A 144179-nucleotide genomic window follows, 5' to 3' on the forward strand; every position below is an offset into this window, starting at 1 on the left:
TCAAGTAAAATATACCATTAGTATTAATAGTGGCATGTATTATACTACTCTTGAAAGTAACAAACCCTTCCATGACTCTTAGAAGCCAAGCCTTGCCTATCGCACTGCTTCTGTTTCCCTAATCAGGCCACTTATTTCACGTAAACGTGTTGCCACCAACACCCAGCAACATTGTGCAGAACACCAACTGCTCCACCTTTCAGAGTCACCTGGATCCTTTGTGCCAGTTTCTGTAGAATCTCCACACCTTCCTTACTCAGCCCCTGCTGTGTCCTGAATTCTTCATGAGCTGGGAGCTCAGAAAACTTCTTCCAAAAGACAATGACTCTTAAACAAAGCCAAAGTATGACCCAATGCCAAGAATTTATAAAGTCTTCTAAAAGATCTCTGATTCTCATGATCCTCTGGAAAGTTTTGCTTTGTGGTTTTCATTCCTTTTGAGTATTATGGCATACAATGACTTCTAGCTTATGAAGGAAAGTTAGCGTCCATTCTGACCATATATGAGAAGGAATTAAATTGGTTAGTGGTTCAGTGGCTATTTGTCCATAATCATGTTCTTTGTATTTTTACAGGTTGAACTAAGCTTTTTTCCAAATTTTTTAAAAAGTATTTATTCTTTTTTGTAAAAAAATTATTTATTTTATTTTTTGAGACATAGTCTTGCTGTGTCACCCATGCTAGAGTGCAGTGGCGTGATCTCGGCTCACTGCAACCTTTGCCTCCCATCATCAGCCTACCAAGTATCTGGGATTACAGGCCCCTGCCACAATGCCCAGCTAATTTTTGTATTTTTAGTAGAGATGGGGTCTCGCCATTTTGGCCAGGCTGGTCTTGAGCTCCTGACCTCAGGTGATCTGCCCGCTTCAGCCTCCCAAAGGGCTGGGATTACAGGCATGAGCCACTGTGCCTGGCCTACTGGATGTAATTTTGAAGCTAATACCCACAAGTTATCCCAATGATACTGAAAAGAACCTGGATAATAAGCATAAATTAAACATTAGCTATTTATTGTTTTAAAGCTAATAGCCATAAAGGGCTCAAACAACTCTATAATCCAATTAAAAAATGGGCAAAAGGTTTGAATGGACATTTTGTCAATAGAAGACATATGACCAGATGCTCAACATCATTGATCATCAGAGAAGTGCAAATCAAAACTACAATGAGATGTCATTTTACCCTAATAACTAATCTTACCCCCAGTTTTTGCCTGTCTTTTGGATACAAGCTAAGAAAAAAGGGAACTCTCATACTGTTGAAGGGAATGTAAATTAGTGCAACCACTATGGAGAACAATTTGGAGCTTCCTCAAAAAACTAAAAATAGAGGGACCGTACAGCAATCCCACTGTTGCGTATATACTCCAAAGAAAGAGAATAAGTATATTGAAGAGATATCTGCACTCTCATGTTTATTGCAGCACTGTTCACAATAGCTAAGATTTGTAAGCAACGTAAGTGTTCATCAACAGATAAATGAATAAAGAAAATGTCATACTTACATACAATGGAGTACTACTTAGCCATAAAAAAATAACGAGATTCAGTCATTTGCAATAACATGGATGGAACTGGGGGTCATTATGTTAAGTTAAATAAGCTAGGCACAGAAAGACAAACATTGCATGTTCTCACTTGTTTGTGGGATCTAAAAATCAAAACAATTGAACCCTTGGAGAGAGAAAGTAGAAGGATGGCTACCAGAAGCTGAGAAGGGTAGTGGGAGAGTGAGAAGGAGGTGGGGATAGTTAATGAGTACAAAAAATAGTTAGAAAGAATGACTAAGGCCTAGTATTTGATAGCACAACAGAGTGACTATAGTTGATAATAATTTAATTGTACATTTAAAAATAACTAAAAGAGTATAATTGAATAGTTTATCACACAAAGGATAAATGCTTGAGGGAATGGATATCCCATTTTCCATGATGTGATTACTACACATTGCATGCCTATATCAAAATATCTAATATATCCCATAAATATATACACCTACTATGTACCCAAAAACATTAAAAATAAAAAATTATAAAACTGGAGAAAATAAGTTAATAGTCATAATGTACTAAGTTTTCCTTACCTTATATGTTAACTTTTATACAACAATATGAGTTATAGAAAAACAAAACTGAAGTTGTAATAGAAACATACTTCAACTTTTTCTTTTCTTTTGTTTTTCTTTTTTCTCTTTTCTCTTTTCTGTTTTGTTTTTTTTTGTTTGTGTTTGTGTTTTTGTTTTTGTTTTTGTTTTTGTTTTGAGACAGAGTCTCCCTCTTTTGCCCAGGCTGGAGTGCAGTGGCACAATTTCAGCTCACTGCAACCTCTGCCTCCTGGGTTCAAGCAATTCTCATGCCTCAGCCTCCCAAGTAGACTGGTGTGTGCCATCATGCCTTGGCTAATTTTTATACTTTTAGTAGAAATGGGGTTTTGCCATGTTGGCCAGGCTGGTCTCAAACTCCCGACCTCAAGTAATCCTCTCGCCTCAGCCTCCCAAAGTGCTGGGATTACAGATGTGAGCCACTGCGCCTGGCCTATTTTCACTTTTGACTTGATTCATCCTAATCATATAAAACATCAGCATTTTTATGAAGAGAAAAAGCAAACCCTAGCCGGGCATGGTAGCTCACGCCTGTAATCCCAGCACTTTGGGAGGCCGAGGCTGTGGGTCACAAGGTCAGGAGTTCGAGACCAGCCTGACAAACATGGTGAAACCCATCTCTACTAAAAATACAAAATGTTGGGTGTGGTGGCGCACGCCTGTACACAGCTACTCAGGAGGCTGAGGAAGGAGAATAGCTTGAACCCTGGAGGCAGAGGTTGCAGTGAGCCGAGATTGTGCTACTGCACTCCAGCCTGGGTGACAGGGCTAGACTCCATCTAAAAAAAAAAAATAAATAAATAAAGCAAACCCCAGCCCTAGAAATGATGGCTTTTGTTCCAAGATAGTGCTAAAAGTACTTTGATTGTTGAAATCTTAGCAGCAGGTAGCACAATAACTCATTTACACATTAATCATTTTTAAACCTGACATTTGGTTTCTTCTAATGTTATGACTACTAAGCAGTAGCTAGTTACTCTAGAGCACATTATGAGTTCTGAATGCCTTTTTTTTTCCTCTGTAAAGAATGTTCAATCATGTCTCCTGCCTCTTCTTGTTCACCAGATTTTAGTATTACCCACAATGCTTCTTTAAAGTAGCCTTTGGTTTCTTAGGAAGTTAACATAGAAAGCAATAAATTACAACTATGTGCATATACAATAGAAATAAATCTGATCCTAAGTAAAGCTCTTATTTGCCAATGTTTCCACTGATAAGGAAACCAAGTCATATAATCTGAATATAGAACAAATTTTCTCTTTATTGAGTGCTTTCAACAGAGGCCAAAGTAAAGCATTTTCTGAGGTTCAAATATTATATACATATGCATATATATAAAAATACACACATAAGTATATATAAAATGTAATATAAATATATATGTATTAATATATGTGATTGTATATGTAAAATATGTATATATGAATTTAGTATAAAAGTAAATATATTTTTAGGGAAATATATGTTATACTCACATTGTAATCAAGACGGTGGTTCAGATATTTGTATGTTTGTCTTTGGAAACAAATAAAAACCCAACACATGAACACAATTTTGCTGACTTAACAGTTTTTTGCAAATGTTGTTTAAAGGTTTCTACTTTCCTGTATACTATTTTCAAATGCAATTTTTAAAAGCTGTTATGAATGTTTACTTATTTTGGACTCATAAAAAGTTACCTGCCCAAAATATTAGCGTTAAGCGCATGAAGCATAAAATGACTTCAGCTTAGTAAATCTTTTGCCCTATTGTATATGTAGTTCATTACTTTTTAAAACTGTGAATTTTCTCTGTGCTATCACTAAATTCAATTCTAGAATATAAAATGTAAGGAGAACTAGGTAAAGAATCACCTTTGTTGGAATTTGAGCAGCTATTTGCTGCTATAATAAATACTCTGAGTATTTATTAGTCATCTTACATTAATTTACAAAAATTTAGTCTTACAAGCTTCTACTTAAAATTCAATAGACTTACAGTGAATGAAAACAATGACATAATGAATAACAAAATGAAGCCTTATTTTAATGAAGGGATTCTTCCTTAGTATTTTTTGGCATTTGGGGAACATTTTGTTACATTTATTGAAAAAGAAAGCAGAAAAGGGGAAAAGAAAGAAAAGCAGTCTATATAACACAAAGCAACACTACTAGAAAAATGAATAAGACATGAATCTAATGCTGTTGGAACTCATTGTCTAGTGAGAGATATAGTTAATCCTTCACAATAAAAAGTGATGAATGTGTTTTTCACTGCTATGGAAACCATAGACCTAGAGCCCAACCTCCAGAGAAAGTTCAGGAGAGCACACTTCTGATGTCAATATTTTGGAAACTCTGGGCGAGCAGGTGCAGATCATTTTAACATATCTCATCTGTGTTTGAATTTCTAAGACATAATACTAATGATCATTTGGGTTCCACTCAGCATTTTCCAATTAAATGCACATTTTCCAAAATATTTTCATGTCCACTAAAACTAGTACTAGATCTGATTGAATTCAATGTTTAAATGTGTTAAAGATGAGTCTTTTTTTTTTATTACTATAAATATACTTTAGTTATTTTTGTTTGCAACTGAAACTCTGGGAATTCAAAATTAACATCCTTTCCAATGAGCTTCTTATAGGTATCAGAAAGTTTCAACCTTGTATTCCACATTGTCCTGTTGTGCTTTGTCCAATGAACCTTTATGAGCCGGCTGCCATCCAGTTTCTCTCCCCTCCCTGTCCTTACCATCCCACATTTTTCTCTTCACTCTCTGGCTCAGGCTCTCTCTGAATCTGATTAACAAGGAGCCCAAGCTAGAGAGGGACAAGGGTGTGTGTGTGTGTGTGTGTGTGTGAGTTGGTGGGCGTGGAGGGATAAGGGAGGGGCACTGGGGGAACACTGAAGCCTCTCAGTCCCTGCCTACAGTGGAGAAGTTGAAAAATCAGGCACCTGGTTCAGTCTCAAAGTCAAAATCACCAAACCACACAAACCTTCTAATACTGAACATTGAATCTAGTGTGCAATTTTGCTAAAGGATATTGTATTTTTTTCCTGTATCATGTTCTCCTTGTATTATTCTGGCTCCAGGTAGGCTGAGTGCCCAGCAGAGGTATTGGTAACTGTCCTATTCCAGAAAGAATTGGTAAAGGTAGGTCTCTTAACAAAAATATATGACTACTTTTACATACGATTAGTTCAGTAGCAACATCACATGATGTTTCCTTATATTCTGACCAATATTTATCAACCCCAGTGATGGGCCTACAACTTAGTTTGCATCCGCCTGTCACTGAGAACATGATACAATTAAAAATTGCTCTACTTTTTATAATTTCCCTGGAGCATTTCTCCCTTACTTTTGTTACCATATCACATGTTTATCACATGATGTTACTTATCAATTTCTATCATATACTAAAGGTATTTATATGCATCCTTTGTATTATCTGCTAAACTGTAAACTAAGAGCAAGTTGCATGTCCAATTTTTTTACAAGCTCAGCATTTAGCATGTGGTATACATTAAGAACATATAGATGCCCAGTAAATATTGGTTAAATAAGAGAATGAATAAATTAACATTCTCTTCCTTTCTATAATCCCATGATGACTCTGCTTTTGGTTGCTCTTTAATTTGGCATCATTAACTCTTCAGTATTTCTACTGTATTGCTCTCACTGTAGCACTTCCATCATTTTTACTCTTCCAGGTCATGGGATTTTTCTTCACTACATTACTTTAGTAAGTGTTGTGCTAAGATGACACAAACATTTTAACAACTTTGTAAGATGTTTCTAACGTCACCTTTTATGAACACAAAATGAATTGTATACAGACACATGGCAGATGAGGCACTTTTAACCAAAAAGATACTTTCTGTATTTTGGTAGTATTATCTGCAATCTCCCCAAGTAGGAATGTACTAATATTTAAAATCAAGAGGAAACTATCTTGAGACATGTTTCATTATGTGTGAGTGAGTAAAATGTTCGGAAGGAGGTGATCAGTTTAATTTTAATTGTAATTTTCATTCTGTCACCCAGGTGGGAGTGGGAGTGCAGTGGTGTGATCATGTGGTTCATTGCAGCCTCCTCCTCCTGGGCTCAAGTGACACTCCTGCCTCAGCCTCCTGAATAACTGGGACCAAAGGTGCATGCCACCACATTTGATTAAGTTTTTAATTTTTTCAGAGCTAGGTTTTCGCCATGTTACCCAGGCTGGTCTTGAACTCCTGGGCTCAAGTGATCCTTCCACCTCAGCCTGCCAAAGTGTTGAGATTATAGCCATGGGTCTATAATCTCAGATTATAGACCTGGCCCAGTTTAATTTTTTTTTTTTTTTTAATTGAGACAGAGTTTTGTTCTTGTTGCCCATGCTGGAGTGCAGCAGCACGATCTTGGCTCACCGCCACCTCCACCTCCCGGGTTCAAGTGATTCTCCTGCCTCAGCTTCCAAAGTAGCTGGGATTACAGCCATGCCCCACCACAGCTGGCTAATTTTGTGTTTTTAGTAGAGATGGGGGTTTCTCTGTGTTGGTCAGGCTGGTCTCGAACTCCCAACCTCAGGTGATCCGCACACCTCAGCCTCCCAAAGTGCCGGGATTACAGGTGTGAGCCACTGCTCCTGGCCTAAATTTTTTTTTCTGATTAAAAAAAGTTAAAGATTTAAAAAATATATACACTTAATAAATAACTATGTAAAATGGCTTAAAATGGAAAGTAAAATATAAAGTACTCAGCTGCCCAGCCTCTAGTTCTTCTAGTAATTACTGTTGTAACTCCATAGCTCTAAATAGCTTATTACTGTAGATTTATCAACTTGGGATAATACATAATATATATTGCTTCCTAATACAAATAATTTTTCATACTTATCAATTTTCCCATCCATACCTCTTAATTAAATCATTATTTTATTTCCATTTGTGAGCCTCCATTACTAGGTATGTAAACTTGGGCAAGTTACTTAACCCTCTGTGACTCAGTTTTTGTTGTTTTTGTTTTTGTTTTTGAGACTTGTTGTCCAGGCTAGAGTGCAACGGTGTGATCTCGGCTCACTGCAACCTCCGCCTCCCGGGTTCAAGTGATTCTCCTGCCTCAGCCTCCCAAGTAGCTGGGATTACAGGCATGGGCCACCACGCCCGGCTAATTTTGTATTTTTAGTAGAAACGGGGTTTCTCCATGTTAACCAGCCTGGCATCACACTCCCGACCTCAGGTGGTCTGCCTGCCTCAGCTTCCCAAGTGCTGGGATTACAGGCGTGAGCCAACACGCCCGGTGACTCAGTTTTACTGTCTCTCAAGTGGACAAAAGTCTTGGAATACTTAGAGGGATTATTGTGAGGATTAAATGACTTAATGCATGTAAAATGCTTAGAACTGTGCCTGGCACATAATAAATACTGTATAAGTAATCACAGTCACTGATCTTGCTTTTCTTTTAATGGCTACATTGATAAATTCACATATTCTTAAACATTAGTATCTTATTCAGTTTAACTAGAATATATTGACTCCCTGCTTTGTAAACTACTCTTGCATTTTCCTTCATCTCTCCTCCTGACCTTGCACCTCCCAATTTATAAGAAGTAAGTAATTAATGTAATTAAATGAATTCATTTAATTCAGCCATTTATTCGGTTCTGTGACAAAAATTAACATTTCTCTGTTTTGTGTAGAATGATTTTGAAACTTGAAACCCTCTCAAAAGATAGCATTTACATTTTTATGACAACGTTAATATTGTTTACTACAGAGTAAAGTAGAATAAGGTTATACTTTGTTGTAAGTCCAACATCATTACCCCATACCAATCAAAAAATAATGTTCCAAACGTCAAGATAAAATATTTTCTCTTCTTACATTCAATTGCCTATTCAATCATTCCGTATTTTAGTTTGCTTTATATTTAACTCATCAGTTTTTTGGATTTACAACAGTATTAGTTTATACAAGTTCCTACTTTATGTGATTTTTTGTTTAGGCAGCTTTTCAGTAACATTTCTATTACAAGTATTCATGAAGCGTCCCAGGAGAAAGTTGAGAAGCTTAAAAAAGCCACATGCAAAGGACGGGTGACAGAAGGGCAAAGGGGGCGAAGCAATCACTCCGTAAACCACCATTTCTTATAAAACCTTTATTGCTTAGTGGTACTTCTGATTGCTTTTCTTTCGCCTTGCTGACAAAAGAAACATAACCCTTTACTCTATGTGAAGATTATCCAGCCTGTAGAAATTACTATCTGTTGCAGGACTGTTCCAGGATCCCTCTAATTTCCTGCTTCCATCTGGACAAACTTTGTCTTAATTTTCCCCCGGCTTAGCTTCATTGTTTCCGTACTTTCTTCTTTTTCACGTTTATTCCTTGTTCTGCTAAACTATATATTCAAATACTATCCTCAAAAAAGATGATTGGGAGATCATCTTTCTGAATTCTTGCATGTCTAAAAATGTATTTCTTTGTACTCACAATTGTCTGATAATTTGGGCATAAAATACAAAGTCCAAAATCACTTATTTGAGAATTTTATAAGCACTTTTCTTCATTGTCTTCTCATATCCAGTATTGCTATTTAGAAGTTGACAGTTAGATATTCCTTACTCTGTAAGTGACCTTGGATTTTCTTTCTGGAAGCTTTTAGAATTTTATCTTTATCCTTGGTAATCTGAAATATAATGAAGATGTGTGAACATATTTTATTTTAGTTTTCATATAGCCTACTTGACTCTTTATAGGTATTTTTAAACACTTATTTGTTTTCAGTCCTGAGAATTTTCTTCCTTTAATAATTCCCTCTGCTCTATTTCTTCAATTCTTTTTTTCTGAAGTACAAATTAGATCAAGTGTTGGAGTTCCTAGATTGGGCCTCTATACATCACCTTTTCTTTCATGCTTCCCATCTTCGTTTTTGCTCTTCATTCTAGAGACTTCCTTGCAGTACCTCTATTAATTTTTTTTTTTTTTTAAGACGGTGTCTCACTCTGTTGCCCAGGCTGGAATGCCGTGGAATGATCTCGGCTCACTGCAACCTCTGCCTCCCAGGTTCAAGCGATTCTCCTGTCTCAGCCACCATGCCCGACTAATTTTTGTATTTTTAGTAGAGACAGGTTTTCACCATGTCGGCCAGGCTGCTCCCAAACGCCTGACCTCAAGTGATCCTCCTGCCTCAGCCTCCCAAAGTGCTAGGATTGCAGGCGTGAGCCACCATGCCCAGCTCTATTGATTTTTTTTTTTTTTTTAACATTTGTTTTTGGTTTCCAAAAGCTTTTTTGTGTTTCCTGATGGTTCATTTTTCATAGTTTTTAGCATAGTTTTTTTTCTAGCAGAGTATCTAGCATGGTAATGTGGGTACAATATGACTTCTAACTTTTCAGAGGATACTAATAAGAAATTGTTTTATCAATGTTATAAGTTATCTTCTCTTTCTCAAATTGGCTCTGTTTCTGCCCATTTTTGGTTTGTTCATCCTGGTCTTTTACATTAAAATTGATAATTTTCCTCCTGTTTCTGGGGATATATATATGTATGTCCATTTATACTTACAAATAAAAGATAGGCTAGTCAGTATCAATGCTGGCATGAGTTTCTCCAGCTGTGTGTTTTTTCTCCAGCAAGTCTCTTCCCTAGCTAGTAGCAATATGTGTGTAGATGAGTGAGGTGTATTTCTTGGCCAACTTTATTTATTTGGTCTTTTAGGTAGAAAGCAAGAGGACAGGCTGGGCACGGTGGCTCACTCCTATAATTCCAGACTTTGGGAGGCCAAGGTGGGCAGATCATGAGGTCAGGAGTTTGAGACCAGCCTGGCCAACATGGTGAAACCTCATCTCTACTAAAGAAACAAGGTTAGCCAAGCGTGGTGGCAGGCGCTTGTAATCCCAGCTACTCGGGAGGCTGAGGCAGGAGAATCGCTTGAACCTGGGAGGTGGAGGTTGCAGTGAGTTGAGATCATGCACCTGGGCAACAGGGCGAGATTCAGTCTCAAAAAAAAAAAAAAGAAAAGAAAAAGAAAGAGAGAGGACAGTGTGGAGAAGCAACAACAAGTCAGAATGGGAATGCTGAGACTTTGTTCTAGGATACAATTTTTTGTTGTTTTTGAGACAGAGTGTCATTCTGTTGCCCAGGCTAGAGTGTACTGGCATGATCTCAGCTCACTGCAACCTCCGCCTCCGGGGTTCAAGCAATTCTCCTGGCTCAGCCTCCCAAGTAGCTGGGATTACAGGCAACTGCCACCACGCCTGGCTCATTTTTGTATTTTTCATAGAGACAGAGTGTCTCCATGTTGGCAGACTGGTGACCTCAAGTGATCCGCCCACCTCGGCCTCCCAAAGTGCTGGGATTACAGGCGTGAGCCACCTCACCTGGCCAGAAGCTCATGTTTCATGTTATTTTGTCAATAAACTACCATCCATATTCCATCTTCCAAAAATTCATTGAAAACTCTGGTTAACTAATCAGCCACTTCCCATTTTATTTACTGCTATGGGGTTATTTCCTTCGTATTTCTTTACTATCATTTCAACGATATTGATGAATAGAGGAGCATTAAGTAAGTATACTCAAGTTATTAGCTTTCTTTATTCATTTCACAAATATTTATTAAGTTCATATGAGGTCAATATTAACATGAGATTGGCTTGTTGGGTTTGTAGAGTTTCTCACTCTAGGAGACCATTTTTCTTCAGTAAGACACGAAGGACCCTGAAGCCTACCCCACAACCACAGCTCCACGGACAGAAAACTAAACGGAGCTGATTGACTGTATGCCAAGCCAGCAGCTAGACTCCCTCTCCTTTCCACTCTTAGGCTTTTTTAACTTTCTCTTACCTTGCTTGCCCTTCCTTTCCAGTCTGGCTTCCTATTTATTCTTAAGATTATCGAATAAATGACCAGACATTAGGGAATTATTAGGTCACATTTGAAGGAAAAAAAGAACCTAGAGAGTTTTCTAACAAGAAAGCTGTTTTTGGCCAACAACATTTTCCCATTTTGAGTATAGGAGTCGAATATGGAGTCTTTATGGAGTACAAGGAAGATAAATCAACCAGGTCTGGAACAAAGGTTTGGCGGGGAGCTCCAAAGAATCCTCTCTGCAATAAACGGGAGCTATTCTTTCATACTGTGGATGACCTGGAAATGGAAGAGCCTACGTAGAATCACAGTCCAGTTGAATCTAGTGGAATACCCAGAGAAACTCAAGACTTGAATTTGGTTTTCTGTTGTCCAGGACTTATAACAGCCCCAGACACAAGTGCTAAGTCTTTCTGGAGGAGAGTATCTTCAAAACATTTCAATTTCAATCACAATGCCCAGCAAACAGATAATCAAGTCTCTCACCCCCAAATTAGTCTCGGTGAGCAAAAGGCAGGCCCTCAGAGACTTTAGATGTAGGAATTACCAAATTCAGACTCTAAGAACACTATGCTGACCATTAAAAAAAAAAAAGTCAAGACTGAAGATATCTGCAGAGAATAGAAGATTATGAAATACCTGAGGGGCTGGGTACGGTGGCTCACGCCTGTAATCCCAGCACTTTGGGAGGCCGAGGTAGGCGGATCAAGAGGTCAGGAAATCGACACCATCCTGGCTAACACAGTGAAACCCCGTCTCTACTAAAAAATAGACCAAAAAAAAAAAAGAAAAATTAGCTGGGCGTAGTGGCGGGCACCTGTAGTCCTAGCTACAGGGAGGCTGAGGCAGGAGAATGGCGTGAACCTGGGAGGCAGAGCTTGCAGTGAGCCGAGATCGCGCCACTGCACTCCAGCCTGGGCGACAGAGCGAGACTCCGTCTCAAAAACAAAGAAAAAAGAAACGATGCCTGAGGGTAAGTGTGAAGGATGGATTAGTCTTTCAATCTTGAGAACGTAACAGGAGAGAAAGTGTACCCCTCATGGGCTTGGAAAATGATATTGTAATTAATAAAAAGAACTGACAGAATTTGAACATTTACTGTATACCAACTGTTTAGTCTGCTAAACCTGCCATAACAAAATATCACAGATTGGGTGGCTTAACGTAAGAGTTAGGAAAACAAACTGTTTTTCCTATTTTCTCACACTCAACACAGCATGGAAAACTGATACCATACGTAGGAGGATTTTCCCTCACACACAAAGGACTTCCTCAGTGGACACCAATTAGGCATCCCATAATCCAATTAATTCCATTCTAACACCATCTACTGGAGTTTCAGTTAGACTCCACAGATTTTTTTTTTTTTTTTTTTTAAAGACAATCTTGCTCTGTCACTCAGGCTGGAGGGCAGAGGTCGACCTCGGCTCACTGGAACCTCTGCCTCCCAGGTTCAAGCGATTCTCATGCCTTATGCCTCAGCCTCGTGAGTAACTGGAACCACAGGCATGCGCCACCATGCCCAGCTAATTTTTTTAGACCCCACAGATTAAGAGCTCAGTCCCACAAGACTGGCTTCACTTGAGGCATCAGTTACAAGTCCCAAGTTGTGACTTGTACTTCTGACCAACCAGCTATAAACTGGGATTCCCATGACCAACTCCTCTGGTTCAATAATTTGCTAGGACACTCAAAGGACTCAGGGAAACACTTTATGTTTACTCATTATAAGAATATCACAAAGAATACAGGTGAACATCCACATAGAAGAGATGCACAGGGAGGGAGAGGTATGGGGGAGCTTTCATACCCTTTCCAGGCACACCATCTTCCAAGCACCTCCACATGTTCAGCAACCTAGAAGCTGTCTGAATCCCATCTTTTAGGTTTTTATGGAGGCTTCATTACATAGGTATGACTGAATACAACACTGGCTATTGGTGATCAACTCAACCTTCAGTCCCTCTCTCCTCCCCAGAAGTTGGGAATGACACTGAAAATTTCAATCTTCTAGTCATACGATTGCTTCCCTTGGCAATAAGCTCCCATCCTGAGGCTACTCAGGAGCCCACCAAAAGTCACTTCATTAGAACAAAAGATCCTCCTATAACCCAGGAAATACCAAGAAATTTAGGAGGTCTGTGTCAGGAATCAGGATCAAAGACCAAATGCCAAAAGTAAAGACTCTCCTAGCACTCCTATCTACAAGGGTTTTAGCAGCTTTAAGTCAGGAACTGGGGCATATATATATATGTATATACACACGCACACATACATACATATATACTTCCAGTGTAACTGTATTTGGAATTAGGGCTTTTTGGAATTTTTTTTTTTATGTTCTCATGCAAACTATTCAAGCAAGATGGAATATATGCTGTTACATATATAAAAGGCTGCTGGAACAAAATAAAGACTTTTTACCATACTTGGCAGATTACAATACTAGCCTGGCAGGACTTACTAACAACGAATAATTACCTGCAAAAGATGTTAATTGGCTGCTTAAGAAGAAACCAAATTGATGTGTCCTGAGAGGGCAAGCATTTCTCACATGGAACCCAGCATTAAGATCCTCCTGTTATTTAAATTCAAGGGAGATTTTGGAAATCATAAGCACGTAACGAAAACTGAGAAGGAGATTAAAATATTGGAAGTGATTTTTTTTCTTAAAATCAAATTGGTATTCCTCTGCCACATTTTTAGATCCAAAGCTTAAAACATTAAACATGTTTGTATAAATTACATACATATATGTGTGTATATATATAATACGATTATTTCACACTTAAGCAACAAAAAGTTATTGTCTCACAGTTCTGGAGGCTAGAAGTCTGAGATCAAGGTTTTGGCAGGGTTGGCTCCTTACGAGGCCTCTCTCCTTGACTTGCAGATGGTTGTCTGCAATACCAGTTGTATGAGGCTGTCCTTATGACCTCATTTAACCTTTAGCTCCTAAAAGACCCTATCTCCAAATACAGTTCCATTGGGAGTTAGGGCTTCAACATACAAATTTTAGGGGCACAAAATTCAGCCCATAACACCAAGTGATGTTCTAAGAGCTTTATAGTAATTATTTAATCTTCACAACAATCCTAGGAAATAGGTGCTCTTGTTGTTTCCATTTGTTTAGAGGAAAAAACCAACCCACCAAGAGGCTAAGCAATGTGCCTTATGTTATACAGTATGTCATTGTAATAACTGGTAAAGCCAGTATTAGATAGGAGGAATATGTGCTCTTAACCACTACAATATACTGAGAAGTAGAAGGTTTTGGGAGCTTGTGTTCAAAAGGGGGCAATTGTCCTGAACTCAAACGAATCTAATGTTTCAGAACTTCTTTTGGCTTAGAGGGTGGTGGTGCACATAAAGCACCTCAGATGTGAAGGAAGACCCTAGCCCAGCACCACTTTCCCTAGAAGGGCTTACTCAGGCACGAGCCCTACATCCTACCTCATGGTGCCCAGCAGTGGCAACACATTACTTCCCCTATTACCTGGCGAGTTAGAGACCAGTTCATACCAAAGTTTTGAAACATTGGCTCCCTAATATCCAAGAAGTCACCTAAGTAAGATGCCCTTTACTTTCTGTGGTCTAAGATGCTACTTATCAGCCTCTCTGATTATTGGAGTAGCCAGATCATCGTCTCGTCTACTCCATTTTTATCTGTTAGCTTCCAGGCCAGCTGCTGTTCTGCACTAATCTCCCCTCTTGGCTTTTGTCAGAGATTCATTCATTCATTCATTCAATACATATTATTGAACCACTACTATATACTTGACACTGTTTGAGGAGCTAGAGATATATCAGTGAATAAAATAGTCAAAGATCCCCGCCTTCAAAGAACTTGCATTCTAGTGTCTTTTACTAAGAATTCTCCCATTGCTATTTGATTGGGCCAAAGGTGAAACTAGTGCATAGTGATTGGGATCAGGAGACCAAGTGAAAATCCAGTTGCAAATATTTGATATACATTATGTATACAAATATTTAGAAAAAATATTTGGAAGGGTACACATTACATGGAGTAAAATTGGTAGTGAGGGCGGGAATGAGGGGACGTTTTCTTTTATAACTTCTTTAAGGTTTGTTTTTAAATCAATACACATGTGTTACTTTTTTTTGAGACACGGTCTCCCTCTGTTGCTAGGCTGGAGCATAGTGGTGTGATCATAGCTCACTGCAGCATCAATTCCTGGGCTCAAATGATCCTCCCACCTTGTTTTTTCAAAATACTGGGATTACAGGCATGAGCCACTGCACCTAGCAAACAGTCTCTCTTATATTGGGACAAGAAGGAAAAAGAAAAGAGTGGATACAGATTATGTTTAGATACAGATTGAAGCAAATCAGATCAAATGAAGAAAAAGCTTTGATCAAAGTTCTGAGGAAAAAGCATAGAGTGAGGAGGCGAGGCAGAAAGACCTGAGTTCAAATCTTAACTTCATGACTCCTGGTTAAAACCTGTGCCCAGTTACTTAAACTTTCATATCTCCAAATGAGGTTAACAATCTTGTAGGATTGTTGAGGCACTTAAATGTAATAATGTGTGTACAGTGTTCAGCTTCATTCTTAACAAACGTGGATTGTTTTCTCTGTTAGACCTTTCCCTGGCCTCCTGGACAGAAGTTTGTAAGAGTGTAATTCAACAGCAGTTATTTAACAGCTCAGCATAGTCAGTCTTGCTGTTGCTTTGGCTCCGACCTTGGCACCCAAAAGCCCCAGTGCATGAGTCCACATCGTAAATTTCCAGGTTACTGGTACAATATCCTATAAATCATTATCCTCTCTGGGACCAGGTTCCTATTCATGCACCTGCCTTTCCAGGGCTAAGTTTCTTACTTGGAACCTCATTCACTCCTGTGGCTAGATTCCCATCATTTCCCTATGATCACACTTTCAAATATCTGCTGCTGAAATTCTAAAATTCTGCCCATAGAGCTATGACTCAATTAGACAAAAGAATTTGTGGCCATACTCCCAAGTTCAGAGGCCAAGCCTTCATCTAATTGTGTGGATCTATGTTTCTTGCATACTGAACTTGCAAGCACTTCAGAATATAACTGAGATTACTGATGCTCCTGGCATCAGATTTTGGTGGCCACTCCAACCACACTGATTTAATACATATTCTGTAGTGAGAAGAGGTATTGTTAACTGTTTGCTTTATTGTAGATCCAACTCATTTTCCAGTGAGTCTCCTTGAGACAGTGTAAATCCCACAAAGGATAGCGTCCTTTCCTTTGTAGTCCAGCCTTTGCCTTGGTTATGAGCTCAAATCTTCAATACCACTTTGGTTTTGACTTTTCTTCGGATAGCTGAATAGCTGAGTATCTTTTTCACCGTTATTCTAGACAGCCCTGAACTTGAGCAGTGATTCTGTGAGTACATAGGTTACTATCCTAAACAATAAGTCTAACAAGTTAGTAATATACAGTAAACATGTCATTTGAATGTATTGATATCTGAATATACACTTTAAAATATGAGTAAGTATCCTAAAAACAAAGTCCTCAAGGGCTTTAAATTTGGAAACTTTATCAATTACTTAAAGTACAAATATATATTTATATTATTACAAGAGTAAGTGATGCGGTGATTAATGATGATTATAAAAGCTGTTAATTTAATGCACCAAGACAATTTCTAAGGACTTTCAAATATTAAACACAAAAGGTTATACAGTTATGATTCATATCAATGTTAAAATAAAATGTTGGCTAGAAAACTTTAAGAAGAATAGTGTATCAATTTCAAGTCAAGAAATATTTACAAAAATTTCAAAAATAGTATCAGACAGAATAATAGAGATTAGATTTTATCATCATCATAGTTCTAATCTTTGCAGAACTTTTGAAAATTAGAATTCATAGCATCAAAATAATCTTTAAGAATTGTATTTTAAATTGTGTTGTTTAACTTCATTTGTATTATGAGATTTTTGAAGAAAGAAATTCCTTTTGAGAATTTTTCACTTCTGTGAGGAAGAATTAAAAGTAGAATATTAATTTGATCAACTCAGATTTTGGAATTGTTTTTTCATGTTCTCATGCAAACTATTCAAGCAAGATGGAATATCTGCTGTTACATATATAAAAGGCTGCTGGAACAAAATAAAGACTTTTTACCATACTTGGCAGATTACAATACTAGCCTGGCAGGACTTACTAACAATGAATGATTACCTGCAGAAGATGTTAACTGGCTACTTAAGAAGAAACCAAATTGATGTGTCCTGAGAGGGCAAGCATTTCTCACATGGAACCCAGCATTAAGATTCTCCTGTCATTTAAATTCAAGGGAGATTTTGGAAATCATAAGCACATAATGAAAACTGAGAAGAAGGTTAAAATATTGGAAGTGATTTTTTTTTTTTCTTAAAACCAAATCTGTGCTCCTCTGCCACATTTTTAGATCCAAAGCTGAAAACATTAAACGTGTTTAGTAGTTCATGAAAAAATATTAAATGTAGGCCAGGCGCGGCGGCTCACATCTGTAATCCCAGCACTTTGTGATGCCGAGGCGGGCGGAACACAAGGCGAAGAGATTGAGACCATCCTGGCTAACATGGTGAAACCCTGTCTCTACTAAAAATACAAAATTTAGCTGGGCGTGGTGACCACACCTGGAGTCCCAGCTACTCAGGAGGCTGAGGCAGGAAAATCGCTTGAACTTGGGAGGTGGAGGTTGCAGTGAGCCGAGATTGCACCAGTGCACTCCAGCCTGGCGACAGAGTGAGACTCTGTCTCACATAAATAAATAAATAAATAAATGTGCACATGTGAAAGCAATGATCTTTTTTAATTTTACTTTTTATTGTGAAAATTTAAAAACACATAAATGCAAAGCGAGAACAGTATCATAAGCCCTCTTGTACCCGTCTCCTAGCATTCATAATTATTAGCATTTTGTCATTCTTCTTTCATCTAGTCTCCATCCGTTATTTTTAATCTTTTTTTTTTTTTTTTTTTTTTTTTTTTTTTTTTTTTTTTTTTTTTTTTTGAGACGGAGTCTTGCTCTGTAGCCTGGGCTGGAGTGCAGTGGCCGGATCTCAGCTCACTGCAAGCTCCGCCTCCCGGGTTCACGCCATTCTCCTGCCTCAGCCTCCCGAGTAGCTGGGACTACAGGCGCCCGCCACCTCGCCCGGCTAGTTTTTTGTATTTTTAGTAGAGACGGGGTTTCACCGTGTTAGCCAGGATGGTCTCGATCTCCTGACCTCGTGATCCGCCCGTCTCGGCCTCCCAAAGTGCTGGGATTACAGGCTTGAGCCACCGCGCCCGGCCCCGTTATTTTTAATCTTAATTATTTTTTCTGGAGTTTTAAAAATAAAATTCTAGATAACAGACAGTTTCACCTATATGAACGTCCACATGAATTTCTAAAAAACAAGGGTTTTATAGAAAACATAGCCCAATACAGTTATCACACTAAACAAAAATTTCTAATGGACTTAAATATTTAGTCTATTCAATTTTCTCCAATTGCTTTAAAATGTCTTTACCTTTCAGTTATTAGTTTGTTCAGTTGTTTACTAGCTTGTTCAATCCAGAATCCAAAGAAAATCTACACATTGTATTTGTTTCATGTGTTTTTTAAGTCTCTTTTAATCAATAATATTTCGCCTTCCCTTTCTAGCTTTTTTTTTTTTTTTTTTTTTTTTTTTTTTTTTTTAATGTCATTAACCTATTGAAGAAACTGGGTCATTTCACTTTCAGAAATTTCCACCTTCTGGATTTCCCTGATGGCATATGCATAGTGAAGGGCACAACAATCTTAAGACCTTTTCTGAAAATAATCAGAAATATCTTCTTAAAGCAGTACACAAAACTTTGTATCATAGGCTTTTCTTTAAATATGTGTCAAAAGTATTGGCTGGGCGTGGTGGCTCAGGCATGTAATCCCAGCACTTTAGGAGGCTGAGGCTGGAGGGCGGGTCACCTGAGGTTAAGAGTTCAAGACCAGCCTGGCTAACACGGCGAAACCACGTCTCTACTAATAATACAAAAATGAGCCCAGCGTGCATGGTGGCATGTGCCTGTAATCCCAGCTATCCGGAGGTGGAGGTTGCAGTGAGCCAAGATCGTGCCACTGCACTCCAACCTGGGGACAGAGTCAAACTGTGTCTATAAATAAACAAAGTATAATCAGGAGGGACTCTTTTGTCTGGCCTCACATACATGATTGTGTCAGCTTCCAGAGATCACCTGAAGCAAGTTCCTGGGTATAAGCTTTCTGCTATATCCTCCTCTCAACCTCTACACATTGCCATGCTCCAGAGATCCATCTCTGCTCCTTTTATCCCTCTGTCTACATTTACTCCTTAGGTAATCTAATCTAGTCCTGTGGCTTTAAGTATCATCTAGTGTATGCTTATTGCTTGAAAAATTCATTAACTTCAGCTCTACCATCACTCCTGAATTCTAAGCTTTTATATCCAACTATTCATTTTAAAGTCTCGCTTGGATATCTCACAGATATTTCCAACATAAAATTTATGAAATGCCTACCACGGAATCATTGTACCCCTGCACCCTAATCTGCTCCCACACCAATCCTCTCCAAATCCAGCAAATAATACCATCTTTTATCCTGTTACTTAGATGCCAAATCTTGAACTTCTTAACTTCTTTCTTCTTAGTCCCGGATCTAATCCATTAGTATACCTTGTCAGTTCTACTTACAAAATATAGTCTGGCTGTGTTTAAATCTCCTTCAATCCTATTATCACCACTCTGGTCCATGCAACACTATTTTTCCCAGCCTCCTGGATTTCTGCAATGGAGTATCTGTAATCTTCGCTTTTATAGGCATTCAATCATAATTGTTCACTCTTGTTTGGCTAAAATTCATTTTCCTTAAAGTAGTTTGAGCAACGTGTAAGACAAATCCAAGAATAGAAAACAAAGATGTAGTAGAGTGGATTAACAATGCTGAAAATGATTAAAAATGATAACAAAATAGACAAGCCTTTGGTAAACTAATCAAACAAAATTGTAGAAGGTAGAACCTTAGAAAAATGAGGAAAAAATGTTGATATAGCTATAAATAAATACAAAGGACCTGAAAAAGAGAATAATAAAAATAAAAAGTTTGTATCACTAAATAGGAAAATGTAGACATTATGAACAATTTTCTAGGAAACTGTAACAACTAATTGGACTCAAGAGAAAATAGAAAATATGAATAGGTTTATTGAAAATCATGCAGTGGGATACTACTTCACACCTAATGAGATATAAATAATCAAAGAGTCAGATAATAACAAGTGTTGGAGAGGAAGTGAAGAAATTAGAACCTTTATACATTACTGTTTAGGAATGTAAAATGGTACAGCTGCTTTGGAAGACAGTTCAGCAATTCTTAAAATTGTTAAACATAGGCCAGGCATGGTGGCTCACGTCTATATTCCCAGCACTTTGGGAGGCTGAGGCAGGTGGATAGCTTGATGCCAGGAGTTCCAGGTGGCCAGACCAGCATGGCCAACATGGCAAAACCCCGTCTCTACTAAAATTACAAAAATTATCCGGGCAAGGTGATGCACACCTGTAATCCCAGCTACTTGGGGGACTGAGGCACGAGAATCGCTTGAACCCAGGAAGCAGAGTTTGCAGTGACCCGAGATTGCGCCACTACACTCCAGCTTGGGTGACAGAGTGAGACTGTGTCTCAGAAAAAAAAAAAAAAAAAAAAAAAATTGCTAGACACAAAGTTGTCACAGGACCAAGAAATTTCATTTCTTTTCTTCTTCTTCTTCTTTTTTTTTGAGACGGAGTCTCGCTCAGTCGCCCAGGCTGGAGTGCAGTGGCGCGATCTCGGCTCACTGCAAGCTCCACCTCCCGGGTTCACGCCATTCTCCTGCCTCAGCCTCCCGAGTAGCTGGGACTACAGGGGCCCGCCGCCACGCCCGGCTAATTTTTAGCATTTTTCAGTAGAGACGGGGTTTCACTGTGTTAGCCAGGATGGTCTCGATCTCCTGACCTCGTGATCCGCCCGCCTCGGCCTCCCAAAGTGCTGGGATTACAGGCGTGAGCCACCGTGCCCGGCTAAGAAATTTCATTTCTAAGTATAACCACAAGAGAAGTGAAAGTGTATGTCCACACAGAAGCTTGTATATGAATGTTTATGTCGCATTATTCATAAAGGCCAAAAAGTAGGAACAACTCAAATGTCCATCAATGTCAATGGATCAAAATTGTGGTATACCCATACAAAAAAATATTATTGGTAATAAAAAGAAGTGAGGTACTGATGCTTGCTATAACATGAACAAACCCTGAATACATTTTAAAGCTAAGTAAGAGAAGTCAGTCACAAAAGCCATGTTATGTGATTCCATTTGTAAGAAATGTCCAGAATAGACAAATCCAGAGACAATTAATGACATATTAGTGGTTGCCTAGGGCTGGTGAGGGAATAAAGCATGGGTGGTAATGACCAAAAGGCATGGATTTTTTTTTTTTTTGGCAGTATGAAAATGATCTAAAATTGACTGTGGTGATGCTTGTACAATTCTGTGCTAAATGCGCTAAATATACTAAAAAAGTACTAAAAAATCATTGAATGATTGAATGGTACACTTTAAATGGGCAAATTATATGGTATGTGAATTATATCTCAATAACAACTGTACTAAAAAAATCAGATGTCACTTTTTACTTTTAATACTCCCATAGCTTCTCATTTTATTTATAGTAGATTCTAAACATGTTGCCTTGTTCTTGCCAATCTCTCATCTTCCTGTCTTGCACCCTATACTCGAGTCAGAATAGTCTTCTTTCTGCTTCTAGAACCTCCGAAATGTGTTACTACTATAGTATCTTGGAATTAGCCTTTTCTTCTTCTAGAATGTTCTTCTCATATGACTTCCCTGGTTGTCTGCTATCACACAATTTCACCTTTTCAACTCCCAACCCCTCCTTTAGTTTGATGAAATCCTCTTTTCTGGCCCTCCCTTCCAATCTTACAAATATGTCTTCTGAATTCCAATTTGTGATCAACCAAGTTTTCTACATATTTCTATTGGTGAGACTTCCTGAAAAAAATATACTTGTGGAGCCTGGACCCTCCAAGCAAATTTTACATTTTCTTGAGGCTCGCTCTCTCTGTAGACATTAAGTTGTACACAATATTTTACAACCTTTTTCTTCTGTTATAGTTGGAATTTAAACCCAAATTATAAACAAGTTATTGGCTTTTAGTGAAGTAATTTGAAAGACTTATGAGTGGGCACCTAGCTCAGGAATGCTAGCATGGTCCCTTTTGAGAAAAGGCATGGCTCTCTTCAGCCCCGTAAGAAGCAGGTCCCCTAACCCTCATTCCAAAGGCAGCCTTGCCTAAAGGACATGCATTCTGCCGTTGCTCCAATTTACTGTGCTTCCAGTTGAAGGTGCTTCTCCACCTTTGGACTGGTTGATGTAGCATCTTGGGAAACCACAAACTGCAGGGAACACTTAACCTTTAGTCTTCTGCCTGGAGTAGGGAGAGCTGTAACATTTGCTGTGCTTTTAAACTAAAGACCTTCCTTTTGCTTCTCTACTTCTGGGCCGAGGAGCATGCAACATAAACTTGCTTTCAATCGTATCTTGTGATTCTGATTCTGAATGTGCTCAGAGTACAAACAATTGCTCTAGCAACTGGGAAACCAGTCTTTAATCAGATAAAATTTGTATTTCACTATCCCTTATCAGGTGCCCTTTGCCTCTTTGTTGTAACTGAAGTCTGGTAGATTCATTTTGAGGAAATTTTTGTGCGTGGTTTGAGGTAGGTGGCTGATTAGTGGTTCCCAGTACCATGTGTTGAAAAGACTATTCTTTTCCCATTGTATTCTTGGCACTCTTGTCAAAAGTCTTTTGAAAATAGACACATGGTTTTATTTCTAAACTTTCAATTCTATTCCATTGACGTATATGTCTATCTTTATGCCAGTACCACTGTCTTGATTACTGTTACTTCATTATAAGTGTTGAAATCAGGAAGTGTGTGTCCTTCACCTTTCCACTTCTTTTTCAATATATTTTGGCTATTCTGGGTTGTTTCTTTATATGTATAGCTTTTCTTTTTGTGTACATATAAAAATGCACATTTTTTTCCTGTTATGCTACTTAAATGTTTTATATTTTTATTGGAATTTATTTTCCCTACTGTACTCTACTGATGATTGCTATTTATGGGAAAGCCATTATTTTTTTTCACTGATTTTTAAATAGTACCAAGGCAACTCTTTACTGCTAGCAGTTGTCTCATTGATTCTCTTTGTGAGGCAGTTTTTATTATATGCAAATAATGATCTTTTGTGTCCTTTCCTTTTCTATAGCTACTATTTCTATTCTTGCCTTTTAGTATTGGCTAATATTGAATAATGGTGGTGATAGTGCCAGCCTTATGTAACCTGGCTTGAATGGGGATGCCTCTATCTATTCACCATTAAGTGTGAGGGATACATCATTGAACTGCATCTTTAAAGGATGCAGGAACAATTCAGATAAAATGAGAGGAGGTATTATGTGGCTTTTGGGGTCATTTGGAATGGGGCATTCCTGTCAGAAGGAGCAGCACGAGCAAAAACTTTAGGTTGAGGGACATTGTGTGGATGTGTAGAAAACAGGAAGTAATTAGGTATTGTTGTATCATAAGTTAAAAAGCAGGAAATAGGGAGAGAAGAGACTGAAGAGTTGGCAAGGACCACTCCTAAAGCGCCTTGGTTACATTAAGAAGTTTGGATTTTAATTTTTCGAGATGGAGTCTCGCTCTGTCACCCAGGCTGGAGTGTAGTGGTGCGATCTCGGCTCACTGCAACCTCCGCCTGCTGGGTTCAATCAATTCTCCTGCCTCAGCCTCTCAAGTAGCTGGGATTACAGGCATGCACCACTACACTCAGCTAATTTTTGTATTTTTAGTAGAGACAAGGTTTCCCCATGTTGGCCAGACTCTTGACCTCAGGTGATCCACCTGCCTCAGCCTCCCAGAGTGCTGGGATCACAGGTGTGAGCCACCATGCCTGGCCTGGATTTTGTTCTTTATATTTTGGAGAACTATGAAAAGATTTCAAGTAGGGAGGTAATATTGTCACTGAGGGACAAAATCGCAAACAGTTTCTTTGTTAAAAGAGTTTTATTTTCGTGGCTGCAACATGTTCAATTCAGATAATGAATCATTTGTAGTTCCCAAAACACATCAAGTTCTCTGGTACTTCTTTGACCTTGAGGACATCCCTTTTGTCAGAAAAGGCCCCCATACCCACTCCAGGTCAAATAAAACACGAATATAGATCTTCTACACCAACTGCTGTCACACCAGGCTGAATCCTAATTATCTACTGCCACTCTTCTGAGTTCTTTGAGGGCATGAACAATATCATTTATTTCTGAAACCTATTGGGGTGCATAATGGAATAAATGAATAAACAAATGAGCAAATGAAGTGTGTTGGCAGGGAGAGTAACACAGAGGAGCCTAAAGAGATAAGGTCACAAAGACAGTTAATCATAGAGTTAGTTAAAAATCTGATGCCTCAGGTCTCTCTCTGCTCTTTTCCTGTGCCTTAAAGTTGCTGAAGTTGACAAAGGTGCTTTATAGCTTGCACAGTCCTGATGCGTGGAAAAGCTTTATTTTATTGTTTGACCCAGCCTTCCTAGGCCGCACCCCCTCAACAGAGGTAAGCTATGGAACTTTTCACCGCCTGATGGGGCTTGCACTTCTTTTCACCCACTGTTTACTGCTGAAAGCCTGAGTAGCTGCGGCCCATCTTTCTGGAGAAAGTAGGAAAAGAAATGTGTGGAAGGGAGCAAGCCTATGATGTAAGAAAAAGTGTTGTAACCTAAGCCTCCAAGTTCAATGGTGATCTCAGTAAAATGAGTTTGAGTTATTTTTGTTTGTTTGTTTGTTTGTTTTTCATCTCTGTCACTCTGTCTCCCAGGCTGGAATGCAGTGGTGCCATCTCGGCTCACTGCAACCTCTACCTCCCGGGTTCAAGCCATTCTCCTGCCTCAGCCTCCAGAGTAGCTAGGATTACATGCGACTGCCACCATGCCTGGCTAATTTTTGTATTTTTAGTAGAGATGGGGTTTCACCATGTTGGCCAGGCTGGTCTCGAACTCCTGACCTCAGGTGATCCACCTACCTCAGCCTCTCAAAGTGCTGGGATTACAGGCGTGAGCCACCAGGCCTGGCCGAGTTTGAAATCTTTTGACCTCACTGTTTTGATTCTGTGTTTAAGCATATAAACATTTAAATCTAATCTAAACTAACACAAAAGTATGTGTGTTTAGAAAGTGTTTGCCAGAAAAAACTTCATTAAATAAATTTAGTATTTTTATTGACTTTCTGCTCATAGTAGCTAATTCTTCCAACTGTTTTCCCCCATATTTAGTGTAGTGATACTGTAGCGAGAAGTGTTTCAGTGATGACAAGCTTTTCTCGTATCAGAATTGACTTCTGTATCTACATTGAGTACTGTTTTCCACGGTCTTAATCTCTGCCAGGCTCAGTTTTCTTAGATCAACGTTTTGCAAGATCCAAATTTTATCAATTTTCTTTCTTTCATAATTTTTTAGTCAAATACAAATACACTGTCAGTTTTAGCCATTATCAATTACTCTGTCTTGTTTTCCTACCAAATTTAATTTTCCCAAGTTAATTTGGAGTTTTCTTTCTTTCTTTTTTTTTTTTCTTGAGACAGAGTCTCGCTCTGTCGCCCTGGCTGGAGTGCGATGGCGCGATATCAGCTCACTACAAGTTCTGCCTCCTGGGTTCACGCCATTCTCCTGCCTCAGTCTCCTGAGTAGCTGGGACTACAGGTGCCCACGGCCACGCCTGGCTAATTTTTTTGTAGTTTTAGTAGAGACGGGGTTTCACCGTGTTAGGCAGGATGGTCTCGATTTGCTGACCTCGTGATCCGCCCATCTCGGCCTCCCAAAGTGCTGGGATTAGAGCCGTGAGCCACCACGCCGGGCCTGGAGTTTTCAATGTTACTGATACAATCTGATCTTCCAATAAATCCTGTGTGCAGTTATAGCTGTTGCCAGTATTATTACGCTGGTTCTTCCACTAACCTTTCTATGAATTGGGTATAAGATAAATAGTTCGTGTTTACATCTGGAAGCAAAAAGCAAAGATCATTAATGGCCAAATGTGAATCTGGGCGCTTGGCTGGTTCAAAATAACAGAATCAAAACATCATGCCTATGGCAAGCTTGTTGACTTTTTTAGGCTCAGAAATCTTTGCTTTGTAAATGTGACAGTCTTATGATTCTTATATTTTCTTTTAATCTCCATTTTGTTTTACCTTAAATTTACTAAAACTTCTCTGAGAAGGTAAGTTTTCCTCAGCCCTTCTAAGGGATTTTCCAGCTAGTAGTCTCCCTTATCAAGTTCTACTCTATTGAGTTCCTTCGGGGTTGGATTTTGTTTATAACAATAATTTTATTCTTTCCAAACGCCCTTTTGAAATCTCACACTGAGATCCACCAGAAGAGTAAAGATAACATTAGGCTTATTTTTATAATTCATCCCAGACATCCCAAGTGAGAATTAAAAAAAAAACAAAACAAACCTCATTTCTATTTTCGTTTCTCAAAAACACATTACAAAAATATTGTAAAACAAAGTCTTGAGGGATTCATTAGTCAAGACATGGGGTGAAACTCTAGGAATCCAGTGGAATCAGGACAATCCAAACCTCCTTTGTAGAAGAGCATTTGGTATTGGGAGTGCTTAAAGTATCAGAAGACTAGAGAGAGGAAAGAACGGATCTTCACCGCATGCCTGTGACTTATTCTTCCACCCTGCACTAATCTTACCATGTGGGCTGCGGTTGGTCTAAGGCTTAAATCAACAAGTACTGTAAAGGTTTTAAAACAGTGCAGACCACATAGTAAGGTGCTCAGCAGGTACTGGCTGAATACTGTAATGGTCCTGCAGATAAAAGCCACAAACCCTGTCCCTAAGGAGCTCCTTTTGGTTGGAGTGACTGACAAGCAACAATTACTTCACAGTGCTTATTAAGGGCTGAGATAGGGGCTAGCTCGAGTGTCTGTGGAAGCAGACCAGTGGGTCTGCTCGACCAGTGGGTCTCAAAACTTTTTGTCTCTGGACCTCTACACAATATTTGTTACTACAAATAATGTATTTATGAAAAGCATATTTTTCAAATTAATAAAAAGAGTGATATTTAAAATTTTTGCAAATTTCCTCAATGTCTGGCTTAATAGAAGATGGCTGGATTCTCTTATCTGTTTCTGCATTGAATCAGCTGCTATATGCTGTTTTGGTTGAAGGGTGGGAAAAAAATTTGGCCTTAGACACATGCTCCTGGCAAAGAAATGGAGGCTCTTTTGAAAGGTCTTGGCGACCCCTCAGGAAAACCTGGGACCATATTCTGAAGACTGCTTACTGGATACCAAGAATGTTTCTTGGAGGTAGCAGTTTGAGTCCTGAGGTAGACCAGCCATGTAGGGTGAGGGTAATGGAGGTAGTTAATGGTAAGGCTGCTGTGCCGAGCCAGCACAGATATTTGGGCAGAGGGCTCATCCACTCCATCCTACTCTACCATTCTTGAACTCACAGTCAATTAATAAAAAGTACCTGGGGTTGGGGAGCTGCGCATGAATATTATATTAACTGTGAAGCCTTAGTGCTTATTACGGTCGAGAAAAAGCGCTCCTCTGATTCGCCCCTCCCGGCGGCCCGGAGGTGTGAGCTAGAAGCCCGCAGGCGGTGCCGCGTCCTCGGAAGACAGGGAGGGGTGCGGCAGCGCCGGGCAGTGCGGCAGCCCGGGGCCCCACGGAGGCGCGGCGCTCGAGGCCCCACAGCGCGCAGGCGCGGCAGCGACGCAGGCCGCGGCCCCCGGAACGGTAAACAGTGGGGTCACGTGACGCGGCCCCTCTCCAGCTCCCGCGCCGCCGCCGCACGCCGATGGCTGCGGGGTCTCGCGCCGTCTCACAGTCCCCACGCGGCAAGCGACCTTCGGGCTCAGGGCGGCGGCGGCTGCAACGAGGATTAGGAGGGCGGCGCGGAAGCCAGAAATAGTGTCGTCAGCAGCAGCTATTCCGTCCCAGGAGGAAAAGAGGCTGTGGCAGCGACGCCGACGTCCTGCGCGTACCCCCTCTCCGCGGCACCCACCGGGCCCCCTCCTCCTCCTCTTCGGCGGCGGCAGCGTCCACCATCTTCCTCTTGCTGCCAGTGGTAGCGCTCGTCTGGCGGAGCTGGGTGAGTTGCGGCTGTGGCCGCGGCCAGGGAGACGGGCAATCCTCCCCTCCCCCATCCCCTTCCACACGCACAGCGCCTCCGCGGGCCTCTCCGCCCCTCCCGCGGCGGACTCTCCGCGCTTTTCTCCCGCGCAGCCGGGAGATCGCCTCTCGGGCCTCTTGCGCAACGTTCTCGGCCTACCTGGGCCGCGCCTCTGCCGCCTGTGGACCATTTGGACCGCGGGCTGGGGAGGGAGTCGCAGCGACGCGGTCGCCAGGCGGAGGGTCAGGACCGCGGCCTCTCTCGCGACCACTGGTACCCAGCCGTCTGCCGCGAGTGCGCCCCGCTGCCGCTGAGGCACGGGCGCGCAGGCCCAAGGCACGGCGGGCGCTGCCTGGAAGGCCCTGCTCGGAGGCCCCCGGATCCGGCCTAGGGCCTCTTCCCTTTCAGGGAGCCCGAGCATGGAGCTTTGGGCCTTGGTTTCGGGAAACTGGGACTGGCCCTGGCTGCTAGGCTGCTCCCTGCCGCTGCTTTTTGGAGACGAGAGTTGCTGTTCCATTTATCCACCAGTTAACGCGCGCTTTTGTGCCCGGGACCCAAACTGTCGACTCCTTTTGCTTAGTTTGAAATGAGAAGCCTAGACTCTTGCCTTCCGATAATACATGTAATTTAGTGAAGCACTTGTCGATACGTACGTGTTAATGGTGCTAAATAACTGATCACCTGACACGGGGGGCGGGGGCGGTGCGGAGAGTAGAAAGGGAGAGAATGTTGATATCGCGCAGAGTCCTGTGTCCCTTCTTTCCCTCAGGATGTGTTGCCGGGTCAGGTGACCTTTTTCCGTCTTTGGGCTTTTAAATGCCAATTCCTAGAGACTTTAGATTGGGGTGGTTATTAGTGCTTTTCAATAGTCACGCGTAGAATATGTTCATGGATTAATGTTAAGTGGCAACACTGCTTTAATATTCTAGTCCTAATCTGCATTACATGTAGAGGTATTTAATTTAAAAAGAACAATTATTGAGCCTTCTCTAAATACTAACTTTACTATCTTAAGTTAAATTTAAAAACCAGTGCAGTAAACTCCATAGGGAGTACTTATACAGTACGTTGTTGTATTTAATTACTATTTTGGGGTGGAACTTATCTTCCCTTTGTCAAAATGATTGCTTAGGATCTAACAAAACTACGCCTCAATGATTCATTTTTTGATTCCTGAATGAAATGTTTGGAACTGTGAAAATATTTGTAGAAAAAGATGTATGTTTGTGATAGAGCGACATGTTAAGTCAAAGAACCAGAAACTTTTCTATTGTAGTATACTTATGTTTTTGAATTTATAGCTGCTTTCTACAGCACAAAAGGTGTTGTGTAAAGATTATTGTTAAATAGTAATTTTTAACTTTATTTATCACTTAGACCTTTTCCCCCTAATTTTTCTCTTCATTCATCTGTTTACTGGTTATATATTACCATGATGATTCTTTACTTCATCATCATCATTGTCATTTTCACTGTTATTATTTTACAATACATACTTCATTTTCTGGTGATAGTAGCAGAGTTTAGTGGCAGAGACTTTTATTAGTGATGATTGCTCTGATTGAGCCACACAGTCAGTCCTGAAATCGGCTACTTTTATTTAAAAAGATTGCAGCTTTAGATTTTAAGCTTTTTCAGATAGCTGTACCCGGTGATTTGTCAAAATGATAAAAATGAGCCAGTGGTGGGACCAAAGTTTGCCTCTTATTTACATTATTTATAGGTTCATTTATTGAAGAATAGAAAAATGTAGTTTATTTTACTGCTTTTGCATACACCTGAATTAGTTATGTATTCTCTCTTGTTGGAATAGACCTCAGATAACTTTATCATGTTGATCTTACGGTATATTTGTATGTTGCATAATCGGAAAAGTCACCTATGAGAAGTGTTCTATGTAAATGTAGGTGTAAAATGGTTTGATCACATGCACATTTCAAGATAGAAAAATCGAAAGGAATTTGTCTTTAATCATTTCAAACCATGTTATTAAAATTTAAATTTTATTGAGTATTGGAATCCCCTAGGAAAGGTTGATAGTCTTTGACTTTCACTTATGTAATGTATTACTTATAAAAGTTGGGAGGCAGCAAGTGACAATTTGGAGTGTTGCAAAATCAAGAGCTTAGATTTTTTTCATAGTATGAGGCCTATTTGGAAAAACTGGTAAATGAAAATTATACATACAATTCTGTGTTTCAGTTACTAAAATAGATGATGTTTATCTTCCTTCACATGGTGGGATGGCGTTTGCTTTTTTGATGTATTTTGCTTTCTTAAGATCCATTTAAATTTCTCATAAAATCCTTTTTACATATGTTTTTTCTGGAGCTAACTTTTCTGTTTTTTAATGAGATTATGAGAGTTTTTGGTCAACGTTTAGGTTTGTGTGTTACCAATAACTCTTTCACCACACAGTGTCAAGGAGTTCAGGATTCTTGGGGTGCTGATTTCTAACAGTTTTTATTCATCCGCCTCTCAAGAATTCTTCCTGACAAGTGGCTGCTGGATTTTTTTCTTTTCTGGAAAAGTACGTCTTGGACTATGTTTCTCTTATTTCTTCTTGGAGCACCCTCTCAGAATTCTGGAGTATCTTTTCAGAAGGATAGACACTTTTTCAGCTACAAAAATTACTTGACAAACTGTTAGACATTTATGATACTGTTGCATTTTTGAGAACACAGTCAAAAAATATTCTTTAATTGTTGCCCTTTGATTACACACGGAAAGATATTGAGAGTATTGATGTGATTAAACATACATGAGACCCTAAAACTGTTTCTATTCTCAGTAAAGATATAGACTGGGAAACAAGATTCATGGACATCCGATGTTAATCAGTGTATTAGAGCTAAAGCGGGAAATATCAAGAGTTTTAAAAGGCATTGTATGAGGCATTGCTTTATGTGTGGACCTGACAGTTACTGTCCTGCGTAATGTGTTTTAGACCATTTTTAATGGTATCTTAAAATTTTATGACTATTATACAATGAAGAGTGGATATAGAGAAATAGTTGAGTAAAAATTTTAAGATATTTCCAGTTTTAACCTGTTGGCATAATCTAACTTTATTAGACAGTTTTGAAGAGCATGGTAGATTATACAGAAAGGCTGAACTTTAATATTTTAATTCACTTGTAATTTATGTGAGCTGGGCACATGGAAACATAAAGTTTTAGACTGAAAATAAATGGAAAAGTTTGTAGCTGATAAATTGCTTTTCCTCTAATGATGTTCATATGCACTGAGGCTAACATTTTGTTTTTTTTATGTGTAGAGGGTGGCTAAGTGCATATTCCTGCTTTATTTTGGAGGAAGGATGAGTCACTTTTTCTAGCATTTTTTAAGATTTCATTAATGATACATTAAAAGCATAAAAATTAATGTGTAGAGTGCATTTTAGAGTGTAAAGTATAGGCTCAAGAATGGGTTCAAATGTGGGAATATTGGGTATGTGACCTTGGGCAAATTATGTAATTATCTGGGTCTCAGTTTGCTCTAAAGAGAAAGGACTAATAATTGCGTGTACCTTACAGGGTCGCTGTGAGGAACTAATGAGATAATGCATACGATACCCAGGGCCTGGCTTATAGTGTGTGCCAGGTACATGTTAGCTTGGGCTGTTACTACCTAGGCCATAGTTTTAATGATGAGCTAGGTCCACTACTTTGGTGGTTTATTCAAATTCCTAATGCTTATAATGTCAGTTATGATATAATGCCAATATAGTTGTAAACTTTGAAGTTAACTCATTCTTGTTACTGTTGGCTACTGTAATTCTGCGTTTGCCAGTTTCAACATCTTCTAATCCTTTCCTAGGGCCTTAGGTCTGCTTTGGTCTAAGTTGTCTTTGTGCAGCAGACACCTTGATATCTTCTTTTTACCAGATACGTTTAGAAAAGAAGTTATGATCCTTGCTTTCTTTAATGATGTCTTGCCAATAGATTCTAATTAACGAAACTGAACCAGAATTTGAAGTGGGGGTGTAGAGTAGATGACTAGGTTGAATTGCTTTGTAGAATGGTACTTTGTAGTATTGTGTCATACCACATGATCTAACCACTTACTAATTTTTGACTCTGTCCTCGAAGGATAACCTATGATTCATCTTCAGTGTTGTTACACCATAGTGGTTAAGAACTGACCTTGGTGTAATGCAGAGTGGATTTGAGTCCTGGCTCTGTCACTTATTTATTTGGTAATATTGGGTGTAACTTTGCTATTTAGCCCCTCTCTTGTAAGTTGGGAATGATAGTACCTGCGTAATGGTTTGGTTCTGAGGATTAAATGGCATGATGCATTTAATTTGTTTAGCACAATGCCTTGCACACAGTAAACATCCAGTGAATTTAACCTTATAAACACATAGGGCAGTCATAAGCGCATTGACTCTTAAATGAAATTTTCTGGGTTCAGATTTTAGCTGTTTTTCCTGTAGGAGATAGCTTAAACAAATAAAAACAAACAACTTTTAGCTCCGTCACCTACTATGGCAAATCATTTAATCTCTTTGATCCTAATTTAATTTTATTTCATTTTTTATATAATCAGGATAATAATATAAGGTTGTTTTGAGGATTAAATGAATAAATGTAGAGCAGAGTTTCTTAAACTTAGCACTGTTGACATTTTTGGCTGGATAATTTTGTGTGTGTGTAGGGGGCTGTCCTAGTGCATTACAGTATGTTTACTAGATGCAAATAGCACCCTTTCCAGTTGTGATGACCAAAAATGTCTCTAGACATGGCAAATATTCTCCGCATGGGCATACTCACCTCTGATTGGGAATTATAGATATAAAGCATGTAGAACAATGCCTGTATTGAAGTTTGAGCACAAGAAGTTATGTTTTGTCATTATTATTAGTAGTAGTTTTGTTCTTCTGCTACTGCCTGTTAGGAATTTGTTTTTAGTAAGCATGCCTGATGAAATTGCTTAATTTAAACGATGGTACAGGGGCTGAAGGCATCAAGTGTGCTCTGCTTTTAAGACCATTGTACTTCTAGGACTTTGTCTGGATTGCTCTTCAGCATTTATGCATTGGTAACTACCTCATTTCAGATTTTGGTTCAAGTGTTACGCTGTGAGGCCTTCACTTACTACCATAGACCAATCCCCCATCACCACCACTATTACTATTGCCCTGTATAACTTTTCGTCAGAGATATTCGTCTCCTGATATATTTGTGCTCCCCTCACACCACCCCCCTACACACACACCCACAGACACAAATGTGGACTACGTGAGAGTGTACTTCATCTTAGTACATAACCTCTTTGGCCTTTGATAGCCTTAGTGATTTATTATTAGGCGTGTATGTGTGTGTGTGTGTTTTAGGAAATAATAGAATTCATAGGTTTACTTTGAAGGTGTTTTTAAAAAGGTGGGATAGAGAATTTTAATTTGCTCTTAAAGTGAGTTTTCATAAAGTGTAATTTTTTTTTTTTTTCGAGATGGAATTTTGTTTTTGTCATCCAATCTGGAGTGCAGTGGTGCGATCTTGGCTCACTGCAACCTCTGCCTCCCAGGTTCAAGCTATTCTCCTGCCTCAGCCTCCACCACGCTCAGCTAATCTTTTTTGTCTTTAGTAGAGACGGGTTTTCGCCATATTGGTCAGGCTGGTCTCGAACTCCTAACCTCAGGTGATCTGCCCGCCTCGTCCTCCCAGAGTGCTGGGATTACAGGTGTGAGCCACGGTGCCTGGCCTAAGGTGAAATTTTTTTTGCTGTTGACACTTTCTAAATCTCATCTTTTTGCATTCTATTAATACTTGAAACACTTATAAAGTAATTAGGCTGTTTTGTTAGTATAAACTAAACCTGGCTTCAGTATAATTCTCTGAGAATTACAGATGAAACATATTTTAAAGCAGGAAATATCTTTGGACTCAGATTAAATTTTATTTGGCAAATTAGTACTAATTATTTTTAGTTGTATTCTGAGTCTTTATAAGTAGTCCATTAGGACCAAACTCAGCCATTTGTAATTAAGACATGGTGTTCCATTTGCCTGGAATATCCTCTGGATCTTTAGGATCCAGCTTACACATCACCTGCCTAGCCTTTGTTAGTCTCCTGAGTTTTACCTTTGTCTGTGATATTATTTGCAGCCCTTCAATACGGTACTTAGCATTTTGTTGTGATGTTTATATGTGTTGTATTTGTTTATATATGTTTATGTCGTTTTGAATTGTGAGTTCTTTGACTTTTTGACGGGTTCATTTCACTAGACTTAAAATGGTTTGTATTAGATGCTTAATACATGTATGAGTAAATGAATAATTTTGAATTACGCAGATTATTCACTTACATACTTAGCTGCATATATTCTGTTGTCTGTAAACATGAGTTTACCCAGAAATGATTTCTGAACTTTAACATGTATATTCCCAAATTACCAATACTGATTTAATTGGATATACACATAACATTAGCCATTTAAAATTCACCCTATATAGGCTTATTATGTTTTTTAAAATTTAGAATGCCAAATATAGGGGAGCATTTAAGTAGAATTTTAGTGTAAGAAACAGAGATTTGTTTAAATTAGAGAATTTGTTTAATTAACAAAGATACTAAATTGGCTCCTAATTTCCCCCCTTAATTAGATCCGATTGTCTTTGTTAGCCACATTACTAGGTATCCCAGAATGTTCTTAGTTTTTTTTAAGACTTTACTTTGTAATAATTTTATATTTATAGAAAAGCTGCAAAGGGTGTGTAGTGTTTCTGTATACCCTTATCTAGTTTCCCTGATTATTAACATCTAACATAAAGCTAGTGCTTTTATCAGAACAGATATTATTATTATTGGTGTATTACTGTTAACTAAATTACAGACTTTATTCTGATTTTACCAGTTTTTTTTGCTACTGTCCCTTTTCTGTTCCATGATCTAATCCAGGGTACCACATTGCGTTTAGTAGATTAGTGTATCCATTACAAGCGAGTAAATATTTCTACATTTGGCTAATTTGTTTGCTTATTTAGCATTAGAGTTACTTTATTTTTGAGACTGATCACTTTATATCTGAAACTGATTTTTAAAAATGAATTGTACCTCCAATAAATGTTATTTTCAAGGGAGTTCTTTTGGATGGCTACATACTGTTCATTTTTGGCATTTTCTCTTTGGAATTACCTCCAGAGCCAGTTGGAACCATGTAAGAAAAATTATTCTCACTCATTTATAATAATTTTTCTTAAAACATGTCCCACGAAACACTAGGATTATGATTTGTCCTGTGGAAATTGGCTTCTTCGGACTCACAAATGTGATAATGCTTTATTACTATGTTCTTAGAATATTCCCATTTTCATTAGCCTACTAAACGTGTCTCACACAATGGTAGCTGCTTAGTAAACATTTGATGAATAAATAAACAGTATCGTTAAAGAAATGTAACTTCAGTCTGTCTCCACTTGTGACTGTGGAAACCTTTTTCCTGATAATGCCTGTTTAAATCCGGGGAAACATACTTTATAAGTCATAATAGTTTTGACTTAAAAACAGTACTGGAAAGCTTGACCCATTTTATTTACAATATGCTTTATTTTAAAAAAATTGATCTTCAAGAAATACGTTACAGGCTCTGAGGCCATGAAAGAGTTTTAGGATGGTTTCACTCATAGCAGTATTATTGAAAACAAACAAAAAAATTGCTTGTTGATGACTAGTTATAATGGCCTGGTCTTCATTATAGCTGTGTGATCTTGAGCTTTGTGACCATAACTTCTGAATGTTGTGAATGTTCCCATCACTTGAAAGCTCACAGCGTATAATTGGTACAATAGGAAGACCTCATAGGAAGTTTGCAGAATTTGCTAGCCTCATGTTGCTGTGGTAACAAGTGCATTTACTTTTTCAGTAGATTCAGCATATCATTTTTTTGAAGGAAAGTTAGCCATTTGTTTCTAGAGCTGAAACTACCTTTTTTCTTTTTGACTGATCTGAGAAAAAAGATTACTAATTGGGATGCAACTCTCTGAAGTGGAGGTGGCTTTGGCTTGCAGTACTGGATTCCAGCACATTCAGATAAATGAATTCATTGGTAGTTCTACTTAATTTTGTAAACATTTAGTAAATATTTTCATAAATTATTTTTAATTACCAGAATTTAATATACTAAAATTTTTTTTGGAACCTGAAAACATATAAGGCGGAAGTATTGGTGATGTATGATAATTGAGACTTTCTTTGGCGCTGAGATCATATAGTGTGGTAAGGAATTCTTAAAGGAACTTGTCCTGAGATTTCTTCAGCATTGCTAGCTACAGTTTTCTGTCAGTTGAGAAAATGCATGTAAAATAAGCAGCAAGTCTGTAGTTAGCATTTTCTTTCAGTGCTTTATTAACATTTCAATGTAAATAAATGGAAAAAAATGAGAAGAGATACCGAAACTCTTCTACTTAGAAGGGCATTAACTTTTGTGAGACAGGTAATTTCTTTTCTTTTTTTTTTTCCTTTTTTTTTTTAATTGAGGTATAATAAATGCATTCGTTAAAAATGAACAGATTTCTGAAACCATTATCGCAATCAAGATTTAGGACATTTCCGTCATCTCTCAGGTATCTACGTTCCCTTTTACAGTTCATCTTTTTTTTGGATTTTTTTTTTTTTTTTGACACAGAGTCGGGCTCTTTCGGTACCAGACTGGAGTGCAGTGGCTTGATTTTGCTGCAACCTCCGCGTCCCGTACTCAAGTGATCCTCCCAACTCAGCCGCCCAAGAAACTGGGACTACAGGCACGCACCACCACACCTGGCTAATTTTTGTAGAGATGGGATTTCGCCTTGTTGCCTAGGCTGGTCTCCAACTCCTGGGCTGTAGTGATCTGCCCACCTCCCAAAGTGCTAGGAATACAGGCATGAGCCACTGGACCTGGCAGGAAAATTGTTTTTAGAGAGCCTTTAATAAGTCAGATCATCTCAGCCCTTAGCTCAGTGTGAAAGGGTAACACTTACTAATGGGTATGGGCTGTGGAGCTTGAAACCCAGGCTAGAATTTTGGCTCTGTTTTGTGACTTTGGGGAAGACATTTAAATTATTCAAGTGCATTTTTTAAAATAATGCAAGGATGATAATAGACCCTATTTATTATTGGGGCTTAAATTATATAAATGTTGGTAAAATTTTTAGTACAGTATGACATATATAACCAGTAGCGTGTATCTGAAATTCTTCCCTCAGTTTTGTAGGGGGAGAGAATTCAAGACTAGTTTGAGGAAATTTTGTTAGATTTGGAGCTAATCTCAAAAATATTGGAATTAAGGAGCCCAAGATGTTATAGGTTAATCAGTGGAATTTTTTGGTTAAATTAATATTAGTTTTTTTTGGTTGACTTTCTACCCTCTAAAATATGTTGATTCAGTTTTCTGTCAAACCAGTTCAACTTAATTGGTTTAACTTTTCATAGTTGAGGCTCCTGTAGAGCTTTGAAATGACTTTTGCTGAGCAATGTAGGTACAGTTCAAATGGGAGACTAACTTGATACTTGTATAGACTACACATAACTAAAGTAAATCTAAATACATGATGTAGATTGTCTTTGTGTCATTTATCTTGTTTTTCTCCTAAAAGAGGACCTTGAAAAAAGGTGTATTTGTGCACATCTTTGTGTGCGTGTGTAGTTTTTTAAGTTTTGATTTGTTGGGTTAATAGTTTCTTTTTCATTTTCCACCCCTACCCCCACAATAAAAGCCCTTTGTCTATATGTATTACCTTTCTTTAAATAATTTTAATACTTTGTAAATAAAGCAAGGCCACTTTATGGTTTTAATAGGTATGGGATAAAAATTTAAACTATTTGATTTTAGCTCTTTTATGTGGACTTATTGTAAAAGCAGTGTCTGATGCTTAATTTGTGAAAAGGTTGTGGTTAAAATCAATTGTTTTTATGCTTTAAGCCTTGTAATTCTTTCGTATGTGTCAAGTTAATGGACTATATACAGTTTTTTTTCTAAAAATAATGAACTGAGTAAACATTTAGTAGAATTTCTGGTGAAATGATATACTACATGCATGATGAAGAAACATTAGTAAAGATTCGTTCTACATTTCCAAATGTATATTCTAAAAACAAGTGAGGATTTTTTTTAAACAACAATTCAGAAATACCTTAAGTGTGTTCTTAGACTCAAAACTATTAAAATAATTTGGTATTAGGTGATTTTCAATTGATAGCTTTATTTCTTATGGTATTTTTTTTGTCTTTCTATAGGGCTGAAAGACACACAGAAGTCTTCATGGATATAGTTGATACATTTAATCATTTAATTCCTACTGAACACTTAGATGATGCCCTATTTCTAGGATCCAACCTGGAGAATGAAGTCTGTGAGGATTTTAGTGCAAGTCAAAATGTCTTAGAGGACTCGCTGAAGAACATGCTCAGCGATAAGGATCCTATGCTAGGATCTGCAAGTAACCAGTTCTGTTTGCCTGTTTTGGATAGCAATGATCCCAATTTCCAGATGCCTTGTTCAACAGGTAATTCTTACTTTTTTTTTTTTTTTTAGTCTGCAATTTAAAATAAATTTTCAGCAGCTTTTTCTTTTTTCTTTTTTCTTTTTTTCTTTTTTTTTTTTTAATGAGGAGGGTAGTAGTAAATTTAGGGTTCTTTCCTTTGAATTTAGAGCTTCTTTTCCAGGCATCAGAATTAGAATTTAAACTAAATTTTCTTCCAAGGAGTGTGGAGTTATCCTCAAGGATATTATGGATATAGGTAGGGTGACCATATAATTTATTATCCAGTATGGGACACTTTTTAGAGTTACAGCGAGTACTTTAATAATTACATCATGACAACAGGTATAAATTGGGACTCTTGAGTAAATAGGGATTGCCCGGCAAATTGAAACGCGTGGTCACCTTAGGCCTGCTGGAGTCAGGGGGGATGGCTGAATTGACCTTTCTCAGCATACGTCCCAGCCCCTGAAATATTTACGTTGTTTGCTCCCATTTCACCTCCTTTGGTATTTTTTTGCATGTATCTTAAAACCAGAGAAAGAACTCTATACCTCTGCTGCTCTGGACAGTAAACACTAGCCACATGTAATTATTGATCACTTGCAATGAGTCTGGTCTTAATTGAGATGTGCTATAAAATGCACATTAGATTTTGAAGACTCAGTATGAAAAAAAGTTAAAAAAAATTTCTTCAATTTTTTAATGTTGCTTATGTGCTGAGGTGATATTTTGGATATTTGTGTTTAAAATTTATGTCACTTGTTTTGGTTTTTTTGCCTTTTAAGAAGTGACTACTTGAAAATTTAAAATTACGTATGTGTCTTACATTATATTTCTGTTGGACAGAAAAGGGTCTATAGTTGAAGTAACTACTTTTCTGTAAGGCTAAACTATTCTTAATAAGAAATTACTTTGTCATGTTAATGTATAAAAAAACAATTTTTCTTTTATAAAGCAGAGAAAATATTACTGTAAACGTGGCAATTATTAGTAGCTATTCTGTGAGTAAAATTATAGGTAAAGGTAAAATCCGCTTCCCATGGAACAGTAAGGTTTTCCCTCACCATTCCCTAGAGTAAATAGTTCTCAGATTTATGTGATGTTGGTTTGTTTTTTGTTGACTAGACATTTTCTCCTGTACAGTTTGTTCAGCATATTTTTCATTTTTAAAAAGATTTTCTATGTATATTTTAAATTTAATATAGCAATACTTAAAGTTGGGAATAGGTGGTCTGCTGTTCACCCATAAGTTTGTCGGGTTACTCCGCCTTAAGACCTCAACACTGGCTACTAGGAAGCTTCATTTTAACAACTCCTTAAAACTGAGGTCTTTTGAATTGCTTGCTAATAGTGTATCTCTGAATTATTTATATTGTATTGTGTTATTACTTAGGTTTACATTGTTCTGTTGTTGTATTCTAAATGTTTTAAAGCTTTTAAAATTTTGTTTTATGTATGCATTGTTCAATTTTTTACTTTGGTGCTTGTGTCAGTATAGTAGCTCTAATTATCTTTATTGTTAAGCACCTTTGACAGTGTGTAGTTGTATGGTCACTGTTTCCTAGTTTAGTCCAAATTTGTCCAAATTCAGGAAAAACATTTATTTAATATTAACATGGTTCTTGCTGGAACTCCAGTTACCTTCAAGGGTGTTACATTGGATGTGGAACTGACACATGTGTCATCTTGTTAGACTTTTTTGCTTATAAAATTCCACTTCTATAGTAATACATGTATTCTTACTTCCTGTCCTTTTTTAAAAATTGACTTCTGTTGATATGAAAAGTTTTTATTAATGTGAAAAATCTTTTCAGTTTTGTTATACATCTCTTTTGCTAATAGAAGACTTAGAGCACGTTTGTAAGTACATAGAAATTTTTTGAGTTATGATTTATTATTTATGATTCTGTTATCTTTTAAATGAACTTTTAAATTTAGGAACTTAAATTTTACTTCCTAAATTTTCTGTTATTAAAATTTGTTTACTACAATTATTTATCTTTGATTATGTAGCAGAATGTTTACATTGATATATGTGTAGTGTGTATGTTTTAAAGATATGTAAGGAAATATGTGGGGGAAACTTAAGGCTTTTCTGTTTAAGATTGTTTAAATTTCATTGTGCCATCTAGCAGGGGATTTATCTTGATTTCAAAGTTCTTTTGCCCTTTGGGATATTTAGGTCAGTAAAAGGCCCACACATTTTCTGAAAGCAAAATGGAAAACATTTTTGAAAACAATTTTAACTTTTTGTTAGATTTAAGAGATAAGTGCAAAGAAGAAATCTTATTTATTTATTTATTTATTTTGGTAGAGACAGGGTCTTGTTATATTGCCTGGAGTGATCTCTAACTCCTGGCCTCAAGCCATCCTCCGGCCTCTGTCTCACAGAGTGCTGGGATTACAGGCATTAGCCACTGTGCTTGGCCTGGGAAATCTTACTGTAATTATTGATGAAAACCCTGTGTGGACAGTAACTTTCAGTAACTTCAGCTGTTTTTAAATAAAAACAACATAGTTCTTGCCCAGATTGTTGTTCCTGGCACTATAGGCTTTTACTAGCTGTTTTTATTGAAGCTAAGCAGGGAAATAATCCTGTTTATATTCCTTAGACCAGTGAAAGCTATAGATGGTGGCTGTTTTGTAACCTTAGTGCTAAAATTAGCTACCAAAATAATTGCTACATCATCTTTTCTGTTATGGTGAACCAAGTTGGTTTCGGACCAGTGTTTTTGTTGTTGACATAGTGATTTGAATTGTATTTCAGCTGTCTCAAAAAAATCGTAGTTTTAGAAAATTATAAAAATAAGAAACATAGAAAATTACATTTAGCGCTCTGTTGGATACACAAAAGTTGGGATGCCAATTGTTTCATTTTGAGAGAAAGCAGCCAGCATTCTTCTTTGAATGCTTTTGACTGTGTCAAGTATTACTTCGTCTCTAAGTGTAGTGTTTGCTTATGGTTTTTAGATGTGCCCATTAATACACTTTTTTAACCTCTAGTGAGTGAGCAAAACAATATTTTCCCAAGTAATAGGTTTGAGATACTGAATATACTGTTTATATATACCACTTGAGGAGTGTATTCAAAATCACTGTAATGGTGTTTACTAGCATCAGTTTTATGAAGAAATGTTTATTTTGTCTCTCATTTTACAAACGTGTTCCCTTTTTACATTGACAGCTGTGATTCATAAGTGTGGAACAATCTTGTGTTTACAATCCATTTCTTGATATGGTATATTGAAAATAAATGTTCAGTGACTGTAAGTTGATGTCTTTAGTTTTTACAATATAGTTCAACATTGTTTTAAGACCAACAAAACAGACATACTGTAGAAACATGAGTGTTTAGAGCAGCCTTTCATTCAAATAGCACTTTTATCTGCTACTGTAGGTTACTACTTGTAACTACTGCATCCTTCAGTGAAACCAAGATGTCTTTTCAAGGCTGCATTATGGCTAGCAAAATCATCATTCTTTTAATTTAAAAAAATTCTCTACTATAGTATGGTTTTTGGAGGTTAAGCAAATTAAAAAGTCATTGAACTCTTACAGGTATCCCAAATATTTGGGAAGAGTTGATTCATATTGTGTAATTGAGTATTTTTTCAACTAAAGGAAAACACTTGCTTACATCATGTGTTGCTTTCCTATCATAAATGACATTGATATTATATGACATCAATCAGTGTTTTTTAATATAATTTTAGCTTGCACTGCTTTCCTTTCAAAGTGTTGTAATAGTTGTAATATATGTTAAGACTAGTTTTACAATTAGTAGAACTATTAGTAATAGTGTGATTTAGTCCCTTTTTTGTCATATGAATTTTAAACTTTTAATCATACCTAGTTTGAGGCTCCTTTATCACTAGACAGAATTCATCTATGTAATATTGGAAAAATTATATTGCACTTGTTCTGGAAAAAAAGTTTTGGTGTATCAGTGCGTCACTGAGATTTGTTTAAAAAGTTTTGGGTTTTATGGCTTCATGTTTCTCTTGGACAGCATTTTCAGTTAGACAGGACATTGAACTAAACATAGTGGCTCTCTGGTCTAGTAAACTTCAGTTTTCAGATATTTATTATTTTACTCCCTATTTGTGCTTTCGGGTTGGTGGGGCTATTTGTGCATACTAATTACATCTCTGAATCCAGGTACACATATAAGTTCATTCTATATCTGCACTGGAGTCTTCTCACTGTTTTTGTTTATTATTAGTATTTGTTGATTTTTTTTAAAGCTTCTGTGCTTCAATGAACCTTTTACACTAATAACTTATTTTTGAGAATTGAGTTTTAAAAAATTGTTTTTGACACATAATTGTACATATTTGTGGGGTACAGTGATATTTTTATGCATGTGTACAATGTGTAATGATCAAATTAGGTTAATTTTCATATTTATCATCTCAAATATTTGTCATTTCTTTGTGTTACGAACATTCAAAAGCTGCATTTCTAGCTATTTGGAAATGCACAATAAATTGTTAATTATAGTTACCCTGTAGTGTTAATAGAGTACTAGAGTTTATTCCTCCTATCTAGCTGTAAATTTTTCTTTTTTTTCCTTCTTTTTGAGATGGAGTTTTTCTCTGTCATCCAGGCTGGAGTGCAGGGGGCCTATCTTGGCTCACTACAACCTCCACCTCCCGGGTTCAAGTGATTCTCTTGCCTCAGCCTCCTGAGTAGCCGGGATTATGGGGGCCTGCCACCATGCCCAGGTAGTTTTTGTATTTTTGGTAGAGACAGGGTTGCACCATGTTGACCAGGCTGGTCTTGAACTCCTGACCTCAAGTGATCTGCCCGCCTTGGCCTCCCAAAGTGCTGGGATTACAGGTGTGTGCCACTGTGCCCTACCTAGTCGTGATTTTGTATCTGTTAACAAACTTTTGGCTAGTCCTCCTGCTCCTTCCCCTTCCCCAACTCTAGTAATCACTGTTGTACTGTCTACTTCTTTGAACTCAACTCTTTTGCTGCTATATATGACTGAGAGCATGTAGTATTTATATTTCTGTGCCGGGCTTATTTCACCTAATGTCCTGCAAGCTCATCTGTGTTCCGATAAATGACAGAATTTTGTTCTTTTTCAATAGTTAGTATTCCATTGTGTATATATATGACATTTTCTTATTCATCCACCTGTTGGTAGACACTTAGGTCAATTTCATATTTTGGCTATTGTGAATAGTGCTGCAATAAACATGGGAGTGCAAAGATACTGATTTCTTTTCCTTTAGCTATTTATGTCCAGTGGTGGGATTGCTAGATCATATGGTACTTTTTAGTTTTTTGAGGAACTTCCATACTGTTTTCCATAATGACAGTACTGATTTACATTCCCTCCAGGAGTGTGTAAGAGTTCCCCTTTCTCCACATTCTTGCCAGTGTTTATTATTTTTTATCTTTTTGATAATAACCATTCTAAATGGGGTGAGATGATATCTCATTGTAATTTTGATTGGCATTTCCCAGATGATTAGTAATGTTGAGCATTTTCTTCATATGCCTGTTAGTCATTTGTATGTCTATTTTGAAAGATGTTTCTTCAGCTTATTTGCCCATTTAAAAACTTGGATTGCTTTTGTTGTTGTTGTTTGAATTCCTTATATATTCTGGATATTAATCCCTTGTTGGATGGGTCAGTTGCAAATATTTTCTCCCATTCTATAGGTTTCTCTTCACTCTGTTTATTGTTTCCTTTTCTGTCCAGAGCTTTTTAGTTTGATCTAATCCCAATTGTCTGCTTCCACTTTTATTGCCTATGCTTTTGAGGTTTCCATAAAATCTTTGCACAGACCAATGTCCTAAAGCATTTCCACCATTTTCTTCTAGTAGTTTCTTAGTTTTGGATCTTACATTTAAGTCTTTAATCCATTTTGAGTTGGTTTTTGTATATGGAGAGAGATGGGGGTTGGTTTCATTTTTCTGCACATAGATATCCAGTTTTCCCAGCACCATTTATTGAAGAGATTATTCCTTCCCAAATGATTGTTTTGGTGCCTTTGTTGAAAATCAGTTGGTTATAAATATGTGGATTCATTTCTGGGTTTCTTATTCTGTGCCATTGGTCTGCGTGTCTGCTCTTAGGCCAGTACCATGCTGTATTGGTTATCATAGCGTTGTTGTATATTTTGAAGTCCCGTAGTGTGATAACTCCAGCTTTATTTTTTTTTTGCTCAGGATTACGTTGGCTATTTAGTGTTTTTTTTGTTGTTGTTGTTTTTTTGTGCTTCTGTGTATTTTTTTTGTGTGTGTGTGGTTTTGTGGATTGTCTTTTTCCATTTCTGTAAAGAATGTATTTTGGTATTTTGGTAGGCATTGTATTGAATCTATACACTGCTTTTGGTAGGTAATATGGTCATTTTCACAATATTAATTCTTCTAACCACGAACATTGGATGTCTTTCTATTTTTTGGTGTGTGTTCTCTTTAATTTCTGTTATTAGTTTTTTTGTAGTCATCCTTGCAGAGATCTTTAACCTCTTGGTTAAATTTATACCAACATGTTCTACATTTTTTGGTGAGTAGGATTGCTTTCTTGATTTTTTTTTTTCCCACTACTTTATTTTGGTATATAGAAACGCTGCTGACTTTTGTATGTTTATTTTGTATCCCGTAAGTTTAATGAATTTGTTTATAAGTTCTAACAGTGCAGAAAAACAGTTTAATTTCTTCGTTTCCAATTTGGATGTCCTTTATTTTTATTTTTTTCTCCTGCTTAATTGCTTGGGCTAGGACTTCCAGTACTGTGTTGAATGGAAATGGGCATCCTTGTCTTCTTTCAGATGTTAGAGGAAAAACTTTCAACTTACCCCAACTTAGTATGATGTTGACTGTGGTTTGTCGTGCCTGTATTGTGTTGAGATATGTTTCTCCTATACCTAACTTTTGAGAGTTTTTATTGTGAAGGGATGTTGAATTTTATCACTTGCTTTTCCTGTGTCTATTGAGATGATCATACTGTTTTTGTTCTTCATTCCGTTGATGTGTTGTATCATATTTATTGATTTCATATGTTAAACCATTCTTGCATTCCTGGGATAAATGCTACCTGATCATGGTGAGTGATCTTTTTAATGTGCTGCTGGATTCAGTTTGCTAGGATTTTTGCATTTCTATTAATCAGGGATATTGGCCTCTAATTTTCTTTTTTTGATGTGTTTTTGTCTGGTTTTAGTATCAGGGTAATGTTAGCCACACAGAATGAGTTAGGAAGAAGAATTCCCTCCTCTTCAATTTTCTGGAATAGTTTGAGAATTGGTATTTCTTTAAATGTTTGGTAGAATTCTGCAGTGAAGACTGGGTCCTGGGCTTTTCTTTGATGGGAGATTTATTTTTACAGAGAGAATCATGTTTAACATGAAAAATACAAATTTAGTATGTGTAGCCATGCAGATGAGATGGAAATACATTGGTTAAGACAAAGTATGTACTTTTAATTAAATGTTAAACAAGATGAACTGATGAGCCTTGTAAGCACATGCTTACCCTTTAAGAATAAAAATTTCTATAAGATTGATTATTAAGATTAAATATCATTTTGAGTTTTATGTAGAGGGGTTCAGTTGAACGTGGAGTATGTTTTGAAGAGAGCAAAAGATAAAAGAGAGGTAAGTACTTTATAGAATTAGAGCTGTAACTTAGGGAAGAAGAGGAAATGCTGAAAGATCAAAAGAGTATGACCTGGTAGCTGCCATAGATATTTGACAGTTTATCATATTGACAAGAGATCTGACTTCTTTATGAATAAAAGGGAAAGACCTAGGTCCCTTAGGTAGCAGTTAGAGGGAGGCAGAGTTTAAGTGGCTAAAAGGAGGAACTTGTGGTTCTCCAAAATGGAATAATAGGTTCCCTTGCTGGGCATATAGGATTTTTGCTTTTGCCTGTTATGACCCTTTGACTGAGGTGTTTCACTGGAGATTCAGGCATCAGATAGTTATTTGTATTAGGTGATCTCTTTTTTGTTGTGTTTTGTTTTTGAGACAAGGTCTCACTGTGTTGCCCAGGCTGGAGTGCAGTGGTACAATTTCAGCTCACTGCAACCTCAACCTCCCAGGCTCAAGTGATCTTCTCAACTCAGCCTGCCTAGTTGTTGGGACTACAGGTGCGTGCCACCACACCCTGCTGATTTTTTTTTTTTTTTTTGAGACAGAGTTTCGCTCTTGTTGCTCAGGCTGGAGTGCAATGGCGTGATCTCAGCTCACTGCAACCTCTACCTTGTGGGTTCAAGCAATTCTTCTGCCTCAGCCTCCTAAGTAGCTAGGGTTACAGGCGCCCACCACCATACCCGCCACCATGCCTGGCTAATGTTTGGTATTTTTAGTAGAGATGGGGTTTCTCCATGTTGATCACGCTGGTCTTGAACTCTTTGACCTCAGGTGATCCACCTGCCTCGGCTTCCCAAAGTACTGGGATTACAGGTGTGAGCCACCACACTCAGCCCGTTTTTGTATTTTTTGTAGAGACAGTGTCTCACCATGTTGCTCAGGCTGGTCTCGAACTCCTGAGCTCAAGTGAACCGCCCACCTTGGCTCCCCAAAGTGCTGGGATTTCAGGCGTGTGCCACTGTCTGTGCCTGGCTTTAGGTGACCTTTTTAGGTCTTTTCCAACCTAAATTATCCATGAAACTGTTATTTCTTTTTATAAAAAGAAATACAAATTATTTTTTGTGTTCACTTTAGTCCTAAGTTCCATTGGTTGGCTTTATGTATTTCATAGCTTCTTTAAATTATATGCAATATAGCTTAAAAGCACGGTGATAACTACTACATTTATGTAAGCAGCTTTAATTGCTCTTAGTTCAGTTTGTTTCTTGTCATTTTATTTCTTACGCTTTTTCTGGGTTATAGACTGCTGTTCTATATAGATATTTCTTCTTTTTCTTTTTCTTTTTATTGCAGTGTTGGGGTTTTGCTATGTTGCCCAGGCTGGTCTTGAACTCATGGGCTCAAGCCGTTCTGTGATTATAGGCATGAACCACCGTGCCCGGCCCTGCTTTAGACATTTCTAATGGACTGTGCTGTTCTTTTCAGATTATTTTTCCATAGTCATTGCTGCAGCCATCCTTAATAACAAAAATAACAATTGAACTCAGAGATAAAACATATATATCTTTTAATGTAAATACTAAAATATCACTTTATAAATTCAGAAAATCCAGAGTAGAGAATTTCTGGCCCAAGGCCAGAGCTTTCCAGTTGAAGTCTTTATTTTGCATATTCTGTGGCTTTTCTGTTTTAATTCTATTTGCTTCCATTTATTTTTGTTTTCCTTAGCTTGACATAATATAAAACTGAATATATCTTAGTGGTACTTTGCATTGACTAACTTTTTTGCCTTTTTAACTTTAAATGTGAAATAAAATTAATCTTCATTACTGTATCTCTGATAGTTTTTGTTTCTTCTTCTGTTGCTTAAATTTGTTCCATTGTTATTCCTGAAATCCTTAAAAAAATCAAGACACCTTGGACCACGGCTAGTACAGTTTTTATTCTAGTACAGTTGCTGACTGTGTGTTTGTATGTGTGTGTGTATAGTGTGTATAAACTTGCATTTTTGTGCTGTTCCAAGAGACTTCGTTTTCCAAGATTTTGAGCCTACTATTTGTCTATTGAAGGCATTTTTCCCCTGGAGATCTGTTACCCAGAGCCCCCTGTCTGGGTTTGTGATTTTCTAGGCATGTTATATTATCTTCTATCTCTGAGCTTTACTGCTCTCCTTAATTAGAGCTATTATTTCCCTGTATTCCATCTTCTTTATTTTTTTATCTATACCCTCTTTCTTTGTTGAAGTCCTTGGTAATTTTCTAATACCCTCTAATACCCTCATACTTGACTAATGATTTGCTTTTACATAGAATCCAAAGTTGAATGTCACTTTTCCTTCAAATTTTATCTCGTCGTTTCTTAGCCTTCTAGCATTTAATGTTGCTGTTCTGTTGCCTGATATTTATATAAGGCTTGCTGCATTGTTAGGTTACCTTTCTTCCAACCCAGCTTTAGGATCTTCTCTTTACCTTTTGATGTTCTGAAATTGCAGTGATATATCTGCATTAGCCTTTCATTTATTTTCCTGGGCACTTGGTGGGCCTTTTCAATTTGGAGCGTGTTCTCTTAAACTCTGGGAACTTTTCTTGTGTTTTCTCTGCAAACTCCTGGAAGACAGATGTTGGCTGGTGCTTTTTACCTATTTCTTGCATCTTTCCAACATTTTGCTTTATATCTTTCAGATATTTATTGCCATATTTTCCATCTCTTTGAATATTTCATTTTGACAAATATTTTACTGTTTCTAAGAAATCTTTCATGTGTCCTCTTTAGTCTATGTTTTTGGTAGTAGTCTGTTCTCACAGGGATATACAGTAGACTTTTGAATAATGTGGGATTTAGGGGCACAGAACCTCCATTCTTTGCATTCAGAAATTCACATATAACTTTTATCTTCCTCCAAACTTAACTACTAATAGCCTATGTTGACTAGAAGCCTTACTGATAGCAGAAGCAGCTGATTAACACATATTTTGTATATTATATGTTTATGTGTATTATATACTGTATTCTTACAATAAAGTACACTAGAGAAATATTAAGACAATCATCAAAAAGAGAGTATGTATTCATTAAGTGGAAGTGGATCATTAAAAAAGTCTTCACCCTCATCTTCATGTTGAGTAGGTTGAGGAGGAGGAGGAAGGAGGGGCTAGTGGCTAGTCTTACTGTTGCACGGGTGGCAGAGATAGAAGAAAACTGATATATAAGTGGAACTGCACAGTTCAAACCCATGTTGTTCAAGGGTCAACTGAGTAAGTGTCTCTTTAGATATAGTCTGAATTAATTTTTGTATTTGTTTATTTTGATCTTTCTCGTAGTACTGCATGCTTTCCCCAAAGGTCAGATTGTTTTTCGTTGGTTGTTAATGTTTACAATTAATAGGAAGTCTAGTCATGTTTTGCTGTGGGATAAGTAGGCTTTAGATAGATAGCCTAAGGTTATTTTGGGGAACCAGGGTAAGAAGTACCTTATCATTAGGTGATAACTGTCCTATTTCCTTCAGTTCATTCAATTTAAGTTCAGGGTTAAGAAAATACTTTCTCTTACTTTGGGTTCAATGCTTGGTTGTAGGCCTTGCTGGGTATTCAGGTGGGGGAGGAGATGAGGTTGACCTCTCAGTATTAAGGCTTTCAGTTAATCCTTAATGTCTAGCCCAGCTCACTACTTACGCTATCTATCATTTTCATTTTTAGAGGTTCTAAAAGTTTGTTGGACAAGGTTGTTCACAGCCTCTTAAGCTTCAGCTTCTTTGGGCTCTGGACTGTGACTTTTTTGTGCTCTGTTTTAGTTATCTTTTCTATTCAGTTTTCTCTTCGTCTCCTAGAAATTTATTTAAATCTTTCATTTGCTTTTGGTCTTCTCTTTATTCATTTTGTTGTTACAGGTTTTTACCTTCTATTCCTTCTCATTTTAATGGGATTTGGGGATGGGGAGAGAAATAAAGATGTACAAAGTCTGCCGTATTGAATCGGTGACTCTTTTAATTAAGTCATAATAAATATAAAATTTCTGGCATACAGTAATTCTTACTTAGGGATTTTGGAACCCTCTCCATTATTATCTTGATGGTTATTTCTTTCATGGTGTATTTGCATTACTTTCCTTGCTTTCAGATTTTTTCACCTGTTAGTAATATTAATCTTGTGTTAGTAATAAAGCTATTAACAAACTTATCTGAGTTTGCAGGGTTCTCCGGAGAAACAGAACCAATAGACACTGTGTGTGTGTGTGTGTGTGTGTGTGTGTGTGTGTGTGTGTGTGTTTATAGCGAGAGAGAGAGAGAGAGAGAGAGAGAGGGAGAAATTGATTGATTGATTTTAAGGAGTTGGCTTACGTGATTGTGCAGACTGGCTGGCAAACCCAAAATCTGCAGGGTAGGATGGCAGGCTGGAGACGTAGGGAAGATTTGATGTTGCAGTTTGAGTCCAAAGGCATTTTGGAAGCAGAATTTCTTTTATTCAGGGGACCTCCATTTTTGTCTCTGAAGAGCTTTACCTAATTGGTTGTGGCTGACCCACATCGTGGAGAGTGATCTTTTTTACTCAAGTCTTTTGGTTTAAATGTTAATTATTTAAAAAATACTTTCACAGCAGCATTTAGACTTGTGTTTGACCACATATTGGGGATCATGGCCTAGCCAAGTTGACATATAAAATGAACCATCTCTCACCACAGAAAAGTTGATGTGAGTTAATGCATGCATGTTAATTAATTTGATTTAGCCATTCCACAGTGTATACATATTTCAAAACATGTTGTACACCATAAACACATATTATTGTCAACTAAATAATTAAAAAATCAAATTAACCATCATAGTAAGGTCCCCAAAACTCAGAACATGATAAATTATTCTTTGAACTGCTATTTTATATATGTTGTCATGAAACTAGTGTTAATCTTAGGATTTTTGAGAAAGTGGTTTCAAGATGAGTATTGTAGGCAGATGCAGCTTAAAAAGAAAACCCCCGACTCTTTTCTCATAAGGAATTGTATATATACAGGAAATTGAAAACATAGTTAATATGTGTGGATGTTAATGTACTTAATACTATGCAAAACCACTTTGCTTGCGCTGTCTTATTAAATCTTCACGAAAACCTTAAGAGCTGTAGATACTACAGGTTGAGTATCCCCTATTTAAAATGCTTAGGACCAGAAGTACTTCAAATTTTGGATTTTATTTTTTGGATTTTGGCATATTTGCGTTATACTTACTGGTTCAGCAAGCCTGCCTAATCTGAAAATCCCAACTCCAAAATGCTCCGGTGAGCATATCCTTTTGAATGCCATTTTGATGTTCAAAAAGTTTTGTATTTTGGATTTTGATTTTTGGGTTAAGGATATTCAACCTGTATTATTAATCTCATTTTGTAGCCCAGTAAACTGAAGTTTTGAGAATGGTTAATTTCCCAAGGTAATTAATATGTAAGTCATAGTACATGGATTGCAATCATTCTAATTTTTGTTGCCTTCAAGTATGTAAGTTCTGTTAAGATCAGTGCTCTAAATCGGTTCTCAGATTTCGTTTAGCTTTGTAGTCCGCAAGATTAGGATGTTATTTTGTTTTTGTGTGTGTGTGTGTGTTTCTTTTTAGTTTTGTTCTTGAAAGAACAAAGAAGATAGTTCTCTTTCCTGTTTAAAGAATATATGTGTGTTTGTGTTAATTCTATGGTATGAGTGCCCGAAATGGCTCTTAGTTATTTTCCATAGACACTCGAACCATTCGCTGTTTTAACCGGAGTTTAATATAGAAGAGGTAAGTATAATTTTTATACTCCATGTGACCCATAGTTAACCCGGACCATACACAGACTACTCACCAGTCGTCACGGAGTTGAACATGCATATCTGTGGACCAAACCGATGATGTTTCTCCGCACCTACCAAAGGGAATCGGGTTCCCACATGCACTTAGGAAGAAAGAAAGACCACGTGGGTGCCAGATATTGGGTGAAACCCCACCCCTGATACTCAACATGGGTTCTTTTCTATTTTCCTAAGCGTCAGCTGGTCTGAGAAATAAAGGGAAAGAGTATAAAAGAGGGAAATTTTAAAGCTGGGTGTCCGAGGGAGACATCACATGTCGGCAGGTTCCGTGGTGCTCATGGCTCTTAGTTATTAAAGACCAAGGACTTTAGAGAGAAAAACAGTCATTGGCCAGTGATTTAGTTAATCTTGAATACCAGAGAAGTGCTCTAAAAATGTGCCTTTGTTAAGTGCCAACAGGTAGACGTGTACTGCAAGCTACTTGACCCCTTCTTTATCAGATAAGGTTGATTCAGGATGGAATTCATCTAGATATAAGGAAAAAACCTCTAACTTCATACTCATTTTACAGTTGAAGAAATTGTGGTTTATGAATAAACATTACCTTGGAAATTTTTTTTTTTTTTGTACAAATTAGCTGATTTTGACTTTATTCATTTATTGAATGTCTGTTATATGTCAGGTAATATGCTAGGCAGTGGACATACAATGTTGAGTAAAACAAAACTTGATCTCTTCTTACGGAGCTTAAAGTTTAGTATAGAAATAATTTTTCTTCTTATTTTCCCAGGATGTTTAGTAAGTCTATTTATTTAACATAAACTTACTGGGAGAGGTTGTCTTCCGTGAGTTTTGAATGTTCTTGAGCTTTCTTGCTCAGCATGGCAAGAATGCAAGGTCCTGACCACTCTTTTCCTGGACCGTTTCTCAGGGTCGTAATTATAGCAAGCAGCATTGAAGGATGACATTACATTTGCTCTCTCACCTCCACTTCTTAAGTCTACATTCAGCAGGCTTGCTTACTGCTCTCTATAAAAGGCAATGCCTTCTCAACAATATTCCTCTCGTGTATTTCAACCTATTGTGTGTGTAGGCATCTATATAGGCATACCTGTGTTGTCCCTGTGGAACTTGAGGAGACAGGGGGATCTCATCATCATGCTGCTTGCTATGCCATGGGTGACAGAGTTCATTGTCTTTTACCCTGTACCCTTGTGTCTTCTGTCAGTGAACATGAATCAGTAATAGGCTAGTTCATTAGTTTGTGAATAGGGTAAAAATCCCAGACCCTTTACAGTTCTTGCGGTTCTCAACATTACTGTGTTTAATCCCAGGAATTATTTATGGAGGTTTAGCAATACTTTAATTATTAAAGATGTTTAAATTTAAATAATTTACCTCTAGGAAGGCGGGGATTGCAACTATGTATGTTATTCATACTGGCACTAGAATAATAGACATTTAGTAAATTTTGACTGGAAAAACGCACAAGGAGAAGGTGGGACCAGATAATGAGACTAGAAGTTAATAAAATGTGTGATGCAGCTGCGGTACAACTTTGCCTCACAGATTTATAGCAATTACTGTTGAAGAGGAAACATTCCAAAGTAAAGAATACAGTGTCCTGAATGTAAAAACAAATTTAGTATCCAGGAAAAGGGAAATCATTTTTGACACTAAAACTGGAAAGAAATTTCAACCAGTGTGATATGAAAAAATCCTTAACATAATTTCAATGAACATAGGGCTTTTTCTTATATCCCTCAATGTATATACCAGTATGAGCAGTATTACAGGGGCTAGCATCATGGTCTGACTGATCCAATCCCAGGATAGATTTTAACTTGTCTTTCAAACAGCCTACCTTGGATATCAGTTGTCACTAGATTTTTAAATATATTGATAAGAAGATAAGTTATGTGATACTATCTGAGAACTGTTGAGAATGTAATTAGCCTTTTGTTTTATTTTGCCCTATACATAAGTTTTATTAATCATCAGGGCTGGGTATGAGATTGCATAAATTCAGGTTCTGATAAGAGTGTTTATTAGAATAGGAGGCTGTTCTGCTGTCCTTGTAGAGCAGGGGTCCCCAAACTGTGGGCCATGGACCAGTACCAGTTCAGGGCCTGTTAGGAACGCAGCTGCACAGCAACAGGTGAGCTGCGGGCAAGTGAGTATTACCGCTTGAGTTCTGCCTCCTGTCATGTCAGCGTTGGCGTTAGATTTTCATAGGAGCGTGAACCCTATTGTGAACTCTGCATGTGAGGGATCTAGGTTGTGCTCTGCTTATGAGAATCTAATGTGTGATGATCTGAGGTAGAACAGTTTTATCACAAAACCACCCCCTCATCCATGGAAAAATTGTCTTCCATGAAACTGGTCCCGGGTGCCAAAAAGGTTGGGGGCCGTTGCTGTAGAGGACAGGGCCAAAATTTTCCTCAAAAAGTTATTTTGGGGTCCTCTGTAATGCCTTAAATAGGCAGGAGTAGCCCCACACCTTCAGACACGAAGATCATTTTGGTGTATTTTTTGTTTTATAGCCCACATTTAAAGTAAGAACTAGCTAAGTAAAATTAATCAATTTTATCCTCTTTAGTTCCAATGATTTTTCTTGCTGTTTTCTTCTGGTCATGGCAGGATTGCAGAATCCCTTTTTGCCATTTTTACTGTAGTTGTTGCCTGGATTCTTTTGGAACTCTGTAGACCTGTGTCTTCTCTTGTACTCTTTTCCGTTCCATATTTATTTGCTTAGTTGGAAGATCTTCTCAAAAGATTTCTGATCTGAATCTACTGGTATTGGCGCTATTTTCTGCCATCTGTTCTTTCCTAAAATACTACCTTTTCCTAATTTTGGTCTTTTGTCATAGGTTTTTTATCATGTCTTTAAGTGAACCATGATTGACAAATTAGTTATCAAATATGTGCTTATATAACAAGAACGATAAATTGTCATGGAATGATTACATGGAAGTTTCCGGAAGTATGAGAATATCCAAAATGATGACATTGTTTAAAGCATAACTGATGTCATTTCTGTTTTCCTGCTAAAGCCAATTTCCTGTAAACAGAGTCTGAGATTAGGATGAGAGCATTTTAATGGTTGACAACTCCAGTGGGTACCAATCGTAGAAGATACAGTGTGAATAGTACCTGTTTCAGGTGAGCGGACAACAGGCTGGGTAGTTTAAGGAAGTGAATAAAACAATAATTTTGATACAGAGAATATCAAGGATCCTTGAGCAAATGTTTTCTTAACCTTAGTTTTGACCTCCTTTTCCTTTGTCTAATTAGCCTCATAATTACTAATTTTTTTTCTGTCAAGAATAAAAATAAATAATAAAATCTCTAAGCTCTTTGCTATCTTTTGAGGACACTGATCAAAAAGAAACTCTGATAAAAGATAGAGAGCTGCATCTTGATTCTTATGGGATCTCAAGATGAGACTGGCTAATTTATAGTGGCCCAGAAGAGTGATTACTTGTTTCAAGGCCCTATCCTTGGTTCGCCTTCACTATCCTAGAAATAAATGTATCCGCCTGCTACAGAAGCTGAATTTCATAATTCCTTGGCAGTGGCAGATCCTTGTTTTTTAGAGAAGTAGGAAAACTGGCTACCTAGATTTCTCCAAATCGTAGACCTAGGCCTCCTCAGCCTCCCTGGCTGTCCATTTCTTATTTCCTCAGCCTCCTGTCTGACCCCAGAAACACTTTCTGTACTCTAGACTCTATATTCTTTTCCTAGTCTCTGTTGCCATCATGAATTTGCTTCCCATAGGTTGTAATTTACTGAGTCATCATCTTGATTTAGAATTTTTGGACTTGGTTTTAGTTAGGATTAGGCTCATCTAACAGTGATAGAAAACTCCAGATAACAGTGGTATAAAGAAAGAAATTTATTTTGTCATGCAGTAGCTCAGAAGGAAGTGACTGAGAGCTAGTATGGAGTTGGACAGTGCCAGGGACCCAGACTCCTTCTACCTTGCACTATCATGTGTGATCACTAATTCCGCCTTTATTGCATAGTTTGAGATGGTCCCTGCAGCTATCAGATACTGATGCCAGTCAGTAAAAAAGGGGAGGGAAAGGTAATAGCTCCTTGATTTAAAATCGTATCCTGAAAGTTGTATGTTCATTTCTACTCACATCCCATTGGCCACACCTTAGTAACCACAGCTATCAGTAAGGTAGATTGAAAAGTGTCATTTTTATTTTGGGTAACCATGTCCCCTGCTAAATATTAGGAATTCCAGTAAATGAGGAAGAATGGCTGAATGGTTATTGGGCAACAGCTAGCAGTTTCAAGTACAATTTCTATAGCTCAGTCTGTGAGGAATCTGAGATCAGTACCTTTTCCTAGCTCGCTGGTCATCCTGGGACCCAGGTTTGACTACTTGGCCTTTTTTCGGAGCTCATCCTGCCTCACTTGTCAAAGACTTCTAGACTGTGTATCTGTATTTCCTCCCTAACAAATGAAACTTGGGAATCAGATAAAGTCCAGTTCTCTGTTCATAGAGCATGATCATTTGCTTGTATCAGAAATTTTAGAGGGAGATTGAATTCTTGTTTTACTCTGAAGGAGATGGGTGTCAAAATTGCTACTTGTGTATTGGAGATATTTCATTAAGGTAAGGTAAGCAAACTTTTTTGATTGTACATGTTTATATATAAGACATTTGAGTGCACACCAGTATTTTTACATGTGTTTATATTACTTGTCTTACTATTCTACTGTATTAATGTATTTTGCATAACAAATACAGTAGATATTAAATATTTTAAAATGTTGAGCCATAGATAAAATATTTATACTTTTAAAATTATTAAGTAAAATTATTAGTTGTATAAGAACTTAACTTGGAATGCATTATGATTGCACATGCTTAATTAGTTTTGGAAATTTCATCTTATTTTGATCTAATTTTTTACATATCTAGTTCCAAATTGAGCTTGATACTGGGTTTTAATGGCTATCATAGCTGAAAAAGATAACTCGATTATACATGCATTTAAATGGAAGAAATTTATTGTAGGCTCTAGTTACTAAGTTATAATCTTAGTTTTTTTTTTGTTTTAAATACAGAAAAGCTTTTATTTTAGTTAATTAGAACATTTCTGCCATCTTTCAGTGTGCTTGTTGTTCTTTTAAACTACCAGGAAGTGGTTACATTAAATAGTTATTACCATATAAGATCAAAATTCCTGAACTTTTTTTTTGTTTGGGAAAATTTTTAAATGTCCAGATTGAAAACATTTTTTTTTAAGTGCCTCATTTCATTTTTAGCCAGATATCACATAACAGTGAAAACATACCTAAACATCAATTTTCTTAGCCCGTGTTTTTTCTTTTTAAAGTAAGAAAAGAGTTTCTTTCTTTCTTATCACTAAAATATCATTTTATCTAGAAGGGACAGATGAAAGGTGTCTATTTTCTCATATGACTTATCACATCTGCTTATGATAGAAAAGGCCAGCATGTTTGTAACACTTGTCTCATTTGTAGAACATTTATTTTGTAAAACAAAAATGTGTAATTTATTGAGTATAATAGCTCTTTTAAGGCCTTTGCTGTGAATTAATGGAGAATTTTTAGGTGGCATAAAGATTTTAATAATCACTTCCCATTTCATTAAAATTACTGTTTTGTTTTGTGGTGGTTTTTTTCTTTTCTTTTTTTTTTTTGGAGACAGAGTCTTGCTCTGTTGCCCAGGCTGGACTGCAGTGGTGTGATCTTGGCTCACTGCAACCTTGGTCTCCTGGATTCAAGCAATTCTCCTGGCTCAGCCACCCAAGTAATTGGGATTACAGGTGCCTGCCACCATGCCTGGCTAATATTTTTGTATTTTTAGTAGAAACGGGGCTTCGTCATGTTGGCCAGGCTAGTTTCGAACTCCTGACCTCAAGTGATCCACCCACCTCAGTCTCCCAAAGTGCTAGGATTACAGGCATGAGCTCCCGCACCTGACCTAAAATTACTGTAAACAGTCTACTGTTTTACAAAGTATTTTTAGTATAAAAGGAACTGTATTTATATTAATGACATTCTGTAATAATGCAAAGTGCTGAAGCCAAACAAATGCATTAAGGGTATCAATTCCTCTCTACTTTATGGAATTTTTACTCTTTCTGTATCCTTCCTTTTGGATAAATTGACATGTATTCATCAAGGATACTAGTGGCAATCTGATTAAATATTAGTTAAGTTTGATTTCTTTTTAATTTTTAGGTAGTATTTAATCATAGATTGATTGTCATGTCTACCTCTTTAGTTATACACACCACCTTAGGAAATGATTTGCTTAATGTATAAAGTCTAATAAAAGCTGCAATAAGGATGTCTTTTGAAAGAGTGACCAGTTTAGAGGTAGTATCTTTTTAAGGTATACTGACTGTTTTTTCATGTGTTTCTCCATAAAAAGTTCTGCTGAATGCCTGACAAACTTTGACTTTGTCTTTGAGATCAGGGAACGCCTAGTAAAAGTAAATATTTATAACTTACTCTGGGTACTGACATTATCCTTGTTCATCTTAGTTTTTTACGTATATATGTATTTACATATATATGTGGCATAAATATTTTAATAATCTTTAATACATATATTTGCTTAGTTTTTGTCAGCATTTTTTTTCTTTTAAAACCTTCCCTTATATTGTAGAGTCATTCCTCGATATCCATGGGAGATTTGTTCCAGTACTTCTCCCTGCCACAATACCAATATACTCATATGTTCAAGTCTCTGATATAAAGTGCTGTAGTATTTGCATATAACCCGTGCATATCATCCTATATATTTTAAATCATCTTAGAATTATACCTAATACAGCGTAAGTGCTGTGTAAATAGTTGTGGTGCAGTGTTGTTTAGGGAATAATGACAAGAACAAAAAGTCTGTACATTTTTCATACAGACATCATTGTCCCCCTCCTTTTTTTTTTTGAGATGGAGCCTTGTTCAGTTGCCCAGGCTGGCGTGCAGTGGCATAATCTCAGTTCACTGCACTCTCTGCTTCCCGGGTTCAAGCCATTCTCCTGTCTCAACCTCCCAAGTAGCTGGGATTACAGGCATGTGCCACCATGCCCAGCTAGTTTTTGTATTTTTAGTAGAGACAGGGTTTCACTGTGTTTGCTAGGCTGGTCTTGAACTCCTGACCTCAAGTGATCTGCCTGCCTTGGCCTCTCAAAGTGCTGGGATTGCAGAGGCGGGGTCTCCCTAAGTTGCCCAGGCTGGTCTTGAACCCCTGGGCTCAAGCAATCCTCCTACCTTGGCTTATGAAAGTGCTGGGATTACAGACGTGAGCTACCATACTCAGCCTTCCCAAATATTTGTGATTTGCCGTTGGTTTTATTCACATATGAAGAACCCATGGATTTGAAGGGTTGACTGTATGTCCTTTTAAAAGACACTTTAAACTTTAAATACGTTTTGGAACAAAGTAGACTGTAAATCAGATATATGCTATTTAGATACCTGGTTAAGGATACTTGTTATTTTAAGCTTTAAAAATTTTTTAAATTTAATTTTGTATTTTAAAAATTTAAAACATACCGAAAAGCAAAGTACAGTATACTCACATTTAGTCATCACCAATATTCAACAGCTGTTCATCCATCCAGTCTACCCATTTAAACTTCATCATATATCTTCCCAAAAAGGACTTATACATAACAGTACCATAACTATACCTAAGAAACAATTTCCAAGTATCATCTAATATCCTGTCCATGTTCAAATTAGTCATTTGTCCCCAATGCCTATAATACTAATTTTTTCCTTGGGAAACAAAGGTCTCTTAGCAACATCCTGAGATTTAGATTTTTTAAATTGTATTTTCTGCAAGTTGGAAATTAGGTTTAATAGCTTGATTAGAGTCAAACATATTTGGCATTCAGAAAACTTCGTAGGTAAAGCTGTATAATGTCACATCTTAGAATGTTTATCATCTGACTCGATGTTAAATTGGATTACTGGGTTAAGGTGGTGAGAGCAAAATCTCTTCTTCCTAAATACTTGAGATGGCAAGTAATCTACACAGAGATGCAGCTTTGGCAATATGAAAATATTTAGTTCCTCATCAGCGTTTTTCCTAATGGTTTTATGCATCCATTGATGATATTCGCTGGAATCAGTTGTAGTGAAGTGATGGCTTTCTATATCTAACTTTTCTTTTACATTTATTTGCTGGCATTCTGGTAAGGAAGAGTTGTGTTTCATTACCTGGTTGCTTACAGTTCCTACTGAAGGGGCAGATTAGAAGGAAAGAATGAACATTTCAAAGTTAGGAGTTGGAGGAATGATCTTTCAGAGTAAGGAGTTTTGGTGAAATGATTACTGCTAGTGCCAGAGGTGGCAAATGGTTTTTTTTGGACTTTCCTTTTTTTTTTTTTTTTTTTTTTGAGACAGGCTATCACTCTGTTGCCCAGCTGCAGTGCAGTGGCGTAATCATGGCTCACTACAGCCTCGACCTCCTGGGCTTAAGTGATCCTCCACCTCCTGGGCTTAAGTGATCCTCCTGCCTCAGCTTCCCAAGTAGCTGGGACCACAGATGTGTACCATCACACCTACTAATTTTTTCTTTTTTTTTTCGTTTTTGTATAGATGGGGTCTTCATGTTGCCCAGGCTAGTCTTGAACTCCTGGGCTCAAGTGATTGTCCCGCGTGGGCTTCCCAAAGTGCTGGGATTATAGGCTTGAGCCACTGCACCTGGCCCTCTTTCCTTTTTGATGGTTATAATGAGTTAATAGATTGAAAAAATATTTATGTCACATTGCTTTTTTCCTTATGATGCTCAAATTTTTTTTTTAACCAAATCACCTCACAATGTAGTCAGTGAGATGTACTTTTAAATGCATGCTCCGTTGCATAGTTTTGTTACCGTTACAGAGGCAGAATGCTTCTAAAAGTGCTTGCTGATTTTTTTCATTCTGTGATTTTTAATTTTGGCCTTAGGACCATATTTTCCTCTGTTGCATGTATAATTACAGTCAATTTCAGTATAAGATTTCTTGATCTGCAACTTCAAAAAGCACATGAAATATATAAAAGGAGGTCAGCTTGGAAATTAACTGATCAGTTGTGAAGGTTTGGTAGAAAATTTTTTCCTTAGCTTAAGGCTGAATGTTGATGAAATGCTTTAAATTAAATTTGATACACACTGGTGACAGGAAAATTGTCAAATAAATGACCTTCATTAGTGGACAAAGCAATCTTGGCTTTAATATAGAAACATTCTTATGATGATTTAGGAAAATAATTATTGGAAATAAATCCTCAAGAAACTGACATTTAAAAAAGTATATTGATAGTTCTTCCTTTTTAAAGCAGTATAGTGAACATAATTTAGCTTTTAACTGTTGATTTAGTAGTCTTGGGAAACAAATGATTGTATTATTACTTATTAGCAACGTCCTTAGGTACCGTTTTTGTAGGTAAGGCTTTTGGTCCCTGTATTAACTGGGCCTGGGCCAAATACACTAGGAAAAAATTGCTTTTGAATGATGTGTTTCTCCTCTTTTTATAATACTGTCTTAGGACCTCCTACTTTATCTTTCTCAAACATCTAGAATATTCGATCCATTCATCTAATTGTGAGAGGCCAGGAAACTTGAATTATTAGAAATATGTGAAATAAAAATAAGAGACTACTTATAAAGGTGTGCATATATGTAAAACACATGGACAGAAATAAACAATATTAAAGTAGGTTTTCACTGAGGGTTTCTATATACTTGATTTTTCTTGAGGAAGGCTCTAGAGTTGGAAAGCTAACTGACATGAACTTGATGTAAAGGATTACCCATTCTCAACTGTTCATAAGAGGCCAGAGGAACTTCTGGAAGATAACAGGAAGCATTTACTGACTTTTAAACCTACATTATAGAATGGAGCAAGACACATTTTACTGTTGTTTCAAGGCTAAATACATATAATACTAATTTTTTCCTCATTAAGTTATGACATTTACCTAGGTATGTTTATCAGAATTGTGTTTTCCAAGTTGTAATAGTTCTCTTATGTGTTCCAAATTTATTGCAGAGTTGACTTTTTAAATTCTATTCAGGTTCATATCTTTAATCTCTGTAATATATTTGATGAAAGTTCCTTTTATAGAGGCTTTTTTATACTCTTAAAAGGAGACTTTGATTTCTAGGCATACACCTGAAAAAATGCTACTAATTCTGTCTTTTTGAGTGAGCAGCTTTTTTTGTAGTTATTTGGTTATTCCATGTTTGGATGCTTCCTTCTCATCCGTGCTTTCTAAACTATCATCCTAACTGCATGGGTTAGTCAACACTACTGTGATGGTGTAGAGGTGTTTTATTCTATTTCTTTTGATTGCTGAGGATAACTTCCTGATTTGAGTCTAGTTGAACATGGAGGTTCTCATCTCCTGAGATAGAGCCATGATATTTTTGTATGCACTCATGCATTTCTTCATTTAAGCTATGTTTTAAAACAGAGTATTTTATGTTCCAGCTGCTGTTCTAGCACTAGTGATACCTCAGAAAACAAAAGAATAACAAATTCCTGCTCTTGGGGAGTTCTAGTTAGTGGAGCGTATAGTACCATAATAGTCTTTTCCTGGGCTACTACAAATTAGGGCTATTAATTGTTTAACTCATTTTCCTGGCCTCTCTTACTTACTGAAAAAATTAATGTGATTCTCTAAGAACTCTGGGTGGTCCTGTTTGTGTCTGTTTTTTTCATATGTTTGAGTAAATGCAACTGAAATGTTACAGAACAAAGTGCCTAGTTGGGAATTGACTTATTAGAATGTGAAACTCAGTGAATAATAATGAGATCCATATTATAAGATGGTTGAACCTTTTTTTTTTGTTTTTTTTTTAAACCTATTCCTGTTTTACAGTAACGTGATTTTCATTAAATAACATTCCAGGAATCAGCAATTTACAACAATCATATGTAAGGTATAATGATTTGCTTTGAGATTAAAGTGATTGGTACTGTACTGTTTGTTTAACAAATGTTTATTTCATACCTATCATATGCCAGACTGTTTCCAGTGCTGGAAGATAGAGTGGTGTTTGAGACAAAGTCCTTGCCCTCATGGAGCTTGCAAGTATTAGGTTGGTGCAAAATTGATTGCGACTTTGGCCATTACTCTCAATGGGAAGAAACACAATTACTTTTGCGTCAACCTAATAAATTGTAAGGTGATAGAAAACGTCTAATTGTTTTTTTGGTGGCAGAGGTCATGGTTTATTTGACTTGGACTAGTTAGGGTGGTCCTCTCTCTAACATTGAGAGTAGCTGCATGCTGAGATACTTGTAGTGGCCAGCCTTTTGAAAATCCTAGGCAAGTAAAGTATGTTTTAAGCAGAGAAATAGCAAATGAAGTGTACTCAAAATGATGTTTAGTTTATCAGATTAAAGTAATTCATGGTTACTAAATAGTTCTAGTATCTCTGAGGGTTGTGTTTACATGATTACATTCATATTTACAGTTGTTTTGTTTTTTTTGAGACAGAGTCTTCCTCTTTTGTCAGGCTGGAGTGCAGTGGTGTGATCTTGGCTCACTAGAACCTCCGACTCCAGTGAGGTTCAAGTGATTCTCCTGCCTCAGCCTCCCGAGTAGCTGGGATTACAGGCACGCACCACCACGCCCAGCTAATTTTTGTATTTTTAGTAGAGTCAGGGTTTCACCATGTTGGCCAGGATGGTCTCGATCTCCTGACCTTGTGATCTGTCCGCCTCGGCTTCCCAAAGTGCTGGGAGGTGTGAGCCACCGTGCCCGGCCTGTATTTACAGTTTTTTACTGAACCAAGTCTGTAATTAGTGGGCTGTATAAATAAATGAACTATGAGACAGTAACTTTTTCATGTGCTATTGCATAAAGAAAATCTAAGAAATGAAAATAATATTTAAACAATTAAGAAGCAATTCATAAAGTATTCTCCCCTTCTCCACAGACACACATACTCATATTAACAGAGTGTATACTTTATCTCACTGTAGGTTTTCTAGAATTGGCTAGTGTCTGGCCAAGTGCCTCTTTTCTGCCTGTTTTTATACACATAGGGCAGACAGAGCTAATCCAAATGAAAATTTGGAATGTGTATTTTTTTTTATTTTTCTTAATTTCATAATGTTGCTTGGTAGCTTAAAAAACACTTTTATACATTTTTTGCCTTTATTGTAATGTCCTATATTTAGATACTCCTTTAATGAAATTAAAAGATGATATTTTATGGTTAGGTTTCTACTGCTCTGTTTTCCACAGGTATGGTTTGTGGTTACATGATAGGATATCTACTGTTAAAGCAAACTAAATATGCCTGAGAAGGACTCTACTTCTATATTTGAGTGCTTGTGGATGAGCCATAACCTAGCTTAATAGGCAGACAAGATTGGAAACCTAACCTGGAGTATGTGCCTGTACAATAGCTGAGTACTGTTCAATCCCAGTGGCCATACTTGAACCACAGTTGAACACAGTGTTCAAATTGTTCACATAAGGCAAACGCCAACCTGTAACCAATCCAGCTATTTCTGTACCTCACTGCCGATTTCTGTATGTCAGTTCCCTTCCCTTTTTTGTCTATAAATTTGTTCTGACCACAAGGCACCCTAGGAGTCTCTCTGAATCTGCTGTGATTTTGGGTGCTGCCCGATTCATGAGTCGTTCACTGCTCAGTTAAGCTCCTTTAAATTTATTTCTCTTCACGTTTTCCCTTTAACACTGTCTTATTCTTTGTTTTGTCTATGCGTGGGATTTTTTTTTTTTATGTCAACAATCTTGTATTAACAAATGTGCAGGATTAACACTTTAACATGGCTAACAGTGGAAGCAGCACCTCTAACAAGCTCAAGTATGGAGGTATAGACCCAATAAAGATTGTCTCTTAGAAAAGGATTGAAAAGATACAGATATCTGCTTAAGTATTTTTTGTTTTTAAATAGTTTTCCAGTGTTGCAGAAAAAATATCCCAAAGTGATTTCAGTTCATAAAAAAGCAGCATTAGGCAGCCTGTGCTGCCTTATAAACCCCAACTCAGGATAACCATAGGAGAAAATCAACCCCCAAAACATTAAAAAAAAAAAAAATCACCCTTCCTTTTCATCCTTCTCTAGCTTCGACTGCATATTCCACGGAACATCTAATATCGGGATAAGCAAGACCCAGCTCACTTCTTTCAGCCTTTTGTCTGTTTGTTAAGGTTGATCCTTCACCTCTACAACAATCAATAAATTGATCTCTAATTTCTGGCTCAGATTACTAGAAACTTGCAAAACATCCTTATGTTTTCTTCAAGGATGGGCCTGAGGGTTCCTTGAAAAATCAAGGGGGCAGGGTACCCACCTGAGACTGGAATGCCTGCCAGGCCCTTTCTAAGCAAAAGCATTCCATTACCTTTCATCTGAAAGTCTAACCTACCAGGTAAGAACAAGTAGCAAATGGGCACTAAACTGTGGCTGTACCAAAAAGGTGAATATCTCCTCCTGTTAACCATAAAGGTAAGGGAGTTTACAGGAGCCAAGTATTTGATCTTATCTGTCTTTAGAGTTTGCATGGTTGAGACTGAAGTCATACTGCAGAGAAAAACATTCAAAGGATAGGGGTGGCTTTTGCTGTATCTGGTAAAGCTGCCATTCCTGGGCAGCCAAATTCATTGCTCTTTTATAGAAGCTCTTTTCCCTTACGCAAAGTACTTAAGAATTAATAGGGAAATTTTAAATTTGACTTAATTGACAAACTTAAAGACATACAAAAAGGCAGTATATAAATCCACAAAGTATTCAAGCTTTTTTAGTAACCCCCATTTTTTTTTTTAAATCTGAAATTAGTGCTAATAAGTTCTTGAGACTTAATATGACGCTCTTTGCACTGTAAATATTTTATATTTTTGGAGAAACATTTGATATCTAGGACAAATGAATACATATATATTTGTGTGTGTATATATACATGTATGTTTATATATATACATACGTGTGTATATATATACACCATATATGTGTGTGTATATATATACACCATATATGTGTGTGTGTGTGTATGTATACCATCTTCGATTCAGTGAACCTGTGTTTTAAAATGTATCGTAAGGAAGGAATAGAAGAGTGGAAGAAAAGCATTATTTATATAGCATTGTTTATTTTTTTCAAATTAAGAATGTGATAATATCTACAGGGATAAATTCATTCCCAAATAGTTAATTGTATGTAACATACAACTCGATGGAGTGTATCATGCCTCAGCCTCTTTTGGGGGTGAATCTGTGACTCATCCATGAAGGAAAGAAGTCTTACCAAAGGGTGGCCAAGTAGAGAGTAGTGGTCTTCTGTGATGTTAGAGGGGAAAGCTGTAGGGGTTCTGTTAAGAGGAGTTGTTCACATATTTTCTTATACTTAAAAAAACACAAGCCGTATAAAATAGGTAACTATTCTTTATTGTTGTGATACTGCACAGATATGTTCTTTTCCCCCTCAAGTCTGATACTTACTGCCAACTTTGTAATAGAAGAAATAACTGACATAGAAGTATAATAGTTGAGCTAAGTTTGACCTTTGTGCTGCCTGCATAATTAAGGCATTCCAAATGTGAAGAGCTCCCTTCTATTCCTGATTTGTCATTCTCCCGCTTTGTATATTAAAGTGATTTAAACAAATCTCTATTGTTGAGCAGTGCAATAAATTTAACTCTGAATGATTTGATTTTATTCTCTTTATCTCATTTGCCCCCTTTCCAAAAAGATAGGTTTAATTTAAATAGTCTGGAGTTAAAATAGTACCAATGTCAGGAGGACCTCACTTAAGCAAGTTTAATTAGGGCAATTTGGGGTTGAGATGGGAGGAATTTTAATGTGATGTAAAATCAGGCTCGAAGAGATTTCTGAGTATGATCATGGACTTTATGTCAAAATTTTAACACCATTTGGGGTTAAATTTATTCCATTTCTCAACAATAGGGATTGGTTTAAATCACTTTAATACCACACAAAAGGGAGAATTACAAGGCAGGACTAGTAGGGAATTTTTACATTTGTTATGTGATAATTATGCTGGCAACGCAGAGGTCAAACTCAGCTTAACTACTTCTATGTCAGTTATTTCCTCTGTTATAAAGTTGGCATTAAGTTTCAGACTTGGGGATAAAAATGAGAATGGCACCTAGTACCTAGTTCTGGAATATACAAGGGAAGAAAAAACATACTGGAGGTGCTTCCGTTGTTGGGGCTCTTGTTCAGCATGAGAGCTCTGGAAACTCTGAAGGCAATGTAGAGCTTGATTTAATGTAGAAATGGATTTTTGAGTTGAAGGAAGTGTGTTGTCAGGAGGAGCAGGAGTTCAAAAAAAGATGCATGCTTGGAAATCTTACCTTGAGAAACATCCTAAATGCAGTCTTAGTTATTCTAATTGTAGATTGTTGACCAAGAGGTTGTTCAGGGATAGAACCTCAAGTCATCACTTACCTTCCAAGTTATTTTCCGGCACATATAAACATTGTCAGATCTCTATTGATTTTTCCCTCTTCTGTCCGTTTCCTTCTCTCCACTTTCCTCCATTAAACTTAAAAGCGACTACAATTATTGTCATTCTTCATTTACTTACTCCTTAACTCCTACTCATCTGATTCTCTGCTTTGTGTGTCAAACTAGTGGATTTCTCTCCTTTATTTGTTCTTTGGGTTGCAGTTAGCCTTCCTGATTCCCACTACTATGAAATTTTTGTGATGTTGCTTTATCTTCACGCATCTTTGGTCTGATCTTTTTCCTTCATATCATCAATATATCAAAAAAGTGAAGTCAGTATGTTACTTCCAAATTTGTTCTTTCCAAATTCTCTGTTTGGTCAATAGAAACATTTTTTTCTCACTTATCAAGGTTTAAGTTCTCCTAATCTGTCTTCTCCCGTAATGCTTTTATTCAGCAAATATTTTCTGGAATACCTACTATATACAAGGTTGTGATTCTAGATTCTGGGGATTCAGCCACAAGTAAGAGACAAAGGTCTTTACCTGTGCAGCTTATGCTCTGGTGGAGAAGACTGTCAGACAGATACTTAATGTCATATAGAGAAACATTTTAAAGGATAAAGTAGTTAAGGATCCGTAGGCAGTAATGGGAATATGTACTGTTTTGCATAAGGTGGTTAGGGAAGGTTTCTCTGAGAAGATGGTATCTAAATAAAATCTGAATCAAGGGAAAGAATGAGTTATGGGTATTTGGCAGAAGAGCCTTCATGCAGAGGGTATAGCAAGTGCAAAAACCTGGAGATGGGCTTATGCTTCTCTATGTTCAGGAAAAGCCATTGTGACTGGAGGAGAGTGAATCAGCAGGGGGAGGAGATGAAGTCAAAGAAGTTGGCAGGAGAAGATCCTGTTAGACCCTATGGGCCCTGGCTAGGATTTTGGGCTTTATGTCTAAATGTGTTGGGAAGGTTTTAGAGGATTTTTGAACAGAAGAATATTAACGTGATCTGACTTAATATTTTAGAAGGATCACAGTGATAACTGTGTGGAGAATAAACTGTGTCAGGGGAGAGGGGATGGCAGTAGAGAAACCTGGGACACTAGGAGGCTGTTACAGTCTTGATGAGAGATGTTGATTTGGGAGTAGAATGTTAGCTGGTCAGATGTGTGATACATTTTGAAGATAAAGCTAGCAGGATATGCTGATAGCTTGGATGTGTCAGATATGGGGAGAGGAGCTAAGGACAGTTCTTGAGTTTTAGAATTGAACTAGGTGATTGGAGGTTCCATTTACTCTGAATACCTTGGGAGGAACAGTTTTTTGAGGGGGAGGGAGGATTGATAGAATCAGTGTTTATTTTTGGTATGTTAATTTGAGGTACTTATTGGACAACTTAATGAAGATGTCAGATTACATTCTTCTGAAGGTCTCATGAGTTTTGGGTTGGAGAAGATACTTGTGGGAATCAGAGTATAGATGGGCCGGGATAAGATCACCTTAGGGATAAGTGAGTGTGAAGGGATACGTGAGTATGAGTGTAGATAAAGAAGAAAGATGGGGGGGACTGAACCGTTGGATCCTTCAATATGTAGATGTCGGCAGGAAGAAAAGGCTTTATCAAAGGCTGTTGACAAGTGGCTAGGGAAATGGGAGGATGTGATATCCCAGAAGTGAAGCAAAAAAAATGAAGATTCAGAAAGTGGAGAGGAATCAGGTATGTCAGATATTGCTAGGAAATGGAATAATTTAAAACCTGATAATTGACCTTTGGATTTGGCTTGCTAAATCCTGTTGATTCTGCTTTGTAATATAGCTCTAAAATTCATTACATGACTTCACTCCTTGTCAACAAACACTATTAATCAGGCTTTCCTCCTGGTCTGTTTTTCTATTTTGGATGGTTCTTTTTTCTCCTGTTTACATTGTAGAATACATGCTCATTACAGAAAACTTGAAAAACTCAGAGAAAGTATAGTGAAGGTTAAAAAACAACAGCAATGGCAAAATTCCTTACAACTAAAGATAATCACGATTGAACAGTCTGTTGCAGTTTTCCTATTAATGTTTCTTATACATCTTTGTAATGCATATACTATATATATGTATGCTTTTCTACAGAATTAATGAAAAGTAGTCTTAAAATTTGCATATTTAAAGGAACTTAGTAGACCTGTAATCTAATGTCAAAACTTTTTTGAGGCTGGGTGCAGTGGCTCATGCCTGTAATCCCAGCACTTTGGGAGGCCAAGGCAGGCGGATCACCTGAGGTCAGGAGTTTGAGGCCAGCCTGTGCAACATGGCAAAACCCCGTCTCTACTAAAAATACAAAAATTAGCTGGGCGTGATGGCACACACCTGTCTTCCCAGCTACTTGGGAGGCTGAGGCAGGAGAGTCACTTGAACCTGGAGGTGGAGATTGCAGTGAGCTAAGATCACATCACTGCACTGCAACTGGGGCAACAGAGTGAGACTCCGTCTCAAAAATAAAATAAAATAAAATAAAAACAACAAAAACCTGAGGATGTATGTGAATGTGTGGCAACAAATATTCCATCATGTTGGAATACCTAACTGGACTTCCTACCTGTTTTTACGCAGATTATATCTTAAATGAATCCTGATTAATTTTTCTAAAGCATATTCTCCAAACTTTTAGTGCATAGCATGATGGTTAAAAGCATGGGCTCTATTTTTACTTTTATAATACATGCTTATAGCAGGAAATTTGGAAAATAGGAAAAAGATATATTCTTATCTGCTTATGGATAAGAATTACTGCCTATGATTACTGGTAAAATTTTCATCTGTTTTCTGCCATTCTTTTTTTTTTTCTATCTAAATGTACATACGCAGGCATTTTATTTGTGTGTTTGTTTTTAACGAGGATCACACTGTTTTTTCTGATCAGCATTTTTCTTCACAATCCATTCTTTCCTCTCTTTTTAAATTTATTTTGATCAAAGCATATGAGCAGTTTCATGATTCTGTTTGTTGTCAAATTGCTCTTCAAAAAAAATTGTGTCATTTAAAAGTAAACTTATGAAGAATTTTGTTCTCTTTAAATTTTAGGATAGACCACTATCTTGTTGAGCTCTTTTAAATGAAGTTCTACTTGGACACAAAGATGAGGACTAGATAACTCCTTGAGGTTCCTTCTAACCCCTAGGATGAAGATAATAACTAACATTTGTATAGTGCTCTAAAGTTTACAGAGTGAGTTCTCATACATCATCTCACTTGATCCTCACAACAGCCCTGTGAGGTAGGTAGGACAGGTATTGTTATTCTCGTTTTAGAGATAAAGAAACTGATAGAGAGGTTAAGTGACTTGATCAAGGTGTTTTTCTTTTTGTTTTTTTTTTTAACGTTCTAGTAAGGATTTGAATCCAGACCTTCTGGTCTAAATAATCACATTCTTTTTGGCAAGATTTCATACAGCTGCACATTTAGAATTACTGATACATGTTGGCTAAGTGGCATTTGTTCTATACAGAAATAAATCTAATGACAATATGAGTATGGTGTTAGTATTTCTTTGACTGTTCCTGAGTCTTTTTACATTCTTTCTCCACCCCACAAATTAAATACATGACTCTGTCTCTCTTTTGACTAGGAAAAGGTAATGTAATTATATAGCTATATTAAACATCTGCTGTTTTCTCCAGCATTTGGGGGAAGGGGAAGTTACATTATGCTTTTCATTTTTTTCCTGTTTCTTTTTCTTCCTTTTTTTTTTCTTTTGGTACCAGTCAAAAGTACATCAGCATTGCTTGCTTTCATACATGTAGCATGAAGTCTTTAGTGTAGAGTATTGGGATTCCAGTTAGAAGTAGAATTTTTGATTCTAGCATGAACCTAGAATCAAGCTTTTCAGGGTATGGAACTCTTGAAGTACCTTAACCAAAGTTGTGATACTTGAGTACTCCAGGTATAGTCACCTATGTCTTTCACAAGGGGTCAGCAAGTGATAAATGGAAGTGATATTTGAGGCTAAATCAGGAAGGAGTATAATATAGCTAATACTGTCTTTGACTAATTATTTTACAAGGTGGAAGTTTATGAAACTGACTTGATTTGGGAGTTTGGTAGTGGCAATTTCACATGTTAGAAAATTTCACACTCTAGATTTTCAGGAGTATGTAGTGTTACGTTGAGACTATCTCACAGTATTTTCTGTGCTGCCTTTAATTGCCTAACATTCTCAATATTTTAAAAAATTAACTTTTGTTGTTGTTTTTTTCTAGTTGTTGGTCTTGACGATATTATGGATGAAGGAGTTGTTAAAGAAAGTGGCAATGATACCATTGATGAAGAAGAACTGATTTTACCTAACAGGAACTTAAGGGACAAGGTAGAAGAAAATTCAGTGAGATCACCAAGAAAATCACCTCGTTTAATGGCACAAGGTAATCCTTTCAGAGAGGTCTAGCTAGAAAATCAGAGGTATAGGGGCAGATGTGTTAAGTTACAAAACTACTGAGCAGAAATCATGTTTTCTTGATGTTTTGCTAATCCAGTCATTTTGATGACAATCAGTTTTGAGATCATGTCAATTTGTTCCGTAAGTTTTCAGTACCCACCACCCCACGCTACCCATTTCTCCTTCCTCAGAGGAAACCACTAGTAACTCTTTGAGCTGGTTTAATTTTTTTTTTTGTTTTTTGATATATATATATATTTTTTTATTATACTTTAAGTTCTAGGGTACATGTGCATAACGTGCAGGTTTGTTACATATGTATACTTGTGCCATGTTGGTGTGCTGCACCCATCAACTCGTCAGTACCCATCAACTCGTCATTTACATCAGGTATAACTCCCAATGCAATCCCTCCCCCTGCTCCCGTGATAGGCCCTGGTGTGTGATGTTCCCCTTCTCGAGTCTAAGTGATCTCATTGTTCAGTTCCCACCTATGAGTGAGAACATGCGGTGTTTGGTTTTCTGTTCTTGCGATAGTTTACTGAGAATGATGGTTTCTAGCTGCATCCATGTCCCTACAAAGGACACAAACTCATCCATTTTTATGGCTGCATAGTATTCCATGGTGTATATGTGCCACATTTTCTTAATCCAGTCTGTCACTGATGGACATAAACATACGTGTGCATGTGTCTTTATAGCAGCATGATTTATAATCCTTTGGGTATATACCCAGTAATGGATGGCTGGGTCGTATGGTACTTCTAGTTCTAGATCCTTGAGGAATCTCCATACTGTTTTCCATAATGGTTGAACTAGTTTACAATCCCACCAACAGTGTAAAAGTGTTCCTATTTCTCCTCATCCTTTCCAGCACCTGTTGTTTCCTGACTTTTGAATGATCGCCATTCTAACTGGTGTGAGATGGTATCTCATTGTGGTTTTGATTTGCATTTCTCTGATGGCCAGTGATGATGAGCATTTCTTCATGTGTCTGTTGGCAGCATAAATGTCTTCTTTCAAGAAATGTCTGTTCATATCCTTTGACCACTTTTTGATGGGGTTGTTTTTTTTTTTCTTGTAAATTTGCTTGAGTTCTTTGTAGGTTCTGGATACTAGCCCTTTGTCTGATGAGTAGATTGCAAAAATTTTCTCCCATTCTGTAGGTTGCCTGTTCACTCTGATGGTAGTTTCTTTTGCTGTGCAGAAGCTCTTTAGTTTAATTAGATCCCATTTGTCAATTTTGGCTTTTGTTGCCGTTGCTTTTGGTGTTTCAGACATGAATTCCTTACCCATGCCTATGTGCTGAATGGTATTACCTAGGTTTTCTTCTAGGGTTTTTATGGTATTAGGTCTAACATTTAAGTCTCTAATCCATCTTGAATTAATTTTCGTATAAGGAGTAAGGAAAGGATCCAGTTTCAGCTTTGTACTTATGGCTAGCCAATTTTCCCAGCACCATTTATTAAATAGGGAATCTTTTCCCCATTTCTTGTTTTTCTCAGGTTTATCAAAGATCAGTTGGCTATAGATGTGTGGTATTATTTCTGAGGACTCTGTTCTGTTCCATTGGTCTATATCTCTGTTTTGGTACCAGTACCATGCTGTTTTGGTTACTGTAGCCTTGTAGTATAGTTTGAAGTCAGGCAGTGTGATGCCTCCAGCTTTGTTCTTTTGACTTAGGATTGTCTTGGCAATGCGGGCTCTTTTTTGGTTCCATATGAAATTTAAAGTAGGTTTTTCCAATTCTGTGAAGAAACTCATTGGTAGCTTGATGGGGATGGCATTGAATCTATAAATTACCTTTGGCAGTATTGCCATTTTCACGATATTGATTCTTCCTATCCATGAGCATGGTATGTTCTTCCATTTGTTTGTGTCCTCTTTGATTTCACTGAGCAGTGGTTTGTAGTTCTCCTTGAAGAGGTCCTTTACATCCCTTGTAAGTTGGATTCCTAGATATTTTATTCTCTTTGAAGCAATTGTGAATGGGAGTTCACTCATGATTTGGATCTCTGTTTGTCTTGTTACAGGTGTATAAGAAGGCTTGTGATTTTTGCACGTTAATTTTGTATCCTGAGACTTTGCTGAAGTTTCTTATCAGCTTAAGGAGATTTTGGGCTGAGACAATGGGGTTTTCTAAATATACAATCATGTCATCTGCAAAGAGGGACAATTTGACTTCTTCTTTTCCTAACTGAATCCCCTTGATTTCTTTCTCTTGCCTGATTGCCCTAGCCAGAACTTCCAACCCTGTGTTGAATAGGAGTGGTGAGAGAGTGCATCCCTGTCTTGTGCCAGTTTTCAAAGGGAATTTTTCCAGTTTTTGCCCATTCAGTATGATATTGGCTGTGGGTTTGTCATAAATAGCTCTTATTGTTTTGAGATACGTTCCATCAATACCGAATTTATTGAGCGTTTTTAGCATGAAGGGCTGTTGAATTTTGTCAAAGGCCTTTTCTGCATCTATTGAGATAATCATGTGGTTTTTGTCTTTGGTTCTGTTTATATGCTGGATTACGTTTATTGATTTGTGTGTTGAAACAGCCTTGCATCCCAGGGATGAAGCCCACTTGATCATGGTGGATAAGCTTTTTGATGTGCTGCTGGATCCGGTTTGCCAGTATTTTATTGAGGATTTTTGCATCGATGTTCATCAGGGATATTGGTCTAAAATTCTCTTTTTTTGTTGTGTCTCTGCCAGGCTTTGGTATCAGGATGATGTTGGCCTCATAAAATGAGTTAGGGAGGATTCCCTCTTTTTCTATTGATTGGAATAGTTTCAGAAGGAATGGTACCAGCTCCTCCTTGTAACTCTGGTAGAATTCAGCTGTGAATCCATCTGGTCCTGGACTTTTTTTGATTGATAGGCTATTAATTATTGCCTCTATTGCTATTGGTCTATTCAGGGATTCAGCTTCTTCCTGGTTTAGTCTTGGGAGAGTGTAAGTGTCCAGGAAATTATCCATTTCTTCTAGATTTTCTAGTTTATTTGAGTAGAGGTGTTTATAGTATTCTCTGATGGTAGTTTGTATTTCTGTGGGGTCGGTGGTGATATCCCCTTTATCATTTTTTATTGCGTCTATTTGATTCTTCTCTCTTTTCTTCTTTATTAGTCTTGCTAGTGGTCTATCAATTTTGTGGATCTTTTCGAAAAACCAACTCCTGGATTCATTGATTTTTTTGGAGGGTTTTTTGTGTCTCTATCTCCTTCAGTTCTGCTCTGATCTTAGTTATTTCTTGCCTCCTGCTAGCTTTTGAATGTGTTTGCTCTTGCTTGTCTAGTTCTTTTAATTGTGATGTTAGAGCGTCAATTTTAGATCTTTCCAGCTTTCTCTTGTGGGCATTTAGCGCTATAAATTTCCCTCTACACACTGCTTTAAATATGTCCCAGAGATTCTGGTATGTTGTATCTTTCTTCTCATTGGTTTCAAAGAACATCTTTATTTCTGCCTTCATTTTGTTATGTACCCAGTAGTCATTCAGGAGGAGCAGGTTATTCAGTTTCCATGTAGTTGAGCAGTTTGATTGAGTTTGTTAGTCCTGAGTTCTAGTTTGATTGCACTGTGGTCTGAGAGACAGTTTGTTATAATTTCTGTTCTTGTACATTTGCTGAGGAGTGCTTTACTTCCAATTATGTGGTCAATTTTGGAATAAGTGTGATGTGGTGCTGAGAAGAACATATATTCTGTTGATTTGGGGTGGAGAGTTCTATAGATGTCTATTAGGTCTGCTTGTTGCAATTCCTGGATATCCTTGTTAACTTTCTGTCTCGTTGATCTGTCTAATGTTGACAGTGGGCAGATGAAGTCTCCCATTATTATTATATGGGAGTCTAAGTCTCTTTGTAAGTCTCTAAGGACTTGCTTTATGAATCTGGGTGCTCCTGTATTGGGTGCATATATATTTAGCATAGTTAGCTCTTCCTGTTAAATTGATCCCTTTACCATTATGTAATGGCCTCCTTTGTCTCTCTTGATCTTTGATGGTTTAAAGTCTGTTTTATCAGAGACTAGTATTGCAACCCCTGCTTTTTTTTGTTCTCCATTTGCTTGGTAAATCTTCCTCCATCCCTTTATTTTGAGCCTATGTATGTCTCTGCATGTGAGATGGGTCTCCTGAATACAGCACACTGATGGGTCTTGACTCTTTATCCAGTTTGCCAGTCTGTGTCTTTTAATTGGAGCATTTAGTCCATTTACATTTAAGGTTAATATTGTTATGTGTGAACTTGATCCTGCCATTATGATATTAACTGGTTATTTTGCTCGTTAGTTGATGCTGTTTCTTCCTAGCCTCGATGGTCTTTACATTTTGGCATGTTTTTGCAATGGCTGGTACTGGTTGTTCCTTTCCATGTTTAGTGCTTCCTTCAGGGTCTTTTGTAAGACAGGCCTGGTGGTGACAAAATCTCTGAGCATTTGCTTATCTGTAAAGGATTTTATTTCTCCTTCACTTATGAAACTTCGTTTGGCTGGATATGAAATTCTGGGTTGAAAATTCTTTTCTTTAAGAATGTTGAATATTGGCCCCCACTCTCTTCTGGCTTGTAGAGTTTCTGCCGAGAGATCTGCTGTTAGTCTGATGGACTTCCCTTTGTGGGTAACCCAACCTTTCTCTCTGGCTGCCCTTAAGATTTTTCCCTCATTTCAATTTTGGTGAATCTGGTAATTATGTGTCTTGGAGTTGCTCTTCTCGAGGAGTATCTTTGTGGCGTTCTCTGTATTTCCTGAATTTGAATGTTGGCCTGCCCTACTAGGTTGGGGAAGTTCTCCTGGATGATATCCTGAAGAGTGTTTTCCAAGTTGGTTCCATTTCCCCCCTCACTTTCAGGCACCCCAATCAGACGTAGATTTGGTCTTTTTACATAATCCCATACTTGTTGCAGGTTTTGTTCATTTCTTTTTCTTGTTTTTTCTTTAGATTTCTCTTCTCGCTTCATTTCATTCATTTGATCCTCAATCGCTGATACTCTTTCTTCCAGTTGATCGAGTCAGTTACTGAAGCTTGTGCATTTGTCACGTATTTCTTGTGTCATGGTTTTCATCTCTGTCCATTCGTTTATGGCCTTCTCTGCGTTAATTATTCTGGTTATCAGTTCTTCCACTCTTTTTTCAAGATTTTTAGTTTCTTTGCGCTGGGCACGTAATTCCTCCTTTAGCCCTGAGAAGTTTGATGGACTGAAGCCTTCTTCTCTCATCTCGTCAAAATCATTCTCCATCCTGCTTTGATCCGTTGCTGGCGATGAGCTGCGTTCCTTTGGAGGGGGAGATGCTCTCTAATTTTTTTAATTTCCAGCTTTTCTGCCCTGCTTTTTCCCCATCTTTGTGGTTTTATCTGGTCTTTGATGATGGTGACATACTGATGGGGTTTTGGTGTGGGTGTCCTTCCTGTTTGTTAGTTTTCCTTCTAACAGTCAGGACCCTCAGCTGTAGGTCTGTTGGAGATTGCTTGAGGTCCACTCCAGACCCTGTTTGCGTGGGTGTCAGCAGTAGAGGCTGCAGAAGATAGAATACTGCTGAATAGCGAGTGTACTTGTCTAATTCTTGCTTTGGAAGCTTCCTCTCAGGGGTGTACTCCACTGTGTGAGGTGTGGGGTGTCGGTCTGCCCCTAGTGGAGGATGTCTCCCAGTTAGGTTACTCAGGGGTCAGGGACCCACTTGAGCAATCTGTCTGTTCTCAGATCTCAACCTCCGTGTTGGGAGATTACTCCTCTCTTCAAAGCTGTCAGACAGAGTCGTTTGTGTCTGCAGAGGTTTCTGCTGCTTTTTGTTGTTGTTGTTGTTTAGCTGTGCCCTGTCCCCAGAGGTGGAGTCTACAGAGACTGGCAGGCCTCCTTGAGCTGCTGTGAGCACCACCCAGGTCGATTTTCCCAGGGCTTTGTTTACCTACTTAAGCCTCAGCAATGGTGGGCGCCCCTCCCCCAGCCTCGCTGCTGCCTTGCTGGTAGATCGCAGACTGCTGTGCTAGCAATGAGGAAGGCTCCGTGGGTGTGGGACCCTCCCAGCCCGGTTTGTGATATAATCTCCTGGTGTGCCCGTTTGCTTAAAGCGCAGTATTGGGGTGGGAGTTACCCGATTTTCCAGGTGTTGTGTGTCTCAGTTCCCCTGGCTAGGAAAAGGGATTCCCTTCCCCCTTGCGCTTCCCTGCTTCAGCTTTCGCTGGTGGGGCTGCAACAGCTGACCAGCACCGATTGTCCGATTGTTCGATTGTTCGGCACTCCCTAGTGAGATGAACCCAGTACCTCAGTTGAAAATACAGAAATCACCTGTCTTCTGTGTCACTCGCATTGGGAGCTGGAGACTGGAGCTGTTCCTATTTGGCCATCTTGCTCCGCCCATCGGTTTAATTTTTTTTTGTTGCTGTTTTTTCGGTATTTACCTTTATATCTCTAGGTAACATGCATATGTTGCTGTTTTTTGATTATTCTGATTTATTATTCATCCATCTATTGACTTTCCACTCTGGATGATTTTCTTCCTGCTACTTGTTCTCATCACAAAAAAGAACATCTTTTCCATTTTTCCAATACATAATTTTGTTAGATCGATGGTAATTATGTTGCTATGAGTAATATGCTATTAGAGATGATCCATTTAAGAAACTACAGTTACTTTTCTTGTATAACTTGTTTTTCTGATTTTAGTTTCTCAGTTGTTTATTGTGTACATACTGGCAGTTATACTAAAACTGCTCTACCAGTTGACTAAATCTACCTTAAAGATATTTGTGTATTTCAGGTATTCTGTCATATCCATTTTATTGAAAATACCTCTTGGAGCCTTCTGATTCCCTCTTATGTAGACAGACTCTTGTTAGTCCTATGAGCCTGATGCAAAACTGTTCAGGGATCTCCCTTAACCATTTTTCTGAAAGTCTGTGCTTTGTGCTTTTGTTGTAGTTCCTGTTTCCTCTTTCTGGATTCAACTTTTTTATTTTGGTGATGCACCTCTTTCAGTAGTTTTGTGAGAAAAAGGAGCCGTGAGATACACTTTTTAAAACTTGTATGTTTACCTTCTATTTAGTCTGGTCTCATACTGGAATCATGGTCTGGTTGGACTTAAAATTCAAGGTTGGAAATCATTTTCCTTCAGAAATTCTGAAGGTGTTGCTCCATTTTTTTCTAACTTCAGGGTTGTTGAGAAGTTTATTTTGATGGGTGTGTATGTGTGTGTGTGTGTATGTGTGTGTAGGAGTGTATGTTACCTGATTTCTTCTGGAAGTTTGGGAATCTTTCTCTTCAGATATTTCATGATGATGTGTATTGGTTTTGGTGTATTTTGTGTGTGGAGCTCAAGACACTCAGTAGATCCTCTTAGTCCGAAAAATGTTATCGTTCAATTCTGGGAAAATTTTTCAAATTATTTTATTGTTAATTCCTCTCTTTATTTTGTTCTTGGTTTCTGTAAACTTTATTATTTGTTACATAACAGGTACTGGTCCCTCTGTTTTCTTTATTTTGCCTGCTTCCCACCTCTTTGTAATTTTTCTTTTACGTGCTTAAATTTTCTCGTGTTTATCCTCCAACTTTTCAGTCAAGTTTTGTACTTTTGAGTCTTAAATGTTCCTTTTGTTGTTTTGAGAATGGTCCTTTCTGTAGTGTTCTATTCATGTTTCATGGATATAGTATCTTCTTTTGTCTTTATTAAGCTACTAATGGCGTTTTAAATAGTTTTTGTCTCCTTTCATAGTTTCTGAATTCTCCATGTTGCATTATTGTAAACACATTTTTAAAAAGGTTTTGGCCTCCATCTTTCCTAGATGCTTTCCTGAAATGTCTGACCCTTGATTATTGCTCATGTTTAAGGGTAGGGAACTAAAATTATAAAACTTCTAAGTGTGGGGATTGGGTTTTACCAGCTATGAGCGTCAGTGTATAGCAATCTGGCTGTACTGTTATTTGGCAGAACCCTTCATATCAGAATTTAGGTTTTTTTCCCTAACTTATTAGATTACTAGCATATTATGGAAACCCGTAAGGGAGGCTGACTGGGGTTTCTCAGCTTTCAGTGTATACAGATTCACTTAATCTTACAAATTTCAGTGTACTTTACAGCCAGTCTCTACTGTGCCTCATGTTCTTCAGCCTAGAAACCTTGCTTTACTATCTCCAGAGAATAAGCTACGAGGTTTCGCTCAGGACCAGGGAAGGGCAGTTGCCCAACAAATGGAGTAGGGGAAAGAGGGATCTAGAAATCTAACTGCTGCTTTTAAAGAGCTTTCAACCCTTCTAAGTATTAAACATCTGTCTTCATTCCCACTTTAGAATCATCTGGGACCACCAAGTCTTAAGGTTTTTGAGGTGTTAATGATGTTAGTTTTTGCCAACACTGCCAGCCTAGTGTTTATTACTTTTGGGTATCTTATATGAGTTACTTGGTAATCATCTCTTGTTTGGTTTCCAAAATTTGCTGCTGGTTTTTCCTCTCTTGTTCTTCCTTGCCTTTTGGATTTTTCAAAAAAGATCCCACTGTTACAGCTTCAGTAGGTTTTTGAGAAGTGAATAAATTTAGATGCATGTATTTATTTCATCATCTTTTCTTTGATCTGTGTTTTTAATACATTTTCAAAATTAGTTATTTGGTATATACTTGTGACTTTGAGAAATGAATAGAATAAACATTTTAGGAAAATAAATTTTTTTTTGCCTATAGAATCAGGCTTCAAACTAAGGAAGGTAATATTTAGAGGAGAAAAAGTGACTTTAGCCTTTGCTTAATAATTTGCTTACTATTGGAAAACCTTTTTTTATCTGAATATCCTTCACAGTTCAATATACTATTCTTTTGTCATTTTTAGCAACCGCTTGGGTGTTAAAAGATCTTTATTTATTAATGTGTAATGAGTGTTAAAATCCTTCATTTGTTTCATTTCAAGGATGAATAAAGTAGAGCTGTAAATTACTATAATCTGTCTTTAAAGCTTTAAAAATCACCTAAATATTGAAACAAAGCTTTATTAAAATTTTAGTTCTTTAAAAAAATTATGTAACTGAACATGTGATAAATAGTTTATAATCCACCAAGTAATTTTTAAACGTTGTTAAGTACTTAACCTAATACTCAGATACTTTGTTGAGTCCTATGGGAATTAGAAAGGGTCTGTAAGATTAGGGTGACTATATAATTTATTGTTCAAATTAGGCATACTTTTGAGAATGAAAGTGTGCTATTAATATTAGAACTACAAGCAGCCCTGGACATTTACCTTTTTAAAGATTCTCACAGTTCAGTGATAAATGACAAATTCAGTTTGTGGGTTGTTTTTGTACTTAGTGAAATATTTAGCTCTCTTTCTTTTTAGCTCTTTTCATGTTTCTCCTTTCTCCTGATAGAAGGGGATGTATCAGAATAAGGAAAGGAGACTCATTTAATAGACTAATAGGAGCATTGTGTGGGAAGCTTTTACATTATATTCATACTTACGATACATTTTCTTGGTTTAAATCTTTTAAATTGTGTTTCTTTTTTGATGAACTGTGTGTGGTACTCTGTGTAGATGTCATTTCTTAGGAATAGCTTTAATGCTAAAATGGTGACCGAAGGGAAGCACATTGATAAAGGAATTAGAATCTGTTTGAGGCTGTATTTTGAAACTCGCACAGATCCTGTTTTGTGATAGGAGGTTTTTAGTTCAGATTTCACTAGCACTGGAATTTATTTGGTTTTACATAGTTAGAAATATTTAATGTTTAACAATGCATGATGGTCTTGCTTTAATATGGGCATGAATGGTAAAGGAAGCTCATTTTACTTACTTCACCCTAGGTTACTTTCTATGGAAAAGAGATTTGATGAAAACATTTCTTTTAATAAGGTATAATATTAGTCTGAATTTTTTAGGGGCTTTTCCCCCTGCTAGAATTCAGAGAAGTTTGATGAATATAAAATATGACATTTGTTAAATTACATATATGTGTGTATATATATATATATAATATCACCATTATGAGTACTGTTCAATACATTTTTGTTGAGAAAATTATAGCTCAGGATAAAGAAGTGATATATTCTAAATTGTACTGAAATAAAAACACTTGACAAAATAGCTAAGTATTTTTATTTATTTTTTCCCCCTGTGATAGAACAAGTAAGAAGTTTGCGGCAGAGCACTATTGCCAAGCGTTCAAATGCAGCACCATTAAGTAACACAAAAAAGCCATCTGGGAAGACTGTATCTACCCCTAAAGCAGGAGTGAAACAGCCAGAAAGGAGTCAGGTTAAAGAAGAAGTTTGTACGTCACTGAAACCTGAGTACCATAAGGAGAATCGAAGGAGCAGCCGAAACAGTGGACAAATTGAAGTGGTACCTGAAGTATCAGTGTCTTCAAGTCGTTCTTCAGTGTCATCTTGTCTTGAAATGAAGGATGAAGATGGATTAGATTCTAAGCATAAGTGTAATAATCAGGGAGAAGCAGATGTACCATCTCATGAATTAACTTGTTCACTTCTTTCAGAGACTTGTGTTACTATTGGAGAAAAGAAAAATGAAGCTCTGATGGAATGTAAAGCCAAGCCTGTTGGTAGCCCATTGTTTAAGTTTTCAGATAAAGAAGAACATGAACAGAATGATTGCATTTCAGGTAAAACGGATGAGACTGTTGTTGAAGAAATGATAGCAACAAGAAAAGTTGAACAAGAATCAAAGGAGACAGTAAAATTACCCCATGAAGATGACCATATTCTTGAGGACCCTGGATCTTCTGATAGTTCTGGTGATGCTGCTTGTACAAATCCAAATAAGACAGAAAATAGCCTTGTAGGTTTGCCTAGTTGTGTGGATGAAGTGACTGAATGTAATTTGGAATTGAGGGATACCATGGATATTGCTGATAAAACTGAGAACACCTTTGAAAGAGATAAAATTGAACCATTGGGTTATTGTGAAGATGCAAAGTCTAATAGACAGTTGGAGAACACTGAGTTTAATAAATCAAACTTAGAGGTGGTTGATACTAGTACTTTTGAACCAGAAAGTAATATTTTGGAAAATGCTATTTGTGATGTGCCTGACCAAAATTCAAAACAGTTGAATGCTATAGAAAGTACTAAAATAGAGTCCCATGAAACAGCAAACCTTCAGGATGACAGAAACAGCCAGTCAAGTAGCGTTTCTTACTTAGAGTCAAAAAGTGTAAAATCCAAACATCCAAAACCTGTAATTCATTCTAAGCAAAACATGACCACAGATACTCCGAAGAAAATTGTTGCAGCAAAGTATGAAGTAATGCATAGCAAAACTAAAGTTAATGTCAAAAGTGTGAAACGAAATACTGATGAACCAGAATCTCAGCAAAATTTTCATAGGCCAGTCAAAGTCAGAAAAAAACAAATTGATAAGGAGCCAAAGATTCAGAGTTACAATTCTGGGGTTAAATCTGTGAAAAACCAAGCTCATTCTATATTGAAAAAAACATTACAGGACCAAACTGTAGTACAAATTTTCAAGCCCTTAACTCATTCTTTGAGTGATAAGTCACATGCTCATCCTGGTTGCTTGAAAGAACCTCATCATCCTGCACAAACTGGACATGTATCACATTCCAGCCAGAAACAGTTTCATAAGCCTCAGCAACAGGCCCTAGCAATGAAAACCAATAGTCACGTGAAGGAAGAGCTTGAACACCCAGGCATTGAACATTTTAAGGAAGAGGATAAACTGAAACTGAAAAAACCTGAGAAGAACCTACAACCCCGCCAAAGAAGAAGCAGCAGAAGTTTTTCTTTAGATGAGCCACCATTGTTCATTCCAGATAACATAGCTACCATAAAAAGAGAAGGCTCTGATCATAGCTCCTCATTTGAAAGCAAATATATGTGGACTCCCAGCAAGCAGTGTGGGTTTTGCAAAAAACCCCATGGCAACAGGTGTGTGTGTATGTGTGTATGAGTGATGTGTACATTGAAGAGAAATTGTTTTTTGGGGGGTGGGATTAATGTGAGAATAGTTTTAAAGACATTATTTGATACACAGACCTGTGCAAAAACAAAAAACTTCATCAGTCTTGGATAAATGGTAGATGGATCTACTGAATTTACAAATGTATCATCCTAGAACATTTAAAAAAACATAGTCTGGCCAGCAGCTGACATACATGGAAATATTTTGTTATTGTCACAGGTTAAACAGTGTAATTTAGCCACTGCATCTGCAAAAAAGCCAAACACTTCCTGGTAATTAGAAAATTGTTAACACTGCTTTGGGTCTAAGTTATATATTATTTTATTTCGTGTGAGAAGAAATAGTAATAAAGTATGAAGGTCATAATGGAAATTTTATTTTTCTTTTGAAGTTTTTTTTTTCTTAAAATGAAACACATTAAAGACCTAACACTATCATTTCGTAACTATCAAACTTTATCTTGCAGTGAAATTTGATAGCTAAACAATTGTTAGATTACCCAGGTCAACATGGAGTAGAGTGAAAACATGCATTTCTTTTTTTGAATGTTTTAAATAATTTTTTTTGTGAATTCTAGTCTCTTAAAATTTTAGAAATTATTTTAGCACTGATTTTCATTATTCTTTCTAGTATTCAGTGATTTGTAGTTTTATGACACTGCACCCCTCAATCCCCAATGTGTTTTTTGTTAACTTTTTAAGAAAAGGAAAGCAAGAGATGAAGTGGAGGTTGCAGCTACAAGATTATTCTGTTCAAGTGTTCATATTGCTGTTGGAACTTCTTTCAATGCTGATATGATAAAATAACATTATAATTTGTATATTATATTCTGACTATCCTTATTCATGAAACTGTGTTAGAGTGATTTTTCCCAGCACTATCTTAGTACATAAAAATGAAACTCTTTAGGGAGGGACAATTTAGTAAAGTGTGTTACTATTTTGGTGGTGATAGGGTGATTGGGGAGTTTGGAAAGGAGATGTTGGGGCCATTGTGTAAGTTTTATGGCAAAGTATTTCTTCATTTGTGATCCAGCCCATGGCCTGTTTTTAGCGTCAAGGGTTAGTTTATAACAGTATATTCCAGTTTTTAAAAGCTGTCACTTGTTTGAATACAGTGCTACATTCACTGTCACTTACATGCTCTTAATTATATGTTTTTTTCTTTAAAACACCTTACTTGGCTGGGCGCAGTGGTGCACGCCTGTAATCCAGCACTTTGGGAGGCTGAGGTGGGCGGTAGGCAGATCACTTGAGGTCAGGAGTTTGAGACCAGCCTGGCCAACATGGTGAAACCCCGTGTCTACTAAAAATACAAAAGTTAGCTGGGCATGCTATTGCATGCCTGTAATCCCAGCTTCATGGGAGACTGAGGCATGAAACCACTTGAACCTGAGAAATGGAGGTTGCAGTGAGGCGAGATCGAGCCACTGCACTCCAGCTGGTGACAAAGTGTGAGACTCTGTTTCCATAAATAAATAAACACCTTACTCAAATGTTCTGAAGTGGGCCTGCTGTTCTCAGGCGAAGAATGAAGAGTTAGGTGGTGCTTTTAAGTGTTCCTTTAAACTAGCCTTTTTCTTTCTGCCAGAATATTTAAGAAAATATCATACTGTCACGTGGGCAGACAGATGGAATAGGTCCTTAAGTAAATGAATTTCTAAAGTGAAACTTTGGCATAGAGTTGGAAGCCATGTTAGTAAGTTATAATGTAACTTACTAACCTTGTAGATAAACTTCCAGTCCAGTCTTCAGGAGTTCGCCCAGGCTTTTTAATGATGACTCTTGCTTCACCAACGTTTAATAATTTTCCTAAATTGAAGAGTAGGTGTTAGTCCCTTTGTTGTTGTTTACCTGCTGCCACCTTTTGGATCTACTGTATAGAATCTAGAGTGTTTTTGCTTCAGTCTGTAGAATGACTTAGAATGTTAGGTGCGTAGAGATTTTGGGTTTACACTCTGTAATTGATGTGAATAATATATGTTAACATTGGAAACAATTTTGAAAGCAACATTTTTGATTACTTCAATTTTGTGAATAAAAAAAGCCTGTATAATTGTTTTTTTCTTTTCCTTTTTCTTTTTTTTTTTTTTTTTTTTTTTTTTGAGATGAAGTCTCACTGTTGTCCAGGCTGGAGTGCAGTGGCGTGATCTTGGCTGACTGCAAACTCCACCTCCAGAGTTCAAGCGATTCTCCTGCCTCAGCCTCCCAAGTAGCTGGGATTACAGGCAAGCGCCACCGTGCCCGGCTTATTTCGTATATTTGTAGAGATGGGGTTTCTCTACATGTTGACCAGGCTGGTCTTGAACTCCTGGCCTCAGGTGATCTGCCCACCTCAGCCTCCCAAAGTGCTGGGATTACAGGCACAAGCCATGGTGCCCAGCTGATTGTTGTTTTTACGTATTAACTAGCCTTCACTACTACTGTGATCCTACTACTTTTATACATTGTGCTTGTATACATTTTGTTTACTCAAAAAATGCACCTGTCATGCAGCTTGTAATTTTCCTATTTTAATCCTTGTGTAAGAATATAAATTTATTAGAAAGGGCATATTTGGAAATAATTTTGATCCTCCTCTTTGATTTCATGCACTAGATACATTGAAAGCTGTTCGTTAATTGACACATTTTCTACCACTTGAAACAGCTTTGCTTCTGTGAAGACTATATTAACGCTTTATCATTTTTTTTACATATTGCAGTTGAAGTTAGCTTCCTTGTGTGTGCTCCCAGTTGGAAATTATATTTTGTAATATAGCTGTGTCATGGCTAGATGTGATATTAATCATAAGCAACTTCTGTACATATCCTCAAGACAGTAGATCCTTAAAGAGGCAACATATCATGCTAGGTTTTTGTTGCTTCCATTTATTTTCATGATTCAAACTTACACCAAAGATATATGATTTTAAAGACCAGATTATTTAATCCTCTAATTTTTAAATTAATACAATTTTTGAACTTCTTTTAAATGTAAGTCAGTTGGCATTTTGTAAGGAGGAAGTCTTAGTTTTTTCATATTATTTACCTTGTGGTTTCTATTTTTCTACTTCTCCAGAAGATGGTTGAGTTTTTAGTTTGCATTACACTTCCTTGGCCCCAATTATAGAAGACTAGTATATCAGATAATATTTAAAAAACAAACAGAAAATGGATTTATAGCTTTCAAACAAGAAAACTGCTGAGAAGAAACTTCTAGAACAAATGATTCTGCTTTTCTCTGCAGATTGTTAGTAACAAAAATGATTTAATGTTTATGTGAAATAGAATTTTTTCATCTTAGAAGAGTGAGTCAGTCTCTGTCTCTCTCACACACACAGTAACATGGTCTAGTCTGTTACTTAAAAGGGAACACCAGAACTGGAGGCCCATCTTGAAATGCCTACGATGTTAGTGAATTTATGATGAATTTGTTAAGAGAGGAGTTCTCGATGCTATCTCTGTAGTTTAACTTTGAAGAAACTTGAAAATTTTGCTCATGCCAAAAAGATAATAGTTTTTAATTCTCTTTAGTAGGTATAGTTTAGTTTTTTTAGTTTTATTGTATGTGAACATGTGACAGTAGGAAAAGACAGCATAAATATTGCTTATAACTCTTCCAATTAAATGATTCATACTGACTTGGTCCAGTTAATTGATCCACAGCTAAACTCCACACAACACTGATTTTATAGTAAAAGATTTAACATCTAGGGTGTAGCCTTTTCCTTCTTTCCTCTTGGTAATTAGAAATTTAAGGATGGGGCAGAAAGTGGTAGAGTAATTGTTAGTTACAACCACTCTAGCTACTCTCTCCCTTACTCCATACTCCCCACATTCCCATGTTTTTAAAGTAGAGCAACAGCATGAAAAGGAAAGAAAATATATTCTCTTTATGTGATAGGCCATCTTTTCTGTTTTTTTAAATGTGGTTTAAAATGTTCTTAGTACTTCCATGTTTTAGACCTTAAAGTGATCCATATAGGACATTTTTGGTTATCAATTTCATTTTAAAGTGAATTTATCTCTAGGACATGTGGAAATTATTTCTGTCGATGCCATTTTTTTCTTGATTTCTCAGAAAATTTTATATAACTGCATTTTTTAAACTGTAATATAAACTATTAAGATATATCTGTAGATGGCACTAGAGTTTTGCTTTTCATAGCCTCTCAAGTTTGAATGAGACATTTCCAAAGTAAACTTGAAATGAGGCTCATTGAAATAGTTGCTTGATAAATTTCACGATCATCAAACCACTCTTGCCTGGTTGTCAAATAAAAATGTGAAAATTCCTTGATATGTGCTTTATATTTTGACCTTTAGGTTTGGATTTGGGACAATAGCATGATTTGTACTGTAGGTTTTTAAGTCTTGTCTCACTGAAACTATCCCAGACTTGCTTTGAAGAAATCTTAATATACCTTTAATTATGGAAGTAAAGGGAAATTATTAGCTTTCCTTCAGCATTTCAGAAACATTCATGTTAGACAGTTGCTTTCAAGAAATAGCAGTTAACCCATTGTTAGGAAAGCTACGATGCTCATTACAAATAATCATCTTTAATATCTTAACTTTGCAACCTGAAGTGGGAGAACTTTTAAACACCTGCATTTCAAACTGTTTTTCCCCTTTTGCTAGAATATCTGTATCGTTACGGGCCCATCAAAAATCTCAAACCTGTAGGAATTATTTCTGTCTTCCAAACATATGTTACATTGTTCGAAAGTTTCCTTGCTTGTCAACCCCAAATATTCTGTATTATTTTTTTCAAATCAAATTAATCCCTAGGGAGATGAGGACTTAACCTGCTAAAGCTAGCACAGGCATTACCAGCAAGGATAAAGAATGATAAATCAGAGATGTGATGAAGTCAAGTCTCAAGGCATAGTAGTGGTTTTATACACAATAAGCACATGAGGAAGAAGAAAAGGAAGTGCTGCTATTGAGGAGTGAGGTATTTGGCAAGACTTTAAAAATACTAAGGATTGGAACTCACTGTTGTAGTTTTTACAGTTCTAACATTAAAACAGTACCTCTGGTATATTTTGAGTTGGCCATATCACCCAGTGTGTTACTTTCAATATCCTCTCTCTTGGACTACAGCTTTTTGAAAGGAGTTTGGCACTATTGGTGGTGCCACTATTAAAATCAGCAGCATGGTCTTTAGATTGTTAAAGTATTTACCTAAATCCTAAGTCTTTCATCTGTGTCATAAATTGCTAGCCTGAGAAAAAAAGGGCAAAGTTAAGGATGGATGTCTGAAATGAGCATTGCAGCTTTCCTAACAATGGGTTAAAAAGCACGTAAATTAAATTGTTGTGTATGTATCTCATTTGCCATTATTTTCAAAGGTAGTTATAGATACTCCTTTTAAACTGGGAAGATGGAACCGGTTTTTTTTTTTTTGAGATGGAGTCTCGCTCTGTCGCCCTGGCTGGAGTGCAGTGGCCGGATCTCAGCTCACTGCAAGCTCCGCCTCCCAGGTTTACGCCATTCTCCTGCCTCAGCCTCCTGTGTAGCTGGGACTACAGGCGCCCGCCACCTCGCCCGGCTAGTTTTTTGTATTTTTTAGTAGAGACGGGGTTTCACCGTGTTAACCAGAATGGTCTTGATCTCCTGACCTCGTGATCCGCCCGTCTCGGCCTCCCAAAGTGCTGGGATTACAGTCTTGAGCCACCGCGCCCGGCCGATGGAAGCTTTTTTAGAGTCATACATCTCACATCCCTGGACTTGTCCTATTGGTTAGTGAAGTTATTATTTAGCTAAAAGACAATGATGGGAAAACTTTTATAAGAAAATTGGGAATTAAATCCAACCCAAGTACTAATATTTTTATGTTAAGATAGAATAGTGATCTTTATTTGGAAAAACAAATCTAAAACACATGGTAATTAGTAAGGAAGTCCTTTGAACTTAAAAGTACAGAAAAATATTCTTTAGCTGAATCAGCGTGACACCATGAACCAGGATATTTTGAGGTTATCTGGGTAAGATGACTAATAAACAGTTTGAGAGGCTTCATCATGCTAGCTTCTGAGTTCTGTTTCTGTTGCTATTGTTAGTTTTTTCTTTTATTTAAAACGATTCATTGGATAAACAGTTCTTCCCAATTTTATGTATGATTTCACGTCTGTGGTGGGGTAGGTAGCTGTAATGTTGATGGATTGTCTGTGATGAAATTATTACCAAGATTTTATCACCCTTCTCAGTGGAGAAATTTATTGTTAGTCTATACTTTGTTATTCTTTATAGTATTCAAGACTGACAAAGGCCAGTTGTCTTTTCTTCCTGATGGTTTATTGTCCCTCCCTCCCCCAGCATTTTCTCATTCATACCAGAGGAGAAATGTTTGAGGTCTTAAAGGTATCATTTTAATGGAGTATTATTTTCTTTGAAAACTTGCTGTATGTTGAACTTATGGAATGGATAGAGATGGAAAACATGCAAAGTTTCAGAAATCAAATATTGAAAATTTAATTTAGCCTCATTTTTGACATAGATTTTCTTGTTAAAAAAAGGGATAAAAGTTTTTTGGTGTTCTGTTTTCCAGGTTTATGGTTGGCTGTGGGAGATGTGATGACTGGTTTCATGGTGATTGTGTTGGGTTAAGTCTTTCTCAAGCACAACAAATGGGCGAGGAAGACAAAGAATATGTCTGTGTAAAATGTTGTGCTGAAGAAGACAAAAAGACTGAAATATTAGATCCAGATACTTTGGAAAACCAAGCTACAGTTGAATTCCATAGTGAAGATAAAACAATGGAGTGTGAAAAGCTTGGATTATCAAAACACACAGCAAATGATAGAACCAAATATATAGATGATACAGTGAAGCACAAGGTCAAAATTTTAAAACGGGTGAGCTCTTCATTAATGCATTATTTTGTTTATTTAAGAGCTTTTTGTATGAACTGACTGCAGTAATTTTGAAATTTCTCTGTAGAAGTTTTAATGTTCTTTTATATTTTCAAATTTAGTGTTCCATGAAAGTGAATAGGTTTTTATTTAAAATTTTTTGGCAGTCTTGGTGAAACCAGATAGTGACTTTTAGAATATGCAGACCTTATCTCTTACCGTCTTTTATGCCATTTCTAGCCCTTAGTTTGGTACTTGAATTTTCTGTTGTAGGATATGTGTGGATCTTGTGGCCGTTAAGTGTAAATTGTGCTTGCTAAGTTTTTTTAGAAAAGCTTTTCAGTCCATAAATATCTACCAGCCCTTTGAACATTTGACATTATTTTTTGACTACCTTCCGAAAGTATTTTCTAAATAGAAATTTCAAGATATTTAGGCTTTAATAGGAGAAATGTGTAAAGGACACATCATTTTATCTGATTAAATTTTCTTTCCTCATTGTCTACCTTTTTATTACCTATCACTTTTTTAATCATTAATTTGTTACTCTTACAGAATACTGCTAGAGAGGAAACACAGTGGCAACACATGTATGTGGTTAGGCAATTATAATCCAAAACACAAAGAACATGAATTTTATAGTTGGAACTTTGGAAATCTTTTAGTTCAACCATTTTGATTTATTAATATGCCCTACAACATTTCTAGGAAGTGGTGATCTAGTTTGTTTGAAATCCATTGCAAGGGGATACATCTTCATTTTTAAGCATCTAACTCTTAGAAAGTTCATCAGTTTGAGCTGAAATTTACATCCCTGAATTGAAGCCTCCTTATTAAAACTAATTTCTCTACAACGTGATATGGAAGTTAATTTAGGTTGAAGAGCATGAGGATGTGTTCTGCAGTGTCTTACCTATTATTTACAAATCCATTTCTTTCAGGCACTCCTTGTATGCCAAATCTGGATTAAGTTCTAGTTTGCCACATTCTTGTGGCATCTAATATTTTTTGTCTGTCAAGACTTTTTGAGAATCAGATTCTGTCTTTCTGATACGTGTTGTTACTTTGTTGATTTGATCCTCAAAGTAATTGATAATATGGATCTGAGAGCCACAATGAGAACAGTTTATAGCATGTATTTGGAAAACTTCTGTCTGTTATTAACTAGTATTAATAATCACCTCTTATGTACAACTTCTTGGCCATGTATGTATGTAATACAGTAAGAAATATAGCTCATTGTATTGGCCATAACTGAGTTGTCTCTGTCTTGCTTAAAGAGACATCATAAAGTCTGGGTGTGGTGGCTCAGCACACCTGTAATCCTAGCACTTTGGGAGGCCGAAGTGGGTGGATCGCCTGAGACGAGGAGTTTGAGACCAGCCTGGCCAACATGGTGAAACCCCGTCTCTACTGAAAATACAAAAATTAGCCGAGCGTGGTGGTGCGTGCCTGTAATTCCAGCTGCTTGGGAGGCTGAGGCAGGAGAATTGCTTGAACCCAGGGGACGGAGGTTGCAGTGAGCCGGGATTGTGCCACTTTATTCCAGCCTGGGCAAAAGAGTGAAACTCCGTCTCATAAATAAGACATCATAAAACATTAACAATTTTAATATTTTGAGAACCTCTTTATCCAGTCTGTATCAGAAATCTGAGGTGAGTCTGATTTTGTAAATGCGTGCACCATACAAATGATCACTGCCTCCTTTTTTTTTTTTCTTGAGACGGAGTCTCGCTCTGTCGCCCAGGCTGGGGTGCAGTGGCGCAATTTCGGCTCGCTGCAAGCTCCACCTCCCGGGTTGACGCCATTCTCCTGCCTCAACCTCCCCAGTAAGCTGGGACTGCAGGTGTCTGCCACCACGCCCGACTAATTTTTTTTTGTATTTTTTAGTAGAGACAGGGTTTCAACATGTTAGCCAGGATGGTCTCAATCTCCTGACCTTGTGATCTGCCTGCCTCAGCCTCTCAAAGTGCTGGGATTACAGGCATGAGCCACCGCGCCCGACCCACTGCTTCCTTTTTGATGAGAACTGTTGACTCTTATTTGGACTTGTCTGATGTTAGTTTATGAAATCTGCTTTTCTTATTCCTAGATTTTTATGTTGAACTATTTATTGAGTTTCTGTTGTGTGGCATAGCACTACCTGCCTTAGGTGTATAAATATTGAAGTATATTCCTGCTCTCAGTGTCTAGTTGCGGACCAAAAAAACAGACAAATAAAAAATTAGAGGATTCTTAGTCTAGAGAAAAGCACTATTTTGATTGTACCCTATTTTAAAACCTGAGTATATGTCTGACTATATAGCGTTCTTCTCCCTGTCTTTCAGGAACATTAGTAGGATGTGATTAATTTCTTCCAAGGGTCTCAGAATTCCAGTTTTACTAGTAACTCTTTGTGGATTATAATTAGAACCAGAGTAGCAGGTACTCTGATGGTTTATTCTACCTCATGGGGATTAAAATTGCCAATAGGCACACTGAGAACTTAATTGATACACTTACTAGTATATAAGTGAATGTAATTTCATTTGTTTTAGAATGTAGACACTTGTTTCTTCACAATTTCCTTCTCCTTTTTCCATATCCAGAGCCAAATAAGAGAATTCTTACTACCTTAGTTTTTAATTTTTTTTCTACTAATGGTATTGAGAGCATGATCTTTATGTCCTTTGTTTCTCCTTTATAAACTATTATGTATTTTACACAAAATAGGTGCAGAATAAATTTCGAATGAAAGAGTGAATCTCATTTTACTAATAATCGAGTTATTTTTGTACGTCTTAAAAAACAAAGATTGTTTAGTTATTTTCATTCTAATGTACTATTTTTCCAGGAGTCTGGTGAAGGCAGAAATTCATCAGACTGTAGAGATAATGAAATTAAAAAATGGCAGCTAGCTCCTCTTCGTAAGATGGGACAACCAGTTTTACCTCGGAGATCCTCAGAAGAAAAAAGTGAAAAAATACCAAAAGAGTCTACAACTGTTACTTGCACAGGAGAAAAAGCTTCAAAACCAGGTAGTGAGATGAACAGAAATATTTATATACTAATATATTTATATCCTATTTAATATACAATTAATTAGTATACTTAGGGAATTTTTACAAATTGAACATTTTAATGGCAATAAAAATGGGTTAGGTGATTGGCGTTACTTGTAATTAAAAACTTGCTCTAAATTCTGGGGAAGCACTAGTCAAATCAAGATAAGACCCCTGTTCTCATGGCACTTAAATACTAATGGAAGAAGGCAGTAAGTTTGCAAGTAAGAAAATTACATGTTATTTTATAGCTTGTGAAGAAAAGGTGGAGTAATGGAATAGTCAGTCACAGGTGGGAAGAGTAATGGGACTTCTGTTTTACATGGAGTGGAGGAAGTAACTTGTGAGGTGGGATTTGAAGGGATGCAAAGATTTTTGGAGGAGGTACAAGGTAAGGGACACATCAAATCTTAAGGCTTTGTGGTAGAAACAAGCTTGGTGTTTGAGGAGGAAGACAGCCACTATGGAGTGATTAAAGGGTAATACATAAGGGATAGAACAGTGTTGGATGAGTTCAGAGAAAATTATTGATTGTACCCTATTTTAAAACCTGAGTATATGTCTGTCTATATAGTGTTCCTTTCCCTGTCTTTCAGTAACATTAGTAGGATGTGATTAATTTCTCCCAAAGGTCTCAGAATTCCGGTTTTACTAGTAATTATTTGTGGATTATGATTAGAACAAGAGTAGCAGGTACTCTGATGGTTTATTCTACCTCATGGGACCTTTGGGACTATGGCAAAGAGTTTATATTTTGTTCTAAATGTTGTGGGAAACCTTTAGGGGGTTTTGTACAAGGGAAAACACTGATTGCTCTGTACAGTTTGGATTGTAGGAGGGCAGGAGAGAAAGACAGTAACCTGATTAGTTCATAGCAATATCCTAGGAAAGAAATGATGGTAACTTGGAATGGAAATAAAATGAAGGTAGTGAGTAGTGGTCAGATTCATATATGTTTTATAATAGAGTTGACAGAACTTGCTGATGGCTTCGATATAGGTTGGTAAAGGAAATAGAGTCTGAGAAAACAGAAAAAGGTTTGGGGAAGAAAATGGAAAAGTTATGTTTTGACCATTGTGAGATTCCTATTAGACATCCAGGTAGAAATGTTTTGAGTAAATCTTTGGCTGATGAGTCTGGAGCCTATTAGAAGACTTTGGAGGTTGGTATATAAATTTGGGATTTACTAGTGTATAGCAGTTAGTACAGGTGAAACATCCCAAATATGAAAATCTGAAATCTGAAACTTGAATGCCGGCATGATGCTCAAAGGCAGTGCTTGTTGGAGCATTGTGGATTTCAGATTTTCTGATTTGGGATACTCCACTGGTAAATACAATGCAAATATTCCAGGATTTGAAAAAATCTGAAATTGGAAATACTCTGGTCCCAAGCATTTCATATAAGGGCATACTCAACCTATTTAAAATCCTGGGCTTAGATGTAAATAGCTACAAGAGAGTTTGATCATGAAGGGACAGAAGCAGAGCCCTTGGGAAGCACCAGCATTTATTTTTACTTTATTTTTGTGACAGGGTCTCACTCTGTCACCCAGGCCTGAGTGCAGTAGTGCAGTAGTAGCTCACTACAGCCTTGAACTCCGGGGCTCGAGCTATCCTCTCGCCTCAGCTTCCTGAGTGGCTGAGACTACAGGTGTGCACCACCACACCCAGCTAATTTTTTTTTATTTTTTGTAGAGATGGTGTTTCGTTGTGTTGGCCAGTCTGGTCTCAAATTCCTGGCCTTCAAGTGATCTTCCTGCTTTGGCCTCTCAAAGTGCTGGGATTACAGGCATGAGCCACTGACTCTGGCCATCAGCATTTAAAAACTGGGGAGAGAAGAGTTTATACAGCAAAGAAAACTAATGGGTGGACTGTGAGGAAAGAGGAGAACTAAGACTGGTGGCCTGGAAGCCAGGTGAAGTTTCAAGAAGGAAGGAACGACCAGATGCTGTCTGGACATCTAATAAGATAAACATAAGATTGTTAAGTCTATGACTTAGCAAAATGGAAATCATTGGTGACCTTGACTAGAATGATTTTGGTGGAGCAGTAGGGAAAAAAACCAATCGTAGTGGCTTGTGAATGAATGAGAGTGAGGAACTGGAGGTACTGATTACAGATAACTCTCTCAAGGAGTTTTGCTGTTTAAAGAAACAAATGCTATAGTCGCTAGAAGTGGATGTGAATGTTTTTTAAAAGATATTATATCATGTTTGTAAGACTAATGGGAATGATCCAGTAGAGAGAAAGAGACAGAGAGCTAGAGAGAGATGATGATGATGATGATGTAAGAGAGAGAAGTGATAGTGTAGGTGTGAAACTCAGGAAGACACAAGAGGGGATGGGATTCACTCTACATAGAGGTATTTATCAGAAAGGTCAAGTGCATCCATTGGATAGTAGGGAAGATTGTATGTGGTAGGAGGACGAACTAATGTAGGTAGGTTGGATTTGGTAATGGGAAAATGTGATAGCTGACATTTTTTCCTTTTTTTCCGTGAAATATGAAGAGCAAATCAAAGAGGTTGTAGTTGAGAAGGTGGTATTGTTGATTTGAGATGAGAGGAGAAAAAGTATGAAAAAGATATCTTAAAAAGTGGGAGAGCAAATTTATTAGGAAAGGTTAATAGGATTAGGGCAGAAAGTTGAGTTACCTACTTAAAACTTGTGGTTATAAATTTAAAATGACATTTGTCAGTACCAGAGCTTATTTTTCTCCCTTGTCTTTTGCCTATTTGGGTGAAGGATAAAAGTTGGCTTTTAGCAGGGTTGTGGTTTTGCCAACACACATGTTTAAAGGAGAGAGAATAAAGGTATTAAGTATACAAGGGGCTGGTAATGGTATTGGACTATGTAACCTAAGTTTATAATGTATGAAAGTGAATACATGAAGATAGTAAAAATTATAGATTTAAGAATTGTTGGAATGAGGAGATTCTAGAATAAATGTGCTAATATAGTAAGTCAGAGTGGTGGGATGTTTGACATTGAGATTTTGGAGATGCGTGGGAATTAGTAATGATAGAATAAAAATAATTTGAAAAGCTTAGCCTTCAAATTAGTAATATTAAATGCAATTAAAACCAGAAGAGATTCATCAATTTTGTGGTATTAGGTTGTTACCTGCTCCTAATAAGTTTAGATCAAAATTTCTAAATAGCTTTTAAAATTTAATTAATATATATATGTGGAAAAATAACTAGCTCTAAAAGCCATTGTCTAAATTGAGGAAAGAGTAAGACCAGTTTTTAGTCACTATTCATTTTAATTAGGATTTCAGTGTCAGGAATATTTCAGTATGGACTATGGGTTCTGATAATTATTTATTTATTTTTTTATTTTTTCTGAGACGGAGTCTCTCGCTCTGTCGCCCAGGCTGGAGTGCAGTGGCCGGATCTCAGCTCACTGCAAGCTCCGCCTCCCGGGTTTACACCATTCTCCTGCCTCAGCCTCCCGAGTAGCTGGGACTACAGGTGCCTGCCACCTCGCCCGGCTAGTTTTTTGTATTTTTTAGTAGAGATGGGGTTTCACCGTGTTAGCCAGGATGGTCTCGATCTCCTGATCTCGTGATCTGCCCGTCTTGGCCTCCCAAAGTGCTGGGATTACGGGCTTGAGCCACTGCTCCCGGCCCTGATCTTATTTCTAAATAGTGACTTTTAATCAGTTTTGTTTATAAAATTATGCATTAAAAAGGAAAGATATTTTTAAAAGCAGTGTAATAAGTTTTGATATTTATTCAAATTAGGTACTCATGAGAAGCAAGAGATGAAAAAGAAGAAAGTTGAAAAAGGAGTGCTTAATGTACATCCTCCTGCTGCTTCTGCTTCCAAGCCTTCTGCAGATCAGATCAGGCAAAGTGTCAGACATTCTCTCAAAGATATTCTTATGAAGAGGTAACATATTATTATTATAGAAGTTTGAATAATTATGCTTTATATATTTGAAAAATAATTGAATTGTTCTAATTTTAAGACTTACAGACTCAAATTTGAAGGTACCAGAGGAAAAAGCAGCAAAAGTTGCCACAAAAATTGAGAAAGAACTTTTCTCTTTTTTTCGGGACACAGATGCTAAATATAAGAACAAATATAGAAGTTTGATGTTTAATTTGAAAGATCCTAAAAACAATGTAAGTATGCTTTGTTCATATGTTTATGCTTCCGACTTTCCTGAATACGTAGGTATCTCAGATTGTAATACAGTAGATCTATAATTTATTAATTGGAGTGAGATTAGATTTCCTTTTGATGTAGAACATATAATTTTAATGGTCTTTTTGCTACTGAAGAATTCTGCATACTAATGGATAGCATTAACCATTCAGTCTACTGAAATGCTAACCGTGTGTTAACCTGATTTATATATTTTTTTCTTTACTCTCCTTTGTATAATCCAATTTATTAAAAAATTCATTCATATGTATTCTTCAAAAACTTTTGAGCTAAAATTTGTAACACTTTTTTTCTTAAATCTGAAAATTGCTATTTTGTACTTAAATCTGAAGATAGGGTAAAAATGCTTTTAAATTGTTTTTATTGAAATGTAATTTATTTTCTTAAGAAAATACATAACTTTAGTTCTAAAGATAGTCTTAAATATAACTTTAGTTCCAAGTATCTTTTAGCAGTAGAGTAAATGTTAATAATTTTTTTCTTGGGATTTTGTGTTTTGGACAGAGGAAATCTGAAGGCTGTGCATGTGTGTGCATGTATGTCAGTGTTAGCTCTCAACACCAAAAGTCGGTCTCTGATAAGTACAATAAGCAAAAGTCACGCCAGTGAACAATTTAAAAGTTCGAAACATGACTGATCTTTTGTGTCTGACATGTACTTAGGTCCACCAGCAGTTTTTTACTAGAGATGACTCTAGGTAACAGAATGTAATTAGATGCAACCTTTTTGCATGAAAGGTTTTCACACAACTGATACAAATTTGTTTAAGGATGTTTGCTACAGTATGTGATTTGAGGTATTTTCTTGAAGTATACTAACAGAGGCTTAAAAATATACATTGTATATTCTGCCATCATGGTCCTGGATCAGATGCTTCTGGAATTACATAATCTGGAAGCTTAACTTCAGCAGTTAAATAAATATTTATTTCCCTCAGGTTTTTTTCTCTTTTTTTTGGAGACAGAGTCTTGCCCTGTCGCCCAGGCTGGAATGCAATGGCACCATCTCAGCTCACTGCAGCCTCCGCTCCCGGGTTCAAATGATTGTCCTGCCTCAGCCTCCCAAGTAGCTGGGATTACAGGCACGTGCCACCATGCCCAGCTAATTTTTGTATTTTTAGTAGAGATGGGGTTTCACCATTTTGGTCAGGCTGGTCCCAAACTTCTGACCTTGTGATCTGCCTGACTTGCCCTCCCAACGTGCTAGGATTACAGGTGTGAGCCACGGCACCTGGCCTCCCTCAGGTTTCTTTCAGGTTTCTTTCTTGCAGGTGGTCCTTTGCTCTGCAGTTTCCTCTAAGCTTGTCAGGATTTAAATATGTAAAATCTTAAAACTATGAAGGCCATTACATTGAGTAAAGCTGTTAGATGCAGTACCCTCCTATACTATAGATTGCTTATTGTTATGGTTAGATTGTGTCCCTGGGTGCACTTAATACAGCTTTTGGGTAGGTATTGTAATGGTTCTACTGTACATGCTTTTCCATATGTATTGATTTTTACATGAAATGTTTGTTTTGCTGCCTTAGATAAATTCCTAGAACACAAAGCTGTCATTTAATCTCGTGTAGTAGGTAATATATAAATAATTAAAAATTTGTAGATCAGTCTTCAAAAATTGTATCTTTATTACAGGTTTCTATATAGTAACCACTCTTTTACTTTAAAATAGTAACCACTCTTTTAAATGTTTGTCTCCCCTTCTATTCCTGTTTTAAAATCCTTCCAGATATTATTTAAAAAAGTACTGAAAGGAGAAGTAACTCCTGATCATCTTATCAGAATGAGTCCGGAAGAACTAGCTTCTAAAGAGTTAGCTGCTTGGAGACGAAGAGAAAACAGACATGTAAGATTATCTATAAATATGCATTTGACTATCAAAATTATTTTTTTTCCGCCATTGGGTAAAAATTATACAGAGGTAAATTCACAGACTGCACAATAACACAGACTTTCTGTTACATGCTGCTGCTTTTTTTTTTTTTTTTGAAATGGAGTCTAGCTCTATCACCAGGTTGGAGTGCAGTGGTGCGATCTCAGCACACTGCAACCTCCACTTTCTGGGTTCAAATGATTCTCCTGCCTCAGCCTCCAGAGTAGCTGGGATTACAGGCACGCGCTGCCATGCCCAGCTAATTTTTGTATTTTTAGTCGAGATGGAGTTTCACCATGTTGGCCAGGATGGTCTCGATCTCCTGACCTCGTGATCCACTGACCTTGGCCTCCCAAAGTGCTGGGATTACAAGCATGAGCCACCGTGCCTGGCCTACATGCTTCTTTTAGTTACGTGTTCTCCATTCCTCTAGTTCTTAAATTCTGTTGGTTTCCCTGATCTTGTCAGTTTTTTTCCTCATTTTCTCCAGTTACTAGGTTACAGAATTACCTTGTGTTTTATTGTAGTTTGTAAATGAGAAGGATGGGAAAAGAATTAACACTTCATAATTACATCTGTATTTTTCAGCAGCACAGTTTAAACGTATTATGAATATTGGTAATTTGTAGAGCCAGATGAATTAAGTCAGAATAAAAATGTGTACAGGTTTATCTCTTATCCAAAGTTTCAGATGCCAGAAGCTCTGAAAAATAAAGTTATTTTCGCATAACTAATTTATTGATAAAGCTTAACCTGAATTGCCATGTATAAATGTTCATATTCACAGAAATATTGTATATTATATGGTGCTGTCTCAGACCTAACTGGAATGTTATGTAATACAGAGTGTGTGCACCATATTTCATGTTCAAATTTAAAAATTCTGAAACTCACAGATAGCAAGAGTTTTTGTTTGGAGATTGTGTACTTAAAGGTACTTAGAGTACCTTTAAAAATTGAGTATGTTACTTAGAGCTATTGTGACAGTGAGATAGCCATGTTATCCAATTTTTGTATTACAATGGCATCAGAATGTTAGCCCCTTATTCTAGAAAATACTGGTTATAGTTCATATTAACTCCACATGATTTACCTGATTCTTTTGTTCATAATATTTAGTTACATCTGAGGCACTAAACCTCCATATAGACCTATGCCAGATCTAGTTTGAAGCTCATCTAAAGGCCTTGATTGACATATCATACTTCTTCATACATTCTTTTACCTTTACGATATGTAATTTCTCCTCCTCTTATATTTTGAAAATAATATCACCTCCTCATCTTTACCTCCATATCCCAAGTATGCACATGCCACTCTTCTGCTTTGAAACTGGCTGCGAGTATCATCTGCATCAGAAAATGGCAGCTTGTTCTTTCTTAAGGCCATGTACCTGATTTTTCTTTAAAGGATAATTTGTACTTAACAAAGAGAGTCCTATCTATGCCCTCCTTAACCTGTTCTATTCCTGGCTACCTTTTTACTGCTTCTCGTTATACTTGCTTCATTTTGATGTTTTGTTGCTAAGCTTGTTCAACTGAATTTTCAAGGTCACTAAGCAGGTTTAGTTAGGAGATAACTAATAAAGGACTACCAGATCAGTCGTTGGATTAAACTGCTATTGTGGGGGATGTTAGAACATTGAATTAGGAATTTAAGAGCGAGATAGTTCCTATTTCCCTGTGGCAGCTGCTAAGAAGTACTAAATCAGCAAACAGATTTCAAATATAAATACTATGTTTCACCACTTTGCAAATTACCTTGGACTTCATTTGCCTCCTGATATAAATGTACATGTCAACTTCTCATAGTTGAGGTATGGGGTCTAATTCTTATAACCCCAGTGCTTAAAACTGTCTCTGGCATATAACAGTACTCAGAATATGTTTGTTATATGAGACATTACCTGAAGATTAAAAGTCATCTGTGATGATGCGTTTAGTTTTAGGTAAGCTCTTATTATTTAAGGTGTACATTTGGAAATACATATTTTAAGTTTAATATTTTTTAAAAAGTATTTTCTGTTAGACCATAGAAATGATTGAGAAAGAGCAGAGAGAAGTGGAACGACGGCCAATCACCAAAATAACTCATAAAGGTGAAATAGAAATTGAGAGTGATGCCCCAATGAAAGAACAGGAAGCAGCCATGGAGATTCAGGTAAGGATAGATATACCATGTTTTATAGCTCAAAACATGAAGATTCAGAAAAAGTTTATTTGTCTAATGTTTTTAAAGTAGGGAAAAGAATTTTAAAATATGCATCCATTTCAAAGTGGCCTATTTTATTGGCTTAGTGGTTTTTCGAGTGTTGAGTAATGTTTCTCTTAGTGTGCAAATTGTGTTATAGGTACCTGTTAAATAGTTATTACAATGTAAATTCCTGGAGTGCTCTGACTTAGTGAATTTCTTTTTAGTTTTTTGGTGGGATGGAGTCTTGCTTTGTTGCCCAGGCTTGAGTGCAGTGGAGCAATCTCGGCTCACTGCAACCTCCACCTCCCAGGTTCAAGCGATGCTGCCACCTCAGCCTCCCAAGTAGTTGGGATTACAGGCATGCGCCAACACACCCAGCTAATTTTTGTATTTTTAGCAGAGATAGAGTTTCACCATGTTGGCCAGGCTGGTCTCAAACTCCTGACCTCAAGTGATCTGCCCACCTCGGCCTCCCGAAACGCGGGGATCACAGGTATGAGCCACTGTGCCTGGCCTGACTTAGTGAATTTTTTAGTAGGCTTTAGAAATCTGTAAGTGCTTCTTAGGCAGATTGTCATTTGATAGGTGGCATAGCTTTTCTTATTTTCAAAAATCAGTGAAGAAATAATTTGATGTCTTATTAAAAGCCTTGAAGAATGGGGAATGTTTAAATTTTTGCTCTTTTAAGTTACAGTTAAAAGTTAGCATTCATTTTCTTAAGAAATAGTAAAAAAAAAAAAACCTATCTATGGAACAATTTCATTTTGGAAAAATATAAATGGAAAATATAAATTGATTTTGATAATTGAGGCCAAATTTTATCAGCTAAAACTAATTTTTACTTTCACTTACATTAGGAACCAGCTGCCAGTAAGTCACTGGAGAAGCCAGAAGGATCTGAAAAACAAAAAGAGGAGGTTGACTCTATGTCTAAAGATACTACTAGTCAACACAGACAACATCTTTTTGATCTCAATTGCAAAATTTGCATAGGTAATTGGAAGTTTTTTCTTCCTAAAATTTTGCATTCATTATGAAAGAAGGATATTTGTATACTAGTATATGTAATTTAAGTAGGTTTTGTTTTCTCAGTATTGGTGGTGAGGCACTCACTCACAGTTAAGCTTTCGTGTGACTAGTTTTCTGGGTGGAGGTATAGGTTGATACTGTAGTGTAGTCTACTATCTAGACTTAATTATACCATACATGATTTGAACTTAAAAACTCTTCTTGCCGGAGTCAGATGACAAGAATTTAACCATTAGAATGAACATCAAAAGTTGTGGGCAGTTGTGATGATACTGTCATTTACTAAAGTAAAGGAGTAAAATAGCGTTTATATTTTATTATTATATATAACATAAGACAAATCGGAAACTGAAATTTTTTGTAAAAAAGCTTTTTATTTTTAAGAGCAGTTTTAGGTTCATAGCAAAATTGAGAGGAAGTTACAGAGATTTCCCATATACCTGCTTCCTCCCTACGTGCATAGTCTCCGCTGTTACCAACATCCCACACCAGAGTGGTACAGTTATTACAGTTGATGAACCTACAGTGAAAAATAATGACCCCAAATCCATAGTTTACATTGGCGTTCACTCTTTAGAGTTGTACATTCTGTGGGTATGGCCAAATGTGTAAAGACATGAATCTAGCATTATAATATTATACAGAGTATTTTCACTGCCCTAAAAATCCTCTTTTGTCTGTCTATTCATCCCTTCCCCCAACACCCCCACCAACCCCTGGAAACCACTGATCTTTTCGCTGTCTGTAGTTTTCAGAATATTGTATAATTGAAATCATCTAGTATGTAACATTTTCAGATTGGCTACTTTCACTTAGTAATATGCATTTAAGTTTCTCCTATGTCTTTTCATGGGTGGATAGCTCATTTCTTTGTAGCATTGAATAATATTCCATTGTCTGGATATATAGTTTATATAGTTTATCCATTTACTTAATGTAGGAGATCTTGTTTTATTACAAGTTTTGGCAATTAAAAATGAAACTAGTATAAACATCTGTATGCAGCTTTTTGTGTGGATGTGTTTTCAACTCCTTTGGGTAAATACCATGGAGCACAGTTGCTGGATCGTATGGTAAGAGTATGTTTATCTTTTAAGAAACCTCCAAACTATTTTTCACAGAGGCTGTGCCATTTTGCCTTCCTACCAGCAATGAATGAGAGTTCATTTTGCCTTCCTGCTAGCAACGAATGAGAGTTCCTGTTGCTCTACATCCTTGCTAGCATTTGGTGTTTTCAGTATTCTAGATTTTGGCCATTCTAATAGGTGTATAGTAGTATCTCTCTGTTGTTTTACTTGCATTTTCCTGATGTAGCATCTTTTCATGCTTATATGCCACCTGTATAGCTTCTCTGGTGAGGTGTCTCTTCAGGCATGTAGGGTCATGAGCTGTTGCTGTATAATCCAAACCTGGATACATATATACAGGTTTGTCTTAGTTCTTCATGTTACATCTCGAGACTATTGGAATTTGGTGTGGTTTAGTTAAAAAAAAATTATCAAGAATTAAGAAACCTGTTTTAGGTTCTAGTAATCATGTTTTCATTTTAGGTTGTCTGAGTTGTTTAACATTCTCTTCTAATTTTTCACATCACTAAGAGAGGAATTACACTGTCTACTCTAGGGGTCCTCAACTGCCAGGCCACAAACCTGTGGGGTCCATGGCTTGTTAGGAACTGGGCCTCACAGCGGGAGGTGAGCGGTGGGCCAGTGGGCATTACTGCCTGAGCTCCGCCTCCCGTCAGATCAACAGTGGCATTAGGTTCTCATAGGGGTACAAACCCTATTGTGAACGGCACATGTGAAGGATCTAGGTTGGGTGCTCCTTATGAGAATCTAACTATTAATGCTTGATGATCTGAGGTGTAACGGTTTCATCCTGAAACCATCTCTCTCCCCCCATCCCGCTGTCCATGGGAAAATTGTCTTCCATAAAACTGGTTCCTGGTGATAAAAAGGTTGGGGACTGCTAATCTTGTCCATATTTACTCATTATATGTTTTACATGTAGGAAATAATTATAAAGTGATTTTAAGGGGAAATTAACTTTATTATAGGTAGAATCATGCACGATTTGCTTTGAATTGCATTTCAGATAAGCTTAGGTCCCTGTAGATAGAAGAGGACTGGCAGTGGGGAGAACACTGGTGAATTTTCTGCTGATTCTTAAATGTGGTTGTAACATAACTAAATGATGACAATTAGATATAACCCCAGGAAAGGTATGGTTACTCAACAATCGAATCATAGAACCTGAATAACTTTAGAAAGTGAAAATGGGTCAAGTTATAAAAGTTGTGGTTAATAACAGTTGTGTTTTTTTGGTGTATTCTGGGCTTAGGTCGAATGGCACCACCTGTAGATGATCTTTCTCCAAAAAAAGTAAAAGTTGTTGTAGGAGTAACTCGTAAACATTCAGACAATGAAGCAGAAAGTATAGCAGATGCGTTGTCTTCAACCTCAAATATTTTGGCTTCTGAATTCTTTGAGGAGGAGAAACAAGAGTCTCCAAAGTCAACATTCTCTCCTGCTCCACGGTAATTTTCTCTGTTGTAAATTCTGTAATACTCATCATAGATCTTTGCCAGATTGTACTTGCAAGTCTTCGAAAACAGAAAAGTGACATTTTGGGAACTTTCATTGGAGAAAGTAACTGTACTTTCCTGTACTTTGAGATAAAACAAGACTTTGAAAGTAAATTTATTTTGAGTGGTTTGAGTGAGAGATTTGAGTGTGTGGGGAAACAGCTTTAAATTCTCTTTAATTGTGATGGTCCCAAAAGTCAGGGATAGATTATTAAAGAAGAAATGCTTGCACTTTTCTCGATCTTAGTTCTCCTAAGCCAGCCAAAAGGGAAGATTTTGTAAATCATAACTATGTAAATATGAATGTAATTTTATAAAATAAAAGTGTGAACTCTTTGTCAATAGCCTCATATTTTGGCCTTCTTCACATGCTAAAATACGAGTAACTGATGACTAAGTAGAACATTGATTTATTCATCAGCTTGTCTTTAGGCTTTTTAATGTCATTTTCTAGTCCAGAGATGCCTGGAACTGTTGAGGTTGAGTCTACCTTTCTGGCTCGATTGAACTTCATCTGGAAAGGTTTTATCAACATGCCTTCTGTGGCAAAATTTGTTACCAAAGCCTATCCAGTATCTGGCTCCCCTGAATACCTGACAGAGGTACTGTGAACTTTTCTGCTCTTCTGTGCATGAATTGATATGTGTGTTTCTGAAAGTAATTGACAGGGAAATAAGACAGAGTTAGTAATAAAAATATTTATTAACAATGATTCTTAAACAGTTCAAGTAATATAATTATGAATTAACAAATGGATCTTTAGAATTGTGAAATAAACTATACTCTGAAAGTTTTAAACTCCCATGTCCTGTACTTTTCCCAAGATGTACTGCCTCACTGTGTCAGATAATTAAAAATCAATGAGAGTCTACACGGATATCCAAGTTTTTCTTTGAATACACACTTAAATAAAAGATTTACATATTTTTGGCCTTTAACATTAACCCATTGAGATTTTTTTGTTGAACAAGTCTCCTAATTTCCCCACTGCTTATGTTTCCCCATCTTTATGACTACTGTTCTTACCTGCCTATTTCTGTGAATGTGGTTTATGTAGTCCGGGAGTTGAAGCTTTACAGCTATTTGAAAACCAGTGAAACTAGTGACTATAGTTGTTGCAAGTGACACCCTTGGTTGGTTTTACACCTGAGGGAAATAGGAAGAAATTATGTGGTATTTATGGAAAATAAGCAGCAGTAACATTATAATATTGTGATAAATGTGACAATGACATTTTTGAACTATTTTGAAGGGAATGTATTTTTGTATGTGTATAGAAGGAAAATAAGTCAGTACATATATACTGTATTTATATTGAGATCATATTTTGCTATCTTGCTCTTACCTTTTTCATTTATTCTCCATCGCTGATTTTAAAGAATTAAAAGATTGTAAAAAGTTCCTTTTAGTATTTGGAAAAGCCTAAATCATTTGCCTGTTTTTTTTTTTTTTTAAGGCTAACAAATTTTACTTTTCTTTGGATTAGGCTGCGATTAGTTTAATTCAGTATAATATTGTTTATGTAATGTTTATATCAGTTTATTTGGTTAGCAGTTGTGGGGTGTTTTTTTTTTTTTTTTGGAGACAGAGTCTTGCCCTGTCGCCCTGGCTGGAGTGCAGTGATGTGATCTCGGCTTACTGCAACCTCTCCCACCCGGGTTCAAGCCATTCTCCTGTCTCAGCCTCCCATGTAACTAGGATTAACAGACATGTGCTACCACATCTGGCTAATTTTTGTATTATTAGTAGGAATGGGGCTTCACCATGTTGGCCAGGCTGGTCCCAAACTCCTGACCTCAAGTGATCTGCCCGCCTCTGCCTCCCAGAGTACTGGGATTACAGATGTGAGCCACTGTGCCCAGCCTAGCAGTGTGTTTTCGATTAATAAACAGACTAATCAATTTTATATACAGTTTGCTTGATAAATATTTAGAAAATGTGGGCTTTATAAGAGAAAAATGAATTAGACCCATGATGATGTTCTTGAACAAATCTGTTTAGAGATTTATTGTTTGGTCAGTCCATGGTGAAGATAATTCTTTAAATGGAGAGGTAAGCCCTTAACTACAAAACCCTTTTGATTTTAAGCAAAATTATTATTTTCCTCTCCGAGACACAGTTTTCATGTGATTGCTGTCCAGATTTTTCACTTCCATTTTGTACCTGTTTTTAGTTTGAGACTAAACTCCCAAATCAAATATTTTAAAGTAGTTAATAATTTAAATAAACTAAATTGAATTTAATATCAATTATGTTTTTATGATTTTCCTCAGTCTTCATGGAAAAAATAGGAATGTACTGAATAAAGTTAAATATTCTTAATTGCTTTTATGTGTAATCATCTGTTTTCAGAAGGATTATGCCTTTAAAAAAAACCCTTGAATTATTACAATATTATTCTCCTTTGTGCAAAAATACACTCTGTAATTAGATTTGGTAACCTTTGAAGTTCCGCTGTTAATTATTAAGGAATTTTCCTGCCTACTACTACCAAAAGGGGAGGTTACAATCTCTGCTAATATTCTGAAATGTGTTGTGTTCTTTCTGAATTGTTAATGTGGCATGCTTGCCATTGCTTCCCTTTTCCGTCTTTCATAGTGAGATTGGGCATGAACTAAGACTCTTTCTTAGTAGCTGTATTTTCGATATCAGTCATTTTTAGTTGGCATTTTAAGTAAAGCCTAATTGCTCTCTCTTTATTATCTTGTTTTCTGATAACATTTTTCATAATCTTTTTATTTACTTGTTCTTATTACTGTTTCAAATTAGTCTTAGAACCAAATTTGTATGAATTACTAATGTCATAATAAAGATAATCTATATATATTGATTTTTTTTTTTTTTTTTAACCACAGGACCTACCAGATAGTATTCAAGTAGGTGGCAGGATATCACCTCAGACAGTTTGGGATTATGTGGAAAAAATAAAAGCATCAGGAACCAAGGTGAGGAAAACTTTTTTCACTATACCAGCGTGGGAAAATGTTTAGAAAGTAAACAGTTCAGAATTCTTTTGCAAGGGTGCAAGGTCTCCTGGGGAAAGGAGGCAAAACACATTTTAAATCTGCATAACACACTTCACAAAACTGAACAAAAAGCCATTTGCTGAGGCTATAAACAGTACAGCATTTTTTTTTCCTCTCGTCTTCTGGGATGCTCTCTTTGTGGCTTCTGTTAATGTTTTAGAAGAAATGTTTTAGAGTAAATATTGAAATTCACCCCAGAATTTTGTCTTACTTCTATTATAGACATGTGTTTGAGTGAGGGCACATCTAAGCTATTGTAAAAGAAAGAATCTAAAATATAGTGACTCAAAAGTTGATTGGAGTGTTGTCCTCAGCAGTCAAACATACCAAATAGGAATAAATGAGGAATACCTGTCTAGTTGTTTCAAAGGCAAATTGCAGTTATCAACTTCCATTGGAAAGAACCTAGCAACATAGCCAGACATAGGTGCTAGGGAGGCTGGGAAATGTAATCTTTATTGGATGGCCATGTGCCCAGCTAAAAGTTAAGGGCTTCTCATTAGTAATAGAAGGAAAGGAGAAAAGATACTGTGAAATGGCTCTATCACAATAATATTTCTCCTTTTCCTTTTTCTCTCTATATTTTCTTTTTCTTTTTCTTTTTTTTTTAACTTATAGAATATTATTACTCCAGAGGAAAATTTAATCATTAGAAGAAATTGTTTTTCCCTCCAGGGGATGTGATAGTACCTAGTATATTACAGTCATTCAATAAATAAATCTTGAATGAATAAATGTTACTTTTTTGCCTCTTTTTCTAGAAGTCTCTAGTTTTCCTTTGGAATGAACCAAAATGGATGATCTTAAGCTGAAAAGAATGTTTTGGTCCAATATAGATTTTAGAATTTAAATCGATATAGTGTTAAAATACAAATTAAAGCACTAATAAAAATGAGAAGTATTACTCTTGGGCATTTTGAGAATCAGTCTTGAATCCACACATATATTACTGCCCAACACTTTATAGTATATTCCAATTTAACGGATTTAAACACGCTGTAATAGTTGTTACTAACATACATATGGTGATTTTTACTCTAAAAGAGGGCAGTTTAGATGACACACATTTTATAAGAGATAGAGTCATATTTCAGCTCATTCACATGTTTTCCTTAGGAGCTTGCATCAGTTTTAGGCTTTGCAGCAAATCTGGCTGTCCCATTTCAGCCATATACCATCATGAAAAAAACATCGTTTTTGAACACTACCAAATTAGTAACAAATTAGGACTGTCTTTTCTATCTGAAACAAAGCCGGGAACCTAGAGGCAAGCAAGAATATTCCTTAGTAAGCCAAATTACTTTACAAAATTTATGGTCTATATGTGTTTAAGGTCTCTTCATCCAGCCCTTTTTATTTCTAAATTCAGTGCCTAGTAACTGGATTATTAGTACATTTCTCTGTTGTGTATATAAATGTATAGTAGGGTGGAAGTATTGGGTGCTTTGAGTTCCCAGTGGGTCAAGAACATAGGCAGCCCTTTGTGGAGGTTACAGCATTGGAAATCACGATATAGTATAGATATTAGAAGACTTGGGTTTCAATATCATCTCTGCCACTGACACAGTTGTATCTGTCACCTTCATAAAAGTCGTTAATCACCTTGGGACTCCATTTCTTTACGTTTCCCTAAGAAGTGTAAGCCATCAGATAAAACAAATCCATCAGTGGATCAGTAAAGATCTTTTCTTAAGAGTTACTTTCTTTTAATATTCTCTTCTGTATTTAAGTTGGTAAACCATGTTATTTGGTACTATCATTATAAAGTTCAGTAGATTATTACTAATTGAGAAATAGTTTTAAAACCAAGATACTCTCTAGCTTATTATCTTAAACAATCATTTGTTCTTTTCTTGAACAGGAAATTTGTGTGGTTCGCTTCACACCAGTAACGGAAGAAGATCAAATTTCTTATACTTTGCTCTTTGCATACTTCAGTAGCAGAAAACGCTATGGAGTAGCTGCTAACAACATGAAGCAGGTTAAAGATATGTACCTTATTCCTTTGGGTGCCACAGATAAAATTCCACACCCTCTTGTGCCTTTTGATGGACCTGGTAGGTATACGTTTTAATAATAGGATAAGAATGAAATAACATGGGAGGTGGGACCAGAGTGAAAAGACTGATTCTGCCTTCTTTCTCAGGATCCAGCCGTCTAGAGATGGCTTTACAGGGCCAGGCATCATTTAATATCCTGTAATAAGTTAGAGGCAGAATTTTACCCTTTTTTGTAATGATCGAAAATAATGAATTAATGTTTTTGGTTTTATACAGGGCTTGAACTGCATAGACCTAATCTATTGTTGGGCTTAATTATTCGTCAGAAACTGAAGAGGCAGCACAGTGCCTCTGCTAGTACGAGTCATATAGCTGAGACTCCTGAAAGTGCACCAATAGCATTGCCACCTGATAAAAAAAGTAAAATAGAAGTTTCTACAGAAGAAGCACCAGAGGAAGAAAATGACTTTTTTAATTCCTTTACAACTGTATTACACAAGCAGAGAAATAAACCTCAGCAGAATCTTCAGGAAGACCTTCCAGCAGCAGTTGAACCTTTAATGGAAGTCACCAAACATGAGCCACCAAAACCTTTAAGATTTCTTCCTGGTGTATTGATTGGCTGGGAAAATCAACCTACTACTCTGGAATTAGCAAATAAACCTCTTCCTGTGGATGATATACTTCAAAGCCTTTTGGGCACTGCTGGTCAAGTATATGACCAGGCTCAGTCAGTGATGGAACAAAACACTCTTAAAGAAATTCCATTTTTAAATGAGCAGACCAACTCAAAAATAGAAAAAATAGATAATGTGGAAGTCACTGATGGTGAAAACAAGGAGATAAAAGTTAAAGTAGATAATCTTTCAGAATCCACAGATAAGTCAGCAGTAATAGGAGAAGAAACATCAATAGTAGGATCCTCTTCCATTTCTGCAGGGCCTTTGACGAGTCTTAGTCTCAGAGGTAAACCACCAGATGTTTCTACAGAAGCATTTTTAACAAATTTATCGATTCAGTCAAAACAAGAGGAAACTGTGGAGAGTAAAGAGAAAACATCAAAAAGACAGCTTCAGGAAGATCAAGAGAATAATTTGCAAGATAACCAGACTTCAAATAGTTCTCCATGCAGATCTAATGTAGGAAAAGGAAACATAGATGGTAATGTGAGCTGTAGTGAAAACTCTGTTGCTAATACAAGGTCTCCACAGTTTATCAACCTGAAAAGGGATCCTAGGCAAGCAGCAGGACGAAGTCAGCCTGTAACTACTTCAGAAAGCAAAGATGGAGATAGTTGCAGGAATGGAGAAAAACATATCCTTCCTGGTCTGTCACACAACAAGGAGCACTTAACAGAACAAATGAATGTAGAGGAAAAGTTGTGTTCTGTAGAGAAAAACTCATGTGTTCAGCAGAGTGACAATTTAAAAGTTGCACAAAACTCGCCATCGGTAGAAAACATACAGACTTCTCAGGCAGAACAAGCAAAACCCTTACAGGAAGATATTTTAATGCAAAATATTGAAACTGTGCACCCATTTCGAAGAGGATCAGCAGTAGCAACATCTCATTTTGAAGTTGGAAACACATGTCCATCAGAATTTCCTTCTAAAAGCATCACCTTTACTTCCAGAAGCACCAGCCCCAGAACAAGTACAAACTTTTCACCCATGAGGCCACAGCAGCCCAACCTTCAGCATCTCAAGTCTAGCCCACCTGGATTTCCATTTCCAGGGCCTCCTAATTTTCCCCCACAAAGCATGTTTGGATTTCCACCACATTTGCCACCTCCATTACTTCCCCCTCCAGGCTTTGGCTTTGCTCAAAATCCCATGGTTCCCTGGCCACCTGTTGTTCATCTCCCAGGTCAGCCACAGCGTATGATGGGTCCTCTCTCACAAGCGTCAAGGTATATAGGCCCACAGAATTTTTACCAGGTTAAAGACGTTCGGAGACCAGAAAGGCGCCATAGTGACCCTTGGGGTAGGCAAGACCAACAGCAACTGGATAGGCCATTTAATAGGGGTAAAGGGGACCGCCAGAGATTTTATAGTGATTCACACCACTTGAAAAGAGAGCGACATGAAAAGGAATGGGAGCAAGAATCTGAAAGGCATAGACGCAGAGACAGAAGCCAAGACAAGGACAGAGACAGAAAAAGCAGGGAGGAAGGGCATAAAGATAAAGAGAGGGCACGGTTATCACATGGTGATCGAGGAACAGATGGAAAAGCAAGCAGAGATAGTAGGAGTGTAGACAAAAAGCCAGATAAACCTAAAAGTGAAGACTATGAGAAGGACAAAGAACGAGAGAAAAGTAAACATAGAGAAGGAGAAAAGGACAGGGATAGGTACCACAAAGATAGGGACCACACTGACAGAACTAAAAGCAAAAGGTAAAATTTGCAGGCTGCGTCAGGATTACATTTAAATAACTGTTAAATGTTGTATCTTGTAAACAAAAGAAAGATTGCCTGCTAGGATTGTGCCATCTTTAAAATTTTTTCTATCAGTCATTTGCAGAACAGTAAATTCTATGTGTTGGTGCAGAGTGTCCTGTACCAGTGCTCATCATCCCTTCTTCATACCAACTGTCCCTAGTTATAGGAATTTAATATTTTTAAAAGTTTTACATTGCTGTATATTCAAAGATTTGTTTTATTAATATGCAATAAAGGCTTAGAAATTTTAGTTTTATTCCTTAATTGGTAAATATGGTTAACTATGGAATATATTTACTGCCTCTAGTGAATGTCCTTTATATAATGACTAATTTGGGAGTAATGTGTGGCTCTGTAAGTTTGTTTTAAATTGCACTGTTTTTAAAGAAACTGTAGAGGAGCAACAAAAATCCAAGCAACTTCATAATCAGATTATGCTAATCATTTAGTTGAGCAGTTTTTGACCAAGAATCAGAAGCCCAAGGGGTACATTTATTGCTTTAATCTGCACTCATTGAAGTCATTTATTACCATGTACTACAGCTTTGTGGTAGGCCATTGTTTTCATTTTCATTTTTGGCTCTTCAGAAACTTGAATACTTAAGCTTGTACATGATCTTGTGTTTTGCTATCCTTTTTACTGTAAAATGTAAATATTTTAAGGGATATTTTGATTCTAAATATGATAAAAGAATTTCTCACCTATTCTGTGTGTGTGACTTGAAATTCAGTAGTAAAAGAATTTCTTCTTTAAAGCTTTAATTACCTTCAACCATTGATTTTTCATTACTCAGCCAAGAACATATAGACATAGCTATCTATGTCAGGCATTAGATGAGGGGAAAAACAATTTTTTAAAATACTTAAATTATAGGCTGAGATGAATTGTGTAGTTCTAAAGAGGCTAGAATTTAGAACTACTTGTGAAACACTGTGCAGCTATAGCCCCCTTTTAGGTAAGTTTCTGAAAACTTTTACACCATCACAGTTTGGTACTCTGACTCACTCATCATTAAAATTAAAGACCACAGAACTTGAAGAGAAATATGTTTTGAATCTTTTTATAAAATGTGATTTAGCCTAATTTGTATAGTAACTGTACAGTTTCGTATACTAGTTTTACTTGAAAAAAAATATGAAAACTATTAATTCAAATCTAAATTTATTTAAACCCTAAAACACATGGTTTTGATGGCTGTAATTTAAAGCAAGAGCTATCAAATGATGCTGACAAAAAAAAAAAAAAAAAAAAAAAACCTCCCAAAAAACAAAGAGAACTCAGTGTATTTACTTACCTGTATTAATGAAGAAAAATATAAATAATTCCACAAAATTAAGATTGTTTGTTTTCCTAAAGAACTTAGAGTTAAAAATTGGTTTTGAAACAGAATTATCCTTGTTATTTTTGCTGGAGAGAAGGGAGGAAATTCGGAACCAAACATTCTGTCTAATTTGCAATGACTTGCAGTACTTTTTTCCCTACTTTATCCTCTGAAATTTGTCGTCATAAAGTTCTAAAACAGAGGACTTGTGTTTAAATAAAGCCCGTTTAACTTTGGTCCACTTTTCTTTTGGAAATTAACTTGTTAGAAAACAAATTCCCAAACAAAACAAAATCTAAGTCATAATTTGCACCATTACAAAGAAATTGCTGTCAGGGTTTTACACATTAAAAACATTAGTTTTTCAGTTTCAAATGTATATGTCATCAGTACATCTACCTTTACTGATGTGTCTGGTTGAGGGATTATCAGACTCCAGATTTCTTTTGCAAGATGAAAGTAAAAAATAATGGGTTAATGAATGAAAACAAGCTTTTAGGTCAGTTTTTGATCACCTCTTAGCTAATAGTTTCTTCTACATATCTAAAATTCTTTAATCAGATCTGATTGAATCTTGATACATGTTTTTAAAATAGCAAGGACCATATAGCCTCCTATTAGGGATGAGCATCTCTTGGGGTTAGAGGCAGATCTTGTAACCGCTGATTGACTGAAACATTGTGTGGAGAGTAGGAAAAGTATGGTCATATTAACTATTTGAGGTTTTCCTTTTGAGGAAAAAAGATGAAAATAAGCAGTTTTCAACGAGTAGTAGATCCAAAGCCATTCTCAGTCCCAGGTACAACTAGCCTTATACAAACTAGTGAATTACATGAATTTCATCTTTCAGTTTCTCCTGTTTCAAGAAAAACCTGCTCCTTAAAAAAAGTTGTACACTTAAAAAAACTTAAGAGTCATCTTAAGACAGTGAATGCATACCTCTATTAGGTAAAAGTACCAGGGCATCTCAGTACCTGTAAAGTTCACCCCATGTGATCTTTGTGGCAATCAGAAAGCCTCCATGAGCCCTCTGTAAGGCATCCCTGGTTTTGAGCACTTAGTATAAACATTGGTCAACTCAAAGGTGAAGGCTTAGAGCTGAGGAATCTGGAACTTAGAGAAGTTGGGAAACTTGGCCAGGTTATCCTGCTGTTGTCAGAGCAGGGATCCTAGCTCAGTTGTCCTTTTCTCTACAGTCCATGTGCTTAGCAATTGTGCTCTGAGAATTGAGAATAGGAAAAGAAGCAAAAGCCTGGATCATATACCTTTCATAGCCCTCTTGCTTTGCATTCCACCGAACTGTCAGAAACCCTTCACTGAGCAACCCAACTCTTCAGCGTGAACCAGAAGACATAACCAAAAATCTGTAAGTTATTTTGTACAGATTTGCAAAATTTAATCACAAATCCTAATTCTCTGTTCCTGTTTTCTATTGCTACTGTGATGAATCACTACAAGTGTAGTGGCTTAAAACCACACAAATTTATGATCTTACGGTTCTGTGGATCAGAAGTCTAGGCAGATCTCACTGGGTAGGATCAAGGTGTCAGCAAGAGGCATTCATTTTCTGGAGGCTTTCGGGGAGATTCCCTTTTTTTATTTTGGCCTTGGTTTCTAGCTTCTAGAGGGCACCCAATTTCCTTGGCTCATGATCCCTTTCTCCATATTTAAAGACAGCAATATGGGACCCAGTCTTTGTCTACTATCTCTGACCTTCCCTTCTGATTCCCTCTTCTACAAAGGACCCTTGTGGTTACATTGTTGACCCCAACCAGATAATCCAGGGTAATCTTCCTATTTTAAAGCCAGCTGATTAGTAACTTAAATTCCATCTGTGACCTTAATTCCCTATTATCGTGTAACCTAATATATTTACAGATATTCCAAGGATTGGGGTGTAGACATCTTTTGGGGGGCCATCATCTTCCACAGCCCTTGACTCACTAATTGTAGCTTATTGTGGGTGAATTAATCTTAAATCTTTATAGAATAGTTAAGGCTATAGTAAATACATGTTAAAAATGTAAGAACAATAACACCAGCAGTAGAGAAGAAATTGGAGTGAGAAGCCCCTCCACGTTAACGTGTGTGTTAAAACTACCCGTTAACAGGTAACTTTGTTGTTCCTAAGTTTTTAATAGTAGCTGTGTTTTTAAAGTTTATGAACCACTTAAATGCATTATGAGAGCTTGATAGTGAACCAGATCTTAGTAAATCAGTATTTTAACATTTGGATATACTAGTTGTACTGTGCTCATCTTCTCAGATCCCTCTAACACTGGTCAGGCTACAACGTACTAATGACTACAAAGAACTGTATACATAATCAGGTTTATTTCTGTCTCTTAAAGCAAATTGCAAATAAAATTGGTTACTGCTTTTAAAAAGGTGCCAAACACCCTAATTCTTTGATTTCTGTTTCATAAAGAATTATAGTAGTAAATACATAGAACAAGAAAGTAGTTGAGTTGAAAACAAATACTAGATCAGTAGCTAGAAGTCCTTTGAAAGCTTGAGTTCACCCTGTCAAGTTTCATCTTATAGATAGATGCAGAGCAGAGTCATTGAGGGAAATAGCCTAAGCACTAAAGGACAATGAATCCAATATAACTCCAAATACCCCCAAAATACTTGTTCTATGTAATAATTGTGTGCATGTCCATGTGTGTATATATATGTATATGTTAGTCCAAGCTGTCTTTTAAAAATATTTTAAGATAATTTTGTCCTCAAAGTAATTTTTTTTTCAGGAACTTACTCTTTAAAAGGAGACTGAAAAGGTAAATATTACTGCACCTTATTTTATAAAAATGTTCCGTTTACATTCAACACTTTGAGAAACCTCGTGACATTTATAGTAAAATTATCTTAAAGGTCTTTCTGTAGCAGTCATTTTTATTTCATACTGGAAAAGCATTTCACATAGGAAATCATCAACACCATCATCACCAGGGTAGCAAAATTGGAAGCAGGAATAGTGTTAATTTGTTACATGAAGTTTGCAGGGTTTTAGGGTGAAAAATATATTTTTCAAGTCATTTTGATTTATGGGAGAATAGGCAGCAGTTTTCAGTTCCTAAATATTGTGTGCCTATTCTGCAAGCACAATTTTCTGCATTTGGAATTCAATGATGAGCAAAATGGGAAAGTTCCAATTTTGTGGAGATTACAGGTAGAAGGCAAGTTATAAAATCTGAACATAAAATTGCAACTGTGAAAAGCTTTAAGGCAGCAATTCTCAAACTTTTGGTTTCAGGACCCCTTACACTCTTAGAAATGGAAAATGCCAAAGCTTTTGTTTATATGGCTTATATCATTAGCATACTAAGAAAGTCAAATGATAAACATTAAAAATATTAATGATCTCATCTGTTAATACAACATTTATATAAATGTTAGCTTCCAAACTAGTAAGAAGAGTGTCATTGTCTTCATTTTTGCATATTTCCAATTTCTAACTTAGGGCTGGATTCTCTTACGTGCTCTGCATTCAGTGTTTTGTAGTATGTCGTTTTGAAATATATGAAGAAAATCTGTTAATATGTTCATTCGTTTTTGGGAAAGGGAGGACTCCAGATTCCTTGAAAATATCTCAGGGGTTCTTGGACCATACTTTGGGAAGTGCTATTTTAAAGAAAAGGCACACTTTATTATGAGAGAACAAGTGACCTAATATGATGGGAGTGTGATTCAGGCAGTTTCTTTGAAGATTTTGTAAGCTTTTGTAAAACAGCCTTCTTGGTTTATACATGACGTGCATTTTCTGAAAGGTTAGATTTGATTACTAGCTGCCAAAAGGAATTTCTTTAGAGCATTTATCCTTATGGTGTAAGTATCTCCAAAGTTAAATGCAGTAATACGGATCAATACCAGTTTAGGTAACAGTTTTTCAGCAAAATTTGATGGAGTTGTCTTGAGTGGTTTCTGTTAAAAAACAAACCTTTGAATCAATGTGTAAACATTCTGCAATTCTACCTTATATTCTACCCTCACACTTCCTAGTGTTAATATGAACTGTATGTTTGGAAACATTTGTGCCCTGTCAAATGGTGTCGACATTCTTAACTCTGGTCCTAGGTCCTTTTAGGAATGTCTGTAGCCTTTTGATTGGAATGAATGGAGTGGCTAAAATAAGACAAAAATCTGTAATATTTTTTGAATGATAAATTACTACCTAGTTACTTTGTATAGATTGGAATCTGCACAGAAGTTAAATGTGTATTCATCAGCTCTTACTTTTTGTAAATTCTTTTCTCGAATTACTTGATGATTAATTACATATTTTTCTTTTTGAACATTACATGCTGTTTATTATTTAGATTTTTTTTCTCCAGATGACCTATTCTACCTGGTAGTTCACCAAGTCAGTCATATGTTGCTGTTTGTCAAGTGGCAAAATTGTCACAGATATCAAACTCAGAAAATGTCAGGTAACAACAGCAATAACTGCTTTCCAATCTGCATTGGTGGACTGGGAGTGGGAAGTGAAAATTCTGTTCACAATTGTATCAATAACTGTTTTGGGAAAAAAAAAACTTTTTCAAGTTATGCTATCAACAGTACTAAATTGTTAGGACAGTAATTTCCCGTGGCATTGTTTAGAACCTATTTTATGCCCAATTTTGAGATCTGTAGACTTGAAAGCAGTTAAACACAAATTAAGGTTAATTTTTAAATTTGATCAGTTAATATGAGTACATAGTTTTAAAAAGCCAAATAGTTCTACAAGGTTTATAAATAAAAAGCAACAGGCCTCTGCACTACTCTTCTCTCCAAAGGCAACCATTTTTAATTCTTTTAGATATTTAGGATATTTGCCTTCATGTTTGTGATATGCATATGCTATTTTTTAAGTTGCACATACTGTAATATCTATTAATGTCTTACTATAAAAGATAAGGATTTAGCTCTTACCAGCCTGTTCTCCTTTCCTCTCACCGTCTCTTTCTACATTCATGCAATAATTTTTGGTTTAAATCTATGTTCAAGTTTTACATCGTTGAATCATACAAATAGTTGTAGCTAAGCCATGTAATACAATATGGTTACATTGCTTTGTATAAATTTTATTTTTCCTTTGATTAATAACTTGACTTTTTCCTATTTGTACCTATCCCTAATTCATTCCCAACATTTTAAAGTTCAGTTTACACATTGATTTTTAAAATTGTGTTTACACATTCATTTTAAAATTTAAGCATTAGGGATAGTTAAAAAGTGAATAAGCAAAGTGAATAAGCACATTCCGTGAATAAGCACTGAATGAACTAATGGAGTTAAAACATGAGTCAAAATATATACAGATAAATTAGATGTAGGAAAAACAATCAGAACCTTCAGTGACATTTTACAATCCTACCAAAAAGATATGTTAGCATTTAGACTATTTCAGGTAATAGTAAACAGTTGATTCCTCGTGAGCAATGTACCAAAGAAATAACTATCAAAATAACTGCATTTATGTATAGTGTGTACTAAAATCTCTAGTGTTAACTTACGTAACTTCATTTTGTTCATCTCCATCATAAACATTGTATCCTTCTAATTTAATTAGTTCAATTTTTTTTGGATCCTGAAAAAATACAACATCTTTAATTTTGCCAACAAAATTGGTTTTAAAAATCTCTTGAGTAACAATATTTACCTTTCGACCATATTCAAAACCCCCTAGATAACAAATGCCTTCATAGTTTAGAGCAACAAAGTTTTTATGTGGATCAATATCCTCGGAAAGAATTAGATTGTTGTTTACGTAGGCCTTGATAAGAGTCTGATTTTGAATTACAATTACATGGTGCCATTTATTACAACAGAATGTGCCATTGTTATAGCTCATAGGCACAGAGATTCTTTCTCCTAAGTTAACTGCTATTTTCAAGGTCTGATTATGGAGACCAATTGCTAGAAAATCATTTTCTTCATTTTGAGCTATTCCCATCCATACAATTAGACCTTCTGTTTTAGTGGTACTGAAATTTAAGGATATAGTAGTGAACTGGAGGTTTCTCATTCTGTAATTTGGATCAGTGTATTTAATGTAAGAATTGCCCATGAATTTTGCAGTTGAAAATGAAGTTTTGTTTTCACAATACCTTCCCACCCAACCCAAAGTACACAGGCAACTGTAAGAAAATGATTGATCAGGTATACATAAAGACTGGTGGAGGCAAAGATTATTCAAACAGTACGCAGACTGGTTACATGTATTTCCAGTCCAATCTGGCAAACATCTGCAAGAAAAAGTTGTGCCATTTACTGTACATTCACCTCCGTTTCTGCATGTATTGTACCCACAGGGTGTCCCATCACAGTCACCTACATTTGAACCACCTTTTGCTCCGAATTCAGTTAGTTGTAATTCTTGATTATTTATGATAACTTGTCGGATACAGCCGTGAAAACCTACAGGTTCATTTTCTATTGCCATGGGATTTACAAGATTTAAAGAAGATACTCCTCCAATATAGAAGTCTGTATTTGTGTCCAGAGAACTCATTTTAGTGGAGGCTTTTTCTGTTACATTTATCCCATCTAGATCCAGGTAACCTTCTGCACCAACTCTTCCTGCTTTTATTATGTGCCAAGTACTTCCGTTTATAGTTACTTTTTGGAGAGTTTCTAGAATGATAGTTCTGTCACCAAGGTTGTAGCGAAGTTGAATGGAACCATTTACTAAAGAGATACATAAAAAATCACCTGCAAGAAAGCAAACAGTAAGTTTGATTAGCAGCAGTAAAAATTTCCATTGAAAAATTGCTCTTTCTTGCCAAGTTGGGTGAGTTTTGGTTTTGGGGAAAAAAGTAACAGATCTTGAGCACAATTGTGTTAGTTTTACTTCCACGCACAGAACAAAATGCATATATCCTGTATTCTTTCATTTTGTTCAGCAATTGACTACATAATTTTTCTGTAGTTGTGAACAATTTTCATTGAATGAATGTATTGTGGTAGTAAATTAAAGTGAGGTTTTTCTTCAAATGAAAGCCTGATCTTTATGATACCGTTTAATGGCGTTCACTATTTTCAGGTTAGGTACCTGTAAATTCTCTGCACATTCCTGGCTCCTTTCCTCTCTCTCCAACCTTACCTGGAATGTTCTCTTTCCCCATCCTTACATTCTCTTTACTCCAACAACATTGACCTTGTCAAGGATTTCATTTGCCTGTTTTCTAGGAACACTCCTCCGCCCCATTCCACCTCAACTAGATAACTCCTACCCATCCTTCAGGTTTCAGATCAAGTGTCAACTTCCTCAGAGAAATTTTCTTTGATTTCCCAGAGTTGGTCAGGCTTTTTTTTTTTTTTTTTTTTTTCTGTCAGTGCTTTAATATCACTAGGTTTCCTTCCATTACAATATATATCATTTCATAATTACGTAGTTGTGTGAAGAAATTGGAACAAATACCATCCAGCATCTGAAGTTGCAATGAGGCATTCAGAAGAAAATTAAAGGCAATTCTACAAGCTTGGAAAAAGAATGTTCTTCAATGTTAAGACTGCTTCAAGAGGATAGCAAAATGACTTATTAATAATGAACCATGCTGAAGGCTCCATGAAACATTTTCTTCTCCCTCTGAAATATCCCAACCTTTCTCTTTTCTCATACAGGGATATTCGGCATTATGCTACACTACTTCTTCCTCCAGAGTGCCATATTTCCACGCCTCCCTCCTGCAAATAGTGTTCTTTCCTTCTGTTCTCCATTGTGGTCTATACCAAGCCATTCTGGAGTGGTTGGAATACTTGGCAGCTCTATAGTTCTTCACCTATCAAACTATGGTTCTCTTGCTTTATTTTCCTCATAGGGAATTTTTAGTGAGTATACTATGTCATTACATATGTGATTATTTGATTAACAGCTGCTTTATCCACTAGGTTGTAAGCTTTATGAGAACAGGGTCTGTGTTAGGTTTGGTCCAACAGTTTATTCACAGCACCCAAAACGGTATCTGGCACATAAATAGATGCTAAATAATTATTGAATGAAGAAATATGTTTGTAGGGTTGTGGGTTGAGATGACTCAGGACATTTCTCAAGTAATGGTTTTAGCTTGAAAGCAAAAATTTTTTTCCTATAATGACATGAAAATTGTTTTAAAAAATTCATAACAAAGGAAGAAACTCAGGTTATTTGCATAATTTCTAACATGTACAGCATTTTTAACTATAAGGAAAGAGAAGCAGCATTATAAACTTTCAGATTAGGAAAGAAAATATACAATGGGTTATACCACAAAAAACTAGAACAAGTAAACATAATTGATATTAAGTTCAAAAAATTTATAGCAACCTAAATATACTTTATGGCCTGCAAGTGAACACAAACCAGTTATCTTTCGCAGGATTATGGAGGAAGCTTTTCTTGCTCTTTGTGTTGTAGAGTGTTCCTGTAGTAAACAATTTCATAGTGAAGAGGTACATTAGAATAAAAAATATCTAAGAAATGATTAGGAAAGCTGAAGCTGTGATCTATACTATCACTGGTCATGTTGCCAACCAGAAGAAAGAGCAAGGATAGCTTCTGTGAAGAAAGGGTTATTTTAACTCAGCTAGTATGTTCTTACGAAAAACTGACAAAGTTTTTCTGTGGCTATGGAAGCTAAAAGCTGTATTAGCTGAAAAAATCTTAGACTTTTAAATTTCATTGCATTAGGATATGATTCTCTAGTTACGGGTCATAAGTACAGATTGGCATTATTTTTATTTTGAGACGGAGTCCTGCTCTGTCCACCAAGTTGGGGTGCAATGGTGCGATCTCGGTTCACTGCAACCTCCACCTCCCAGGCTCCCTCAGTCTCCCAAGTAGCTGGGACTACAGGCGCTGGCCATCACGCTGGCTAATTTTTGTATTTTGGGTAGAGACGAGGTTTTACCATGTTGGCTGGGCTGGTCTGGTCTTGACCTCCTGACTTCAGGTGATCTGCCCACCTCAGCCTCCCAAAGTGGTGGGATTACAGGCATAAGCCACTGCACCTGGCCTCGGATTGGCATTAGAGTAAGAACGTGTAATGAACAGTTCTTACAAGAAACAGCTCAAATAGGATAAAGATCATAAATGAATTCACTTTGGCTATTTAATGCCCACTCAACCATGACTGAGTCTCCTCCCACCTTTATTCTGCTATTGTTTCTACCTCATTATCTGCTATCCCACCGTGCTTTATTATAGATCAGAGAAATCTTATAGGACCTAATATTTGTGAAGAGACTACAGAATCAGCGTTATCAGGGGAATTGTATATATGTTCCTTTCTCTAGAAAAGGAAAGCAATGGTAATTTAAACATTTAAAATATCTTATAGCTTAATTATTTGAATATGTTTTAACTTCACATGGCAATGACTAGGCCTTTTTATACACATTGGGAGGATTATAACTAGGTCAGACGAATTCAGGCTTTGATTAAGTTGTGCCTAACAAAATATTGATAATTTTTATATGTCAAAAATCTTTTAAAGGTGTTAAATTTTTAGCAGAAATAGACGAAAAGGGACCAGAGTCTTATTTCTTTAAAATATCTTTCAAAAAGCAGAGATCTAAAATCATCTAGTATAATGTTCAAGTTATTTTTTTTTTTAATTTTACACTACTTGAGAGTACTCAAATTATTAACCTCTAAAGAGATACAGAAACCATGTTAATTTAGAATTTGGTTTTCAATATGTGAAAACCACATTGGCTTCTTATATTTAAATTTTTGGATTTTAACTTTGTTTAAGTGTTTGGTTAGTTTTTACTAATAGGTCCTCTTAGCAGAGGATCAACTATGAAGATTTGGTTAATGTTTACATCAGGCACAGCTCTTAGAGAAGGTACAAAGTACAGAACTGTCAGCTGTATTTTCTGCAACCTTAAATGAGAGGCTTCAAATAAACTTGTTACATCACTTGATTACTAAAAGATAAGTTTATGCCTTTCATCTGATAATTGTTTTTGGTTAATCTAGGTTTAAGCATGTAGAACTTATATTTTTAATATTTTAAAATTTTCATGATTTTCTTATATAAGTGTCAAATGCAGCATCAATTGTGTGAAACTAATGAATCTCTGTAAGTAGTGTCTGATGGCATAAAAAGGAAACTCTTGATTGTCTTGAACTACATGCATTGAATAACAGATGTAAGAAGATGTGCTTTTGCCCTCCTATGTATATTAGTGTGTATGAGCTTTATATTTCATATACATAAACACAAATATGTATCTGTTGTACTGATTATAAAATTATAGTACGGTATTCCCAGCCAGTCACAATCCTGAATATACCTTGATTTTCTGCCCTTTTACATAGGTCCCACTTATGTTGAGTTTTATTAGCAATATAACTGAACTTGATTGTCTTTTAATGTCTCTTGATTTATAAATAGGAAATTTCTCTTTGTGTGTGGTTCTCCTATTTGACATTTTCACAGGGAGATTTAATCATGAATTTAAAACCAAATATCAAATCTCAGGAGAACAAATTTCTTCTGAGCTGTATTTTATAGCTCAATTGTACTTTTTCTCTTTGAAATTATTTTCAGGGTATTTCAGAAGTGCACTGAGATGGAACCACTTTGGTCAAATTCCCTGATATTCTTATCATTTAGAAGCCAGTCAAGACACTTCTATAAGAACTACTTAGATTATGATAATTAGAGTACCATTTTTGTTAATGATGTGAAACAAAATAAGCAATTGTAATTATTTCTCAATACCAAAATTGTTTCTCATTTTCTGAGAAGCAAGATCAAAGAAAGTCAGATGTAAGATTTTAAAAATACTTAGCAATGGAGATGTAACTATGTGTGCAAATGTCTGTCAGAATTTTGGAGAAACGGAAAATGGAAATCGGGTAAAATAGTAAAACCTAAAAAATTATTTTTTAAAACACTAATTGGATACTTTATTTCATATTTTATGATAAATAAGTACCTTTTAAAATTCCAATATGTTTTTATAAGCATTTTAGAACACAAATCCTGGGTTTACTATTTGGATGACAGAACCACTTAAAGAGAATTTTTGGAGCTATAAATGTGGTTGAATCTACATGAAATATATCAGCCATGCCTGCCTTTTAAAAAATCTTTTATATGCATATTTTGTCTCCTTTGACACAGTACTATCGTGCATGGCTTTAATGTCTTTTTTGAGGTGTTGTTTTAAAGTTGAGCATATACTATATTTAGATTTTGCAAACTTTAATTCCAACAAATCTGTTGCTATTTTATTAGAATATTTAGGACCTCTAAATTCATACGCATACACTTGCAGTGACAATAGAACATAAAAGCATCAAATGTTTACATATTTAAAGACTAGGTGACACAAACACTATCATACATTATTTAATAGACTATTAGGAATTCATTAGGGTGTTTTTCTTTTTTCATTCTGCAAACAGCCTGCCAATCTTACCTGATTGGGCTTTTAAGTGTTGTGCAGCATAAAATAGGATACCATCTGCAGCGAGAGGCTGAAACTGCAATTGAATATGTGTCTTTTTTCGAACATGAAAGGAAGCAAAAGACATCCAGGATAACTCACTACTTCTGAAAGATGGATCACTTATGGATAAAGCTGGGGGGAGGAGAGAAAGAGAACTCTGAGTTATCTGCTGGATTAAAAAAACATTGCTCATAAATACAATAAACTGCTTATGTAATTTTGTAATTTAAGGATTTATTGCCCAAGAGTTGCTTGTAGATGAGTACGTCGAACCTTGGTAAATTTGTGAGTCTGTTCTAATTCCACTAACTTTAGGCTTTTGTAATGAAGCCACTTACTGAAAAGTCTTCTCTTGCTTCTGGTAACTATGCCTTTTTCGACTGATACTGTGTGATACAAATCTTCTGCTCTAGATTGTATTATATAGAGGGATCAGATGCATAGCTCAAATTCTTGGAAATGTCTTTACATTTATAATGCTTTCAGAAAGATAGTTCAAATGTTGGAAGATAGAGAACAACACTATATAAGATATTCTTCAGCCTCTATGTTTCTGATTCGAATATAGAGTATAATCAAGTCAAGTATATTTTAAGGCATAATATATTGATATTATTTTTTTGCTTCTGTGTATAACTGACCCAATGGGAATTATGAGAGGGAGACGGAAAGTTCTGCACATTTGGCCAGTTTTTATCCCTATGGAATCTATATGCCTTCCTCTTTTCTTAAAATGTTACGGTGCTTCTTAGAGTGCGCCCTGGTTCAGGATATAGCTTAGCCATTAATCCAGTTATTTAGTTTTCTCCCTGCTCTTTGGACCAGGCATATGCTAACGGCTCTTTTTACTTTAGATTGAATAATTGGTAGGTGTTTATCCAAGAAGTGTTGGCTTTTGCGGGTTTTTTTTTTTTTTTTTTTTTTTTTTTTTTTTTAACTGTACTCATTCATTTTGACTTACTGCGATTCAGAAGGGTAGAGGTTAGAATCACCTGATGGTGTTGCCAAGAATGCAAAGTGCTATACTTCATTCCTAGAGGGCCTGATTTATTAAAGCCAGGATGGGGGCCTGGTGCAATGGTTCACTCCTGTAATCCCAGCACTTTGGGAGGCTGAGGCTAGAGGATCGCTTGAGCTCAGGAGTTTGAGACCAGCCTGAGCAACATGGCGAAACCCCATCTCTCTCAAAAAAAAAAAAAAAAAAAAAAAAAAAAAAAAAAAAAAAAGTTAGCTGGGCATGGTGGTGAATGCCTGTGGTCCCAGCTGCTAGGGAGGCTGAAGTGGAAGGATCAATTGAACTTGGGAGGTGGGTGGAGGTTGCAGTGAGCTGAGATGGCACCACTGTACTCCAGCTTGGGCGACAGAGTTAGACCCTGTCTTTAAAGAAAAAAAAGCTGGGATGGGATTCAGAGGGCACCCCCATTTTTAATAAACCCTCCTGGTGTTTCTGACAGAGATTCCTGGGACCACATTTTCATAAAACCTGGTTAAAAATTTTAAGAACACAAGGGTGATTTAAAATGTGAGTGTCCTTTTGAAACTGTTTTGTAAATATTTTTAAATTAATACATGTTTATTATAAGACAATATAAAAGTGTGTAACATTTTTTAAGTGAAATTTCATTGTTCTTTCTCCTCTCAATCCCAGGAATTACTGTTAAGTTTATTGTACATGTAGCCAGACTTAAAAAAAATACACATACAATTAACATATGCGTATATCTAATACTTGATTTATTTTAAATAAAACCACATTTTATGTAAACTATGCATAAGTAATTGCTTTTTTCCATCTATCTTTGTGAAACTGATATTAGCATATTTTGCCTATCACTTCTTTTAAATACATGGAAGGTATTTGTGAAAATACACTTTATTTTTTTTAGAGCCACTTTAGGTTCACAGCAAAACGGAGTGGAAAGTATTAGGGTTCCCATATACCCCTTGCCTCAACACATGCGCAGCCTTCTCCACCGTCAGTATTGCCCACTAGAGTACATTTGTTCAATGGATGAATCTGTACTGACACATCATTATCACATAAGTTCATCATTTACATAGGATTCACTCTTGATGTACATTCTATGGTTTTTGACAAATGCATTGTGAAATTTATTTACCATTACAGTATCATACATAAAATCATACATCATTTTATTGCCTTAAAAATCCTCTTTGCTTGCCTTTTTGACCCTCCCTCCACCCTGGCAATCATTGATCTTTTTTTACTGACTTGATAGTTTTGCCTTTTCCAGAATATCATATAGTTGGAATCATATAGTATGAATACAAATTTTAAGCTCCTTTGGACAAATACCAAGGAACACAATTGTTTGAGCATATGATAAGAGTATTTTTAGTTTTGTAAGAAACTGCCCAATTGTCTTCCAAAATTGTTGTACAATTTTGCATTTCCAGTAATGAGAGTTCCTGTTGTTCCATATCCTTGCCGGCTTTGGGTGATAAGTGTTTGGGTTTTAGCTATTCTAAAAAGTATCTAGTGTTATCCAATTATTATAATTTGTAATTTCCTAATGACATACGATGTTGAGCATCTTCATAAGCTTTTTTGCCATCTGGGTATCTTCTTTGGTGAGGTTTATGTTTAGATATATTGCCCATTTTAAAAATTGAGTTAATTTTTGTGTGGAATTTTACAAATTCTTCGTTTACTTTGGATAACAATTCTCTATCAGATATATATTTTGCAAATATTTTCTGCCACTCTGTGGCTTGTATTCCCACTCTATTTCAAGTGTCTTTGGCAGATTAGTTTTTTAATTTTAATGAAATCTAATTTATCAATTTTTTTCTTTCATGGATTCTGCCTTTGGTTGGCATCTAGAAACTCATCATCAAACTCAAAGTCATCTAGATTTTCTCTTATATTTTCTTCTAGGAGTTTTATAGTTTTTTTATTTTACATTTAGTTCTTAGATCCATTTTGAGTTAAATTTTGTGAAAGATGTCATGTCTGTGTTTAGATTCTTTTTTTTCTTTTTGCATGTGGATGTCCATTTCTTCTAGCATCATTTGTCAAAAAGATTATCCTTTGCCCATTTTCTTCTTCTTCCTCTTTTGTCAAAGATCAGTTGATTTTATTTTGTGGCATAATATTTTACAAAATGGATATACGATGATTTCCTGAGCAGCTCCCTCATTGAAGGGTAACTAGGCTATTTTCAGTTGTATTCCATTACTCCTGGTTTCCCACCCTATCTCTCTAGCTTCATATGCCCCTGTCTTATAAATTTTATAATTCCTCAGGGCTTTCTATAGCCTGTCTCTCTTCTTTTCTTTTTTTCTTTCCATTAGTGACCTCTCATCTAATTCCTTGACTTTAAGAAATACCTGTATGTACGATAACTCCTTCAAAATTTACGTCTCTCTAAACCTCTTCTCTTAGCTTCAGTTTTATATAGTCATCTCACTTATTGATTATTTGTTTTGGCCATCTCAGTTATATCGAACTTAACATGTTTGAAGTTGTACTGCTGAAAGATACTCTTCCCTCAGCCTTCCTCAGATCAGCAAATGGTCCCACCACCCATTCAAAGCCCCATATAGAAGCTTGTTAATCAATTTGATTGTGCTCTTTCCAAAATTTCCTTTACTTTTCCCAGTATAATGCATTAATAGATTATAGCTGCATGATATATTTCTTATTTGCCCCATCTTTCCATTACCACTGCCACCATCCAGGTTGACGTCAGTATCAACTCTTGATTAGATCATTGCAATATATTCCTCATTGATATTTTACTTTTTGTCTTTATCTCTTCACATCCATTTTATATATCTGCCAGAGAAACCTTTTGAAAACATCAATTAATTGCCTTCTTTAAGCCCTTCAGGGATTTTACTTAGAATAAAATGCAGATTCTTTATCAAAACCTCTGAAGCTTTGCATGATTTGGCCTCCTGTTAAATTCCCAACATTATCCCACCTTCATGCACCATTGTGCATATGGTGCACTGCATAACCCCAAGGGGAAGTCATCACATTGTAATTTATGTGGATAGTGTTGCCTGGAGGTGTTCAATGAACAACCTACATGGAAATATGATGCTGCTGTCTGCACACTTCCTCCTGTTCTTTAAACTTCAGATGCACTGGCTTTTACTACTGGATTTGTCATAGTTTGATTATATTAGATTAACTGTACCACAGTTTACTTAACCACTGCCATGTTGCCATGTTTTGAGTTGCTTAAAATTATTTTGTTATCGTCTGGGGCATGGTGGCTCATGCCTGTAATCTCAGCACTTTGGGAGGGCAAGGTGGGTGGATCACGAGGTCAAGAGATCGAGACCAACTTGGCCAACATGATGAAACGCTGTCTCTACTAAAAATACAAAAAATTAGTTGGGCATGGTGGTGCACACTTGTAGCCCCAGCTACTCGGGAGGCTGAGACAGGAGGATCACTTGAACTCAGGAGGCAGAGGTTGCTATGAGTTGAGATTGCGCCACTGCACTTCAGCCTGGTGACAGAGCAAGACTCCATTTCCAAAAAAAAAAAAAAAAAATTATTTTGTTATTACTAATACTGATAAAATAAACATGCTTGATTATATCTCCTTGTAAACATGAGAGAAAGTTTCTCACGTGCAAACGTGAGAAATGGAATCGCAATGTGATGGTCTGTGTTCATTTTTAGAGTTAATAGATGCCACCAAACTACCCTCTAAAGTGTCCACATTAATTTATACTCCAACCAGCAGAGGATGACAGAATATCCTTATGTATATCCTCAATCACACTCGAGATTATTAAAATTTTAAGTTTTTAGCAAATATAATGATTCCATTTTATTTTAATTTGCATTTTGCTGATTACACGTGAAGTTGAGTTTCTCATGTGAGTATTGGCCATTTGTGTTTTTCTGTGACTTTTATGTCTGTTGTATGTTTTTAAATTCAATTTGCATTTTCTAATAATAATACATATTCAAAATATTGGTGCAAGATGTCATTTCAAAAAGGTACATTTTTACTTAGCAGACTTCAAGGATAAACTAGAACAGGAAAAATGACTATGCTTAATATGACTTAAATGTTTATTTTATAGGTTAAAATAAAGTCAAGAGAAAAATTGAGGTGGACATACCAATGATTAGTCATTGAGCTATACCCAATTATTTCTTTTATGTCCATCAACTCCTAAAAATGATCACTTTGTGGTGAAAATATTTCACATGTATTTTGAAACCATAAATTAATGTTTCCTGATTGGCTATCCATCTTCTAAATTTAGTGACCATTGGCAACCCCCCCCCCCCCCCCCATTTCACCATAGGCAAAGGTTTTTGCCAACACGTTCACTAGGTTCATAGAAGTTGAATTAAAGTATTTTGGCTGCCTGTCTGGGACATAACAGTAAAACAAACAAAAATTCTTTGTGCTGTCATCCTTGTGGGTGGAAATAGTAAACTAAATAAACATGTTGGTAAACTAAATATATGATACATGTTTAAATAGTGAATATATGTTGATACATCTTAGAAAAACAGGGAAAGGAGAAAGGCATGTGTGCATGTGGGGGCAGGAAAAGCATTATGAGGAAGGTGGTTTTGAATAAACGCCTCAAGGAGGTAAAGAATTGAGCCAAGTGGGTCTTTGAGGAGAGAGGGAATACTGAACCCTAGGGTGATAGGGTTCCTACCATGATTAAAGAACAGGAAGGAGGGCAGTGTGACTGGATGAATGTTAAGGAAGGGGAGAGTTTTAATAGACAAGGTCAGAGAGGTTATGGGGGCCAGATCACATTATCAAAGACCGGGAAGGTTCTGAGACTTTTACCTACTGGCTATCTAACTTATTAGCCTGCAACTTCTTTTCTTTTTAATTTCAACTTGTATTTTAGGTCCAGGGGTACATATGCAAGTTTGTTACATGGGTAAAGTGCATGATGCTGAGGTTTGGGGTACAATTGATCCCATCACCCAAGTAGTGAGCATAGTACCCAATAGGTAGTTTTTCAGCCCTTGTCGCCCTCCCTCCCTACCCCCTCTAGTAGACCCCAGTGCCTATTGTTCCCATCTTTGTATCTATTTGTACTCAGTGTTTAGCACCTACTTATGAGAACAGGTGGTATTTAGTTTTCTGCTGCTGTGTTAATTTGCTTAGGACAATGGCCTCCAGCTGTGTCCATGTGGTTGCAGCATTTTCAATGATGATAGTAAGAGATGTGAAACTCCGGAGATAAAGGACAGTTTATTACAGCATTAGCAGTAGCCAAGGTATCAGCATTTTTGAGTCAATTCTAGGAACCTCAGTTCTCTCACGGACAATGTTATAAACGTGCAGTGGGTTGCTTGGGGAGGAAGTCTGAGGTTAGAGATCCAAATATTTTTATAATGGGTAGTGAGCATCCTTGCTTTTTGCTCCAAATGAAGACGGTATATCCATCTTATAAGGCAGTAAGCAAACTGGCTTATTACTCCAAAGGAAGACATTATCCCTGTCTTCCAAGAATATTTTCTACACAAACACACTTGATAACCGATAACAAAAACAGCCAGTACCTTTAATCAGCAGATGGAGGCCATTATCCTAAGCGAATTAACACAGAAACAGAAAACCAAATACTGTGTGTTCTCATAAGTGGGAGCTAAACATTGGATACACATGAACATAAAGATGGGAACAATTGACACTGGGGACTACAAAATCGGGGAGAGGCAGATGGGAGTAAGGGTTGAAAAACTATATTGAGTACTGTGCTCACTACTTGGGTGACTGGTTCAGTTGTGCCTCAAATCTTAGAATCATGCAGCACACTCTTGTAACAAACCTGCGCATGTACATCCTGAATCTAAAATAAAAGTTGAGAAAAAAAAGTGTAGAAACATGACAGGCCAATAGAAAATTGTCTCTCTACACATGGCTATTATATCCATCGAGACTGTCTTATAAGAATGAGATGGGAAGTCACTGGAAAGCTTTGAGCAGAGGAGTGTCATCATCAGATTGAAGTTAAACAATATCGATTTGATCGCTGCACTGAGAACAGAGTGATGAATGCAAATGTGGGAACAGGGCACTACCTATCAAGAGGTTATTACTATAATACTGGTAAGAGGTGATGGTGGCTTGTATCAGAGAAGTAGCAGTAGAGGTAGTGAAAAGTGGTCATATTTCAAATATATTTTGAAAAATTGAAAGATCATATGTGGGTAAGAAAGAAGAAGGAGAAGAATCAAGGGTAACTATGGGGGCTTTGTCCTGAGAAACTGGACGGATAATGTCATTAACTGAAATAGGGAAGACTGTGGGAGAAGTCAGATATTTTGGAGAAGATGGGGAGCTCAGGTAGGACACGTTTGAGATGTTTTTAAAATGTTCAAGGTGGTGGTTTAGTAGGCTGATGTATGATCTGGAATTTAGTAACTAATAGATCAAGCAACAGAGATTGGTAAGGAATTTAGGAGATTTAAACAACACAATCAGCAAGTTTGATATCATGGACATATAGGACATAGCATTTGACCTTCCCAATATACATTCTTGTCAAAAACATAAAATATATACAAATATTTCCTAAATACTGAGCCATAAAACAAGTCTCAGAAATACAAAAGAATTGATATTATGTATACATTTACAGACTTGCTCACAGCTATGATTCAGAGGAAAACCATGCTCATGCTCACTCTGCCTGTGCATCAGTAGCAGGTAGCACGCCTTACACTGCTCAGTTTAAACTGTACCTTTGAGTCTTGGTTTGGTTTGGTTTCTCAGTCTGCACCACGTTTGCTGTGTCTGAGTTTACTTTTGAGTTGCTTTTAAAAATCATTTTGTGCAATAGAAATAATGGTGGTTTGAGTGTTGAAGGTGCTTATAAGAAGTACTAACGGAAATATAATTTTTAATAACTCACTTTGAAACAATTTTGAACTTACAGAAAAGTTGTCGTAACAAAAATAACTCCTTTATCTCTTTCACCAAGACTCTCCAATTGTTCCTGTTTTATTGCATTTTCTCATCTTTTTCTTTGTTTTTCTTTTTCTCAGTTCCCATCTATCAGTTCCTTCCTATGTCTCTGTCACACACACACACCCTATTTATTATTAGACCTTTTTCCCAACCTACAAAAACAAGCTAAAGATGCAGTGTCCTACAACTTCTAACCATTCCAGTCAATGTTTCCTGTAAACAAGGATATTTTCCTATATAATTAGCACTCAAACCTCCAAATCAGGAAGTCAACATTGATATATCACTACAATCCAACAATCCAATCCATAGGCATGATTCACGTTTCAACTGTTCCAACAAGGACTCTTTTTCCTTTCTTGTCCAGGATGCCCTTCAGGAATGTGTTATGTTTAGTTGTCATGTCTCTTCATATTTCTTCAATCTGGAACAGTTCCTCTTACTGTTTTTCCATATTCTTGACAGTTTTTAAAAGGCTTTACATCCTGTAGAATGACCCTCAACTTAGCTCTATCTGGTGTGTCTGCATGATCGATTCAAACCATGTAATCTTTGTAGAAATCATGTGCACATCAAGAGCTACATAATGTAGTCCCATATCACTAAGGTTAATATTAAACTTGATCATCAAACAGATGATCAAATATACAAATAGAAGCAATATTTGGATTTGCCAGGTTTCTTCACTTTAAATTCTCCATTTTCCCTTGTAATTCATTTCTATGTCAGGCAAAAGTATTCAAAAATTACATCAATATCCTGATCCTCAACTAATCTCCACCCACTAGCAGCATTAACTTTCATCAATGACTCCAGGAATTAAGTACCTTTTTGAGATGGTTGCTACATACTGATTACTTACAACATTCATTTTATGTTTATTAGCTGGAATTCCGCTAATAAATAAATGTATAGAAGATCTTTCCTTTTTCTCATCCTCCTTCATTTCCTCTTTCATTTTTCCCTGCCTCTCTCCTTCTTCCCCTCCTTTCTATCAGTATGGTATCATTATTTTTATTCAGTGGATTGTAATCTGTTGTTATCATAATTGCTTTGTTTATAAAATTCTCCCTGATTTGGCCAGCTAGAGCTCCTTCAAGCTGATTCCTGTGTCCTTCTGTCTCAGGTTATTTTTCTAGAAGCAGACTCTGGGATGGAACTTAGTGTATGGGAGGTTTATTGGAGAGAGTGCTTGGAAGCAACATGTGTGTGAGGGAGAAGACAGCAAGAGGGAGAAGTTGGCAGCTGATTTCACAGGGAGCTCTTTAGAGTCATTTCAAATTGAAGCAAAGGGCCAGACCTTTGGGGCACCCCTCTCTTCCTGTCATCTTCTCTTTAAACAGTTATTGGATTCAAGCTGTCACTGGTGAGGTGGTGTAACCTAGGACAAGGCAGCTCTCTTCAGTCCTGGTGAGGGATTTACCTTTGAACTCTCTGTTGGCAATATTTCCAATAGTTGAGGAAGTGAGTACCTCCATTTAGAAAGGGATGGGGTGCAGATCTGCATTATGTACCATAGCATCCACTTCAAGGAAAATTCAACATTGACCTTGGTACTATTTTACTTTATGAATTAGAAAGTAAACTTATTCCCCCCACCCCCGGCCCCCGAGATGGAGTCTTGCTCTGTTGTCCAGGCTGGAGTGCAGTAGTGCGATCTTGGCTCACTGTAACCTCTACACCTTGGGTTGAAGCAATTCTCCTGCTTCAGCCTCCTGAGTAGCTGGGATTACAGGTGCATGCCACCACACCCAGCTATTTATTTTTATTTTTATATTTTTAGTAGAGACGGGGTTTTGCCATGTTAGCCAGGCTGGTCTTGAACTCCTGACCTCGTAATCCACCTGCCTCAGCCTCCCAAAGTGCTGGGATTACAGGTGTGAGCCACCATGCCTGGTAGAAACTATTGATTTTCTTATTTGTAACACTTAAGATTACATGAAAATTTTCAGCACTTTTGGAACCACAAAAATTCCAGAAAGATAATGTGTGTAACCAACTGTAGTCCTAATTAGATTAAAATGCTACATTCCAGATGTTAATTAAGACCCTGATATGGCTTGGCTGTGTCCCTACCCAAATCTCATCTTAAATTCCACATGTTATGGGAGGAACCCAGTGGGAGGTGATTGAGTCCTGGTGGCAGGTCTTTCCTGTGCTGTTCTGATAGTGAATAAGTCTCACGAGATCTGATGGTTTTACAATGGGAGTTTCCCTGCACAAGCTCTCTTTGCCTTCCACCATCCATGTAAGATGTAACTTGCTCCTTGCCTTCTGCCATGAGTGTGAGGCCTCTCCAGCCACGTGGAATTGTAAGTCCATTTTTCCTTCCAGTTTCAGGTATGTCTTTATCAGCAGCATGAAAATGGACTAATACAGATCCTGACTTTTGTTTTCAGAACACTTTGCTTGAAGAGCTGAATATAAGTTGGCACCTCCCATTTCTATCACCTGCTTTGAAATTCTTATAATAAAGCTATGTGTTCAAGAATTTCAATGTCCCATGTTCCTAGCTAAGGGATAGATCTATTTTAAAGATGAGATAGGTGAAGAACTATTTACAATGGATTGTATGTTTTGAAACAATGCATAGATGATACTTTTATTGTTGAGTTATGTGCATTAGGGTTTTACAGCTTGAATACTGAAAATTCTGATGCCTTTTGGGTGTGAATGGGTCTGCCTCTAGAAACGGATAGAGGCCACAAATAGGACTTCACGGAAGCCACAAATAGGATTCAAAGGACTCTGATTAAGTAAGTAGCATCTATCATCATTAAATTAGCTTCTCAACATATCCTCTGTTGTTCATTTTGAGGCAGAATTTAGGAAAGGTCCAGGGTTTTCAGTGACTCATACCAAGTTTTTCTGGCAGTGAATCATCTTTGGGAGACTTTAGAAATCCATATAGGTTAACTAAGAAGAAAACGCCACAACTGCTCTTCTTGGATAACTGATGTACTGAGTTCTGGCCAACAGCTTCAGGGATGGTCAGTGTAAGGTGCTGTTTCAGAAGGGTTAGTAATTAGTTTTCTGAGAGGAATAATAACGAATAATTCAAGTTACTTCTAAATTACACAAACTTCACTCATGATCACCACTTTTATGGTCTTTATTATAAATAGAATCCCTCAGAGAAATTAATAATATTTATATTTACTCCTGTTTAACAACTGCAGCATTAACTGGCCAATACCATCTAGTAAAAAAGAAAATAGAATAGGCTGTTTAGTGAAGTGGAAACACTTGGATTGCAATGAAATACCATCTGATTTATGAAATCCATAGATTTCTAAAACAATATTTTGAGTAAAGATATTATGTCTTCTCAAAACACTTAAGGATAAATGATACAGAATATCAAAGGAAGTTGTTTTTAATATGAGCAAAAGATTGCTTCAGGGAGAGCACAGACTGGCATAATATCAAAGATCAAGAAAAGGATTCAAGGATTTGTCACAATTTATTGAAAAGGCTGAACTTGATAGGAGTCACCCAGGAAGTAGCTTGATTTTCCCCTGTGATTCCCCTTTGGATATGTCTGTGAGATCTTCCATTCTCATCCTTGATGATACCTTGGGTGAATTTGTTAGATCTTTTGTCATTTTCAGGTTTCAGTGAAATGTTCCCATTTGCAGGTACTAAGAGACCCCATTCAATCTGAATCAAACTGCCAACATTTCACCTACTTATAAGCTTCAATCCTTTCTCCACAGCTCATCTGACAAATTTGGAAAGCTGTACTAGGGTAGTCCGGGTAGTTGTATGTTTTTGTTTTGCTGTTTGTACTGGTCCTTACCCTCCTTCTTCACTTTCCATTCTGCTGGTTTTGGCTTTTCCAAGATCACAGTGAGGATAAGTGCTAAGAAGACAAGAGAAGGGTCTTTTTTGTCTGCTGCTATTTGTAGCTCTTTATCAGCTGTCTAATATCTTCTGTCATGGCAGACACTCTTGGATCTTTGAAATCTCTTTAACTCTTCACTTGTACATCTGTCCTGCAGTTCTTGACAAGCCCGACGCTTCTTGCCAGACCCTTTATGAATCCAAATCAACTTTTGCTCTTGTGGGAGGCCTCCAACACATTTCCTCTTGAGACAACTTACCTTTCTGGTCAAGGTTCTTTTAAGGTGACTCATGCCTGCTTATCTTGGCTATGGTTCTTGCCCTGTCTTCTGTGGAATGGCACCTCTGCTCCCCAGCTGCTATGCCTCTGGCCTTGCTATTAGGGAAAGCTACAGCCGGCCTCTTGGCTTTAAGCTACTTTGGATGTGGGTCAGGAACTGGTCTTAAGTCTTCTGTCACTCCAGGGACATAGGTCTGACTCTGAGATCTTGTTCTCTCATGCTCCACTCCTGTTTCACAGCCAAACTCAGCTCAGCAGAAATTGACAACCCCAGGAAGGAAATCTTAGGCTTTCCTTGTGGCAAGAGCCTTTACTTTCTTTGAGTACATTTTGATTCCTTTGCCACTCATTTTTTTGGTACATCCTAACCCCTCTTCCTATGCCAATAATGCTCTTCAAGAAAACCCCAAAAACAACCCTTTTTTCAGAACCAATTCTCTTAGATCCTACCCCTACCCCATAATATAGACTGGGAGCAAATGATGGACCAATAGTACCATCTCTTGGCATACTCTATATGGATCATCTATCAGCTCTTTTCACTCAGCATAATGACCTTGAGATCCTGATTCAATACATGCTTGATTCAATAGTTTGTGTCTTTTTATTTCTGAGCAGTATTCCATGGGATAATTCTACGAGATTTGTTTAACCATTCATCCATTGAAAGGACATTTGTGTAGTTTTTAGGATTTGGCTATTATAATAACTCTGCTGAGACCATTTGTGCATGTGATTTTGTGTGGACATAAGTTCTCTTTCTTTCTTTCTTTCTTTCTTTCTTTTTTTTTTGGTATAAATGTCCAGCAGTGTGATTGCAGGGTTGTATGGTTAATGTATGTTTTGTTTTATAAGAAACTGCCATACTTTTTTCTATAGTGGCTATACCATCTTACATTCTCACCGACAATGTGTGAGGGATCTAGTTTCTCTATATCCCTGCCAGCATTGGCGTTGTCATTATTTTTTAATTTTAGTTGTTCCAGTGGATGCATAGTGATATCTCATCATTCATAAACTGTTTTTAGACTTGTGGGTATACATTATACTTATTATTAGCTTGAGGCCTCAGCCTGAACTTTTAGACAAGAAAAATTTAATATCTCATTGCACAGTGATTCAGACAACCTCTGACTTAGGCTAAGATTTTCCAGGAAGGAATTAGAATTCTAATTAGAATTCAAATAATAGTTTGGCAGGCGTATCAGCTTGCACCTAAGTTATATCTTCTGATGTGTTTTATATTTGTTGGGCATGTCTGGTAGAATGGTGATGTCTGCCAGAAATCTATTTACATTTAAGACTTAGAAGTTTCCTAGGAGATTACTTATATCAAAGAAAGAGTTTTGCAGACAGGTTTGCCTAGTAACCAAGCATCCAAGTTGTCAGATAGAAGGGCAGGGCAATTTTTGTGAGCTGCATGATATTTGCCAGTTAGATTGGTTTGCTAATTTTATGCACAGTTTTTCTCCCAAGTTATTCCTAGATTCAGCATAGGAACGTAGTGGAGACCACAATTAAAGATATTAGAAAAGTTATTCTTACTAAGATTCTGGGAGACATTGAGTTTAAAGAAGAACTGTTTGAGTATTCTTTAAACCAATCACAATATAAAAAGGAAGAGAAATCTCCACACTTCTGCCAAAAACAGACAAACACACAAACAAACAGTTGAACTCTGGCACTTTGATGTCTCTAGCAGTAATGGGTGAGGTCCCTGACAGGAGGGTTGTCTGGAGCCACCAGGTTGCAATTTGAGGCAGCAGTAGTGAGGGAAATGGTATGTGCAGATTTGTAGATGTTACGAGGCAGCATCTTTTGAGACATATTTTCGCATTTTAGATTTTGAAAATAGTAAAGTATTCCCCCAAAATACACACCAAATAATGAACTATAAAAATACTTGGATTATAAATAAACTTTAGTGGCTTCTCTTTTCTTTTCATTATAATGTATTTTTTCTCATGCATACTCCATATCTTGCTTTTGTTCAAGCATACTTTAATTTTTAATTCATCAGTTAAGCTGTCTTTGAGTTACCATGATACAGGGCATAAATCATTATTTTTTACACCAAGTGCATTTTAAAAAGGAAAAGGATACTGTTTTATCTTCTTTCTTGCTGCTTTAATGAGGATGGAGGGATAAGTGACAGGCTGGTACATTAAATGTACTACTATGGAAGGACCTTTTTCTTTATCAGTGTCCCTTCCCCACCTTTAAAATCACCAATCAGGGTCTAGCAGTATCTGCTCCTCAAAACTTGGGACCACATGATGGTGTTCCCACTTGCAATGTCCTCTCATAGCACTTTTAACTTTCTTCTGTAGTTTTTAATGCTTTATGTAATACCTATCAGAAGGACTTCTTTTTTTTTTTTTTTTTTTTTTTTTTTTTTTTTTTTTGGGACAGAGTTCTGCTCTGTCACCCAGGCTGGAGTTCAGTGGCACGATCTTGGCTCACTGCAACCTCTGCCTCCGGGGTTCAAGCGATTCTCCTGCCTCAGCCTCCCAAGTAGCTGGGATTACAGGTGCCCATCACCACACCTGGCTAATTTTTGTATTTTTAGTAGAGACAGGGTTTCCCCATGGTGGCTAAGCTGGTCTTGAACTCCTGATCTCAGGTGATTCGCTCACCTTGGCCTCCCAAAATGCTGGTTTTACAGGCATGAGCCACTGCGCCTGGCCAGATGGGCTTCTTTTAAAATAAATCCAATAGTTGACTTTTGTTTCCAGCAGTGTAGTAGATTAGATAACATGATTTACCCTCTTACCCACCATGAAAACTACCAAAAATGTTGGATAAATTATTCGAAAATATCTTTTCCAATAAATTGATGACCTGGCAAGAAAAAAGAATATTCAGATGCCAAAAAAGGTGAAAAAGAAATAGAAGCTAAATAGATAAGTAGAATGATAAAGCCAGGTTTTTCCTTGAGCATATTTGCCAAATCTGCTAAATCCAAAGTTTAATCTTCAACTGTTCAAGGACATGTGGACAAGAGAGAAGCCTAGAAATTGCTTAATGTGTAAAACGAGGCTCTCCACCAAAAAACTGGGACCCTAAAAATACACTCAGTGAAAAGGTGAATTGGAAATAAATCACCATTATTGCCACAGACACACAGGAAGAATGCTATGTTAATATGAAGGCAGAGATTGGAGTGATGCACCTATAGGCAAGGGAAAGTCTGGAGTTACCCAAAGCGGAAAGAAGCAAAAAAGAAACTGCCTCTAGAGGCTTCTAAGGAACATGGCCCTGCCAGCACCTTGAATTCAGACTTCTGGCCTCCAGAAACTGTGAGGCAATAATTTTTTTGTTGTTTTAAGCTACATGTTTGTTATGTCCACCCCTAGGAAACTAACAAGATCTAACCAGAGTTCCAGAGAAGAGAAAAGTAAGAAAAAGAGAGAGAAAGGATAAACGAGAAAGATAAAATTGAAGAAATAAAGCTTCAGAATTGAGAATTTCCCAGAATAACTGAAGCAAACACAGTAATCCAATAAATTCAATAAATTCCAACAGGACTTTAAAAAAAGGTCTATGTATAGACATATCTTAATGATTGTGGAATACCAAAAAGTAAGGATATTAAAAATAGCCAGAAGCCAGGTATGGCAGCTCACGCCTGTAATCCCAGCACTTTGGGAGGCTGAGGCTGATGGATCACCTGAGGTCAGAAGCTCAAGACCTGCCTGGCCAACATGGTGAAACCCTGTCTCTACTAAAAATACAAAAAATAGCCAGGCATGGTGGTGGGCACCTGTCATCCCAGCTACTTGGGAGGCTGAGGCAGGAGAATCACTTGAACGTGGGAGGTAAAGGTTGCAGTGAGCTAAGATTGCACCATTGCACTCCAGCCTGGGCAATAAGAGCAAAACTCTGTCTCAAAAAGAAAGAAAAAGTAGCCAGAGAAAGGACACAATAATTGGACAGTTGCAACAACTGAAATCAAGGGGACAATGAGATCTTCATGTGCTGTGAGAAAATAACTGTCAACACACTTTCATGGTCAAAAAACAATCTTTCAAGTAAAAGAGCAAAATGCATATTCACATAAAGAGTAATAGATAATATGTCGCTAACAAACATTAAGGAAATTTTAAAGAATGTACTTCATACAGAAAGAAAGTGATTTAGATGGATGGTCTTATTATATTTTTGAAGAAACAAAGACCAAGATAGTTTAAAAATGTATATTATGGACTAAATATTTCTGTCTCCCCAAATATATATGTTGAAGCCCTAATCCCCAGTGTGACAATATTTGGATATAAGACTTTTACTGAAATAATTAAGGTTAAATGAGGTTGTGATGTCGGAGTTGTAATCCAATAGAATTAGTATCCTTATAAGAAGAAACACCACAGAGCATGCTCCCTCTCTCTCTGTACCATGGGAGGACACAGCTAGAGGCAGCTGTCTACAAGCCAGGAACAGAACCCTTGCTGGAACCTAACCATTCTGGCACACCGCTCTTAGACTTTCAGCCTCCAGACTGTGAGAAATACATTTTTGTTGTTTGAGCCACCCAGTCTGTGGTATTTTGTTATGGCAGCCTGAGTGACAAATACAATGTAGTTGAATCTAAACAAATAATAGTGATTTGTAGGGTTGAGAAAGAAAATAAGATAGAAAGGAAACACACAACACAGTTGGGACAGGGCCTATTAGAATTAAAGGGATCATTGTATTGCTTTGGGGAGGATATAACAATTCTAAATTGTATGTATCTTACACCAAACTTTAAAAATGAACACATTCTGTAGGTTACCTGTTCACTCTGATGGTAGTTTCTTTTGCTGTGCAGAAGCTCTTTAGTTTAATTAGATCCCATTTGTCAATTTTGGTTTTTGCTGCCGTTGCTTTTGGTGTTTTAGACATGAAGTCTTTGCCCATGCCTATGTCCTGAATGGTACTACCTAGGTTTTCTTCTAGGGTTTTTATGGTATTAGGTCTAACATTTAAGTCTCTAATCCATCTTGAATTAATTTTCGTATAAGGAGTAAGGAAAGGATCCAGTTTCAGCTTTCTACTTATGGCTAGCCAATTTTCCCAGCACCATTTATTAAACAGGGAATCCTTTCCCCATTTCTTGTTTCTCTCAGGTTTGTCAAAGATCAGATGGCTGTAGATGTGTGGTATTATTTCTGAGGACTCTGTTCTGTTCCATTGGTCTATATCTCTGTTTTGGTACCAGTACCATGCTGTTTTGGTTACTGTAGCCTCGTAGTATAGTTTGAAGTCAGGTAGCGTGATGCCGCCAGCTTTGTTCTTTTGACTTAGGATTGTCTTGGCAATGCGGGTTCTTTTTTGGTTCCATATGAACTTTAAAGCAGTTTTTTCCAATTCTGTGAAGAAACTCATTGGTACCTTGATGGGGATGGCATTGAATCTATAAATAACCTTGGGCAGTATGAATCAACCCAAATGTCCATCAGTGACAGACTGGATTAAGAAAATGTGGCACATATACACCATGGAATACTATGCAGCCATAAAAAAGGATGAGTTTGTGTCCTTTGTAGGGACATGGATGCAGCTGGAAACCATCATTCTTAACAAACTATCACAAGAACAGAAAACCAAACACCGCATGTTCTCACTCATAGGTGGGAACTGAACAATGAGATCACTTGGACTCGGGAAGGGGAACATCACACACGGGGGGGAGGGGGGAGCGGGGAAGGATTGCATTGGGAGTTATACCTGATGTAAATGACGAGTTGATGGGTGCTGACCAGTTGATGGGTGCAGCACACCAACATGGCACAAGTATACATATGTAACAAACCTGCACGTTATGCACATGTACCCTAGAACTTAAAGAATAATAATAATAATAAAAAAAAAAAATGGTGGTGACGGAAGACTTTCTCATATCGTTTTCATTAGGGACAAAGCTGTAAACATTTTATTACTAAATGTGATGTTTGGTAAAGATTCTTTTGTAAGCACCCTCTACAAATTTAAATATACGATCTTATATTTCTCTTTTGCTGAGGGGTTATATCATAATTGGATGTTTATTTTTATTAAATACTTTCACTGCAAAAAAAAAAAGAACACATTTGCAAGAAGAGATAAACTCATCATTATAGTAGGATATATATATATATATTAGAATATATATATAAATATATATTTTTATTATACTTTAAGTTCTGGGGTACATGTGTGGAACATGCAGGTTTGTTATACAGGTATACATGTGCCATGATGGTTTGCTGCACCCATCAACCTGTCACCCACATTAGGCATTTCTCCTTATACTATCCCTCCTCTAGCCTCCCACCACCTGACAGGCCCTGTTGTGTGATGTTCCCCACCCTGTGTCCATTTATTCTTATTGTTCAGCTCCCACTCATGAGTGAGAACATGTGGCATTTGGTTTTCTGTTCCTCTGTTTGCTGAGGATGATGGTTTACAGCTTCATCCATATCCCTGCAAAGGACATGAACTCATCCTTCTTTTA

At 36.8% G+C, this 144179-nt stretch overlaps 1 protein-coding gene across 5 annotated transcripts; it reads left to right on the forward strand.

Annotated features, from left to right (window-relative positions):
- Positions 1–27766: 27766 nt before the first annotated feature.
- Positions 27767–113600, forward strand: PHF3 (PHD finger protein 3). Of its 5 annotated transcripts, none has more exons than XM_008013609.3 (16): positions 27782–28138; positions 38378–38646; positions 71623–71784; positions 81883–83665; positions 90233–90539; positions 93370–93553; positions 97325–97472; positions 97552–97708; positions 99480–99596; positions 101652–101783; positions 102674–102809; positions 105186–105381; positions 105884–106031; positions 108285–108374; positions 110317–110512; positions 110732–113600. In XM_008013609.3, exons 2-16 carry the CDS (start codon positions 38403–38405, stop codon positions 112852–112854), a joined length of 6123 nt encoding a protein of 2040 aa, XP_008011800.3. In that variant the 5' UTR covers positions 27782–28138; positions 38378–38402; the 3' UTR covers positions 112855–113600. The 5 variants fall into 5 exon arrangements, with proteins under 5 accessions (XP_008011801.3, XP_008011800.3, XP_037843087.2 ...); XM_037987159.2 differs by lacking the exon at positions 27782–28138 and adding an exon at positions 28183–28808; XM_073006118.1 differs by lacking the exon at positions 27782–28138 and adding an exon at positions 70448–70640 and having other exon boundaries at positions 38582–38646.
- Positions 113601–144179: the final 30579 nt, after the last annotated feature.

The sequence above is a fragment of the Chlorocebus sabaeus genome, chromosome 17 (genome assembly GCF_047675955.1).
Source record: "Chlorocebus sabaeus isolate Y175 chromosome 17, mChlSab1.0.hap1, whole genome shotgun sequence".
Classification (NCBI taxonomy): Eukaryota; Metazoa; Chordata; class Mammalia; order Primates; family Cercopithecidae; genus Chlorocebus; species Chlorocebus sabaeus.

Bases quoted from the DNA above. Each gene is read 5' to 3' on its own strand.
- PHF3 (XM_008013609.3), top strand. From the start codon at position 38,403: ATGGATATAGTTGATACATTTAATCATTTAATTCCTACTGAACACTTA. The intron at 106,032-108,284 runs GTACTGTGAACT...TTTTAACCACAG, and splicing joins CCCCTGAATACCTGACAGAG to GACCTACCAGATAGTATTCA. The intron at 110,513-110,731 runs GTAGGTATACGT...GGTTTTATACAG, and splicing joins TGTGCCTTTTGATGGACCTG to GGCTTGAACTGCATAGACCT.